We start from the raw sequence: 144,179 nt of genomic DNA, 5'->3' as shown, positions 1-144,179 counted from the left end.
TATGTGGATGCCAGAATTCTCTACAGAAGACTCCATTCCTCAGTTCCTTAGAAAGAACTGGCCTCAGCTACCAAGTGCATCATTTTGTTAAGCCAACTCTATCTTTGAGAAGGCAAAAGTGTGTTGTCTACACTTGGCTTATCTCATGCCTTAACTGACTGTGGGCAATAGGACTCCAGAGGACTGAGAACATTACAGTGATTTCTCAAATTATAGCTCGACGCTCAAATCAAATGCAGCACTGTATGAAAGTCTTGGCATCACCATCCTTTTTGGATGTTAGGGTTTCCCATTGCCCTGTGGCTATCACCCCATCATTGAGTACATGAAGCCATCCATCAGACTACTGCCTGGGAGAGTATACTTCTCCTAACTGGGCATGATGCTGTATTTTGAGACTATTAGATCTTGCATATGTCCTCAAAGTGCTGGACCATGAGATGACCTGGGGAAGTATGCAGAATGAGCACTTTGTCCTGGAGTCACTGGACTATGATTGGCTTGGAATTGGCTCGTCATCACGGAAACAAAGCACCTTTGTCATGTATGACTTCACTTTGGAGGCAATTATAAGTTTTATACCTACAGTCCCGGAGCTACACTATAATAAGAGAGTATAAACGAAAGTTTTCTCAGGTTACTACAGGTAACCTACAGGTCTTTCTGTCACAATGTTGTGCTGTACTGTCTATAAAGCCCCTACAGTCCAGGCGAACCTTGAACTCACTGTGTAGTCTGAGCTAGCCTCACTTCACGCTCACTTTGTGTTACCCTCCCAAGTGCCAGGACTACAGGCGCATGCTGTCATGCTTGGATTTGATGATAACTTTCATAAACTGCAGTTCTCTTACCAACGCATAACCATGAAAATATTGCATTTGTGCTGTCTCTCTGCTTTAAAGGTTGTATTTCATTCTTGTAAATGGTTAAAAAAACAACAACAACAACAACAAAAAAACAATTATGAATCCATTTTAGAATTTCTATATTTTGGGTGCCCTTGGAGCCAGGTGGGCCAGGGCTATGGTGACAACAGAGAAGCATCTTGAATATATTAAAAGTGCTCCATTTCTTCAGTCCTCTGTTTAGCTTCCTGAGGATCTCAGGTGCCTGAGGAGTGGCTCCTGAGGGTTTGGTCTGTTCAAGGTACCAACCGTACCCTTCACGAGGGCTACAGCCTGGGTTGCCTCAGCTCTTTCCCACCCCCAAGGAATCTGTGTGACTGAAATCCTGGGGCCCTTCCATTTTCCAGGGAGACACTGAACACCCGGGAATGGGCATTATCCTTCACAGAGTGCTGGGGTGCAAGAAGGGCACCTCATTCTCGCCCCTCTGCTTTTCACTCCTGTAATATGGTGCATTTTCTAAAGGTATTAATAGCAATGTAGCTGTTAGAGAAGGAGGTGGAAAGCAAATGAGATGCTTGGCATAAAAGCTCCGCTAAAGGGCAACCATTCTTCCTGTGAGCTGCACAGCAGTAATTTTTGAATCAGTTTTTAAGAATCCGAGTGTCTAAGTCAGACCGCTCTGACTTTGTGTGCCACCAACAATGTCATCGCTATTAGAACTGAGAAGCACGTATCAAAGAATTTGTCTCTACTTGCCTTTTTTTTCCCCCCCTTTGATGAACTTCCTTGGAGAGGACAGTTTATCCCGGAGTTACATAAACTATTGAAATAGTTGGGGCAGGAGATGGCTACAGGACCTGACTGTAGCAGCAGGGCTCAGGGAACATTCTTACAATGGTGGCATTAGAGTGGGGCGGGGCGTTGTTTTATCTTATGGAACTTCTTTGTCCTCTGATTGTGGCCTGGGGACTGGTGGCTGGGGTATATCACATACTAAGTGGCAGCCAGTATTAGGGAGATAATTTCAATGAAAATGGGGAAAGATGCACCTAAAATTCTTCTTTAGGCCTCTTGTCAATAGGAATATCAGGGTGTGGCTGTGGAGAGAGTTTGAACTGGGAGAAAGGATGCTACACTAACATTAACAGGACAGATGGTTGCCATGGTTATGGAGTACAGTAGGAAGAAGAAAGGTAGAGCCCAGGATCCGCTTACACCAGGCTTTGCGAACTCAGCCTGGCTGTTTAATGATGTCTCTGAACCTTCCCTTCCTTGTGGAGATCAGAATTCCATCTTTTAGGGGGAGAAGAGGGTAAAAATCAAATAAACAAAGAGTGAACATGCAGCATATAGATGTCAGCCTCTGCTAGTCCTCTATAAGGCTTGTGAGTTCAACATGGCAGTCTCTCTGTCAAGCACGCATCCTGTAAGATGCCCTCTAAGCCACGCACAAAGCAGGAAGGCAGATGGAGACAAGGCCAGCTGGCAAGGAGGAGTATAGATGACTGGAGTCTTTACTGGGTACCACCCAGGAGTCGGGGCAGGGAGGGGGAGTTAAAGGGAGTCTTGGTGGGAGGTCTCTATAGGGGACAATCACAGGCTGTAAACATCCGAGGAGGAGAAAACTTCTGTTCCTGCTTTCTGAACTCTTCCTCAACATTTGTACAGCTGCCAGAGGAAGGCTTTTCCACAAGTCTCAGGCCTTAGGGCCCTTGGCAACTGTACATCTTCATTCAGGGATTCCTCTGTTCCTCTCTGCAACAGGGAGGGAGGACTGTTGACCCTAGAGGACTGTAACTCAAACCAATGTCTGCCAGAGAGTATCTGTCTTAGCAAAGAGGCCCTAGCAGTCTTGTAGTGGTGGCCTCGCACTTCTCTGCCTATCCCAGAAGAGTGAACACATGTCCCGTTGCCTGTCTGGTCTGAGGATGCTCAGCGAGCAAGACGATGAGAAGCCATGAAGCCAGGCTCGGTCTGTGCACAGTAAAGCCCAAATCATGAACCCTTGCTGGATCTGTAAGCAGTGGAGCTGAAAAGCCCTGAAGCCATGAGCCCAGGCCAGGTCCGTATACAGCGAAGGCAAAAGAAACCCACCAAGACTGTCACGTCCCTTCCTACTTAGCTCCAAGTTGGAGTTTGGAAGGCAGTGCTTGAAGAAAATCTTATTTTAAGAGACTTCAATTTGCAGGAGTGCGGTTATAAGGTTGTTATTGGGGACTATAGTACATGCAGAATCAAAGACAAAAATGTGCGAATGCGCCAATAAGAACAGCAGAAGGCGGCTACTAATAATACATAGATGTGGTATTTTATGGGGCATGAAACGCCTTCATATAGCATTTATTTTAATTCATAACTCTACCCTCCAAATTAAGAAATGATTATCACTTCCTGAGCAGGAAATGGAGGTTCAGTGGTTACATGGGATCACCAGGTCACACAGTAGCAGCAAAGCCAAGAGCTAACACAGATCTCTGAATGCTGAGTTTAAAACCTTTTCCACTATACTACAGGTAAAAATTTAGCAAGGGAATAAGACCTAGGATAGACGTGTGCTCTATGCAAACATTCTCAGGTGTTTTAATTTTAGAGTCATTTATGGGGTGCTGGGAGCTATTAAAAATTATCAATAAAGGCAAAAATTCCAAAAAACATTCTCAGAGCCAGTATTACAAGGAAACCCAAAGCTGTTAGGAAATTGGTTATGATATGGAATGTGATTATTAAAATGCCAAAAACTTCATTAAAATTCTAAATATGTAACCAGAGGTTTTACTAAGTTCATAAAATATAATATTGGACACAGCATCTTTGTAAACCGCTTGGTTCATGTGTCAATTACCTGGTTACTTAGTAACAAAGTAATCCAGTACCCAAGGAGTCCAGCCATAGATTAAATAGTCCCCAACCAGGCAATAAAAAGTCCCCGAGTACAAATTTGCAGAATTATAGTTTATTGTGTTAATAATCTCCCTGTGTCTGTTAGCCAGGCTTCCAACGATAGGCTGGTGAGTGAGTGTGCACTGGCCCTTGCTATTTTGTTATAGTCCAGGTTTTCAAAAGAGGAAATTAAAACACAAAGCATGCTCTGGCTTCAAGTCACTGGAGGAAATGAGGGCCTGAGCACATCATAGCTGATCTGGGGTTGTGGGGAAGTCCAGACCTGGGTTATTAGAGCTGGTGGTTTGGAGGTAGATTTTATTACATTTTAGCTATGGTTTTATGATGAGATTCACCCGTTGATTCTTGTAGGGTCTCGGTCATAATGACAGTCTTCTGGGGCAATGAATGCTCAGCTTTATCCAGCAGGTATTTGTTGAGCACTTATGTGTGTGCCAGGCTCAGTGGTAACACTGTGGTAGGCTGAGGCAATGCAATTTATAAACCAGGCATTCCCAGAGAAGGGCCTCAAGAGGTCATTGCGTAGGGAGGAAAGACATATTCACCAAATAATCACATGAGAAAGCACATATGTGATAAGTGTTTTGCATTAGGGAAGAAGGTGGTGTGAAAGGTCAGTGCCAAAATGGGATAAAAGGTAGTGTAGGATGGGAGTATTTTAAGATTTTCCAAGAAACTATGAGGCATTGAGGAGGGCCAAGACTCTAACAGGTGGCGCTGAACTGCTAAGAGAATGTTAAGAAAACAGAACAAGCTATGAAAAGCATTTCCTGATACCAGAGAGAAGGAGACAGTTCCAAGAAGCTGAGAGAAGGGAGTTTGGTTATATGCCAGGACACAATGGGAAGGTGTGAGCATCCTGTTCTATAGTGTAGTGTGTGCCCAGTGTGAAAGGGCTGAGGGCAACAGAGTGCTGCTTCCAGGCAGAGTCTGGCCTCTCATGTAGACAAAGTTTGTTGTGTAGGACTTTTATTACTCAAAGTATACTTATCTCTCCTATTGCCTTCTTTCCAGTCCCGTCCTGGGCAGTGCCTCAGTTTCCCCAAAACCTCTGGGTGAATTTAGAGCAAATGATCAAAACCCCAAAATCCTCACAGAGACCAGCATTAAATAAATCTTAGATCTCTTGTTGGCTAATAACAGATGCAACTCTTAAAATAAACCCAGATTTCCTATCCTGTGAATGCTCATACTTTCCTGGGTGTCTTCATTCTTGATTGGAACCTGGGACTGTTTTCTTACTTGCACAATGACCACAGCACTGCCCTCAGCTGGAGTCTTCCTGATGGATTGTAGGAGTCTAGGCTTCGCTGTGGGACCATTTGAGGGCCAACATGACATCAAAAAACCAGTATGGAGAAGATATTAACCAAACACTAGGCTGAACCCAGGAGCACCTTGACACGGGCTAAAGTCAAGGAGAAAGGATCGGAGTCTTAAAGAAACGCCTATTTCCCTAATCCGTTTCTAAGCTTTCTTATCTTGGTTAGATTGTCGTTTTTGATAACTGAGTTTTAGCAACAGCTGATACCTAGACCAGCAAGCAGGATTGAACCAAGCTTCAGGGATGGCCTTTTTTGATGAATGTGGTAGAATATGCCTCTACTCCAGTCTCTTGAGAGGCCAAGGCAAGAGAATCATGGCTTTGATGCGTGAAGACAGCACAAGTCTCTTTCTCCTTCTCCCTTACATCCTAGTCCAGAGCAGGCTACCCAGTCATCACGTAAGAGAGTATAATACAAAGCCTCTGGCTGCCCCTTCTGTGGCATGCTGGGAGAGCCTGGAATAGCTGGACACAGCATCTCTTCTGCCTTAAATTGTTCTTATCCTTGCAGAAAGATGAACAAAAACAGCACAACAGTTCCTTCCTAGTAAAATAAGGATAAGAAATGGTCAATTACTTAAATGTAGCAAAACAAACAAACAAACAAACAAAGCTAAGAGAAGCAAGAAGCTCAACAGGCTTATGCACACATAGATTCGTAATTTAGATGGTTTGGGGGTTGTAGAGCCAACTCACAGTGCAGGAACTAACATGACATGGAGGCATTAAGATCTAGCCAAAGAGGCTTTAGCCTAGTCTCTAACGTTTACCTACTGGCTATTTTTAAGGTGGCTTAACTTGAGTTTGCCTTTTTCCAGTCTATAAAACAGGAGTGGCCAATATACCCACTGTATCCAATGGACAGACATTAAGAATCTACATGTAATCCTCTTGGGAATAACATGCAGGACTGGACATGTTTTCACTGTCATGGATGGGGATGACAACTCTTTTGCAACCCATTTGTGCCTGTGGTTCATGTCAACTGCCCTGCACCCACTCCATATACACCTATGGTGCGAAGAAAGGAGTAAGGCTTTCTGTATATGTGCTAGAGGCAGAGAAGCAAACAGAAGTTGGTCTAAATCCAGCAAGAATGAAGGCCACAGGGTCTTCTCTCCGCACTGGCGTCCTGTGAGAGATCTTGATGATGGTTGCCATAGAGCTTATGAATTTAAGAAAATGCTTTCCATTTAATCGGGATACATAAAAATTCAAATCACCACCTCATAAATGTGAGTACACAGTTTAATGGCTTGCTTTAACTAGGAAGTAATGAACTATAAATGCAGGTATGCTACTCATTTGCATATTTTCCATGTGGGTGAATAAAATAAAAATTTCTCGAGGTGTGATACTGGGCAAAATGAGATCCCGTGGAGACTTTGTTTATGAGATCATAGGCTGTGGTGATACACCATGCTGTGAACACTACAGCTCACATTTGGCAAGGCAGAGGGAAACTGTATAGACTTAGGTCTGGTGCTACGGGGAACCTTATAGGCGCAACTTTTTGAATCTAGGTCTGTTATGAAGGGAAGCTGATGTCTACTTACTACCAACTTAATGCTTGGTTCTTCAAGGTCGAGGAAATTTCTTGCACAATCATGAGATTAGTTAGCACAGAGCCTGGAATGTTACATACTAAATAAATGCATGATCATTCACCTTTCCCTCACCTTAACCTTCCCATTTTTATCTTCTTTTATCACACCTGTAATACAAGCACTCTGGGAGGCAGAGGCAGGCAGGTGTCTGTGAGTTCAAGACCAGCCTGGCCTACAAAATTACTCCAGGGCAGCCAAGGCTACACAGAGAAACCCTGTCTCGGAAAACCAGAAAGAAAGGAAGGAAGGAAGGAAGGAAGGAAGAAAGGAAAATGAGCTGCCTTAATTTCATCTTGAATATGACCTGACATGACATAAAGATACATCTGTCTTAAGATGTATGTCCTTATGTGCACTAATATATTAATATATATTGATCCAAGCATTTTCATAGTAGCATAATATGCATTCATCTAAGACTATGTACATTACTATATATTTTAAAGTAGAGAATAAATATATAGATATTTGTAGATATATAATCCACATAAATTCCTGGGAGCGATTCCCCTGGCATAGTTGGCAGGATTTCAGCTGACCAGCAATTCAGCCAAAGTTGCTGCTGGAACCTAGAACAGCAGCCGGAACCAGAAGCCCTGAAGCATTATCTGGTGCAGTTCTCTCTAGGAGCATCTTGAAGTGCAGCTATGAACAACCAAACAACACCAATACCCAAAAAGCCCCACCTCCTCTTTTGGGCATGTGTGTGTGTGTGTGTGTGTGTGTGTGTGTGTGTGTGTGTGTGTACACACACACATACATACAGACAGACAGACAGACATATGCTCTCAGCATCCGTACTAAGATGTTTCAGCTGGCAAAAAACAAGCCCTGACATGAGATGGTTCATCTTCTAGTGGATAAATACCACCTGTTCTCTCACAAGTCTGTTCCCCATCCCACACTTAAGATGAAAACAAAAACATGTTTATATCCATTATATATTCCACCCTTGCCATCAAAACAAAAACATGTACATCCACTACAGTTCTGGGCATTTATTGAAGAAAAATAAAGGAATATGTCCTTACAAACATTTGCCCACAAGGATTACAGAAACTTTATTATAACTGAAACTGGAAAGTTGAACAAAATATTCCTTATTTTAAAAAAAAAAATGACTTTGCTGTAATATGGACAGATCTCAAGAATTTCAGAGAGTAAGTGTGAAGGGAAAGATGGATTAGGAAGAAGAGCATATGAAGCCAGGGGTGAGGTGGGGTGCCAATATATATTATCTTGATTGAGGGGATGGTTTGGAGATCTTATGTAAATATAAATACTCACCAAGTTGTGTTTTTAAAAATTCAATTTGTTGTACATAAATCTTCACTTTTCAAAGGTCAAAGAAAACACACAAATTGCCAATGATTTCTTGTCCATTATACAATAAAGGTAATGCTTGCAAGCAAGCATTCAATGGAAAGCTGTGTGCAATTCACCCTGTAGACACTCCCACACGCACTTCCCACTCTAGCCTAGAGTTCTACTTCTGGTCAAGCTCCTCTTGCTATAACCTGCAGTCCTTCCTGCCTTCCATGAGCTCCCTCCTCTCCTTAACTCCATTTCATCTTCGTGGTTCATGGTGCCCTTGCTCTCACTGCCTCCTCTTATCAATGGAACCACAGTTTTGTTCAAGACATCAAGCTAAAACTGCCCCACAACAAACAGAAAGCCCTGCACTGTGGGCAGGAGTGAAAATGGTGCAATCACTTCGAAGAGTTTGGTATTTTCACCTTCCTCTTTCTTTTCTTCTTCTTCTTCTTCTTCTTCTTCTTCTTCTTCTTCTTCTTCTTCTTCTTCTTCTTCTTCTTCTTCTTCCTCCTCCTCCTCCTCCTCCTCCTCCTCCTCTTCCTCCTTCTCCTCCCTCATCTTTTTCCTGTCTTAAGTAGGACTACAATGCCTAGAAGGCATGCAAGCAGATCACAAAAGCCATATGCTAGGGGTGGGGGTGGGGGCTCAGTAAAGAAAGGGTTTCAGAAAAACATAGTGACTGATGGTGACATTGAAGAAAGGTGACATTTTCACTTTTTTTTTTTCATGAGAAAGATAGATGGCATTATTAGAGAAAAATCTTAGTCAGAGGCTCATTTCACAGAATTTACTGGAACAAGAAAAGACTGTGAAATTAGGTAAGTATTCAAGACCAAAGCTAGTTCCAAATGCCACACCCACCCATGTGTAGATCATTTTACAGCCAGCGGAGAGGAAGTGACATACAGAAGCGACTTGGACATTGTTGACTAGCTGTGATAGGTTGCAACTCAGTTGCTTGGTTACCAGGGTATATCTACCCTTAGCTAGGCTACAATTTGTTATTACATCAAGCTAGGGTGCGTCTGGGATGTATGGACATTGTTTCAGCCCACACTTTATAGCCCGGGCATGGAGGCAGGTTTATGCTCAGAGTGACTCAGTTTAACGGCACTATCCGTTGAGTTTGTGTGATTGTCATCCAAACACTTCTAGAAGCATTGCTCTATAAATCTGTCTTCAGTGTGAATCTCGTCCCCACCTGGGACACTCTCCCTCTCTGTCTGCAGCATTTTACGAGTACCCTTGCCTTACAAACGATACCAGGTACCCTGTCCTGTGACTGTCCAGTCGTGAGCTTGACTTTCCCAGCCTAGCTGCCAGCACCCTGGCCCCTCCTGCTGCTCTTACCTCCAGGCTCCAGAGGCTGACCTTAAGTACGGTGTCAAAGGGAGACAACGAGACAGTAAGAATAAGGGTTTATGAACATTCTACTTGCCTCAACCTCTTGCTTTTAAACCAATGGCAGGCACTCAGCCCTATGACTGCTTTAATCCCATTTGATGAGTTTGATATTAATCTTTACCTTTGAAGGTTGCTCCGCTGTTGAATAAGATAATCCATGAAATGTATCAATCCAGTATGAGTTGCTTCGTAAATCAGAGGTGACATGCTACAAGTGACCTGACTTCCTTTTCTGTGATTTCCTACCAATAGCTGTACCTTCCTACTTAGAAGTCATGATGTGTGTGGGGAGTCATTCAGACAACCTAAGCCCCACCCTTTTCCATAAGGTGAAAGTAAATTGGATGGGAGTGAACATCAACACTAAAATGTGGCGAGAAGAGGCTTTTCTCTTCTTTATTGGTCCTTACCCTCAGCCACTGCTTCCCTAGCTGAGAAGACCAAATCGCAAACTGCTTAGAAAAACTGGAGGACAGGTTTCTTCATCAGTCTGAAGACAGGCATCAGCGATAAAGAATAAAGACAGGCTCACCTCCAGGCAGCCCACCCTTACAGGCCTTGCTACTAGGCCCGGGTTTTGTTTCCAAGTGGTTTCAGTAGTCAGGTCTGAAAAGCTCACACTAGGGCTGTTTTCACCCTGAACTGCACAGTTACAGGCCAGCTCTCTCGTACCATGGGACCCTGACATCCTTATGTCCATCCAATGGGAACATGGCTATGTTCCTGACATCCTTATGTCCATCCAATGGGAACATGGCTATGTTCCTGATGTCCTTACATCCATCCAAAGGGAACATGGCTATGTTCCTGACATCCTTACATCCATTCTGGCTTTGAGTCTCAGCGGAGATTTCACTGGTCCCCCTTTCTGGGGCAGGTGTCTGTGTCCTTCAGCTAGGCTGGGCATTCCCTGTTGGTAACAGAACAAGGTACATTATATCTTTGGGAAATCTGTTAAATTACTTCTGTTAGTCACTGAGTTTTTCTGACTAATCCAATTTGAAAGACATTTGTTTGCAGAAAGGGTGGAAGCAAGCAAACTTTGGGTCTGTCGGCCATGTAATTATGCATTCATTCCACCCTTCCTCACTGGGCACCTACTCTGTCACCAGGCATTGTCTGACTTGGTTCCTACTATAATAACTTAGGCAGTCTTAGTCCCATACACATATTTAAGCAAGCAAAGCTCCGACTTCTCTAGAGTCTGGCAGATAAAAGCAATGTGCCAGCTTTGCAGCATTATGAAGAAGCCTTTTTAGCCAGGTTCAGCCCAAATTTGCTTAAATGTGTTCTTCACTCGGCCAAGCACGTAAAGCAGGCTGTTCACAGAGCTCTCCTATATGATACAATCCAGTATATTATATTACACTTATAAAATACCACGAAACCCTTATGATTTAAAAGATAATTAGTGGTTCGACACACACAAGACATTAAGTCCAAAGTGTCAAAAATGTCATGAAAGCCCATAAATCATGGTCGCTTGCATTGATCCCTTCCAGAGTTAGTTTTTAAATCATCTCTTTAACACCTTGTAAATGTACAAACAGCTACGAACCCAGGGGAAACTTTAATATGTTTTTCATCCATATTTTAATTTCATCTCAAAGTGCTAGCTGCATAAAAATTAAGTCAAACTCACAAAAACTCATTGATTTCCACAGGATAAAACCCATCTGTCCAAACTAATTGAGAGGCTTTCTGAAGCCATGAAGTTGGTCCCGCAACACTGAGGCCATTATGGGCAACCCGCGCTGGAGGGACTCTTGTGTCATTTTAAGAAGGTAATTTTGCTATATTTACTGTATTTAAATACAGAGCTACTCTGGGGAACAAAAGGCTCCCTGTGTAACTGTACTGAAAGTAAACCAGGAGCTGTGAAAAGAGAGATCTGTTCTGCAGCTGGGATTAATGCACCTTTCTGCCAAAATCGAGACTCCTTAACCAAGCTCATTTAATACAAAGTAAACGAATCTCGCTCTTCGGATTTGATCCTCTGCATAAACCCCCTAGATAAGGCTCTCACCGTGAATAGCTTTTCATTCTAAACAAAGGATGTTTTGATAGAAAGGTCGCTGCTAAAGCCCTTTATACTGTGATACAGGGAAGGGAAATAACATATTAACGGCCACCCATGGCACAGTGGTCTGGGCCAGGGGCACATATGGAGCAGAGCCCATTCGGAAGTTGGAGAAGCTCTGGTCTGCTTTCGAATTTCTCCTCCAAAAGACACTCGATTCTTATGATGTGGGATGAGCTGGAGACATCACTAATGCATCTTCAAGGAAACTGAATGAGCTTGTCTGTGTCCGTCTCTACCCTCCGCCCAACACTAAGTACATCACCTAAGACCAATTGACATTCATAGTGGAACTGCTACGGTGGGGACTAACAGTCTACGCATGCCCTTGAGTAGGACAAATAGGCTGAAGTCCCTTCCACTATGAGATACATGACACAGAGGTTTTCCAAATTTCAGCAGGCTGCTCTAACCAGCCTTCTGTCACTATAGCAAACTACGTAACTCATAGAAAAGGTTTCTGGTGACTTATGGTTTTAGGACTCAGATTCCTAATCAGGTAGATTTACTGCTTTTAGGCCTCTTGTTGGGGGCTGAATGGCAAGGGCAGGAACCTCCTGGCAAGGATAGAAAGGAGAGGTCAAGGCTTTGGGTGTTCCTGAATCCTCAAGAAGGGGCATGCTTCCAATAGATGGACCTCCCACCAGCTGCCACATCCAATACCACTTCCCAGGAGTCCAGGACTTCAGCACGTTGGTTGTGGGGGACATTCAACATCCAAATTCTTGCAGCCCCCGACCCCCGCTCAAGGCTCTGAATTTGCACAGTAGGCCAAGTGGGTGATATAAGTCCCCCCTCTTTCTCCTTGACCACTGTTACTTTATTTTTCTTTCTCTACTTGGTGAGGAAGATTTTATAATTACCCAGTTAAAGGAGTGGAAAGCTTTTAATATCTTGTGGTAGAACTGATTTCCTTTAGTGGAAAGATCCCACTCCTTTAGCAAACTCCTGTTCATTATGGAAAAGACAGAAAAGAATGAAGTAAATTTTGGAATAATGCATTCTTTTGTGGAAACTCATTTTTTCTATTCGTTTACTCAAGAAATCTTTCTTGAGCTAGGTTCTAGATGTTCAGAGACCTGGTAGATATGTGGGTCTGACACTAGTCCTTGTCACAGGGCCTGAGAGAGATGGAGATACAAGCAGAGAAACCAGGGTACAACAGAGTTGTGAGTGAGCCTTTTGGCATCTGTAGCCAGGATGTCTGGCCCTTTTAGGACATTGACTCAGACTCTCAAGTGAATGGTAGTTTCAGACATATTGTCTCAAGATATGAACAGAATGCTTAGGAGGGCTCTCCACCATGTCTTCCAGGAGGAGGTGTAAGGGAAGATGATAGACTAGTCATGTGACCAGATCTGAACTCAGTGTTTCCTGGAAGGCTGGCTGGCTCCATAGCAACCCCTCCTGGTAGGATACCCTTTGAGGACCACCTAAAATGGTATCAGGAAGCAAAAACAACATAAGTCAAGTCTAGGGAACATTGAATCACCCATCAACACTTCAAGAACGGATAAACTTCATCACCATCTTGCTGAAGAGCTTCAGTGAGGACCAAGACCCATGCAAAGCTATTTACCTATGAGCACCAAGAACAGAGAAACCTAGCCTATGAGGCTCCAGTAGACATTTTACTGTCTTCTTTTTTTCTTCCTTTACAGTTCATGAGTCAGTCAGCAAACAATAAATTGCCACTGACATGGTGCCTGATATGGAGAACAAAGGCTCTGCTTTGACAAGCACCATGGGCCTCTTCATAGACTACAGGGCCCCAGAGAAACAGGAACAGTCATAAGCTGGAGGGATCTAGCTTGGCCAAGAACTTAAGAAGGCAGAATAGGAAGCAATATAAACCAACAGAGACATGAATGCCTAAGTTTAGCACAGAAAGAGTCTCTTCCACACAACTTACTCTGCCAGAGCCGCCCCTCCCCTCCCAAGTTCTTATTCTTCAGCTTGTATGAACAGCAGTTTATGTGAGCACTGCTTCTACAAAAGTGCGTAACAATCTCCTGTTTACTATTTTAAAAGTCAAATATTATACAGATGTAAAAATTAGAAACCTTTGCCAGCTATACACCTGACAAGGAATTGAAATCTATACTATACACAGAACTCAAAAATAAACAATGGATGGGACTAGAGATGATCATACTGAGTGAGTTGACCCAGAAGCAGAAAGACTCACATGGTATATACTCACTTATAATTGGGCACTAGCCCAAAAGGCATGTCCCATGAAAGTCTTCACTTACCAGGAGATTTGGATAGATGTGAGGATTTCCACCTGGGACTCTAGGTAAGAGAAATACAGGAGATAGGGAAATAGGATCCAGAGGGTCCTAGAAACCTACTAGATTGGTGTATCAGGGCGCAGGGGGGGGTCTGCTCAAACTATTACACTAACCAAGGACAATAAAAGTAGTAAACATCGAACCCCTACTCGGATCTACCCAATGGACAGGACATCATCCACAGTTATGTGAAGAGCAGGGTCTGACTCTGGTGCCCCATTTTTGACCATCTTCTCTGTGTGGGGAGGCCTGGTGGCACTCAAAGAAAGAATAAGGAAGCTACCAAGATGAGACTTGATAGCCTATGACCATATAGCGGGGGAGGAGGTCCCCTCGGTCATAGACCTAGGGGAGGGGAATAGGGTGAAAAAGGGAAGGAAGGAAGAATGGGAGGATACAAGTGATGGTATAACAATTGAGCTGTAATTTGAATAAATTAATTAAATAATAAAAACAAAGTAAAATTAAACAAACAACCCAATTTTAAAAAACAAAACACTGAAAAACAACAAACAAACAAACAAACAAACAAACAAAACCAACTAAGGGACCAAACAGAGAGTCCTCAAAAGAGGAAATACAAATGGCCACTAAACATTTTTAAGTGTGTTCAACAACCTTAGGCATCAGAGAAATTCAACTTTAAACTTACTCTGAGGCCATCCCAATCAGAACGGCTGTCATCAAGAACACAAATGACAATAAAGGCAGAGGAGATGAGACCTAATAGGCTGTGCTCAGACAGTGGGGGAGAAGCCCCCCCGACCCATGTCAGGGGGTCTTCTGGAGGGAAATAAGGCAGCAGAGGATGGGAAGTCACAATCAGGATGGAATGTGTGAATAAATCACAGTAATTTAATAAGTTAAGAAAAAAGGAGGGGGGATAACTTACTTACTGCTGGTGGGAGTGTAACCTGGTACACACAGCATGCAAAAATCAGTGTGAAGAGATTTCCAAAACCTAAAATCAGAAGTACGATGATAAGATACAACCGTACCGCTCCTGGGCATACACCCAAGGGACACCGGATCTTATTAAAGTGATCCTCACTCACCCATGTTCACTGTTGCTCTGCTCATGATAGGAAGGGAAATGAATCATCCTAGTTGCCCAGCAAATGATGAATAGATAATGAAAATGTGCTACAGATTATGCAACAGAATTATATTCGAGCATACGGAAAAACGAAATTGTTAAATTCACAGAAAAAAAAAAAAAAAAGGACAGAACTGGGAAATATTACATGAAGTGACATAGCCCAGGCCCAGAAAGACGTATACTGCATGTTCCTTTTCATATCCACCTTATCGTGGTTAACTTTTCCCTGGAAACACACGAGGAAACTTGCAAACGAAAAAGAACATAGGCAGCTCACCCTGCCTTGTTCGAAATCAAGTTTAGACCTATAAGGAAAACAACAACAATAACAACAACAACAAACCTGAAATCACAGAGGCTGCAGTTAACACAAGTTCACTTTTCTCAAAAGACATTTGTGGGGACAACATCAGTGATGGTGAGGTGGCATTTTGAACACTTGACCATGGAGTCTGCATTTAAGGGGCCTTTCTGGATATTTCTACCACATTCCCGCGCACATCTCATTGGCCTGGACTTGGTCACCTGCAAGCAAGAACAGGAAAGTCACGTCTTGATGATCACTAAAAAACTAAGTTACGAGAAAAGGCAAAAAAAAAAAAAAAAAAAAAAAAAAAACGACCAGTGGTTACCCAGAAGCCTTTCCCTCTTATCCTCTGACAATGCCAGTGCCAACCGGAAAATGATGAGTGTTTGAAAACAGAATTTTTCTTTCCTTTTAAAGTGATTTTTCAGCCACTTGGCAGGATACCAAGATGAGACTTGATAGCCTATGACCATATAGTCAGGGAGGAGGTCCCCCTCGGTCATAGACCTAGGGGAGGGAAATAGGGTCAAAGTGGGAGAGAGGGAGGAATGGAAGGATACAAGTGATGGGATGGCAATTGAGTTGTAATCTGAATAAATTAATTAAATAAAAAATAAAGTGACTTTTATTTTGCCAGTTTTCTACATATATAGTATAGTTCGTGTCCTCTCACGCCCACCCTTTGTCATCTTCCTCTCAAGCCGTTTCCTCCCTCCCTAGAAGACCTTCCCCACGTTCATGCCTTTATATTAATAACATTTGAGGTTTGTTGACATGAAATTAAACTAAGACTTATGTTAACAGCTAACATAAAATTTTGATATTTGCTTTTCTGGTTTTGTGGATTCTCCAGGATATGTGCTCATGCCTGAAGATTTGGAGCTGGGAACCACAAATGAGAGAGAACATGGAGTGTTTGTCTCTCTGGGTCTGGATTACCTCAAAAGAGACCAATGTGTGGAGACGAAGCGTTAAGAAAGGAAATCCCAGGATATAGGCAATATGAAGGGGAGACGGGAAGAGTGGTGGGGGCTTTAGTTAGGGGGGATACAGAAGTGGGAAGGAAAGACAGACAATACACACTGTTTAAAATTTAAGGATGCTCAGGAAAAAACACATAGGGATTCACATTATTTTATATTTACCTACAATTACACACACACACACACACACACACACACACACACACACACACACTTTTTAATTTAGTTAAACCACTTGCAGTGATAATGTTACTCCCCACAAGGACCATAAAACCTCAGTGCTAGGAATAAGAAAAGCACATTTAGAGTTGTTGGTCAGGGGAGTCCAAGAGACCTCCAAAAGTCTAATGGCTATTGCTGTTGTCCCTGGGTTTTGCCTTCAAGTCGTTGAAGGGACTTTTTGCCAAAGACCCCCCTGACTTTCAGCCAGCCGTAGGACTCAGAGAACTGGAGCTGGGTCTGACCCCTGAAAGCCTCTCGGCTGAGGACTAGCATTCGGAGTATCAGAAGGGGATGTGTAAGATGCCAAGGGAGGGAGGGAATCAATAGCTCTAGCAAGTTGGGATGACTCAAAGCCACACAATGACCAGCACAGCAAGCTATCCCTAAAGATGCAACAGTGTCATGTATCTTGGTGCTAACCAACAAACGTCTGATTGAACTTGCAACCCACTCAAAAGGAGAAAATCCATGTGTGGTATTTGAAATCTTGCCACCTACTGGTGGCTAGTAGGCCATGGGTCTCTGAGAAGAACCTACTACTACCACTGTATTAAACAAATATAATTTTTAATTGCATTCGAAATACGTAGCCTTATATGCACAGTTAAGTGTAATGCTTCCTCCTTCATCAAAAAAGCTTCTTTTCTCAGCAAAAAGGGACCTTTACAGGCGGCCCCAACTGGTCAAAATGCAGAAATTAATTGACTGTGGGGTGTCCAGCTCAAGGGGATAAATTTACCAAAAACTTCCTGCATTTAAGGGTTCCCGGAACATTGCAGAAGAGAGGATGGAAACATCGTAAGGGCCAGAGAATCCAGAAGTTTTCAGCAAGATTTGTCTTCTAGATATGACAAGGAAGTTACACCCATGAGCTCTCAAGGATAAAACTGCCTAGACAAGAGCTGGCTAATTCCAATACCAGTTGTCATCCCAACATGTGTGCGAAAAATCTCACGGGGCCCCATCTTTAGGCAAAGAGCTACAGGCAGATAACAAATGCTGAGAGAGGAGGATGTCTTCCCCAGGCGGGGATGAACCTTTAAACTGGTTGCCCAATACCGAGTGGTCAGCATTAAAAATAAGCATACTGATAACACTGTGGGCTCAGTAGGCTGTATTTACATACTTAATAACTTTTTAAAAAGGAAAAAATGAATTTGAGAGGGAGTGAGGGAGGCACAGAAGGGGTTGAGGCAGAAGAGGAAAGGGGAGAAATGAGGTAATATTTTTAATTACAAATAAAAAGTTTTAAGAAAAAAATTTTAAATGGGATATTTAAAGAACAGAAAAAATTGGAACTTTAAAAAAATGTTCAGAAATGCTGTACTAATATTGTGCTTTCCATGTCTATGAGTGTATATGTGCACACAACACAGTTTAAAATAGCGCCTAAAGAGTCAGAACAAATCATTTCTAGACACTACTATTTAAATACTGGCAGGCAATAGGGTGAGCTGCATTAAGAGTTTATGATGAAAATCGACATGGTGTAAACTCACTATTTTCTAATACGAGTCCATATTACTTCTATTTTGCCTTTGGTTGACCTTTCTTTTCATATTTTAACAATGATCTACTCTGTCATTAGAAAAAAAAATTGTGCAGCTTATAACATCTTCTTTTCAAGAAGCAAGTATAGAAATCTCTTTTCATAGCACGCACAATACAGTCGTTTATATCACTGTGCATATTATTCTTCCATAATATCATACAATTCCTTCCGATAGCTCTTCAAGTTTTCATATTATTCTAGAATATAATTTTTAATCATTTTCTGCTTTGACTCCAACACAAACCAAACCCCCAAATCTCACGTCCTAAGAAACGCCAGTCTTGGAGACCTAGATGAAATAAAATGGTCAAAGAGATGCTATGTATGGCAGGCCTGTATTTTCTCTTCTAAACAATTTCTACAGAAGAGGTGGTCCTCAGGAAACAGCCTGCTTATGAACTGTGGGAAGGAGCAGGTAGTCAAGAGACTTCTCATTGGCTGTGGGTGATGTCATGCCTGCAGCCAAGATGCCCACAATGCTCAGTTAATACATAACACTTAGTGGTTCTCCTGATTTTTATGTATACATTTCATTATGTAACTGCAATAAAACAGTGCAAGCATCGCATTTCTGGGTAATTACTGTGCTTTTCAGACCCCTTGGGATCAGAGGTACACTGTGTACGGAGTTAGAAAAACACTTGTAGGCAAAAGAATTCCTGCCGGCAGTAAGTCTCAGTTGAGGTCAGTGATGGAAATGAAGGAAAAGTGCGTCAGACCAGGGATCATTAGCGGCTTGGTCAGAACCACACCTTGGAACGGGAGGCAGGAGTGGTTTGGAGGACGTCCCCCTAGGCCTGAGCATTCCAAAGCAAGGAGTGACCATTTGAGAGCCCGGAGACGCTATCTAGTTTAGCCTTGTGTGGACGGAGTGTCAATCCCTGACCATGACCCTAAGGTCAGGAGACAGAGTCTCTGTGACTGTTGGACATTTGCCCACCTTTCCAGTGTTTAAAATTCTGAGATACGGTGACTGAAATTTCCCGTGTTCTCTGACATTTCCCAGCCCAATACAGCGTTGCTCTGTTTCCTGCTTCTTACTGCTAGCTCCTTGACCTCTGGGAAACAAATTCCTAAACTCCTTAGGTCTCCACTCTCTCTGCAGCTGCTCCTGATTTTTCGCCCTTCCAGTCAGCTGTTTGATCCTTCTATGTGTTAAGTTGCTCAGGAAGAGGCGGTTAACGTCTAAAGCCCGCTTTGCTCCTTTTTCTTCAAAACAGTATCCTGAAACATCATTTGTTTTTTTCTTCGTTAGAAAGAGGAAATGACATTGTATCAAAGGTAAATAGACCCACTCTGGTGGGCTAAAGTCCTGTTCACCACTCAGAGCCTGTGAAGTTTGATTAGGTACCAAACTTGGCACAGGGAATCCTTCATCCATCCCATTAGCCGAGTCACGCCAGCGGGCTCAGCTTCTGGGAAGTTAATGACCTACGCTTTCCTCCTGAAGACTGGGCAGCTTATCTATCTGATCACTGCTTCAGTAAATAGTAAAATCGACGCCTCATCAAGCCCAACCCGAAGTACCTCCGATTCGGAACCTACCAATTGGCCGTCTAATCCTGCATTCAGGAAGGGTTGTATATGTTAATCTAGAGGCTGAAGCCACCCTACGGTCAGAAGAGAATTAATAAAAGCATATTCCATATTAGACACATGAATTGGTATCAGTTGAATTGTTATATAGATGAACTTAGGCTGTTTTAGAACTAAACTGAAGAGAAATTGTTAACACAATATTTGTCTGTCTGTAGTTTTGCCTACTACTATTCCAATGTCCAGGTCACTATTAAGGGAGATCACTAACAGGTCAATATATAACCTCCTAATGGGGCGCCTTGGTTTGCAAACCTTCCCATGAACTCACTCCTGTTTTTAACCTGCACTCATGAATCATTTAAAAGTGACTAGTAGCTGTCTTCCCATCCCCAGTGCCCAACAAAAAAAGGCAAGAGACTGCAACTGCATGATCCGGGCTGCCCTGCCACCTGGTGACTGAGGTACGGACCGACTTCCATATTGCCTCCCTCTCCTCTTCTGTTCTACTCTTACAGTAATCCCTGGCATCCTTGGCAGTGGTTCTGTGTCCCCTGAGCATCCTCAGATCCCATTATCTGCATTGTATAAAATGGCGACGATCTTTGCATTATTCCATATGTAAGGGGGAGAGCAGAACGCAGGTGGCATGAGAGTAGATGAGAGGGAACCACCTAGAAGGGAAAGAAAACATGAAAGTAAGGAAGGGGGGAGGGAAGAAGGGAAGGGGGACAGGAGAAAGGAAGGGAAGAAGGTGTGCACATCTCTCTATAGCCTTGACAGCACCCTCAATGGCGTGTAAGCCTAATTCAATGTAAATGTTACAGATATCTTCAGTGAATGTTGACAGAAGTGATTTTTATTTATGTACAGCAACCAAATAGGCAATTTGAATGAAAGAACTGTTTGAGAATATATATGTGTGTGTGTGTGTGTGTGTGTATGTGTGCGCGCGCGCGCCCGCGCATATGTGTATCTTTGTTAAATAAAAGTAAGATCATCGTCATTAAGCTGAAATTCAGCAGTGTGACTGAATCTGGAAGGGGCAGACATGACAAAGACACCCAGAAGGGCTGCCAAGGCACGTTTGCTAGCTCTGAGATGCACTGAATTCTTTCTGTTTTTATTCATTATTGCTTAAAATGTATATTGTTTTTAACTTTATGAGTGTTTTTCCATATGTGTGTGTGTACACCATATGTGTGTGGTATCTGGAGTTACAGATAGTTGTTAGCTGCCTTGTAGGTTCTGGGAACCGAACCCAGGTCCTCTGCAAGAACAGAAAGTGCTCTTAACCTCCAAGCCATTTCTACAGATCCTACTTCCTACTGGCTTTTATTGATCTAAGGATTTAAAGTGACGTTTGTGGCTGTGAGATTTCACCGCCAGGCTGTATGGGAGACTTCTCATTCTCCTTAGCTCTAATTTGTTAATATAATTTTTCTTCTGAGATCCACAGTTGTATGGTGCTGAATACTTGAGCAAAGGCCTACTTCTCATGCGTCGCTCACATTTCCTGCGCTAGTGTCTCCTGGCCACTAACACCATCCCTCTACTATCTTTGTGTTGTCCTGACTTGATTCCTTTACCACCACTATGTAAGCTGTTGAAGGAGGAAAAAGAGACCATAAGCATGCTCGTTATGTCTTCTTAAGATATTATAAAATATAAAATATATTCTGTGTTTAATAATCTTAAAGCCAGGCTAGTTGTGGTTTAAAACATTATTTTATCCATGTATTTTTCAGATAAGAAATTAAGACCTGGATAAAAAAAAGACAGTATGGGGAGCATGGTACGTTGTTTTAACATTTTCTTAGTTTCAAATTTCTAAAGGTACTATTTCTACTGTGATTCTTGGTGGGCATTTTTCCATCTATTGAGCCTAGTATTGCAGACATATCTAGAATCCTTTCACTGGCTCATACAGGCACTTTCCAAGGTCATCCCTAAAGCTAATATATGTATGCACCTTTGAGATACAGCCTGACTTCCAAAAACTGAGATTATTTATAGACTTGGAATATACATGTATATATTTTATACATTTATATGTTTATGTGTCATAAATATTATTATAAATATATATATTAAAATGCTATCATTTTGAAACAGAAGTACAAAATGTAGGTCGATTCAAAAGTAGACCTTAGATGATGCCAACTTTATATCCAAGGTTTAAAGATTCCTTCTGTTTGAGACTACACTTCATCCCTTATCCTCAATGTATTAGTTGGTGGATTACAATAGTCTGGCTACTGACTCAGGCTTTTCTAATATCCATCTTCTCTTCTTACACACACACACACACACACACACACACACACACACACACACACACACAATATTAAGGCAAGCCTCCCAGAGTGCCAATCAATAAAGCAGATAAAACATCTCTGAAAATGTCAGTAGATGGGGGAAAGTGCGTTTAGCCAGCCTCTCATGTAGAAAGAGATGCATAAACATGTTTGGAAGCTCCTTGTAAGCTATGGGGGAGGGGCGGGAACCTCTGTAGGACAGGACAGAGAATTCCATGGAGCTGGGGTCTTGGTGACTGATGTGTTTCCTGGTCCATAGTCCCACTATTGGTTCAAGGATCTCCTACTCACCCATACTGGATTTTTGAGACTGGGAAAATGCTGCCCCTTCGTCCCCAACTTAGGGACCCCGCACGCCGAGCAAGGTCACATGATGACTACTCTGGAGCAGGGTGAAGTACCCAAATTTTGTCCTGACTTTTGCAAGGGAATAAAATTCACTCATTGAAATAATTTCTCAGGCTGTGGGGTGAGGTGAGGCTTCTTGGTCTCAGGGCTTGTGGACACAGGTCACTCAGCTGCGAACACTGGGTGCAGAGCATCTGTGGCAAAAGTCAGGGAAATTTACACCTCTTCCTTGGTAAGTGTGGGATTCACAGGCACAAGAACAGGCGATAAAATGTTAGGTCTGAGGCTACAGTTAGATGAAAGTCTTGGGACAAAAAGATAAACCATTACAAACCACCAAGTCCAGGATCTCCAATCAGGACTCTCAGCTCGTCCTCAGACACTGTAAGTATCGTTATCGTTAGAGTTACATGCCTACAAATATCCTCTGTTGAACCTCAAACCCCAAATTTTACATCAGGACTGACTGCCAAGGATTGACAACACCCACAGTGGGCTGGTATTCCTGATAAACTAACCTGCCTCCTCTCTCTCTCTCTCTCTCTCTCTCTCTCTCTCTCTCTCTCTCTCTCTCTCAAGCCTCATAAGTGTGTATTCTAGGCTTACCCTAAAGAGCTATATATAAACAGTGGTTCACAGGCTATGGGTATTAGAAGACACTGTGGCACGTGATGTGAGGTCCTGAGGTAGTTGATAGTGTGTCCTTGGAGGGGCCTGCAGGTCCTTTGTCCTTGTCCCAATTTGTTTTCTATTTCTCTGACCAGGACCAGTGACCAGGACCAAAGCAACTTGTGTGTTGTTTGGCAGAAGTTGGGGAGGGGAGCGAGGGTGCATTTAGATTGCACTTCCAGATCACATTCTGTGCATCCCTGAAGGAATTCAGGGCAGGAAAACAAGGTAGGAGGCAGGAACTGAAGCAGAAGCCATGTAAGAAGGCTGCTACTGGCTTGCTCTCTGTGGCTTGCTCCGCTTGAGGCGTTTTACATCCCAGGACCACCTGCCCAGGATTGGTAACTGACCTCTGCAGTCAGCTAGGCCTGCCTGCATCAGTCTCTAATCGAGGAAACACAACATAGACTTGCCTACAGGCCAGTCTGATGGAAGCGTTTTCTCATATGACTCTGCTCATGTCAAGGTGACAAAACACCAACCAGCACTACCTGACACATGATGTATCATCCCCTGGTCCCCTCATTCTAGACTAGACGCTTTGGTCTGGGAGTTAAATAAACATTTTCTCTTTGTAAGTTAATTGTATCAGGTATTTCACCATCATAACACTAAGCTAATATACTATAATAAACAAAAATTGGTTTAAGTACCAAATTCTTAGCTGCTGATGGGCATTCTCATCCCCATCTGTCCTCTACACACATTCGTATAATTTACACATTAAATTTATCCTCCCTCCAATTTTCAAGAGTAAAGAACACATTAAAGTTCAACCTGAGATTGTTTCCTTAAAAAAACAAAAACAAACAAACAAAAAACTATCAATGAAAATGTCCCATTCTCAATCCCACTCTTCAGCTAACAGAGTCTTCTCACTATTAGCATGACAAGAGGTGGTATAGGCTGACTCAGTTTCCCCACTTGTCAACTATGAGGACAGTAGTGACAGACACTCTGTAAATTTTCTTACAGCTGTAATAGCCCGCAGCTCTAGACAATGATTGTTTAGGTCCTATAGGGTTTACGTAATTCCATTTGCTAATAGTCTGATTTGTAATTTTGAACAAGACAGCAATAGCAATTAGCCCAATCTGAGGTCATGGAGACAGCGTCTACGAAGTGTCCCTCTGGCTATAATTTCCATATGCATATTTACCTCGATTATTTCTCCTAGTAATACAAATTTTAACAACCACATTGAGCACGTCATGCTTTTGAAATGCCAGGAGAGAGCTAAATAGAGTCAAGGGTCAGAAGCCGAATCTGCTTCTGTATAAAATTACAAGTTAATTACTGACTGCACCCAGGGGCCAGGCCAATTTTAATTTTGGACTCATTAGACTGACTATTTAGAATCTATGTTTTAACTATAGCATTAGGGAGTCACTGATGTCCCGTCTCTACCTGTGAGCAGAAATGCTATGCGTCACAGCTTTGCCAGCCTCTCCCCTGGCTGCTTGCAGCTCATACTGAAAATCATGATCACTTACTTGTTTGCTGCAGTCTTCATAAAATTTAATGTGCCTTTTTAAAATGCCCTTTAGCAAATGCTTTTTAGGAGGGAGACCACAAGAACAAGGCTTCCTTCCTTATGTTAAAAGGCCCAACAAGTGGCAACACAGATTTAGTTTTGACAGTAATTTAAGATAACAGTAGAAACACCAATAATCCGGGTGGTACAAGGTGCAACAGCAAGGTACACCCAGGAAATGCCTGTAAATAAGGAAATGCACTTCTGGGTGGGTTCAAGCGAAACGCCGATCAGTCTTGAACATAACAAGAAAGAGTAATTCCTGGAGTATGTTCTGTAGATGACTAATGCTGTGGGTAGAGTTGGTTACTAGGGAGAAAGCATGCAATCTAAGAGATTGGAGAGATTGCGTTCAAGCATTATGATAGATAGAAGAAGGTACCTGCTAAGATAGACTTTCCAAAGCTTAGACACACCGAGGATCTCTAAGAGGGAGAAAGATTTTGTTCAAGGAGAAAGTTTGTATGATTTGTTTTTTGCAGGACTCATTTTTGTTTTTAGAATGATAAAACCTAAGTAAAAGTATTGACATTAAGTCATCTTCAATTAACATGGATAACGAAGTTAAGCTCCCCTGAAGACAAAGGAAACTACAGAGAAATCACAAAAACACAATGTGTGCCCATTTAACCTCTGTAAGAGGCAGAAGGAGATTGGTCCAAGTACTTGAGTCTGCCTGAAGGTGATGGGGGGGAGGGGGTACATAGTCTGCCTTATCTGAGTGTGGAGCAACTTCTTATGCCCTCACATCCCACTTACCTGCCTGTCCTCCATATGCAAAGCCCCCTGTTTCTTGGCTTCCCTTTAGAAATGGCTCCCATATTGGTGCAGAGTTAATTGTGCATTCCTCAGCCCCTCCCCTCATACACATGCATTACTGTTTCCAGGAATCATAATTGTGTTTTGGCCATGGTTTGGGGATGGGGGGTGGGGGTGGGGAGAGCTTGCACTTAGTGGTGACATGTGGGCTTGGTGCAAATCCGTGAATCTCCTTCTACAAACGTCTTGGAGGAGAATCCTGTAACTATATCTGAAGAGGAATTAGTCCGGTTTTGTTTGTTTGTTTTGTTTGTTTGTTTTTCAAGACAGGGTTTCTCTGTGTAGCCTTGGCTGTCCTGGACACTCTTTGTAAACCAGGCTGGCCTTGAACTCACAGTGATCCGCCTGCCTCTGCCTCCCGAGTGCTGGAATTAAAGGCGTGCGCCACCACGCCCCGGCCTAGACGGGTCTCTCTGAAGGCTGAACATCCCTGGCGGAAGCCCCAGCGTCCCTACAATAGTTACAGACTGATGATTAAGCCCCAAGGAGATGAGTAACTATGGAGCAGCCTGGTGCTGAGGAGGAGGCCTCTCTGCAGATCTCCATACATAAAAATTTGCATTGGGAACAAAATCAACTGGGCCCTTTCCGGTGTCTTTCGAGCCCTAGTCACTTAAGTTAGACAAATCCATTTGCAAAAAGCTGATTATCACAGCTGTTTATTTAGCCTTGCGTTAGGATGCAGGAGCGCCTCATCACCGATGGCTTAAGTCGAAAGTATTCCAGCAAGAGGGAACCACAGCGAACTCCGTGAAGCCGATGATGCAGGTGGGGATGGGGGAAGCACCAGGAGGACATGCCAGTCGGGTCCCATCTCTCCTCTCTGCCATCCTCAGCCTTGCAGGCAGATGCCTCGTTGGACCCCCATTAAGAGGATTAGCTCCTCTGATGATGATAATATGAGCCGACCTACGCCTTCCACGCTTAGGTTACAGTTCTGTATCTTGGTCTTCGTGCGGGACTCCTAGCAGTGGGAGCAGGGGCTGTCTCTGACGCTGTTGTCTGCCTTTGGGACTCTTCTCTCCTACTGGGTTACTTCATCCAGCCTTAATAGAAGGTGAGCTTAGTCCTACTGCTACTTGGTATACCAGGGCTAGCTTGATATCCGTAGGAGCCTCCCCACCCCCATTTCTGAAGAGAAACAGAGGAGGAGTGGGGGTGGGAGTTAGGAAGAGGGACTGAGAAGAGAGGAGGGAGGGGAAACCATGGTCTGGATGTAAAATTCACTATAAATAAATCAATGAATCAAAAAAAAAAAAAAAAAAAAGACGATTAGCCTCACTTCCCTGAGCTGTATTGTGATAGACTTTTGAGGAGCTCTGAGTTTGCCACGATCCTATGCTTGGTCCCGAAGTTCCCGATTCTGGGGCTCTTTGCCCGAACAAAGCTTTTTTTCTATAGCTTCCTCCATGGCCATGCTAGCTTCTAGTTCTGAGTAAACAAACAGCAATATTTCATAAGACCTGTTGGAGATAACGCAGACTCCTAAGCGATCAGGCACCCACACTGTGAACAGTGGGGTTTGACTGTAGCTCAGATCAGGCAGCTGCCATCACATAAGAGTGAGTAAAGTGTGCATGGCACTCACAGGCTGTCTGTCTCTGCTGGGGGATGATTGCCAAAAGTCATTCATGGCCAGAGCATTCATTCCTCTTATTCTGAAGCACATGCTGGATAAGTTTCATCACATCAATTAAATTCTTTATTTCCATGTTGGTTTGGTTTGGTTTTCTTCTTGTTTGTCTTACAGTTCTATCTAATGCACATGTAACACCACAGTCAAAATCATATCCAGGGCCTGGAGAGATGGCTCAGTGCTAAATAGCACTGGAACTCTTCCATGGGACTCATATGGAAGCTTGCAACCATCTATAACTCCAGTTCCAGAAGTTCCAATGCCCCTCATTGGGCTCTGAGGGCATAGCATGCACAGTGGTTCACAGACACACATGCAGGTAAAATACTCATATACATTTAAAGAAATCATATTCAATAAAAGGAGAAATCTAAGGGTTCCTTCGGGGTGACCTCTGTGGTCATGCACTTGCTTAGAAAGCACAAGGCTCAGGACTCAGTACCCAGTACGAGAGAGAGAGAGAGAGAGAGAGAGAGAGAGAGAGAGAGAGAGAGAGAGAGAGAAAGAATATGATCTAGAGCTCTGTGAAGAAGGTTCCAGAAGTGCACCTGAGTATTCCTTCTTTCAAGAGAGGTAAGTCAGAAGGAACATTAATGTTTGGACATGCATTTGTTTGAAGACGTAAAGGCAGAGATGGGCAAGCGGTCAGGTGTGGAAGCATGGCCACTGGGTATGAGTTTCAAAACGCAGGTGGGGTCACTATGGAGATGGTAAAGACCTAACCAGTGTCCTTCAGAGGTAGACTCTAGATTCAGCGAAGATCAGCCTGCTCCTTCAGTAGTCCCCCAAAGTGTCTGAAATCCACCCCAAATTGTATCACATTCATTGTGGAGATAACTTTAAAGGCTTTCTAGTTCTTTGCCACCAACATGGACATTGGACTCTTTTTGTTGCTATCATAAATACCCAAGGCAGACCACTTTAGTGGCAGTCACAGTTTTGGAGGCCAACGGTAAAAATCAGCATGGCATAGTCTGAGCTAGGGCCTTCCTGTAAGCGTTACTCCATTGTGGAGTGCAATGGGGGGGGGGGGGCGACATGTAAGAGACAAAGATGTCACCCAGACCTGGAAGCAGGGGAGGGCCTGGGTGGAGCAGGCTTAGGCTTAGGAAACACATAAGCAGAGTCTCCCATGTATAAGACCTTCATTATTTTTGAAGGACTATTCCCACCCCACCCCCAAAGAACCAAAGACCTACCCCTAGTCACTATCCCTCAAGGGTTCTACGCCACCTTCAAATACTGCCATCTTTGGGACCTAGCTCCTAATACATGAACCTTGTAGTGGGGAGGGTGAGTGATAATGTATAAGCCAGAGCCGTAGTGTTGGGACCTCTTCCTTGGTTCAGGCTTCATGGGGGAACAGTTCTCCTATAGCCCCATGGAGTGTCCATCTGTTGCCCCCATCATCTCTGATATCCTAGCTCCAGTAATGGGAATTGCTTGTGGGCTATGCTGAGGAGCTGCATAATCAAAAATCAATGATCCAAACGGAGATCTGTTGTTCTACAGCTCAGCTGGTGTAATATTACAATGCCAATCGTAATGGAGTTACATAGAATCCATCAAAATACCAGGATGCAGAGGTCAATGAGAGCGGCAATGCCTCACTTCCCGGCAATTACCACTTATTACTGGGGCAGAGCTTTCCCTCCGCTATTCAACTTACTTCAATAAATAATACTACGCAACCCTGCAGGGCAGTCAGGGGAGCATTGTTCCACTCTTGCAGCTGCCTCCGTAAGATCAATACCTCATTCTTCCGAGATACAGGTGAGAACCTCAGAATATGGCTGCGAATGAAAACCGCCTCTGCTTACAGTTTCAGAATTATGTACTGTAGCCTCTTTTCATCTTTGATGTCAACAGGGGTGTCCAGGGTGGGGGAGGGGGTCCTGTCTTTGACTGACATTTGCACTCCCTGAGAATGGCTGTTTATTTCCTACAAAAGGAAAAACACATTGTGCCCTGAAACTTGACTTCTTATGTTCCTGCTTCAGTGGCTTCTGTTTGCCCTACTTGTTTCTCTGGGTTCTCTATGTACATTTCCCTACCCTTTGTTTTAAAGAGAAAATATAAGTAGCTGAGAGTTCATACTTTTACGAGGTGGCTGTAGAAAGAATTGATGTAATGCTCAGCCCTCCCCCCCAATCCCCCTCCCACACCTCTCACATGATGCTGTCATTAACTCCCTCCCCCCACCCCTTCTCTCTTTCCCTCTCTCTCTCTCTCTCTCTCTCTCTCTCTCTCTCTCTCAGGTGTTCAGCCTTTCTTTCTTCATAATTACAGTAAAAATGGGATTAGAAGAATGGTTCTTGACATGGTGCTTGGCTCATGAGCCATGCAACACAGAGGTATTTGCAGCAGCAGCAGCAGCAGCAGCAGCAGCAGCACTGTTAGTGTTATTACTTCAGTGTTTGGAACCAGTGAGCCCTTTCCTGCTGTGCAGATAAGCAAATATTACAAATCCAAAAATACAAGACACCCATGATGATCCCACGGAATTTCTGAACAAGAAAGGCAGCCGATAAGGACTTCCAGACCTGACAATTTTCTGTGTACACAAGCATTACTGCAATTTTGCTTTTTATCGTATTTACCTAATTTTAGCAATAGCCTTGTCACTATGGTTTGCGTAAGTGTGGGCACAAAGAGTCCTATGCAGAAGCTTGGTCCCCAGAGTGGTGGCATTGGGGGTGGGGGTGGGGCCGGTGTTACGAACAGACCGTTAAGAAGCAGAGCCTGTTAGGAAATCCTTAAGTCACTGGGCTATAGTGCTTAAAGATCTCTTCCCTTCCATCTCTTGCTCTCACTCTTATTCACATACTTCCTGGGTCTGGGTGTGACTACTTTCCCTGACACATTCTGTTGCCATCGATATGTGGTGACTCCTCTGCGACAGAAGATGGTGGACTAAGGGCTTAAACCCAAGCCTAATGGTTTACTGCCAGAAGTTTTGGAGGCCTAATAAAGAATGGAGAATATAGGTCTCTCCACCGCCTTGGGCTGAACCTTTTGGGCCTTGGAAACCAGTGTATATTGGAGTTCTGTCCTTTTTTTTCCCTTTTCACTGAGACACTGAGTGTCTGTGAGTGCAAGAGCCCAGCTTGTGTAGCAAGTTCCCATGCACAGGCACTAACGCGGAGCGTCAGTCGGCTCTCCCTTCTGTGCAAGCCGTTTCATGCATAGGAAAACAGGACGGGGAGTCGTGGAAGCGTGGGTGAACTTTGGAACCAGGTTGAGCAGCTTGCACTGTCCGGGCTCTGACTTCAGTCTCCATGTCTTAGTTTTCTTGTCTGTGAAGTGAGCAGAGAAGAGTTATGTTGCGGACTCAACAGCAAGTATGCACCAGTTCCTCACTTAATATCTATTAATGTTCCATTCACATACGCTACTGTGTTGCTGATATTAGGATACATTTATTAGGTAGTTGATCAATAAGTGTATATAAATATATAATTAAAATATAGAAAATGCGTGTTTGCAGTTACTGGTCAAAGTCCTGAGAAAACACTGACTTGTCCAATTCTACATTCGCTCTTCTAGACATGGTGTCAAAGGGCCACCTCTCAGTCCCATCATTTGTGACATATCAATGACAATCTCTAGTTATGTTTCTCTGTTCCTAGCTCCTGTGGCCATAGCCAGGCTGTCCCTCCTTCTGATGTCCATGGTCCCTAACACCGTAACAGAAAAAATGGCTATTTGGCCATGTCAATGGGATCCAAGCATCTTAGGCAGGATTCTCTTTTTCTTTGTACCCATAATGCAGGGTTTCTCAGCCTCTACACCAATATTTGGACTAGATTATCTTCAGAGGTCATGTTTTAAGCATTGTGGGATATTTATCAACATCCATGACCACTGTTCATCCTCCACCACCCTTCAGCTGTGGCAATCAAAACATCTCCAGACATGGTCAAATGTCCCTCAGGGATCAAAACTTATCCCCATTGGATAACCAGATCTAGGGAACCTCTTTGCTCAGAGCAGTAAAAATTCTCCTGATTTCATTAGACAATAGTAAGATTTTCCTGACTTTAAGTGACTAGACATTTGCTTTCTAGACATTTCTGAATTCTATTGGATTCTATTTCTTTAGTCAGTGAATTGATTGTCTGGGCTCTGAGACTCGGCTTCTGGTGATTAAACAGACTTCACAATAGAAAATTCAGGGAGCACACTGTGTGTACCAGGATGGCGAAGGCTCTAAAGGGATTGCATGCGCAGCTGGTCTGCCTTGCAGCCTAAGTGACCTTACAGCTTGTTTTGAGAGAGCTGGTAGTGGGAACATAAGAAAAATGTGTATCCCTCTGCTCCATTGCCTTTTCATACCAGAGGAAGATGGAAGACGATGAAGAGAAAGCAGAGGCCCCTCAACCCTGGCCAAGCGCATCCCACATCACACAGGCCTTTCTTGACCAAAGTCAATCTCCTCCCAAGCAGAGGTGCCTGGGTAAAGAGCATATGTGGCAGCATTCCTCTTCCTTCCAACAGGAACACACTTTGTCCTGGCTAGGAGAGATTTGCAGATGTAAACAAAAATTCATTATCTCCCTCCAGACTAAGTGGCTAAATACTGAGGTATAAATTACATAGTCTACCTTCCATGTAGAGGGGTGTGGAGAGACAAACAGATTGCCCTTCTCTGTTCCATTTGAACTTCATCAGAGAGTTGGAAAAATGTGATAACTCACCCACTCCACTGGGGGTGAGCACCTCGTAAATTCGATAGTCTTCATACATGCTTTCCTTGTCTTACGCAGTATGTCTTCAGCAGCGCTAATTACATGAGTGTTAATGCTCTCCGAGTTTGAGTTCTGGTTCGGAATGAAATACAGACCAATCTGAAGCAGGGTGTCTGGGCAGGAGCCTTGACAGCCACACATCAATGTGTTTCCTGAAGCTCAGATAAAGAACAAGTCTGAGAAAACGCAAGGTAGAGGAAAGATCAAACACAGAGCCATTTTGACTGGTAAAGCTTAGCCGAGAAAGAATATGCACCCACAGAAGCTTCCAGAACTTTGCTTAGGATTAGATACAGCCCAATTCTTTGCTCTCCTGTTGCCCTTTGGTATCTGCACATGTGCAGGGGATTCCAACACCCTCAACAAATGTCTGAAACCATAGAGAGCACCAAACTCTGCATATACTATGACTCTCCTTTAACCACATAACCAGGGTAAAATTAGACATCATGAATGATTAACAACTAAAAGAAAATAGAAAGTAATAGCAGCATACCCCAATAAAATGGTGCCTCTTATACTGTCTGGGAGTGTACGAAGTCTACATGTTGAAATGAACCGAGGTAAGAGGCATAGGCTCTGTGATGTGGTGTGATTCTGCATAGTACATATGGGTCACACAAGCACAAGTGACGCAATGTCATAAGTCAGTCTGACATCAGACATTACCACTGTGTGATAAGCAAGCGGTATATACAGTCTGCCTACCCTGGACAAAAGGATATTTTATTTCCTTGCCAGGCAGCCATATGAAGAGGAATCATGGCACTACAGATAAACACTTTTAGCATTATAAGCTTTTTATTTCTATAATTTTTCACTTAATAGTTTTACACAGCAGTGATCACAGATAACTGAAACTCTGAAAAGCCAAAATATAAGTAGTGGTGAGGGGGTGTACTAATTAATATGTCATTGATTTCAACATTCGCCTTCCAGATGTCTGCTCTGCTTCCACGTACATTTGTTGTAGAAACTTAAATGACCACTCATTGGAATTTTCATTAAATGGTCAGCTAGGGTGACTTAGAAGGTGAATGGGACCACACTGTGCTGGCCTGTCCACTTTCCCAGAAATGACAAAGTGGAAAACTTTTTGTTGACTTGAAGAACCTAGGTATAAATTCTGGTGTACCTGAGTATCTTGTTTCTGGGATCCAGTCTCCCCATTTGTAGAACACAGAGATGGCATGAAGTTGCCATAGGGACTTCAAGAGATAGTCGGGAAAAGGATGCTGGAGAGACCTGTTAGTTCATCCTCATCAAGGCTTGGAAAGGCTGGACCCAATCTCACCACCTATTGCTTGAGCCACCCCAGCCCCCACCCCTTACTCTCACCACCCACCCCTATGCCCACTTACAATGTTAGCATGTGGGATTCATGTCTTGTTTTTTAAATGGTGACTGGATCACCTCCTCTACTGGGCAAGTGGGAACTGGGCACACTAGCAGGGTAGAGAAGAAATCCAGCCTCATGTGAAGTGTTTGGTGTCATATGTTATAGTTGAGACAACTGCTCAGAGGGACCAATGGATACTAAAGATCAGTGTCCATCCTCCAACAGTCTCAAGAAAACTAAAGACAGCTGAGGCGTAGCCTGAGAGATGTAACCAGGAGTTGCTTATTCCTCACAGGACATAGAGAAATGAAGGCTCGGACAAGTGGCTTCTAACACAATAAAGAGCTTGTCATGTCAGTTAACCTTAATGCCATAGGAGGTGACTGCCCATCATTTCCCACTGATGGCCTATGGGATTGTTCTAACGATATGAACGACATATAACATCAAGTGCTGAGTGAACAAACCTGCACAAAGGTCAAATGTCAGATGCATTGTCTCAGAGACCTTAGGTGACCAGGTGGGAAGGTGAAGATTTTCATAGAGAAATACAGTGTCCCAGTGATCTCTCTCTCTCTCTGCCCTGCTATCCTCTGGGCCAGCGGCATGCCCTCCCACAGACAGAGTGGACAAGGGCTGCTCTCCATTACAGATTTTTCTCCAGACACACGGTCACATCTGCAGAGGCTTGATGGCCACCAGCTTGTCCTGCACCTTCAGCATTAAGAGCATCCTCAAGTTCCTGCCCCTCATCAGGAACCTCTGAGCATGCATCTGATAAGGAAGGCAGGTGGGTGGTACTCTGTAAGACACTCTAGTGAAGCAGGAGGCACAGGGTACCCCTCATATCATTTTACACCCGACGTAGTAAATGAGAACCCTCAGGCGAAGCTCATGATGGACCGTAATCACGGTCCAGCTCCACTTCACTGATGACGATGCTTCCCACTGATTTCTCCTAATGAGAAGCCCACATCTCTGACAATAGCTATCCAGGTGACCCTCTGACACTGAGTTCTGCCAGGACCAAGGACACGGTACCTCCTTCTGATGGCACCCCAGAAGCCATGTGATAAAATCTAATTTGTAGTCTCGCTGCCTCTGGAGTTAATTCACAGGCTGTTTTTAAAAGCAGATATATCTACTGTGCCCAGTGTCACGAACTGTACTGAAAACTCTTAACACCTTTTAAAACTCAACTCACTTTTGATGCTGTAAGAAAGACTGGGCCAATAAATAAGAAGTTGAATCTGTTTGTGGTCCATTTTGCTAATGTATATTAAATATCACCTGCAATTGGAACTTACCTCATAAAATGTTTACATGCCATTAAATACTCCTAACATCCCCTGTGTAAATTAGGCAGGCTGTGGTGTTCCTCATCCCATGAAGTAACAGTGCTGAAAACTGTAAAATATTTTCACACAATAAACCAAACAGTTTGTGTCTAAAAGCAGGATTCTAACTATGAAAAGGAACACTGTTGACCCTCCATGTCTGGACTTGAATTACTTTGGAAAACTAGAAGAGAAAGAAATATTGTGATCTGGATGGTCAACTCATCCGATCTCTGTGCTTTGGGCATCTGTGTTCCTGGACAATGTTGTCTGTCTGCAAGTAAGCTTTTCAAAACAGACAACTATTCTTTATGTAAAAGGGACAAGCCCACAGGAGCCCACTCATCCAGAGGCTGCCATCTCAGCCAGCAACAACTTGGCCAGCACGTAAGTGGATCTTCTCGGTTGGAAGAATTCTATAAAGAGCTTCCTGGTTGAGAAGTGCTTAGAAGTCTCACTTGCACCCCATGTGCCTTCCACACGGTTGCTTTTTATAAAGCCTCTTCCTCCTCCCTCGGCTGGGCCATCAATGGGCTGTTTTCTTGCAAGTGCTCCAAGTTTAATGGAGCTTAAGTGAGACACAGACCATTAACACAGTATCAATATTTATTTTTGGTTGCCACAGAAACAGATAGCAGCCGGTGGGTGACTTCTTTGAGGCAAAGGTTTCTTTGTACACTAATATTCTGTTTAGTTTCTTGGGGGTGAGAAGGGACTCCTGGGGGGCATTAATAAACCATCATTTATTTAATAAACAAAATCATATAGACGAGGAGTGGCTTAGCAGATCCAAACACTGTGTGTGTGTGTGTGTGTGTGTATGTGTGTGTGTGTGTGTGTGTGTGTGTGTGTGTGTGTGTGTGAGAGAGAGAGAGAGAGAGAGAGAGAGAGAGAGAGAGAGAGAGAGAGAGAGAGAGAGAGAGAGTTTGGGGCACTGTTTATTACTGAGCCCTCATGGAGTGCATACACACACACACACACACACACACACACACACACACACACACACGTGCACACGCACATGCGGCACAGCACAACCACATCTCCCTCCCTGAAGTGATTTTCTTGGTTTAGAGGGAGTCAGAGTGTAGAGGGTAGAGTGTGAGACCACTGGAATTTCTGATCTGGGAGGTTTGGGTGGATGTGACTTAAGGATTTCCCAAGTGCTGCAGATACTAAGGTCTAAGAACAAGACTTTCAGAAGCAACAAAAACTTTTCCCATCAGAAACATCACTGCATGCTGTCACTATATGAACACTGTATTTAGAGATTTTATACACATACAAAAGCTGTGTTTGGATAGTAAGGGCTACTTTTGTATATGTTGCTGCGTTGTACACATCTGTTTATAAAATGCCTAGAAAAGATCCAGGCAGTGGGTTCTCTCTTCCCTGAGGATATCTGCTCCACCATTGCTGAAGGCTATTCTATTTTCAAACACCGCTTCTTTTAGTGAATTCAACTGTAGTTATCTGCTGTCTCTAACGTGTTTGCGCACTCCAGCGTTTCCGTGGTCCCGGAAGACCTATAATGTCATAAGCCTTGCTCTGTTCTGACTCTTCTCACCTTCCCTTTAATGAGACCCTTGAACATGCTCCATGGTCACAGCCTGCCAACCCTTTCCTTCCCTTCCCATCCTCCCTGCTGATGCACTTTGGGAATTCTCTGTGAAGACCACATTCAAGGACAATGAAATGGCTAAATCTGTAACAAAGAATGGATCTCTCTCTCTCTCTCTCTCTCTCTCTCTCTCTCTCTCTCTCTCTCTCTCTCTCTCTCTCTCTCTCCCCACCACCATCCCCCTCATTGGATTTAATAGCCAGATCACTGTCAACAAAAATATCAGGACAAACTGCCTCCAATGCAAAGATGACACTCCCCTGTGTTGATGAAACTCCCCGGGGCTCAGACTGTGTCCTCAGAACCCACACCTCTCTGTGGCTTGTCCCTTGCCAGTCTGTGGCTTTTGAGCCATCTGTCACCAAGCAAAATTTCATGATGCTCCAGTTGCATGCTTCCCTAAGAGTCTCAAGTGAAACCCTAGGATTAGGTCTCACTAGATGGACACGCACCATCACTTGCCCACTGAACTTAGCTAGATGTCCTCTGCTGACGGTCGTGGCTTGGGTGATGAGTTGGCACTTTGGTCTAGCATGGGTTAGCCTCCATTGAAGCCTATGAATGGAAACTGAGATTGTCCAGAGCAAATGAGGGTGCTTTCCAGAATAAGTCAGAGAATGCCAAGCACACAAAAGCCAACGAGGTGCGATGCACCTTCCTACATGAGTAATTGCCATGCTGTGTTCATCCAGGCTTGTTCATACTGACTAGTCACTGCAAGGCATGGTGACAGTGGGAAAGGCGCTGAGGATCCCCCAAAGGTGCAGTGGGGGTGGCCTCAACTGCTCTGCCGCCGGGCTTCATTGAACAATGGAGTACCGGCTGCCCACCTCTTAAAATGAGGAGAGGTCGTCGGCTGTCTTCTACTTTGCCTTTAAACTTGGCACAAAATTTTCCAGAAATCTTTTGCTCACTATCTTTCTCCTTGCTTTCCCTTATTTATCTTTATGTATATGTTCATAGCTACATGAGTTCATATACACCGCAGGCATAAGTGCCTGGAGAGGTCAGCAGAGGGGGTCAGGCATTCTGAAACTGGAGGAACTGGGGGTTTAAGCTGCCAGATGTGGGTCTTGGGAGTCTTCTCTCCACCCCACCCCACCCCCGGCACCCACTTCATAAAGTCATTCTTGTCCAGGTGTTGACATCTATGAAGCAAACAGTGGCAGAGCTGCGTCTTGCCTACAGAAGTGAGGTGGGCATCATTCAGTTCAGCTCAGGTGGAGGAACAAGAGATGTGTTTGAGGCAGAGTTAAAGGTAAAGAAATTCAAACCCCAAATACAATAGAGTTGCCATTGTCCCCCTGGCAACCAGAAAGAGGCAAAGAAACAAACGACCCCCGGGACCCCCCACCCCCGCCTCACCCTGTGAAGTTCCTTTGGACTTGGGCCACCAGCAGCCACTGACTCCCTGTAATTTGATAACTGCCTGGATTCGCCCATATTGTTCCTGTAGGTGCCACCTGAGCCTCCTGTGACCTGTGGGAATTTGAATTTCTTGCCATTCAAAATCTACCTCGGGTAGTAGTTGGCTACTGCCCAGGCTGCTGGCCTGTAGTTTCTAAAACCAAAGCCAGATGCTGAAAATTCACCCAAGACCCCGGGACGCGTGTCTTCCAGACACTAGAGCCCTAGGGCTGGAGACGGTCTCAAAGGGGATGGCCCATTCCCAGCTGCAGAAGCCAATAACTGGGAGCAGCCAGATATCTCAAAACTCCACCAAGTAATTTCAATATGAATATGAGTCCGTGCCTACTTAGTAAAGGTCAGGACACCACACAATTGTGTTACTATGACAAACTCACTTTATACCAAACTGTTCATGTCAGCTCGTCTTGGGTCACACTTGCTGGGTACAAGGATTGGGTATGTTCGTCTTCATGTAAACTAAAGGAAACTGGGACCTGGAAGGCTTATTTGTCTTCACACTAGAGTTGGATGAGCCAAACAGTAGCACCCAGACACGTGCTGCTATTCGGCACTTGAATTACGGCCAGTGCAACTAGGGAACTGGAAGACATGTATGTGTGTGTGTGTGTGCGCGCGCGCGTGTTTACTCAGGGTCTTGTGCATTGTAGGCAAATGCATTGCTTCCAAATGTCATTCACAGGCCGTGCTTTTGCAATGGGGTCTCACTAATTTCTCTAAACTGGCATGGAACCTTCTCAGCCTCCAGAGTAGCTGGAGTTGGAGGCATTCGTTAGCTAAATTCTGTTTGTTTGTTTCTTTCTTTGTGTTTTGTTTGTTTTTCCAGACAGGGTTTCTCTGTGTAGCCTTGGCTGTCCTGGACTCGCTTTGTAGATTAGGCTGGTCTCGAACTCACAGAGATCTGCCTGCCTCTGCCTACCTGGGTGCTGGGATTACAAGAGTACAACACCACGTCCCGGCTGTAGCTGAATTGTACTTGATTTTTACCTACCTTAACGCCAAATGCAGAAGAAACCATGTGACTCGTGGCCGCTGTAGTGGACCACTTGTGATGGGCACAAAGCCAGTGGCCACAGAGCTTTACAGATTGGCCAGGGATAAGCTCGCTCTTGGCTCTCCAAGTGTCTGACTGGCTGACAGCTGCCCACACTTGGTGAAATCGGTGGTGATTCATTTCAGCAGTGCATGAGTTAGCCATGATAAAACAAAAATAAAAACCCAGGTTCATAACTCCGGCAATGAAGCGGAGCAGAGGCCGAGGCTGCAGCCCCAATCATTCACCATAAAAGTCCTCACTGCCCACCATTCCCCTCAGCTGCTCAGATTTGCTCGGCCAGAGTTGATGATTCTAATTCCTTTCTCAATAATCCGTGTCCTGACAATCATAACACAGACCCCTTGGGGCCTTATTTCATACTAACCCGACACAGAAAAATCCATTCTGGGAGACTGACTTGATGAGACGATGGGAAAACCATTGCCCTAATTTGCTTTAGCAGGAGATATGAAGAGGCCTAGTTGTATGCCTTTATTGCTGGTAACTGTTTCAGGACCTGCCCTGAGTGATTGTCGCCGAGAAGAGAGACTCTATGTAAGCCTTTTGGCAGCGGGGAGTGGGGGTCACGTGGGTGGAACAGAGCACCCCTTTCATCCAAAGGCGAGAAGAGATCAGTCATCTCGGGTTAGTGACATGGCTGGGACATCTCTGGTGGTACCTGGGGTCTCCTGGCAAAAAGAATATGATAGCAAGCAATGAGGTCAGTCAAAAATCATGATTTACTGGAATCTTTGAGGAAGAGAGAGCTAATTCTGGATTGTGATGGACCTTTTAGGGATTCTACCAATGCACTAAAAATACTTTCAAGAGATGAGAAAATGTCTTTCATTTGAGTTGGATTGAGTTGTCAGTAACAGTGGTACAGTACCAATATTGTCTGTGTACATCCCTGAAATGACTCAAAGGGACTAGCTTTGTGATTCTGCATTTGTAGTCCTCTACAATACAGTGTGAACACAAATAGTTAGTGGATTCGTGTTCATATACAAAACACAGATGGACTATGGGAATTAAATTGGGACATTATAACTGTTTTTAGGGCTTTCTTTTTACTTTAATTTATGGTTTGAATTTTTGTGCAAGTAACTCAACTAGATTTTGGTTCAGTGGTTTAGAGCACCCTTTGTTCTTATGAATGACCTGGGTTCAGTTCCCTGCACCAACATGGCTGCTGGCAACCATCATTAACTGCAGTTCCAGAGGATTCAGTGTTTTTGTCTGGTCTTCATTTGCACTGCATATACATGTGGATATCACACACACACACACACACACACACACACAGTAAAAATAAAATACTTTTTATAAAATGTCTAATGTGTGAAGGTATGCCCTAGTCTGTTCTGTATTCTTTATTCTGTGACTGGTGTGCAGTTTCTACAATGGTTTGATGCTGCTGCTGCTGCTGCTGCTGCTGCTACTGAACAGTGATAACAATATCATCCTTCTGAAAATCCATTCTCAGCTCCTAGGACAAGAGAAACATCCTGTCCCAAAAAGGAGCCTGGGTGATTTGTGTGTACTTAACTTTCTGATGGACAGGAAGGAGCTTCTAGACTTCAACCATGCAAAGGATTTGAAAAACATAATAAATGACACTTGCCATGGACTTCTCTATTCTTGCCACTAAGTAATTAAGTGTATAGAAGTTAAAGTCATGTGTGATCTAGTGAACACCCCCTGCATATCCCTCTCTGCCCTCAGAGATGTCAATAGACATTTGGGGAACAAATGAATGCGTGAGCCATTAACTTCCTGTCTATTGTCCAGGATACTTGTAGAAAGTTAGAGGAGGGACAGACTTGTGAAACCCAACCATGAAACTACACAGTGACAGGCAGTGAAGAGGCTGTAATGATGTGTGGATAGAAACAGGAGCTCTGTGGGAAGATTCCAGAAAGCTGGATGCTGGTCCACTTCACCTGCCACGTGAGAGTCCTCTTTGCAATGGATTAGTGGTGCAGCCAATTGCACCAGCTCCAAGGGTCAAAACCTCCTACTGGGAAGGGGCTATGTATTATTTAGTTATCTCTAAAGCAGGTAAGTACAGAGAGTCAAATCCCACTGCTACCATGTGTAGCTCTATTTATTGAACATTAACTATAACTCAAGCATAGAAAGATCTTAATTGCATCTTCCGTGAAGCACATAAAATAAGGTTCAAATGGATACTGTGACTACACACATGGGAAAGGTCAGAATCACGGTGATTCCCAGCATGACTCAAGTGTGTTGCCCTAGAGCTTGGCCTATTTCCTACTTCAGCCCTCTTCCTTCCCACACGCATGTGCCCCTGAGGCGCTAGTAATCCACTTGAGGCCTTCTCAATGTTGTCAGAGAAGAGTGACGGTGTGAACTACCATTCATACTTAAGGCTACCAAAAAAAAAAAAAAAATGGGTTAAGCTTTAGAAGGAGACAGAGGTTGCTACTCTCAGGAAGACAAATCAACACAGCCACAGAAAAGTTAGTCTCCCAAACCCACCCAATACTCTACAGGAGAGGAACTCTCTTAGGGGTCTCAGGGCTATCATGGACAAAGCAAAAGCCTCTAGTCCTGTTGATCTGACCATATCTTACCTGGATGGCCATAGGCTCGTGAGAACATTTCACGAAGGCAGCTCTAACAGCCCTTAAACCCTGGGCTCCATGCTGATCTTCTTCCCCTGCTCAGTGATTTCTGTCTACCAGTACCGACTTCACCCAAGGAGGACACTTCCATTCCCTGTCTCATGGCATGGCCTCTTGAAGAGCGATGGCTTGTGCTAAATCTTCTGAGAGTCAGAATGTCAAGGTTTTATGTAACAGACAGAGAGAGAAGAATAAAGAAGGGCAGTCATGGCAATGAAGTTACCAGGGTCAGAGAAAAACAAGAGGGCTTGGCTGTGAATTTTTTAAAAAATTGTCTTCTGCCCTACTGAAAAAAATGCAGAAGCGAGGCTCTCCCTATTTGGTGGAGTTTGTGGGTTCTCCCTAAAGTATGGGTAAGATCCATTTTTTTAATTCCATAACATTTTCTGTAACTGACATGTGATTATAATGCCACAGTTCCCTTTAATGCAGTCTGTAAAAACACATTGATTTTATAGCTCCCCAAACCGATTACATTAATATCTGTGCATAATTAGTTTACACATTACTAAATTACTGACAGATTAAAAGTGAAATAGTGCAGTTCATACTCAGCGGCATAACTGCCAGAAAGGAAATTAATATGGATTCAAATGGTCCTTGGAGACCCACACTGAAATAGCAGAGATCTATAAAGACTGCTTGCATTAGGAAATTTCTATCAGCAACATGTTTGTGGTTGATGCTTTCCTAAGTCGGCTAATATGAGCTGAGCGGTGCAGGAAACAATATGTGAGCAATGCTTTGGCCCTTACGTGCTCAAGGCTGTGGTTATTAAAAAAAAAAAAAGCAAGCCCTACATTGTGGTATTCGATGTCCAGGAAAGGCAGGCAAGCTTTGATGTTGTAAATGAACACTGCCTTCCCTTACTTGTTGCAATAACCTGAGCTGTGACTGTGGGACACACTAACCCAGGCTTCTCAGGCAGTAGCACACATTGTATGGCTTCTCCAGTCCCCAAGAGAGGGTTTGTCTCCAGAGTGTCACTTTTATCCTGCATCCTACAACAACAGCCCGGTTGGCCAGGTGAGGGTGGGGAGATGTGGAGGGGGAGCGTGAATAAGTGAAGGGAGGAAGGATATGTTACCTCTCATAGTTTCAAGGATTTTAGTCTATCACGTATGTTAGTCTGGTGTGTTGCGGGCCCAGTGGGAGGAAGAGCTTTACGGCCATGGGAGCATGTGGCAGAGACGACTCACCTCACAGCATGTGACACGGCAGAGAATGATGCAAAGGAAAGAGCTGGGGATGAAATACCCTTCAGGACCCTCCCCTAGTGACCTACTTCCACCACCTGAGCCTCCAGAAATCATACCACCAGCCGGGGCCAAGCATCTAACACACGAGCCTGTGGGGACATTTCATGACCAAAGCACAGCAAGTAGTGTGTCAGTCCTCAGAACGCGCCTGTGGGAAACTGTCACACAGGCTCAGACTTTAAAACATCTATAATTAGATTGTGCCACTCCGTGGATAGCCAGCTGGTCATCCCATCCGCAAGACTTCCAAGATGGACACTTTTTTCCCCTCTATCTGTGTGATAAGATAGGACATTTGGACTTATATGCAAGATACCAAAGAGGATGCTGGTTGTAATTCCAGTTTTAAACTGTGGCAGAGCCTGTCTGAAGGACGACGGGGGCTGCCACTGGCTGTACTCCCAGATGGTCCGTAGGGTACCTTGTATGGTCTCGCAGCTCTAGGACACACAGCACTCCGACAATGGAGGCATTTTGACCTCCATTTCATCAGTGATGAAAGTTGCTCAGAGTGGCAGAGTAGCTGTGCTGTGTTCGTACAGTGAGTCAAATGAAATAGGTTTTGATTTCTTTTCCACTTGTCTCCGTGTCTCAAGCAAGTAGTGAGAAGACAGAAACAAGGGGAGGCAGGGAACCATAAAGACTCTGGAGGCGCTAAGGATAGTTCATGAGCCAGGAGCAGGAATTCCTCTGTTTAAAAGAAACCATCTTCTCAAATCCCCAGCACCCCCTATTCTGTACAGTCATCTTTACCGGCGCACTAATTACCACTTGCTACATGCAAGGATTCCAAAACTCGGTAAAAGGAAATTCTCTATCTCGATTTCCACGGTGGTGCAGGAATCTAGGGACAATATGGCTGCATCCTGTGGCTCAAAGTGTGCCAGGAGCTATAGTCCAGGTATCCGCCAGAGGTGCTTCCTGTTCCAAAACACAGATAGGAGGAGAACATATCACCAGCTCTACTGATGGCTGTTGGCAGAACTTTTTATTCTTCAACAGCTGTTGGGAAAAGAACAAGTAGGAAGAAACAGCGAGGGGTAAAGGACACAAGGCCAAGGTCCCATAAGTGGCACCCTATCCCTTCACTTCAGCTGACTTTGATTTGCAAGATGCATCCTAGGTTAACCGAACTCTAGGATATAAATGCCAGCAGGCAGAGGCCTCTGGACACCAGGTTAGGAGTTGCCTACCATACCTATAAATTCCCTTCTTCATAGTATGGAATATCTACTTCACGAGCAAGCAAACAAATTACTGAATAAAACTCTTCTGTATTTGGAAGCAAAGATACACTAGCAAGAAGAAAATTATTATAAAAAAAATTCCATTAAAATAGAAATGAAAAAATTCTGTATTTAACATCCCAGAAGACACTATACATATATGCTACCAATCAACAGAATAGTCATAATAATTTGGGGAAGTAAGTAATATTATTTTTCCCATTTTGCACCTGGGGGTAACAGAGGCACTGCAACATTAGGCAACTTTGCAGGATCTCATAGCTACCAAGCAGCAAAGTAAAAGTTCAATTCCAGAAAATGTGCGTTGAGGTCCCGTTATCTCCTTATCCGTGAAGCTGTATCTCTCATCCCATAAATGTATTATCTGGTGGGATTCCAGAGAAAACAGATTGGAGCTGACATGAAACAGAAGCGAGGAAATTAGTCTCTAGGCTACTGCAGAAGCCTGAGTGGAGAGGATGGTGGCCTGGGATAAAGTGATAGCAGAGGGCCAGGGGAGAAGTGACTAATGCTGGCATCAATGGTAAGTGAGGAAAAAAAGATGTTTTTAAATATGCATAACCATAACTGTCTGGCATGAATGGAGAAGGCATGAGAAGAGGTTGGAATGTTCTTTCTGTAGCAAGGGTGGTGAATGAGGAGGTGTCGCCTTCCACTGCCACCAGAGAGCTGTTGGGGAGAGTGATACTGGGTCCACTCAATCACCTCCCAATGAGCAAAAACAAAACAACATATTCTTAGAATGCTGGATTCACACCTCCCAATGGAACATATCAGAAGCACAAACAACTCCAGCAATGGCCACACCAGGTCAGGGTGGGGGCAGTCATGAGGGCCTTCGCCTGTCTTTTATAGCTCCTTACCTCGTTTGATGTTAACACTTCAGCAAATTTTCTCTAAAGGAATACAAGTGGAAGAAACAGTGGATGTCACTTCCACAAGATCTGAGAGGCACAGTGGGATCTCCCATGCCCACTTCCCTCTGCTGTGGTGAACCCAGAAACATGATTGAGATGAGGACCCTTGATTGACTGACTTGAGTGTCCTAAGTTGGTCCAGCCGGGCAACATGGAGAACAAAATTTAGTTGGGGGGTGGGTGTCCAAAGGAAAGAGGTGGGAGGAGTAAGAGAGTGAAGATTGGCCTTACAGCTGTAGCGCCTGCCAGCTCAGACCGGTGCAGAGTAGGCTGGCAAAGAAGAGACTCCAACTGACACCAAGCTAGCCTTAGTCTAAAGGTAGTCTGGACACAGAACACTGTCCTTTCCACAAGACTGTGGTCTTTTTCTCTTGAAAGGCCACCTGAAGGGATTGGATCTTCCCACATTCTAGAAGTAGCATTTGATCAAACAGCTGAGTACCATAGCCTGCCAAGCTAACAACTTAAAGTGACAGGAAGTGCCTGTTACCATAGCACTACATGCCCATGCCCTTGTTGATTTGGTTTCTGCACCTCTGCTCTTCAAAGGAAAGAAAGTATAGAGTCCATAAACGTCACTATTACAAGGACTTTACGTTTTTCCTTAATGACCCAACTTTCCGCACACTCCTTTTCATGGAAAGTTGAAGGATGCTAGACAGAGGCAGAACATCTCCAAACAGGAAGCAGGAACACAAATACCGTTGCTCTGGTCACAAAAGTCATGAATCCCATAAGAGCAATAACTGGAATGCCACAAAGTACAGGAACAATCTGAGTGGTGTCTTCAAAGGACTACTTGGTCCATAAATGGGTTAATGGGGACCCAGGCTCTTGAGAGAATGCCAATGAAACAGTCATAGCATAGATGCCGAAAATGGTCTCACCTGGCTTTGGTTGCCATGGAAACCCACTTCCCTTATTTATGTTTTCCCTCCTCTTCCCTAAATTACTAATAGTAATAATTTGGCCAGTTATTAAAAAGGATAAGGAATGCACCATGTGAACCCAGGCAAGAAATGAAAAGCGGGAGTGAGAGACGTGTTAAATGGAAAAGTAGCTGCATCGCTGAACCAGGCTCAATTAGCCAGCAGGGTATTTCCTTCTCTTAGGTATGAATGTTTGGTGCTTTGGGGTAACAGGGACAGATTATAATTCAATATAGAATGTCTTATTTTCTTTAAGAATTAAGGCCTCAACATGAGCCCTCTCCAGGAAAGATTTATGCATCTGTTTGAATGTACGATTCTCACTTCTGCCCTCAATTCCGATATATACTCTATTCATGACCTCTACCTTCCTCACTTCATAGCAAACCCCCATAGTTCGTACGATCTTGCTTTCCCTCCTATATAACTTGGGGGAGGGGAAAAAGCTTCTGGACCAGCAGTTCTCAACCTGTGGGTCCCAATCCAATTGGGTTGTGGGCTCACATATCAACTATCCATATTTGACATCTACATTATGATTCATATCAGGAGAGAAATTGCAGTCATGAAGTAGCAATGAAGATAATTTTATGGTTATGGATTGGCCACAACCTGAGGAATGCATTAAAGGGTGGCAGCATTAGAAAGATTGAGAACCACTGTTGCAGATTAGTGGGTCTTCAGTACCTGGGGGAAATTCTCCCTAGGGAACTTCAGAAAACCAACCATCTCCCCAAGCAAGGCACAGGGCACATTCATGTTGATGTGACCCATCTCGCAGGGATTCTGGAATTTCTGAAATCCATTCAGGGCCTGCAGGTAGATAGTCACGTGATCAGAGAAAGACACTGTGGAGCTATTTCAGTCTCCACAATTATTTTATTTTATCATCAATTACTATCAGCATACCCACTGCTGAGTTCAGACTCTTCATGTGCCAAGACCTCTTATCAGAGGGACATCGCCAGCCTCTCAGAGGACAGGAGAGGATACAAGTGGGCAAAAGCAAGCTGTGCTGTGGAGAGAGATGAAGGACACCTAGATCTCAGGACTGCCACTCCTTGAATCTGTCTTCCTGTATCCCTTACAAGATCTTCTTCCTCACGAAGGAGGAGTGTGGAAACAAGCTGTAGTTAACTCGGTTACGCCCTGTCACTCTCTTAGGACAAGTGGAGAGTGGCGTAGTGTGTGGCAGAGATTCGTCAGAAGGGAGAAAAAGGAAGCCATATTTTCCAGCCCTGTTAGAGTCTTGCAGGAAGGATGCCCACATCTCACTCCATCTCCACCACTGTCTGGCAGCTTACGTCACATTCTGCAGCTTCTCCTTTCACAGACTGAGAAACTGGACTTCTGCAAAGTGAAGTGGCCCGTCCCAGCACAGTGGCTCATAGGCTCACCATTGGCGTTTGAGTTGAGGTGCGTCCAGGTGCCTTCCTTTCTCATTATGTCACAGTTCTTAGAGAAGATGACGTATCTGAGGAAGAAAGAGTGTTTCCAGAAAAGGCGACTTCTCTAGAGACCGTCTGAAAACAGCTGCAGACAGGAAGACAAAGTTGGTAACCAGTTAGCATATTAGGAATTCTTCCTGTTGATTTGTGTGATGCTGACACATGAGACTTGGGGTGCAATAGAAGGAAGTTAGGACCATGTGTTATTTAGCAGCAATAGACCTCAGTCTCTGCACTATAGGTTTGTGACCATAGTGCACGTAACTATCAGATCTTTATATGCACTATGGAGATTCTCTCTCTCTCTCTCTCTCTCTCTCTCTCTCTCTGCGTGCATGTGTGTGTGTAGATATAGATATAGATAGATAGATAGATAGATAGATAGATAATATATAGATAAATACATAGATACATATGATTCAATACTTTACAACATAATAGAGCATGTCTTTAAGGTGAAATGCTACTTGCTACATGCTACAAGCAGCCTGTATTCTGTAGCACTTCTTTATATTATTTTAGATAATATAGGAGATAAAATAGGAGATAAAATGGGAGATTGAAATACATGAAGTTTATTTAAGTACAAAAAAGTTATTTTACATATTTCCACGAGCTGTTTTATCGTGTGTGTGTGTGTGTGTGTGTGTGTGTGTGTGTGTGTGTGTGTGTGTAAAATGATATGGAAAAAAAGAGCAGAAAATAAGCATACACCATGTTATTATTGTTAACAGGTCATTCCTAAAAGGAGTTAGTGGGGGTGAAGGGGTTGTGGAGGTTTCTTCTTCATGTAACTGTGTGCTATATGAGTTTGTTACAGAGAACTGGAACATTTCACAAAATATTATGTTGTAAACGTTTAAAAGGCATGACTTTTTGTCATTTTGTTTATTTTTTTTAAAAGACAGACCCTATGTCATGTGTGAAATAACCAAAACGAGGCATAAGCAAAAACAGAATGGGTGATGGGGTGAGGTGGGGTGGGGAGCAATCTCCATTTCTGTGAATTTTTGACACAGGAGAATTTTCCTTGGGTTCCCAGAAGAGGAAAAGGAAGAGAAGAGGGGAGGAAGTTGTAGCGTCTGTGACCTGTAGATGGAGAGCAATGAGTCAGATGTTCAGAGTAGGATACGTACATATGAACACACTCACACATAAGTGCATGCCCACACACACAAATGCACACACACACACACACAAATACACAGTATATTCATTCAATATGGAAAATAGGTAAAGGAAGCAAAAAATAACAAATGACTGTGACTTCACTGCCTCCAACCATGTGTGTGGGAAGAGAGGTCTAAGGAAACCTTGTAGTTTGTATTTCTGTGTAAGGATTCTAGGTGCCAGCATCGAACTGAAATCACTCTCCTCAAAGATTTGCCTTAGATTCTGCAGGGAAGGAAGAAGTATGTTATTTATCTTGGTGTAAAGACAGGGCCCCAGAAGCCAGATGTTTGAAGAGAGGAGAGATAATAATTGTTCTGGGTTAACACTATGTAGGCTATGATGGCAAAGCCAGATGCAGCTTTGCTAAAGTAGAAGCTGTGTTTAGAACTGTACTACAAAACCCAGAAATTTTCTCTGCTATGTAGGCTCTCCTCATTTTGCTGGGAGCTACCTTGGCTTGCCGAGGATCCATATTTCTAGTGGAAATAAGTTCAGGTTGTTCCTAAGATGATGGAGGAAATGAAATTCTGCATGTGAAGTATAAATGGTTATCTGAAGTACAGGGAAATATGAAGGGGCTTAAAAATAGGGCTTAAGAATGGAGACATCTAGATAAGATAGCATATTTGATGGGCTCTGCCACAGCATTTGTTACACAGGACAGCTCTGAGGCTGTGACTGCCATATCTATCCCCTTGATGAGCACTACGCGGTTCTGCTGGTGAACTGCCTGCAGGATTGGCACCACCAGCAAACTTCTCCCACAAATAGAACCCCTGCTCCCACTGGGCTCACAGTCATCTCAGCCCTGCCCCCCCACTGGCAATCATTTCCTTGCCCCCACCCAACTGTTCCCCAAAGTACTTAACGGGAGTTCCAGAAAGAGAAGGACTAGACTGAAGAAAAGCACTCACGGAACAGCAGACAGACATCCTGAGGAAAGGATTTCTCTTCCTTGACACTGCCAAGGGCAAGGCATGTGTGATTGTAGGAACTGTGGTGCAGAACCCAGCACTCTTTCAACACACAAAGCGGCTGGGGTGGGAGAGCGTGCCACACCCCTCAGAGCCTAGATGGCGAAGGCCTTATCTGTGAAAGGTTCGTCTCTGTATGTGCTGTGGCAAGAGGCACAGGGACATCCTGGACAGGAAATTCTACCAAAAAGGAGACTATATTTGCAGAAATCCTCACCATTAGCATAAAGTGTCAGAACTACTAGGTTATCTCCACTGCCTTTGCCCACCACCGGTACAAATGTCAATCTCAGGGGTGGGAGGAGTCATATCCTAGAGAAGGAAGAGCAGCGCTGAGAGCATAACACCTTCTCTGTGTTATCACCTTAAAATTGTTTTTCACTGTTCCTGTCTTCTAAAATCTGTGTTTCATTACTACTCACAATTTGGTATTTTAATTGTTAAGCTGCTTTGTTTTAGCTTCTAACGCAGCAGAAAATACTTCCATGGTTGTTCCTTACTTTTCTGTACCTATGAAACTCTTCTAGCCCATATTTTCATGTCTGCAATAGTCTCTCCACTAACTCACATCCCTGACCCACATACTTTCGTTCTCGATCACAGTGACCCTCTCCACCTTTTCCATCCCCTCCTCACATGACCACTTAACCACTGATACCTGTAGCTCTAACATCTATGAACTTCAGTTTCCTCAACCAGTGCCCACTGTCTCTTCAGCTTATTGAGGACAGAAGTAAAGGGTGCTGCTGTCTCCTACCACAAAGCAGAGACTACTGGTAAATCAGTAGAGGGAACTGTGACTGCTGGACCCCCCCACCAAAAAAAAAAAAACAACAGCAGAAAATATAATCTGTGTTAACACTCTTACAGGGGAACCCATTTTAAAAAAAGAAAGCAAAATAAAAGAACGGGGAAAGGGGGACCAGTTATAACTGGAAGATGAGTCTATACCATCAGATGTGAGAAACACAATGCAACACAAAGAATGTGAGACAATAACTTAACTCATCATGACAAATTCTCAACCTCACAACTCCCAACTAACAGAAAACAAACACACTGAGATAGCTGAAATAACAACAAAAAATAAAGTTGGCATTCTACTTTTAAAAAGGATCAGTGACTATATAGAGGATTCAAAAAGCAGAGAAGTGAAGTAACAAAGTCAATGTAGGACCTACACATGGAAAAAAATACCAAAGTGAAGAAAACATCAACATGCAAGAAAAAATGCAAAGATATGGAAGAAAGGTCATTGAAACACCAAAAAAAAAAGACCAGACAGAAATTATGGAAATGAATGAAAGAGCCAAATTAAAAATCAGAAATCATCATTGACAAACAAGCTAAGAATAAGATGAATTGCATGGACGGAGGATAAAGTTGGGGCAACAATAAATTCAGAAATACATTAAGAAAAAAAAAGAGAGAGAAAGAAGAAGTCAGATCAAATGTATGCAGAGGTAAAGAGGCTGGGAGTTTTACAACTTGGAGCACTGGAAGTTGTGGGCCCAGGACACCTAGGGCAAGAGTGCACAGGCATGTAGTTTCAGATCAGAAACCAGAGACCTAAGGAGAAGAAGAAGATGTCTGGACTCATGGGGTCCCACAATAGCACTGGGAGGTTAGATAAGGGAAGGTCAGACAGGAACTGACTCAAGGTAGGGTATCTAGGCATGTACAGCAGTGTAGGAGAGTCCCAGCCAGGGATGTGCTAACAGTGGTGTCAATAGGGGTGCTAGTGAACAAGCTCTTTTTTGATTCATTTATTCACTTTACATCCTGGCTGCAGAACCCCTCCTCCTCTCCCAGTCCCCCCTCACATATCCCTTCCCCTTATTCTCCTCTTTCCTTTTCCTCAGAGGTCCCTGTTACTATTCTAGGTCAATCAATGAGAAATTTTTTTTAAAAATGTAATGTGGGAGAGCTTTGAGAAATGGTGAAAAGACCTATCTACCAAATTATGGGCATAGAAGCAAAAATACCATACTGAAGGCATAGTGAATATATTCAATAAAAATAATAGAAATCAATTTCCCAAGCCTAGAATACAACAGGTCTACATAACATCAAATAGACAGGACCAGAAAAAAATATTCCCCAGGACACATTACAGTTGAAATACTAAAAACACAGAATAAAACAAGCGTATTAAAAGTTGCAAAGGGCAAGGGTCAGGTTACTTATATATGTAGTTCCAACAGAATATCAGATGATTATTGGATAGAACAATTTAAGACTAGGAGTTCTTAGACAGATGAGTCCAAAGTTCTGAAAGACCACAACTGCCTACCAAGATTATTATACCCTACAAAACTATCAGCAGAGTGGCAAGAAACAAAACTAAAACATCCAAGTTTGTGGTCTTCCTATATACCAATGACAAACAGAAATCAGGAAAAAATAACTCAATTCACTATAGCATTATAATAATGATATACCAGGGAATAAACCTGACCAAGGAAATTAAAGACCTCTGCAATAAAAACTTTTAAGTCATACAAGAAATTGAGAAAAGCACCACAAGACTCAAAGACCTCCCATACATATGGATTGGAAGAACTGGTGTTGTGAGGAAGCCATACTACTAAAAAACAGCCTAGAGACTCAAACCAATCCAAATCAAAATCCCAGACTAATATTCTCAGATATAGAAAAATTCTCAAATTTTATATTGTGGTACCAAAATAAAACATAGCCCACGCATACTGATGAAAAGAAGACTATGCTCAACATCACTACCTGATTTCAAATTGTACTACACAGCCATTTTTTTAAAAAAACATAGCATGGTACAGGCATTAAAACCAACACATGCATCAGCCATATACAGTTGAGGGTTCTGGTCTGCATGACTACAGCTACCATGTTTGTTACAAAATGCTAAAGACATACACAATGAAAGAAACAGCATCTTTAAGAAGAGGCTCTGGGAACCCTGGATCTCAAGATTTAGAAAACTGAAGCTTGAGCCTTATTTCTCTCCCTGCACAAAAACTCAATGTCAATCAGATCAAGGATTTCAACATAAGACATGATACTGATCAACTGCTAGAAAAAAAATAGGTAGCACACTTCAACTTACAGGTGCTGGCAGCAACTCCTGAATAGGACTTTGGTAGTGCAGGAAGTAAGACCAACAACTGACAAATGGACTGTCATTGAATTCAAATGGCTCTATACACAGTAAACTGTAATAGGAAGATGAAGCCCACAGAATGAAGGAAAATCTTTGCCAGCTATGCAATATGACAGCGGGTTCATGTCTAGAATATACAGAGAATTTTATATTAAAAAAAAAACTATCAGGGGAAAAAACCTAAGGCTTTACAAAAATGAATGCTGTGTGAAAAAGCTGTGTAGAAGCATACACTCTTCCAACTCAAAAATATATTTAATTAGAGAGGGTAGTAGAACTCAGGTGCTGATCCAGAGGATTAAAATATTAAGGGATTAAAATATTAAGGTGAGATAGGGAGACCGGGGTCAGAAGAGTGTAAAGGTGGGCTATCCAAAAGTAAGAATGCACGAGGAAGCGTTGTGAAAATCTAGTTTGTGAGAATGCGCGGGCGCGCGCGCACGCACACACACACACACACACACACACACACAGTTTGGACAGAAGTACCCTGTATATTTGAACAATGCTACTCTCAGAAGCTATGGATTATTAAGTAAAAAATCTCAGTGGCAGGAATAAGATACTTTCCCAAGAGTTACTAATTGGATTATGCCCCAGCCAGAGGGGGTTCAACTAATGCTTGGGAGGAGAATTCTCCTGTATAGGGACAAAACACAAGACACGAAGAAGGAGAGCAAGTCTTTGATCAAGCTCTCAAATTTTATTTTTTAGGTAGAAGGTTTTATAAGGCAGGGGGTAGGGAAGCATATTGCTATGGCAGCCCAGCTGCAGGCTATCTCAAGATACAAGGAATTCCAAGCAGGTCACAACGTTCTGCCACACCGAATATTTTGCTATCTTTATCTAATCTAACTGCTAAACTACAACAGGGTGGCTCCGTCTAAATTTTATTTTTAACTGCCAAACCATGACAGGGTTAGCTGGTTTCTGGTAAATGACAGACTGCTGGAGAGATAGAAACCTAGGCTCTGACAAGATGGCTGAACATTGGCCATATGGCCTACCGTCCCCAACAGGATTACTGCGAGACAGCCAAGACAACACAGGCTATTGCCAATGCTGCTCTTCCTTACCCATCATAATTAGATAATATGAGCCTATTACTCAATACACCATTCATTTTGGATGCAATCCAGAAAACTCTTTCTTTCTCTGTCCTAGCTTAGATAGTGCCAAAAGATGGTAGGCAGATTTTTGGGAAAGAATGAAAACTTGGGACTCCGAATGCTGCAATACCAACCTGCCCAGCAAAATGTGCCCACTGGTGTTAATAGTGGCACGATAGTTACAGAGGTAACCAACTGACTTTTTAATTGGTTACAACGTCTGGTCCACAGGAGGAATTCCATGCTTGGTACTGCAATCCTGATCAAAAGCTTGTAACTGGGAATATCATAGACTCTAGTAGGGAACCTACTGTTGTTTAGTTAAATGGTCATGCTGTCAGTCTACCTCCTAATTATTTGTATTTATATTTAAAGGTTTCTGTTGCTCTCAGCTTTGGTCGGAATGCTTCTTTTTCTTCAGTAGTTGCTAATGTAGAGATTCAGAACTGGTCAAAGTCCTCAGTGAAAGAAACTGTTTGTGCTCAGCTGTGGATTGGGCATCAGTATTAGCATCCTTGTCCCATCCAAGACTCAATGAATATTCTGGAAGAAAGGGCAGAGAGAATGTAAGAGCTGGCAGATGAAGAGAAGAGAGAGAAGAGAGCTGCTCAGTGCAGACTTCTGGAAATCCCAAGACTGTTGCACATATCACCTTACAGCATGTGTATTTATCTACATTAGATAAATACAGTCAAAATTCTGGCATGGATGAGAAGGGCTCCCACTCCTAGCAAAAGAGCTGGCGGCAGTCTGTGGCTGCTGAGGAGGCAGAGCCATTCTCCTTTGGAGATGTGGCTACTGGTAGGTTGCCTATGCTACAATGGGTCGCTTGCACACATGTGTACATACGTGCAGGCAGCACTAATGGATCACCGCACACCTGTGTACACACTTGCAGGCAGCACTAATAGATCACCCCACACCTGTGTACACACGTGCAGGCAGCACTAATGGATCGCTGCACACCTGTGTACACATGTGCAGGCAGCACTAATGGATCGCCGCACACCTGTGTACACACGTGCAGGCAGCACTAATGGATCGCCGCACACCTGTGTACACACGTGCAGGCAGCACTAATGGATCGCCGCACACTTGTGTACACACATGCAGGCAGCACTAATTGGACTCAAAGGGGTGGTATGTTAGTTAAAGTTTAAAAAGAGAATATAAATGTGGGGGACAGTAGAGGGGGCAGCAGGAAGGACTGGGGGACGGTAGTGCCGATGGATATAATTAAAATGCCTTGTATAGATGTATAAAATAGTCAAGGAATAAGAAAAACAAATTATTTTTAAAATAATGCTTATGTTAGAAAAAATTTTAAATGGAAAACACGACCTAGACTTCTAAGAAGTCAAGAATGTATGTTTGAGAAACAGAACCTACGAATCAGAAGGATCTGAGATAAAGTCAGAGGTAATATATCAAATTAAATGGAAGAAGGTTTCCCAAATCGAGAGAGAGGAATCAACCTCCAAACAGGGGGAAATTAGACCTCCAAGACACTCAGGAAAGCACAGAAGGACTACGTTCCACAAGAGGACGAGATGATCAAAGATAGCCTAGACAGACTCAAACACACCCGACACAGCAGACCCTAATATTAACCAGAGAGGACAATGTACACCAAGGGCACAAGCAACTATGGTGGCAAACAATGAATCCCAGAACATGGCCAACCCCTGTGGAAGGACCACAGGCTTTGTCCCAGGTGCAAGCAATCTTGGTGGGCTTTGCCCCTTGGAAACACCATGGATACCCCACTGAGATTGACATTGTGATAGACTGAGTGGAGCCATCCTGGGTCTGGAATTCAGGAAACTGACCAGGAATTGTGTTTCTAATCGAACATTGATGGGAGGAGGGATCCGGAGGCAAGAGCAGCCATTGCACCCTAGAGAGAGACCCAGGGAGAGAGGAGAGAAGGCTGCACCCGGAGGGTGCTGATCAGATCTGGGAGAGGATCAGGGTGCAGGACCAGAGACACCAAGAGATCCATCCCGTGGAGCTGATACCTGGAAGGTGTATTCTTATTTCCCTTTAGCCTTTTTTCCCTCCTGTATAGGATAGTTGGGTTGTACAATAAAGTCTAATTGTTAAGAAACAGAGCCAACAAACCCCTCTTTATAAGAACCTTAAATGCAAATGACCTGAACTCATCAGCAAAAAGACACAGATACAGCTAAGGAACTTATTTAACTGGGAAAGTTGTATAAAAGCTGAGTCAAAGGACAGAAACCCAACCCACAAATGCAAGGAACAAACAAGCATCGGCATTATTTTTATTATTATTACATATACAGTGTTTAGCCTGCATGTATGCCTGCATACCAGAAGAGGGCACTAGATCTCATTATAGATGGTCATGAGCCATCATGTGGTTGCTGGGAATTGAACTCAGGTCCCCTGAAAGAGCAGCCAGTGCTTTTAACCGCTGAGCCATCCCTCCAGCCTTCCTCTCTTTATTAAGATCTGTTTGTTTGTTTGTTTGTCTGTTTGCTTATTATGTATTCAGTGTTCTGCCTGCATGTACACCTGCATGACACAAGAGGGCACAGATCTTATTATAAATAGTTGTGAGCCACCATGTTGTTGCTGGGAATTGAGCTGAGGACCTTTGGAAGAGCAGCCAGTGGTCTTAATCTCTGAACCATCTCTCCAACCCAGCATCGCCATTATTATATAATTAAAATCTGACTTTAAATGAATACCATTCAGAAGAAAAAAGGGGGCCATTGTACAGTAATAAAGAGACAAAACTGTAAATAAGATATGACCGTTGTATTTATGCACCAAACATGGGGGATCTCAATTTCATGAATTAGATACTAAAAGGCATAAAATGTCACAAAAAACACCTGACACAATAATTGTGGGAGACATAAACAACCCATTTTCATATTTAGATAGCTCTCACAGTTAAATTTCATTTATAACCATGTTTCTTTCCTTAACAAAATCTTCTGAGAGGGCCATTACTAGACTAGCAAACAGGCACAGACACAAACTCTTATATTAAAGAATTATACTCATCATTAGCATGTGAGCATTCACGTTTTCCCAAGGACTCACTATCCATAAATATGAAATGTTCAAAATGTCCTTTGGGTGATAAGTTATTTTCTTTTATAAACTGTCTGAAGTTAATCTTTTTTTTTTTTTTTTTTTACTTTGTAGACCAGGCTGGCCTCAAACTCACAGTGATTCACCTGCCTCTGCCTCTCAAGTGCTGGGATTAAAAGGGTGTGCCACCACGCCCGGCCACAGTTAATCTTTCTCTTATTAAATTATTAAAACTATTTTTATATCAAGCATAGCTATGTTACTCATTTTTTTCCCTTTCATGTCGTTATATTTTAATACAGGTATTTTTAATATTCATGTAATAAACTATATTAATGGCCTCGTTATTGCCACAATGTATATACACAGATATGTGTAGTATGTGTTTTGCTAATCTAATAGCATACAAATACCCACCTCTATATTCTTAAGCATTCCCTTTTATACTTACAAATAGTTTCCATGTGAATCTACCATTCCAGCTGTACGGCTCGGGATAACCCCACTCCGTTCCTCCAAGAGAATAACTAGTCGTCACAATAACCAAAATGGGATAAAATGCATATCTTTTGCTGATTTTTTTCAGTGTCACTTTTGTCAAATTTCTTACATTTTCCTGGAAGTATTTTTTGGGATGTCACTTTGTTTCATTGGTCCAGTGTCCACTGTTTCAGGTATTGTTTCCTAAAATATTCTAATTTGAAGTATAAAACCTACTTCTTTATTATTTTCCCAATAGTCTTAATTATTGGTATGGGTCAATTCTTCTTCATCACCTTCGTGATTCTTTTATACAGTGAAAACATTACGAGAAATTATTTATACCCTAATTTGGAGACAACTTAATTGTTAGTGAGATGATGCTATTTTCTACAGTTGTGAGAAAGGGGCAATGTTTTTCTCTAAAATCATATAGCTGTACATTTAGAAGCCAAATAACTTTCTGGTGACTGGCCCTTTGATAAATTTTTAACAACAGAGAAACCGTGGATTTAGAAATGTGCTAGTTTTGGATTTCCCTTAAAATTTTTTTTCTTGCAAATTTCATGTAGCAAATCATGCAGACATGGCAGCTGATATCATTGTAAGAGTGATTGGGGGAAGAAGTTTAATTTAGGGAAGAAAACTTTAACTAAAAATAGACCTGGGGAATAGCAGGCTACCAAGAAGAGATTTGATACCCTATGAGCATATACAGGGGGAGGAGGGCCCCCTCAGTCACAGTCATAGGGGAGGGGAGTAAGGGGAAATGGGAGGGAGGGAGGAATGGGAGGATACAAGGGATGGCATAACAATTGAGATGTAATATGAATAAATTAATAAAAAATAATTTTAAAAATAGACTCGGGAAGGGCTCTGTTTAACTGACAGCTATCTAGACAGCACTTTGTTCCTCAGCCGTGGCTGCCCGGCTCCATCCTTTCTTCTTGCTACGCTCCAAAGAGCAAATGTTTGGTGTGTAGTAATCCTTTCCTCTCAACTTGAAAAGTCAATGACTTTGCCATTGGCTTGAAAACTCATCTAAGGCCAGAGAAGAAATAGTTCTAAACACCAAGTTAAAGTGTACCTTTCTCTTTCACTTTTATTACTGTTGGGGTGGTCACTTAAGAATGGTGAGAAGGTTTTACAGCCGTGTGGCAAAGAGACAGTCCATCTATTCTGCAAAGTATCAGGAGCAGCTAACCCTCAGATAAGATAGTGTGCACAGCATCGGTGAGTGACAGGGGAACGTCCCAAGGCATGAGCAAAGAAACGTTCCCCACCATACTACTCCATCACACAGTTATAGTCTTTCATAAACACTCACCAGGGTACTGCTGACAAAACGTTTGAGTGCAATGCATAACCTTAAATCTGGATTTCAAAGTTATGTTATAATATCTTAAATCGAGATGTCAAATTCCTCACTGGAGACAACTGACTTATCATAGAAGCACACGATGAAAGGTTTTAACATGTATTTGTCCAAACTGAGAAAATTCAGAAATGAACCTGGCATAACATATGGTGGTATAGCTTGTGATGACAACAGCACTCCAGAAATGGAGGCAAAGGGTGTGGGGCAAGACTGTCTCAAAAGACATGAAAGAAAAAGTAGCAAGCCGAGTGTGTGAAACACTCCTGTAATCCCAGCACTTGGGGAAGTAGAGGCAGGTGGATTGCTGTGAGTTCGTTTGAGGACAGCCTGGTCTACAAAGCGAGTCTACCACAGCCAAGGCTACACGGAGAAACCCTGTCTCAAAAAAACCAAAGAAAGAAAGAAAGAAGATAGCGCAGAAGAATTGCCACAATATGAGGCCAGCTTGAGCTACAGCCTGGATGAAACCTTGTCACAAAAGCAAAACAAAATAACCACAGACGTGCCTGGTAGTGGTTGTGGAGGTGGTGGCAGCAGCAACGGTGACAAAGACACATACCTTTAATCCCAGCACTCAAGAGGCAGAGGCAGACAGATCTGTAAGATTGAAGCCAGCATGGTCTACAGTACAAGTTCCAGGACAGTCAGGGCTACACAGAGAAACCTTGTCTCAAAAAAAAAAAAATCTAAAGATGTGCAGGGATAAAAGATGGGACAGATATTGAGGGAATGGTACAACTTGAGACCCACCCCATAGGAGAGACCCAAACAACCCCTAACACTATTAATGATACTCTGCTATTCTTGCAGACATTACCCTAATGTAACTATCATCTGAGATGATGCATCCAGTACATTATAAACAGATACAGAGACCCACAGCCAAACATTGGGCGGAATTCAGGGAGGCTTATGGGAGAGTTAGGAGAAGGATTGAGGAAGCTAGACAGGTCAAGGACATATCAAGACCTACGTAGCCAACTCACCTGGGGCCATGGGGGATCATGGAGGCTGAACCACCAACCAGAGAACATGTATGTACTGTTCCCCTTACACATATGAAGATGATAAGATGCTTGGTCAGCATATAGGTCCCCTAAGAATTGGAGCAGGGCCTGTGTCTGACTTGGACTCTGTTTCCTCCCTTTGGATCCCATTTCTCCAGCAGGGCTGCCTTGCCTTGCCTCAGTGAAAAAAGTGGCACTTAGTTCTGATGGCATTTTATGTGCCTGGGGGGGTTGGTACCCAGGGTAGGCGTGGGAGTTATGGGGGAAGTGGGTAAGAGGGTGGAACTGGGAGGAGAGGAGGGAGTGGGATTGCGATTAGGTTGTAAATTGAACAAACAAATTAGTGGGAAAAAATCTAATGAAATAAATCAATAAATGACCTCAGATATATACAGGAAGCTGATGTCTCTATTTTGCCAAAGACGTTCTTACACATTTCCGTGAAGAAGAAGCCACTTATCTTCTCAGAATTCCTACCCCTTCTATGGGTTTTCTGTTCATTCATATCCTCTGGGAGAGAGTAGATATCTGAAGTATATAAGATAGTCAGTCACAAAAATGCCAGCATGTGTATTAAGTAGTGTTTTCCGTCTAGAGCAGCATTCAGATGATCAATGTTGGCATGCTAAACTCATGAACTGGCCTATGCCAAGTTCATCAATGGATTACACTTGAAACAGTGTGTGTGTGTGTGTGTGTGTGTGTGTGTGTGTGTGTGTGTGTGTGTTTCAGAGTGTAGGGGAGCACACGTTGTTCAAGTGTACATGTGTGTGTGTGTGAATCCGAAGTCGACACGGACCGTCTTCCCCAGTCACTCCCCAATTGCTTGTTGAGGCTGAGACTCTCCCCGAACCTAGAATTTACCAACACTGGATTCTCACTGGACAACTTACCCCATTGCCCGTTTCTGTCTTGTGTGCTGGGATTAGAGGCTGTTGCCACTCCGGTCTCAGTTTTATATGGATTTCACAAATCTAACTCGCATTTCCACAAGTAATTTTAGATAACTCTGTGTGGACAGCAGGATGCTCAATAGTTTTTCTCTGGTGTCTGCAGGCATCATTGAATCTGAACATGGAATAGATACGCAAACGGAAGCGTAGTTGCTGAATGTGATTTAAATTTCTATGTTTATAGAAATTCCGCATGCATTTGTTTTACCTGGTGGCTATTAAATACTCTAATTGTACTGTAGACTCGTTAACAAGTGTGTTGAAGTTGTGCATTATAATTTAAAAGAGTTAATTGAATACTAATCCAATGCGAGGCAGAAAAAAATTATTTGAACCATTGCAAGGGAAGCCGGAAATCCCCCCAGCTGCCTTGGTCCTGCTAAATCCCTTTCCCTGTGAAACAGAGAAAATGAATATTCAATATTTTTTTCCATCCGAGTCTCTTGACATTCTATTGATTCACTTTATTTTCCCAACAATTTTCTGACAGGTTTCCCAATGTGGATTCTGCAGATTCTTTGATATTCATCTTGCAATTGTCTTTGAAAATGAGAGTCCTGGCTAAGTTTGGGCTGGGGCTTAGAACTCCAGAGCCCCAAGCCCTCCCTCCCACTCCAACCACTCTGCCCTCACCCTCCACCCCCCGCAGAAGCCTGCTTAAATGGTAGAATTGCACTACTTTACCACACAATCCTCACACCTGGGACAAACATCAGGCAAGGAGGGAGGAGGGATGGAAAGTCCGTGACACCCAGTCATGCTGGTGACCCTGGGTACTGTACTGGAGAGTGTAGGGGACAGAGAGAAGTGAGGGTCCTGCATCTCTCAGAGGAAGTGGAGCAGCAGAAGGAAGAGGAAAGCCCTCTGAAGTAAATGAGGGAAGGTGAGAAGCTAGTAAAGGGGCCAGGCAGGAAGGTACCGCCCAGGCGGGTTTACAAAGGGAAAAGTCCTCCAGGAGAGGCACAAAGGATGGAGGAGTTGATTCAGAAAATGCACCAGAGGTGACAGGGCTCTCTCTGTCTTCTGAAATGCTGCCCTTTTCCTTGGCTTTGGTGAGTTTCTGAACCCGATGTTGCTGTCTTCCTAAAGAACTTGACCTTGGTAAATACTCAACATTGACTGGAAGTCAGGGCGACGGATGAGGCAAGCTGCTTTCTCAGAACCTCCCAGACAGCCACACTATGCCTTCCCTGGAGCTTCCGCTACTGTCCTGCAGTGGGTATGAGCTCCACTCTTAACTTAAGTTTCTTTTTCTAAGCAGGTATGTCTAGGAAATGGCTGACGTCACATGTTCAGCAGGAGCTGCAATAGGAAGAGATGAGTGAGTTTGGAAAATATCCAATTGGCCTCCAATCAAACCAAACACGGTTCAGTGCTGCGCAGATGAGTAGGAGCTAGGTGAAGTTAACTGCCTAATTCCTTATGTGACCTCACTGATCTTGAAATCCAGTTGAGATAGCTAGCTAGCTAGCTAGCTAGATAGATAGATAGATAGATAGATAGATAGATAGATAATGATAGATAGATGATAGATGATGAAAACAAAGATAGATGATAGATAATAGATGATAGGTAGATAGAGCTAGATGGATGATGGATGATGATAATAAATAATGATAAAGCTAGATGATAAATAGATAATAGATGATAGATGCTAGGATAGCTAATGATAAAGAGATGATAGGTAAATAGATAATAGCTAGATGATAGGTAGATAGAGATAGATGATAGCTAGAAAATAGATAGACAGACAGACAGACAGACAGACAGATGTCATGCAGTCTTTGACACATTTCTTGACCTCAGCTGTTTCATACATCTCTGGAGCTCCACCTTGGTGTTATGGATGCTCACTTGCACTTGTGATTTTCAAAGTCAAGTTCTCAGTCTTCTCTACCTCAAGGCTCCTGGCTGAATTCAAGAGCCCTCTCCAAACCCATCAAGCCAGCTTCCCTCTCTGTGATGATCTCTCTCGTGTAGAGCTAGTCTAGTCACTTACAGTGTGTGATACAGTGATGACCACTTGCATATTTATTTCCTGAAAAGAAAACAGTAAAAGTTTAAAACACAAGTAAAATAACATGGTAGCAGGTGGAAAGTAATTCTAATTTGCTATCCTAGGGTTGGGGTTCTGCAAAATAAAAATAGTTCCAATGACAAATATGGCTCCAGATTTTATAGCTGTTAATTTTAATATTCCTTTTGGGTAGAATGGACCTTATATAGGTTTCTGACAAGACACTTCCCTTCCTCTAACACTCTCAGGTTATTTACCCACAATGCTTTGTGTATAATGGCCATTATCATGGTACCTACCACAAACTGCTGAAGTTTGGCCATAAGTCACATTAACAAACAAGTATCAGAAAGCTACAAGCCAAGAGCCAGATCTTGCCTGTCACTTTTCACTGTAAATATAGATTTATTGGAACACCATCCCTCCATCATGTTCATACAGCTCATGGCTGCTTCCAGGCTACAACCCAGCTAAGCAGGGCCAACGCTATATGGTCCACAAAAACTAAAAGACTTTCCATCTAGATTTTTAGAAAGTGCTCGGTGACCCTGGCTTACAATGTTCCAAGCTCCGTGCAGACTTGTGGTAGGTGATCGCCTTCATTTGTCCGCAGAAAGTCCCAGTGATACGAGTGTTATTAGTTGTACTTGACAGATTCTCATCTGTCAGAGGAGAAGAGAGTGGTGGCACTGGAAACAGTGACCAGTGAGCCTGGTCTCACTGCCCGCGCTTCAGCATGTCTGGCACCTCTGCAAGATGAGTAAATGGTTCCTGTTTGCTCCTTTCCCCACCAGTCACTGGAGTCCAGTGGCTAACGTAGGGCTCAGCTTGCTCCCAAAGATGGGAGCAAGTAACTGCTGATGGTTGCCAGGAACCACTGGGGTTGCAAGACCTGGGAGAGTGAGGAGACTGTCCACAGGATATATCCTGAGTGGGCTCCCCAAGAAGGCTGCTCCCCAGTGGTAGAGACTCCAATGGAGGTGGGGCGGGGGTGCATCACCTGAGATCAGAAAAACAAGGAGGATAACAGGTAGAAGGCGACTAGTTGTAATGTGGGTGGCTTTTTTTTTTTTTTTAAATCAAGATCCTCTCCCATGGTCTTGGTGATTTTCCCCATAGAGAATGTCCTGACTTGAAAAGTTCTGTACAAGGTGCCCAGTATTCTCTCGGTCACTGTGTTCATGGTGGTGGAGATGAACCTTGATTATAGTACACACTGACATCGTAGGGCGGTGATTTAGCCAGCCAGACTGGACATTATTATTATTATTACTGGAGCTTGAAACTGAGACTTCATCCCTCAGCAGCCATGGTTTCCGTGTCTTTATCTGGGAATGGTCTGCTGCTGCTGCTGTTTCTGCTGCTGCTGCTGCTGCTATTGCTGTTGTTGCTGCTGTTTCTGCTGCTGCTGCTGTTGCTGCTGTTGCTGTTGCTGCTGTTGCTGTTGCTGCTGCTGCTGTGCTTACCTGCAAAATTGATAGAAACTACCTTTGCAGCGCTTTCTGATCAACAAAGAATTAAGATAATCTGTCAGCCTGTCCTTTTTTCTTTCTTTCTTTTCGCCTGTACTTCGTTTTGTGTCTGTTGTCTGTATGTCTATATGTTTTTTGTTTGTTTGTTTGTTTTTGTTTTTGTTTTATAGACAACCGAAGAAAGAATGTGCAGGGCTAGAGAAGACAGAGAAAGAGAGACAGAGATTATCCACTAGCTAGGGTTTTACTACACACCTGTCCAGAAGGCACACCAACAACTTCCATGAATCCAGCAGGACATACACGTTAGTGGCTGGAGTTCCTAACTCTTCCCTGATGCCCGTGCTTCAATAACAGGTCCATTAGATCGTCGGGGAGCTATAGAGAGACTGTGCGGCAAGTGTGGCTGGAGAGAGCTCAGTGGTAAAGTGTTTTCCTGTTACATGCAAAAGCCCAAGTTTCACTCCCTCCCCCCACCCCTACCCCCGCCTGGCACTACAAAACCACAGCAGAAGGAACTCCAGAGTGCCAAGGTCACACAATGCTCCTTATTCAGAATCCATCGAGAATGGAAGCTGCTGGGCTAATGGAGTGCTTTCCCAGTCCTTTCTTACTCCCTGGTAGCACTTTGATTATCCAAGTTTCTAAATTTCCTTAGGCCTCAGTTTACTCCTCCACAAAGTGGGGGGAGTGGTGTAGTGTCTGGTAAGGACTAAATGCAAAGTGCACTGTGCACAGCAAGGTCCCTCAACTAGTAACCAATAGCACTAAGAGACAGCTTTAGTCTTTGGGAAGTGAGCCCTAAGTGTCTGCTTGGACAAGTTCCTCCGTCACTTCTTTCTTCTCGGAGAGTTTTAGTCATTAAATAGTTAACATCTGCCTGGTCCTGTCTGCATTTTTGCTTAAGTCCATACTTGACCTATAGCCTCTTGAAATGGAACATGAAAAGAAACGGAGTCACTACTTAGAGCTGTGGTTCTCCACCTTCTTGATGCTGTGGCCCTTAATACGGTTCCTCCTGTTGTGGAGACACCCTGCCCCAATCATAAAATTATTTTGTTGCTACTTCATACCTGTAACTTTGCTACTGTCATGAACCCTAATGTAAACACCTGATATGCAGGATATCAGGTATGTGACTCCTGTGGGGTTGTGACCCACTGACTTAGAGGGAGCATTCCAAGGGTGACTTGAGAAAAAGTCCTCTGTACGGCCACAGTGTTGCCAAGCAAGGACCTTGTGCGGGGACCATGGGTGGAGCACTGCAAAGACTCAAGCGCTTGATGTGTGTCGCCATGGTTTCAGGGATGCGAAGAGAAGTGTGTTCTTAGGAAACCAGACCTGAGCATCCTCAAAAGCAGAGTGTACTCTCCAGCATTTGGCCTCAGCCCCCCCCCCCCCCCGCTAATTCCTCACAGGAGGAGGTTTAAGGCTGACACAGGTGGAGAGACTAAAGAAAGGGGAAAGGAAGAAAGGGAGAAAGTGAGGGAGACAGGATCTCAGTCTCCTCTACCCTCTCCCTTGCTTTTCTTTCTGGTGTATTAGAATATTGCAAAACCCATGGCTTTCAGACACAACAGGGATTGCATCTTTCACCAGCTCATTTTCTTCTGTCAGAAAGAACGGGGAGCCCTATGTGTGGATCCACATCTGGGCCTTGGGAATGTGTCCCTAAAGGATTCGGCCCATATTCTGGAACTTCTTGTTCCTGTAGTGAATTTAGCCCCAAAGGCAGTGACCCAGCTCAGGACCAGGTCAGCCCCAGGTTCACAGGAGCGTTCTCCTCAGCCACATTGTTACCTGGTAGACTTCTGGGTTGCGGGCTGAGCAGGCCTTTCCCTCCACTAAGATAGCCTGATTAGCACCATTTTCTCTCCTTCGTCAGTGTGTGTGTATTTTAAATACAAACGTGGTTTCAGTGCCAACTGTTTTGGAAGCCCAGGCTGCTCTTCCTTACTCTGTCTCCCTGTTGTCATTAGGGTGTCCCTGAGAACTGGGGTACAGTTCTCTCTGCTACACTCCAGTTAGAACTTCAACAACAAATGGTAAAGTGACAGACTGTGTTTATAGAAACCTGACATTTTAGGTCCAGATTGGATACATGAGTCGATCCCTCAGTTTTAGAAGAAGGAAGGCACGGCTTAGATGTAACAAGGAACACAGGCAAGGCTGTGTTGACACCACAACCATCAAGTAGCCCGCAGCCTCAAGGTTGCCTTGACAGGGACCCATGCTTTGCTGCTCACATGAAAGTCTCAAGTTAGAAACAATGGCACGCCTGCAAAATGGTATATATTCACATCTTAAAATGAACTAATGTGTCTTTTCATTCAGACCCATAGTGTCTACCTACAAAATCCAAGAAAGCAAGACTTTTGTTGGGGGGGGGGGGGGGGGGGGGAGGACAGGAATAGGGGAGGAGTTAGCATTTTCGTGTAATGCAAGTGTTTAGAATTACTTGATAGGCAAATCCTCAAAACAAAGCAGAACAATGATCGCAGAAAAGTTTGGGGCGCTTCCAAAGAAGAGGGGCTGTAGTGTGACAATTTGCTACGGCAGGGCTTCACAGATGACTAGAGGGGTACTAACAAATGGGTGCCATTTTACTTGATGGTTCTTAGTCCCTAGGGTGACTCTGTAAGGCCTGGCTCTGTGACAAGGAGCCCTGCCTTATGGGCTTTCATTGGGGGAGAAAAGGTAATATGGGTGACCAAGACCCAGACTGAATTTAGAGACTTAATTCCGGACTCTGCTGGCTTGACCCTGCTGTGTAGCAGGGCCAATTACTTTGTCTCTGTCAATTTCAGTTCCCTTCTAAGGACTTGTACTAGAAGGCCCTGACAGGGCATTGAGGTGGGGGCGGGTGGTGGTGGGGGATGGGCACTGAGGTGGGGGGCTGGGGGGGTGGAGAGGCAGAGAGATGGAAGGAAGGAGGAGGGAGGAAAGGAAGGAAGTAAATGGGAAAGAGAGTGGAAAAGAGTAGGGACTAAGAGATGGAGACAGAGGAGGGAAAAGAAAAGGACAGGGAGAAAGGGAAGGAAGGAGAAAACAAGAGAGAGACGCAGGGAGGGTAGATGGAAGAGAGGGAGGGCGGGAGGAAGAAAGACAGAGACGGAAAGAAGGAAATCAGAAAGGAAGGACATTTTTTTGGTGGCAACAAAACACCTTGCTTTTTATCTGAAATTCAAATTTGCTAGCATGGATTGTTTATTAAGGCAAACTTAGGCCAAAACTCCTTGTATTGCTTTCTAAAAATCCGGCGCTGTTGGGAAGGAAAGAAAGAGCAACTGGGCCTGAGATGGGGGGGGGAGGGGTTAGTTAACCCAGCTTCAGTGCTATCTTCCACCAAGGTTCAGAGAACCCCACCAAGCATAGGAGCAACTGGGCTGTGGGGCGGAGGGTGGGGGTGGGAATAGAGCTGCGCTGTCCGTGCTTTTCAGCCAGCTTGTGTGTGTGCCCGGCGTGTGGTGGGTGAGAGCCTTGGGCTACAGGAAAATGCTGAGGTTACTGCTCACACCGGGGGCCTTAAAAAGCCACCGAGGTCCCTCTTGGATTCCAGCCTTGGGAAGGACTGCCCTGCAGGGCCCCGTTTGTGAATCGGTTGAATAAAGGCAGCTTGGGGTCCCTGTCTCGCCACTAAAGCCAGCTAGAAAGCAGTGGCCTAGAAGGCACGTCTGTCTCCAGGAACTTCTCAGCAACTCCGGAGTCACACGGTAGGATGTGAAGACAAGCCTGAGGATACCATGCTGACAGACAGAAAGAAAAGGGGCGAGACACTCCTGTGCTTGCTCGCAAAGAAATTCCATTTCTTGGATGCTGGAAACCCGGGCAAGATCTCTAGGGACCATTTACAAACCTATTATATTCCCCGGTTTACACACTCAACAGGCCTTGGGAAACGGCTTCTCCTGCGCAGTTTTCTCGCCTGCTCTTTCTGGTTTTGTGCAAGCAGGACTGGCCCGCAACCTGAACCCCAAGGGAGGAGGGTACTGAGCCCCGACACGTATCTTGCACAGCCCGCCGAGACATTAGGCGCTTCAGGCGGCGCGTTCACCGCCAGTAGATGGCGCTGTGCCGCACGTTATGATCCTGATGTGCTCGGCTGGCGCTGGGGAGGGGGACCGCTCAAAGTTTTTTTAGTGTGTGCACCATTCCTGGGCTGCAACAATGTTTGTGGAATTAAGTAGTGATTTCCTTTAGTCTGCAGCACTCGCTCTGGCTGCGTGTTAAAGCCTCAATATTAACGTTTACCATACAGTGCGTCCCCCCCCCCCATGAAACCAGGAGTTTCAAACATACATGATGTCCTCACTCTTTACTGTATTTTTGTCAGCTAGCACAGGTCTGCATTTTCTATTCAAATCACTTACTTGTGCAGCTTCCATATTAGCAGCCAACATTCTTTGGAAGACAAAGAAGTGCTGGGAAAAAAATGTAAGTAAGAAGAGCAACTAAGATTTTCTTTCTAAACAAACAAGGGAGTCTCCTCCTTCCGTTTTTCCTCCTGCTTCTCCTCCCACCCCCCTTCCTCTCTCTTGACCTTTCCTTCAAAAAAAAAAAAAAAAAAAAAGCCTGAGTTGTATTAGGAGTAAAATCAAGCCGTTTTCAAGAAAAGAGAGGGAAAAAAATAAAAGCCTTTGGCTACTTCAAGATGGAGTTGCCTTTCGTGGCCGCTGGAAACGCGTGTGCTCAATAATCATAAATGTAAAATTGTGGAGACAATTTAGGGACATGGGGGAGACAGACTCAGGGTTTAAGGACCAAGTTAAACAGCAACGGAGTAAGGCAGATAGGAGGCGCCACTAGGGTGCCTCCAGCGTACCAAGTGGCTCCACTGGTGAGGGTTTCACCACGTATTTACTGTTGCCATAAAATTCGTCTTCTCAAAGTAAACAAGGCCAGTCTGCATGCATCTCCAACAAGACATATGTAACTTTGTTTGGGATAATGGATTTGATGGGAGTAAAAACAGTGGGGATTAAATGGACCTAGAATGGATAAATACAACTAATTGTCATTTCTTTCTATCAGCATAAACATCTCCAGCACCGCAGAATGGGAAGAAAAGGCGGGGTATGGGGGCCCCTGTAAACCCTACTCTTAACTGACTGATGGTGGGTGCTCGGGCTGGGGTGGATAGAGGTCTAAAGGCTTTCCCTCGGTCCTCCTCATCCGTGAATTCGGCTTTTACTTCCACCCCGCCACCCCACCCCCCACCTCCACTCCTGCAGCGAGCGCACAGCTGTTCGGTCCTGTTCAGGGCAACTTCAAATTTATTTTTCAACCATGTTGCTGAAACTTTTGAGGCTTGCAGAAGAACCCAAGCACCTTCTATACAAAAGCACAAACTTGAAATCTTGCTTTAGAATTTTAAACCGTTTTCATCAAGGACTTTGATTACTGCATCTGTGCACATGGGGCTAATATTCATGGTTGCAGTCGATATTTACCGGTCGGTTTTGTAAATCATGACCTATCACCACAAGCTTAGACGGTGCACAGACATATACTCAGAACTAAATACATCTTTTTAAAGTAAGAAATATTTACCTAGTTTTAAAAACTGGTCTCTTGACACAGTAAATCCATTTGCAGTGATTCAATAAATACAGTGTTTAAGCATTTGATGTTTCTTTAAATCTGTTTTCACTACCTTCAAGCTAAAGTCCAAAGAAATTTTGCAACCAAATATCATTTATTATCGAGGCATGCTATCCATACCTGAATATTTTTTGCATGAAAAATGAAACGTTGGGCCTGTGAGTCTTAGCAGTATCTAAGGCTTATTCGGTAATGCTAACATAGCAACCTTTATCTGAGATCTCCAGAAGCTGTTTTTTTTTTTTTTTTTTTTTTTTTGGATCAAAATTTAGAGCTGTCTTTCAAACAAAATCATCTGAAATTTAAAATTAGCCAAGGATTACAGTTTGCAAAGAGGCGTGTCTCCGCCCCCAGTGTGAGCCTGTGTCATCAAAGTGAAAGAGGGAAAAAGAAAGGAACGGAGAAGATGGGGTTGTTTTGACACACGTGAGAGGCGCTTTAGTATCGTTTCATTTTTAACTTCATTTCAAATTATCTTCCAACCACCCTGGTATTTCTGCACGGAGATAGTCGCATCTCGCATCAGCTTGCTCCAGGCCCGACAGGCAGCTACGCAGCCAGAGCTAATGTGGCTTCCTAAATCATAGTGCTAAACCCAGTAACAGCTCCTCAGAAGACTGATTGGAAATCAGTGTGGCTGGATGCACAGCCTCCTCCAATGTTTCCATTTTATTTTCTTTCCTTTACGTAATTTTAATTGCGCATAGGTGTGTGATGGTCATCCCTTTCCCTCCCCCCCCCCCCCCCCCCGCCCCCAGGAAGGAAACAGAGGAGGTTAAAAATGCACAACAAATCTGCCCTGGAGGTGATGAAGATGGAGACCTGTTGACTTCCTGTGGGAGAACGTGCACATGGGTTCACATCCACGGAAAACGCCCTTTTTTGAGGAAAGTGAGAAAGCATGGAAGAAGAAAAGGTGATCCCAGTTTCAGACATTGGCCATCAATTACGCCACAAATCATCTGGGAATCCCCCGCCGCTGAGCTTGAGCGGGGGGATAGCTGGGATGATTTGTTTTAACACTGTTGCATAGACACATGGAAAATCTAGCCTCACTCTCCCCACCCCCTACACACACCCGCTTAACATTTGAAAAAAACTCCTATGTAAATGATTGACTGCCTTATCTTGACACCATTTGCCTTAACTTCGCTTCCTCTCGCTTCAGTCATTTAATTTGTATGGCTTCCAAGTCAGAGTGACTGTCATCTATTAGTCTCCTTGGTGACAGAGGGCAGGACGCTGTTGTATTGGAGTTAATAAAGCAGAAACACAAGCCTAATTATTGGGGAGATAAGCCATGCTGGCAAGGTTTTGTCCTCTAGGGCCGGAAGTCTCAGTACCCAGACATTTTGGAGTTGAGGCTATGCACAGGGCACACAGTCGGCAGCAGGTGGGGACACATGTTTTCAGATTAGTGATTCTGGTACATTTCAGCAATCAGCATCCCCAGAGGATTGGGTGGCACTGCCAGGGAGCAAGTCCATCATCATTAATCAAATGAGATCTGTGAAGGGGCACAGGGGCCTCAGAAAGGCAAGGGGCGAAGCCAGTGGAAAGTGGTGGTTTTGTTACAAGGGTAAGCATGTATATTTAAGTACTGCCTGCATTCACATATACTAAGTAGCTCAGTGTAATGTAGTGTAGTGTGTGTGTGTGTGTGTATGTGTGTGTGTGTGTGTGAGTGACAGAGAGAGAGTTGCCAGCACTTAGATTGGAAAAATTAAAATATGAATACCATACATACATATATACATACATAACATGTTAGCATAGGTAATATATTGACATGTAAGTGTAGTGATTTAAATATTTATGACTGAAAACCTGCTTTATTGATTATTGAGAGGTCCAATTGTGTTTCTGTAGGTTGATACCCGCACACAACTATACCTCACTCAAGCAAGTTGCTCATGTCTGAGAAACCGACCACCTTAGGTGCTTTTTCATATGTATTTATGACTGCTCTGACACTCCCAATGCCCCTGTCTGCCTCCCGGACTCTCCTACTCTGAAATCAGCAGACAGAGAAGCTTACCTATGCAGGGAAGTCACAAACTGGAGGAGACAGTCCGAAAGAAAGAGAAAAACCACGATTGAATGCCTGGCACTTATCATAGCTGCAACGGGAACCATAGCAAAGTGAAGGCTGGAGAGTGATTCTATTAGCGCAGCTTTGTCCAACAAATATTAAAATTGCAAAGTAATTTGCCCATTTGACAATGGCTAATGAACTTAAGTACGCAGAATGAACTTTAATAATTGAGGAAATTGCGCAATTAAACTAAAAGCAGCTGAAAATTACAAATAAAATTAACTCTGCAGCTTAGCAGGAATGTTACAGTTTCCAACATTGTGTGGTATCAAGAAAGCCTGGGAAGGAAGGTTCGAGTGCCTTGTACCTTTTATTGTGATGATTGACCATAAAGATATTACCTTGTTTTTTTTTTTTTAACAAAAAGCATAGTAATAATTCTTTTTCACAACACGTTGCAGAGTGACCATGTGGTTGGAATTACACAAAAGCATCTCATTGGCAGGATATGTTTTAATTCTGATTTCAGGTTTATGATCCTATCTGTTCCTACTTTCAATTTAAGTAGATTAAATTCAGCAAAGATCCTTTTACCATCCTGGCTTGGCTGTCTCGTGCTATTAGCTTGTCTCCGTTCAGCTTCGGCAAACCCCCTGCATACAGAAAAACCATAAGAAGCCTCTTAGGTTCACCCAGGTTAGACTGTAGACACCAGATTAATATTTGATTATGTAGAAGGGCTCTTAATCAGCTTTGCTTATTTGGCGACAGAATGTTTCTGCAATTATGATAATTGTTGTGCTAAATTTGTTTGTCTTTGTATCTGGCTTTGAGTACAATCTTCTCTCTTGAAAGCCACTCAATGTGGGGCTTGAGATTCCAACAGAAAACCCAATTAATATTAAGATGACAGGCATGAGGCATGATGAGCTCCCAAAGAGGCAACAGCTGAACAGACTCTAACATTCGTAAGTAGAGATACTTGAGTGATCAAGTACATCTGAGGGAGACACACAATTCAATAATCCTTTTTCTCAAGGAAGTCAAGAGCCCCGAGAGCTGCAAGGGAAATCAAAGGAACACATCAGAAAGAAAATGACGGGTCTGCCCCTGTAGTGTCTCTATTAAAATGCAAACGTTATGGATTTTTTTCGGGGTGATGGGAACCTTTTCTGTTTTTATTGATTTCTTTTTATAGCTTGATGATTTCTCTAAGATTACCTTAAAAGCTTAAAGAAAAAAGGGACACCATCAAAAGGTGTCTTACATGACAAGAGCACAGGTATTTTGGTTAGCATAATATGGCAAAGGGGGAATGCATCCAGGAGACAGAGATGCCATTTGCTCACTAGTAGGACAAAGCTGTGGCCTCCTGGGCAAAATGAAAAATTTACAGGCAGTTCTGGCCTACGTGGGCACGACTCCCTATAAGCTGTTGGGCTGGTTGGTAGGCTGCAAGGATCAGCGTGCTAGCTCTGCCTGGCTCTTCCCCAGAGATGGAGATATTAAATGCCATGTTAACACAGGCATTTCCACCCTCCTTGTACACAGCAATTGTCTTTACTCCCTGACCCCCAATTTCCCAGCATCATGGGCAACTCAGAGGATTTACAGCTGCATTCAGTGTCTACGGGTGACATCCTAACCCATTGATTTGTAATCAGAAATTGGTTTCCTGTCACTTTAAAAGTGAGGCACTAAGGGGCAATAAAACCAAGGCTGGTGAGCTAAAAATGGAGTTATGGGTCCGGCTCTTGGCCGTTGCACACTACCTTTTAAATATATTTATTACATTAAAAAACCCCTCTGAGGAGCCCTTTAAATGACCAGTGACCCTTTTTGGTGACTTATTGTTCTGTGGAATCACAGAAAGGGATTGTAGAAATCTTTTTAACCTGGGCCAAAAATAAAAGCCACCACTACAAAAACCATACACACAGAAAAGAAAGAGAGAGAGAGGGAGAGAAAAGAGGGAGAGAGAGAGAAACAATTACCTGCATCTGTGTCAAAGAATACGTCACTAGCAGCACATGGGGTAGCTGGAGTGACAGGAATGCCACAGGAGGACACAGGCCCTGCCCTCACCTGCCTGTGTATGCCCAGAAGCAACACCAACTGAAACAAACAGCCATGGCCTTTGCCAGTGGCCCAATTTCAGATGTGCCCTACTTGAAGAAAGCTGGCAGCGGGCAAAGCATCCCATACATGCCCTTTCACGTATCACACATCATAGGCAACTACTGGACACATCCTTGCGAACCTCCCCCTTCAGAATAAACAGCAGCAAACTCAAGTCATTGGCGTCACAGCTGCAGAGGCTAGCCTGGGAATAAATGACGTTTCTTTAACACAGGCTGTAACTCTAAAGATGTAAGGAGCAGACCATCTCTGGGCTCTCTATGGATCCCCTTCTATGTCTCCCCTTTTCCTGTTTGTCTTGCTCCACGGGGTCCCTCCCATTAAACATTCCAGGAGCAGACCGCTGTAGGGTCTAGCCAGACTGGGCCACAGTAGTCACGAGGAGGCCCACTCACAGAGTGATGTGTCCTACTAAACTGTGAGGTCTTTAAAAGAAAATGTCCCTGTTGCCTTCTGAAGTTGCTGCTAATTAATATTCAAGAGGCTCAAAGAGGAAAAATGGATACCTAAATCATACATATGTATATGCCTTTTAAGCTTTATTATAAAGGCAAAATAACCCCTTACTTGGTTAAAATCCAACTTGAGTCAACATACAAAGGTGACTGCACTGTAATCGTAGACATATCTGCATTATGTAGGCATGTTACTGCGCCACCAGAGTCTCTCAATAGTAATTATTATGCCAAGCGCCCTGTTGGCACAATTACACTAAAGCTCTAATTAGTAGCAGTAAGATTAGAACCCCTACATGTTAAATCTGTAGACGCAATGCTGAGTGAAGGATTTAAAACAGTTTCAAAACATTGTATTGTCTTTATTACAGTCTTTATACTTCAGTAAAGAAGGGTTTTCTATAAAATGCACTTAAAATAATCTGGTCCTGTCACTAAAAATAGGAAAGATAAGGTAATTGCAGTCAAACCTAGTGAGTCGGCTTGCTGCATAGGTGCATTAAATCGAAAATGACAAAGCTGGGGAGCTGGGGTTGGGGGTACGTACTTCCTGCTGGACACACGGTATTTTTCCATGCTCCAGCTAGGAGGGAAAGCACAGGAGCCATACTTTTCAGGGGCTCTGCCTTCTCCACATACCTTTCCCATTTCTCCGGAGCGCCAGCTCCAGGCAGGTGAGTTGCATCAGAAAGGCGCTTCACCCACCTGATTTCAGCGTCATCAAGAGATTTACCTGTCTCGTCAGGTATCGTGCCACTCTGTCCAGGAGTGTACCCCCCTGGGCTGCTTCCTGTTTCCCTAAGACACCTAGACACTGGGTGAGAGAGTTGAGGTCTGGGGCCTGGGCTGTGGTCTCCAAGAGAAGAGCAGCTGGCAAGGAGCTCAGGGCAGATCACATTGGTAGGTTGGGGTGGGTGGCGATTCTCCGATAGCCACCTGAACATCTGAGAAAGGCCACATTGTCAGGACAACTTATAGTCCCAGCTCAAGGCAGAGGGGAAAAGAAGTGTGAGTGAAAACCTGCCAGGTATCTGTTTGGACTGGGGAGATTTTTTTGTTTTTATTTTGTTCTTTTGTTTTTTTTTGTTTGTTTGTTTGCTTGGTTTTTTGTTTGTTTTTTCAAGTTAGGGTTTCTCTGTGTAGCCTTCGCTATCCTAAACTCACTTTGTAGAAACCAGGCTGGCCTCGAACTCACAGCGATCCTCCTGCCTCTGCCTCCTGAGTGCTGGGATTAAAGGCATGCGCCACCACGCCCGGCCAGGCTGGGGAGATTTTTCATCGGTCTCTTTCAGGAAACTCAACAGCGAGAACTTGATATGGGAGACATATCTCGACGCTCTGAGGGAAGACAATTCCGTTTCCTTGTCTTGTTTTGTAGCATCTTACCCACCCTACCACCTTGCAGAAACAGACATGCTTGGGTTCCCTGCCCACACCACCACCTGGGAGTGCCAGGCCACTGTTGGGTCTACTTCCTGCCCACCGACCCATCTGCCCGTTGTACTCTGTCATCCCCTGAACCCCAGTTCTTGCCCCCATCAAGTTCCTAGTGGAAATGCAGAGTTTGGAACCCACAAAGGTATTAGGAAGGCAGCCGGAACTGGAGGTAAACTGAATCTGTTTTCCCAGACTTTAGCTATCCTGTGGACAAAATGCGCCCTAACTAGTTTGAGTGTGTAACAACACAGCTATCAAGAGTAATCTGTTTAGAAATGACTAGAAAGTCAAAAGACACTTGAAAACTTTGCCTGACCCCTTCCATGGAAGCAAACGCGTTATTTATTTGGCTTCTGAAATGCTAATCCAAACAATGTTGGCAACCTATAGGATGGAGAAAGGAGACGGGGCTCCCCAAACGTTACTGAGGGGCCACAATAGCGTGACTAAACACAGCTTTTCCCCACCATCAACAACTTCGCACCATTACTTAGTGAGCCTCTATTTGTACACCGCACATACGCAGACTTGAAACGGCATTGCCTGAGGACCATAAAGCTGTCCCTGAGGATGTACAGTGGGAAGAGGGCAGGAGTCACAGGGTGTCCCCTGAATCTTAATAATTGTGTGTATTCAGACATACTTTATATCTGGAAGTGCTATTTACTGTAAAATTGAAGACGGGGAGGGCACGCTGCTTTCTGGCGTCTATATTTTATACGGCCGCCTCTTTCACAGCCCCAGACTGGAGAAAGGAAGTGAAAACATCGCCTTGCCTTATGGGTTATCTAATTGCTGTCATAATTCCTTTATTTATATGCGCGTATGTTTTATCTACAAAAGATATCCACAGGAGAGCTAATCTTCTTGCAACTGTTATGGAACTATTAAATGTATATTAGTATGGTCATTTTTATTTAATGGAAACAAATAACAGTTAATCTTATTGGAAGGGTTAAGTGGGTTTACTTGGTGAAGGGCAAATCCCTTCGGATGCTTAAAAAAAAAAAAAAAAAAAAAAGAATACTTTCAGTTGCTGACAGATGGCCTTTGTGTGAGAGAATGGCTGAGTACAGATACCGTTTCTTTTTACACACTTATGAAACTTGTAGATACACATGCTTGGTAATATGCAGTGGCCTAGGACAAAGAGCAAGCTTGGTGGACAGAGGATTAAAGCTTAGATAAGTGACAGATGGCTAGCTTAACAGAGTCAGATAAAATGAAAACGAAACCACTTTCCATGTAAAAGTTCCACCCTTTAAGACAATGAGAGCGCCCATACCCAGCTCTTCCCAAACTGGATTTAGTTTCGAGAGTTTCAATCGCTCTTTCAAATACATACTTTCCTTTTTGCCTTGGCAGAAGATGCAGTATTATTCCATCTTGGCCAAGCTTAGCCATGAGAAAGTAATAAACAAAACGCTACCAATCTGCCTTTCAGCTGGGCTGCTAAAGACTTCTTCCGTTTTCAGAATACACAAGATATTTGCATGTGAGTCCCAACATGCTCTACTCCTGCCCAGCATGAAAAGATTTTTATAAGCCCAGAGGTAAGAAATGCACGTTTTTGCTTGCTCCATATGTACCATTTAAACTTATAACATCACTATAACCTTCGTCAAATAACCATGCAACATATTTAGTGTTAATTTGTCACACTGAAATTATTCATCGGTGTCTTGAGTGAGTTCGATAATATTTATGGGGTATGCCATTTCATGTTTTCTGGCAATACAGCTTGCTAGATTTCATAGATTTACTGTGTCTGCTTTTTTATGACTGACATAGCAATAAGCAGATTGCAAAGATATTTATGTTGTTTGTGGCTTAGCAAGATAATTAAAGGATATAAATTAATCAAGTGCAATTAATTAGAAACTTTATGTTCGGAGCAGTCCTTCTTTGCATGTATAATTTATATTTATTGATTTCCTGGCTTTCATTAGCCTATGAGATAACAGCAAAAATGCATTAGGGAAGAGAATGTACAATTAGTGCGAGAGTGAACCTTGGCGTAATGGATAGACCAGCACATGTTTGGGGCAAATATAAAGCTTTGTTAACTGTCATAAGCAGTCACAATTGATGAGTGGCATTTCACTACATATCTTTCGGCTGATTAACAGCGTTTTTAAAGAGTCCCCTTAATGGGAAGCTGATAGGTCGGCTAAATTTACATTTTAATCAGAGTATTTATGATAGAGACAGAGGGTAGGGGACATTCCCTGAGGGACTGGGGTAGCTGTGGTAGGAAGGAGGCTTGGACAGGGTGCCTGCTCACCTATTTCTTTTCTTTTTTTTTTTTCTTTCCTTTTCTTTTCTTTTCTTTTTTTTTTTTTTTTTGTCCCCCAAATATCTGGAGAATGATGGAGAAAATGATCTCTAGTGGGTTCTATGTAACTGGCTACATCACAGTTCATCTCCAAGAAAGAAGACCAGATGCACACGATGCTAGGAGAAAGTGGCCACTCTTCACTGTTTCCCCCTGGGGTGTCTAGAGCAGCGCTTGCGGCTCCCAGTCTTCCCATCAGGAGCTTCCACAGAGGAGGAAGTGAGATCTTGGTGTGAGGAAGAACAAGCCCCCTTTTAAGCCCGCTTCTCTTATTTCCTGAGCTGAGGACCATCCTAACAAGTTCCAGGGAACAACCCAAGAGGCCACTGTCCCACAGGACAGTGCCTTCACGCTCCACTGAGAGCCACCATTTGGAAGTAGATGCGGGGGGCAGGGGGGGGAGGGAACGCGGGGGGGCGCGGGGCTCCTGGACTGTAAACCAGATTCCTCTGAGCAGGAACAGAGGGTCGGAGAGAACACATTATAGCAATGTCCCCTTTCACTTCCTGATGAGGCACTTCCTCCTGGAAACCCCAGAGAAGTCTGAAGAGACTCTCCCATCGCCTTTCTCAGCGGTGACGTGTCACGCATCTCCAAGAGGACACATAGGCTGTTCTCCTACTCTGACTCATGTTCCCGGATGGCTGAACCTGCAAGGCGGGGCCTTTCTGTGCACGGTCAGGGTCTCTGAGAGAGAACCAGGGGCAAACCCACAACAAAAATCACCTCAGGACTGGACAATTAGTGAAGCCACAAAAGTGGGACTGGCATCTGACTGCTGTCACGGCCCTTAATGGGCGTCTCTGCAGGGGAGGACCTATTTCCTGTCATTCCCGTGTGGAGATGGGACAATAGGGCTGGACAGCCGTGTTATATGTTTAGTGGTAGTCCCCAATGTGCCCTTTATACTAAGGAATGTCAGGAGGCCCATTGGAGAGAGAAACAAAGGGCCTTCTCCCAAGGGGGCTTATCCCGGATTCAGAGTCCAAGTGGGAAGATCTTCCGTTGAGAGAGGGTAAGAGCTTCTGCTGAGAAATAAGCCTGGTCTTTCTCAAGTCAGGACAAAAGGCAGCATCTTGATTCTTGACATTCCTGCCCCCTCTGGTCTTGAGTCTTAGGCAGAGCCTAAGGGTTCAGGACCCCCTCCTCTGTTTCCTGATGGGCCTCCATGCTGCAGCCAGTATTGACAGAGTCTTCCAAGTCTCCTTGCCCTGGGGCAGTGGAGATGAGTTCAAACGCCAAAGCGAGGCGACAAGTAAGAAAATACTTTTTAATTTATCTCAGTGAGAAGAAACCCTCATTAGACCCGAAAAAGAAGAAATGAGCAAATATGAGATTAATATAAACGAAGGAGGGATACGGCTTCTGCTTTATGTGTTGATAAGCCCCTTTCCCCCCTTTCATACTAATTATTATTATCTTTATTAGTATTATTTCACCCCTCAATTGCCTTCGGATGTTATCCAAGAGGAAGAGCTCTGCCGTCTGGGGAAAGCTCCCCGGTATTGTTTATTTCATGTAATAAAATGTATGTAATGATCATGATTAATGTTTGTTTATTGTTGTATCTTTGTGTTTTCCTTCCAGTCTCAGTGTGATACTGGCTTAATTAAACTTGGGAGAGGGGTGGGTGTGGGCTGGGGTGACAGTCTCCAGAAGTTTGCACAATAATGGAGTATACATTTGGAAGCTTTCTCATGTCGGGTAAGATGAAGATGTTCCCATAAATGACTGATTCCGCCTGTTCTTTCAAAGCAAAGTCCATTCCTTCTCCTTTATTGTGTAATTTACAGATAAATTTGTTGTGCCTCAGACCAAATGCTTTTATGTACAGAAATTGCAATGACAGTAGAAATTATGGTAATTGAAGAGTGCTCTATTTTAGGTTTTCCCCAGATCACAACGTGAAATGATCGTCAGTGTCTTCCATGGGCATAATCATGCCCTGGGTTCCAAATTATTTTTTATTAGTTTGTTACATAGTTTAGCTGTTTATTCAGAGAATATGAGGGCTGGGAGGAAACATGGCTGCTATCACTGCCATTGGGCATCTCCCCTCAGGGAAAAAATGTGGATAGGCCTAGTGGGGACCACTGTGTCGGTACTTCCAATGTCCCCAGAAGCCTTTGCCAGAAATTTTCTTGTGTGCTTTCTTAATCTCTTTCGGAAAAGCAAGTGCGGGTCTTCAGTGGAAGCCACAGAGCTTTGAAATAGACCAGACTGCTTTTCAAATGTTTAAGCTTCATTCGGCTATAGAGACACCTCACTGAAATCCTTCTAGCACTTTCTAGCATACAAATTACTTTGCAGTCTGCTGTTTTTAATCTCTCAATAAGGCATATCATGATGTTTAGTACATGGCTTTTTGTGACATGCCTACCTACACACATATGTCATATACACCACACATAAATACGTATTTGCTGGGCACAGTTTTTCTTAGTTTGCTGTTTTCTTCCTCAGTGACATATGAATGTTCTTCATGATGACATAGAAAATTGTGAGGTTTGTTGGAGTTATTTATGATGCCTTCAAATTTCTCTCATAACAAAAAATGTTAATATTCTTGTGGGTAGAATACATACATCTGCACTCATACTTACAGTGTTAGAAGACACAAGCAAAGAAATAATTAGTCTTGAGTTTTTCAGGTAATAGAGCCGTTCTCGTCAAGGTATATAAAATTTAAATTCGGGAGGGCAGTCTGCCAGACACACCTCTGGCTTTATGCCAATTTGGGCTCTATAGACAATATATATATATATATATAGGGTACAGTTGCCATACCTCCAGCTCTATAGGATGTCAGTCTTTACTTTTTTTCAACTGTAAGCTAACTAAAGAGCATTTATCACCTGTGTTGGCCCCAGTGAGTAATGGGCCACAGTGCATTGCTGTAAGCTTGATTGCCACTCTGAGTTTTTCACTGAATTGCTTCTTCATATTATTTACAGATGTTGATATTAACTGACTTCTTGTTTTCTTATTAATTTCTAGAACTTACATTAGGAGTAACTTCTTGCTGATTAAATACAATCTTCTTAATCTTCAGAGTTTAAATTTTGTTCATTTTCACAGGGTCCTACACATGATTTTTTTTTAAAATAGCATTTAATATGATCTAATGAGAATGGGGATTTTATGAAGAAGGAAGGGAATGAAGACGGGGAAGTGATTTGTCCAGATTTATTCTGCCTTCAGGAAACACCAATGCTTAAAATCAGGTTTGTTCGGTTAAGTATCCTAAACTATTTCTCTGTGAATCCAACTGCGGTTGTAGCTTGTAAATATGCACACAAAAGTGTATGAATCATGGATTTTCTGTTCTACTCCCTGGCCTATGGCCCCCCACCCCTGCCCCACCCCCCACATCTCCTGCATTGCCGTTTTCCCTGAATGTGAAAAAAGCCCTATGGTAGCCCTTCGTAATGTATCTCCAGCAACTCTCCTGTATATCCCAGAGTCTCTCAGTCACGCCGTTCCTAGTCTACCATTAGATACCAGTGGTCTGCGCCCATAGGGCAGCATCTATCAAAGTCTACTTTGTGAGACAGGTACTTATGTCATGGTCCCCTCCTGCCTTAGAGAAGATTTTCACATGTTAAGGGTCTGCAGGAAATTAATTGCATTAATCACCCATCTCCTCTTATATCCTTGCCCTGGTGATATCCTCCTCATCTCAAGAGGTTAAGTCTATTTGTCCACTTGAATTCTAGAGTAGGCTTATCTCTTGCTTGGGAAATGGGACACAGCAGAAGGAATCTTGATACAGAGAAGTCTTGCTTCCCTCCACTCTGTTGCTGCAACCTCGACAGAGTGCCACTGATGCTGTGTGAATAAGCCAAGATGGGAGAGCATACAGGGGGAGAAAAGCTCTAGGGAACACCACTTGAGGCATGTCAGTCCTCAACTGATCTACTAGGGCACTGAATTCCCCACAGGCACCATGGAATTGGAAGTAAGAAGTCTGCAATCCAGTCTCACCTTCGAGGATACACGTTTAGACTGGAAGCCATAGGATCTTTTAAGAGCAACCTCGGCTGAAGTGTTGAGTCACCAGCTTGGGCCGGAGAAATTCCCCGACAGTCAAGATATTTACACACCAACATTTTTGGTTTGCAGAAGCAGCATGAGAGCACGTTACCATGCTGCAATAGAAGACCCATCGCAAGCCATTCTGACGTGGCTCAAGCACGGTCTCATTGAACTCAACTCTGAGGATGGTGACTACTACCAAAAAAAGAAAGACAGTTGCTGGGAGGATGTGGAAAAAAAGAGGACCCCACACTATTGGTTGGAATGTAAGCCAGTACTGCCACTATGAAACGCAGTGTGGAAGATCTTATCATCAAAACACTGAAGGCAGTCACATGACGCAGGAATCCAGTATTGGATATGTATACAAAGCAAGTAGCAGAATCAGCTGACTGATCTCTGTATTCTTCTGATCCGTTGTCAACAGTGTTATCCATTGTGCCACTGGCTCTCCATCTCTGTATTCTTTTGTTTTTCTCAAATAACTATCCCATAATAATGTATGGAATTAGCCTAAGTATCCATTAATGGATGAATGGGTGGAAAGAAGTATGTGTATGTGTGTGTGTGTGTGTGTGTGTGTGTGTGTGTGTGTGTGTGTGTGTGTGGTGTAAAATATATTAGGGAATAGTCTATCCATAAAAAAAAAAAGAAAAAGAAAATTCTGTCATTTTCAACAAAAAGGTTGTGCTAATTGAGAGCAGCCAGATATAGAAAGACTTACATTGCATGACGTCATTCATAGGCACATTCTTTTTTAATTCAGGGTCTTCCTTAGATCCATCTTGAGCTCGAACTTGCTATGGAGCTGAGTTTGTTTTTGAATTCTTTATCCTCCTGCCTCTGTTTCCTAAGTTGTGGGATTGATGGATTATGCTACCATGCCTGGCCCGTGTGTGGGATTGAAAACTGTCAGTCTTGAACCAACACAGAATGGTTGAGGAATGAAGGTAGACAGAAGATGCATTACTTAGTGAGAGGAAGACTTTTTAATGACCCAGAACAGATATGCATAGGAGACAGAAAAGAGATGGGCTCCGTGAGGGAGAAGACAGGAGGATGCGAATAGAATTTGGAGAAGGAAAGGGAGATGGCAAATGACCACTACTGTTTCTGGAGGTCTTTTTCTATGTGATAAAGGTGACCCCAAGTCAGTGTGCTAATGGCTTCTTAACTCTGTAAGTACATTAGAACCCTCTGGTCGTGCTCTTTAGCTGGGTGACTTGTAGACTGGGTGAATTATACCCTAATAAAATGGTAGTTTAAAAAAAAAACATTGGTGCCTGGGGATAGTGACACCTGGCTTTAATCTTAACACTTGGGAGGCAGAGGCAGGGGAATCTTTGTGAGTTCAATGCCAGCTTGGTCTACACAATGAGTTCCAGGACAACCAGGGCTACATAGTGAGATCCTGTCTTGAAAAATGCCAAAAAGCAAACCCAACCACCCAACTAAACCAATGAATCCAAGACAAATGAAGAACATTGTATATATAATTTTCAGTCTGTATGCATTTGCTTTTCTCTTTATTTGCCATAGAGACGCTCCTTACTACTGACAGGTTAATGGATGTGTTTCCTAAGAAAAATTGTCTATTGATTACTAAGGCACGTGAGGTTTTGTTTGGTTCTGTTTGGTTTGGTTTGGTTTGGTTTGGTTTGGTTTGGTTTGGTTTGGTTTTTGGAGACAGGGTTTCTGTGTGTTAGCTTTGGCTGTCCTGGACTCACTTTGTATACCAGGCTGGCCTTGAACTTACAATGATCCGCCTGCCTCTGCCTCCTGAGTGCTGGGATTAAAGGTGTTCGCTATCAGGTATGTGATGTTTTTATTAACCATCTTTCATTTTGTTTCCATGAAACAGAAGCTAGTTACTTGATTGCAGTTTTAGTTAATACAAATATAGAAATAATAAGACTCATAGCAACAGAGAAACACAACTGAGAACATGTGCCCTGTTCGGTCTAAGTATGCCCTTTAGAAATTAGCATGCTATAAACTTAGTCTCCTAAGCCCCATGCCTCATCTTTACTCCCTACTCCCATGCAGTGTTAGAGTAAAATGGAACCTTTTAGATTTGGGCACAGGGCTGGACAGATGGTTCAGTTGTTAGAGTGCTTGCCCCACACCAGCATGAGGACTAGAATACAGATCCCAAGAATCCACTCAGGAAAGTAGGGTCAGTGTGGTAGCCTAAATATAATCCCCATACTCAGGGGGCAGGGCCAGGGATCCCCAGGGCAAACTGGTTAAAATCACAGACCACCACATATGCCCAGTCTTGGCACAAAAGTTGACCATCACACTGAGGTTTTGCTCTCTCTCTCTCTCTCTCTCTCTCTCTCTCTCTCTCTCTCTCTCTCTCTCTCTCACACACACACACACACACACACACACACACACACACACACACACACACACAAAGCTGCTTCTGCCTTTAATCATATACTACCTAGGCATGAACACAGAAACATTCTGAAAGGTAAACAATGGACTAAGGCCTATGAAGCCAGGAACAGATATAAACCTTTTTTCTTTCAATCTGATTTGTTTCAGGTATTTTGTCATAGCAATGGATCTGCTTAATATTCAGTTTTAAGTCAGATGTAACATTACTTATTTCTTTTAAAATAGGCTGAATTGTCCTTAAATACAGAACACTGCAATGCCTTCCTGTCTTCTTGTTTCACATAGGAATGACCACATTTCTTGTTATAGGAGCTCATCAGACTTTTCACAGTTGAAAATTACTAGTGATAAATTTATCATGGCCATTGAAAGGCCCTTTTGTCTGATAACTTTTTTTTACTCTTGTTTCTGTAATCAGTTCTAAGCTAGATAGAGACCATGTTTCCACTAAAAGAGGGGCATGGTGAAAAAAATTAAAGAACCATCTTAGGAAATGACTATGTCAGTACTTCAAACTATTAAAACCCCAAAGACTAGAGACTCTGGTGAAGGCTTCACATGCCATTGCTTATACAACTTCCAGAACTTTCCAACTGGGCAAGTAATAAATTCCCCAAATTTGATGCTGCTTTGGTATTCATCCTAACTTTAAGTTCTCCTTTCTTGTGCCAGAAAGCAGGCCCAGTTGCTCTTGAAATTTTTCATTCTGTGCCCTTCCTCAGTTCCCCACTATGCTCTCTCTAGATGTCTGCCCTACACAGTGGTCTGCCTTCTTAAGGAAAAGCTGGCTCAGTCTACTTTGATGGGCTTTCTGACTGTCACACTCTGCACAAGCTGGGCAGAAGTACCCAATGATATTCTCTCTGTCAGAGCACAATCACTTGGAATTAAAGCTTTCCACTGAAAATCTGTTTTGCTAGGTGTTGGCTCACAGAGTCGACCCTCTCTTTCTGTGTACCTCAACTTCTGTCTATGTGGCTTCCATCCATAAGAGCTACACCATAGGCCCTCTAAACAATAACATCGTTATTAATTGGAATTGAGAACACTGGATGGCCCTCCCTCTGTGTGTGTGTGTGTGTGTGTGTGTATGTGTGACATGTATGCATATATATGCCAGAGATGTTGTATTTCTTCTTTGATCATTCTCTATCTCCTTATTTGATTCAGGCTCTCTCACTGACCCTTTACCTCACCCAAGTTTCTAGGGATCCACCTGTGTCCTTTTCATCCTCCAACACTGGGGTTAGCGATGTGGGCCTCTGTGCCCAGCTTTCAGATCTATGGTAAGGCTCTTGCCTTACACTTGCTTGGCAAGATGTTCAGCTGAGCCATCTCTTAGGGCCTAAGGAGTTCCTTTTCATACAGAAGCAGTTGTCTTCATGAGACTGTCAATGGGACAAGAATGGACCAGTGAATAGATGAGCCAGATGTGACTAGAGTTACCTGTTCAGAAAATGCTGCTGTTATTTTAGTGTCATATATGTGAAATATAGAAGGAAGCTGGCTCTCTCTTGTCAAGTTATTGGTGGCCTAAAAATACGTAGCAGATTCTGCTTTGGAAAGAGAACAGGACATTTAAAATAATATTTTATTGTCACTAGTTCTTTCCTCAAATCATAAGGTTTTATTGTATGTCCTTACTGTTTCATGGGTCCAATAAGAATCTGTCATTACTTAGTCATGGTATAAATAGGAAAAATGGCTGCGGGCTCAAGACCTTGCTTAGGAAGCCATTATTTTAGAATAATGCCCATTTAATCAAGAATAGTGTTGAACAACATGGCTCCTACTTATAATCCCAAGACTCAGGAGTTCAAGATCACACCGAATTATAGAGTGAGACCCTGTCTCAAAAACAAAGAACCAAACAACAACCAAAACAGCAAGCAAAGAGGATACGGTGTCGAAGAAAGTACGGATGGTTTCACTAAGCCAGTGCAAAGAAAACCCTTCAGGCACCTGGGCCAGGCTTTGGCATGGCATGTGTGACTTCAGTCTTCGGGGCGGCTCTTTCTGGTTTGCTGAACTTTGGAGCATTTTTTGGAGAAAGGCACTCAGCATTCATAAGTACTGCAGGTGAAATCTGGTGGAGAGCATTTTTGAGGGGGGGGCTTGGCTTCCTACCCTCAGGATATCAAATAATAGAGGCCTTTAAAAGTCCAATCTAATATTTCATATGGAAACTTCCAGAAAAGCAAACGTAAGAAAGGCTATGTGTGAAATTAATGGTCTCCCTGCCCTTATGTAAATAATCAGGCCAGAGTTAATGAGACCAGTCTGATTTTGTGATCAGAACCCACCTTTCTTTGAGGGGAAAGTGTAAGGAAATTTGAAATAAGCTGAGTAACTCATGAAGGATCTTTCCCGTGGGAGCTGAGGGGACAGCCTTTCAGATGTTCTGACTCTACTGTCTTTGCTGTGAGGTATGGGGTCTAGAGACCGGATGCAATGCACTGATCCTATCAGCAAGCTGCAATGACACTGGGGGCCTCGGGCTTCCCACGGAGCACTCCCAGGGAGCACTACCCAGGCAGGAGGCTTTGCGCCATTGGCAGGCAGGAGGATTTCGACATTTCCCAGCTGAGACTTGACTTCTCCTTTGAACCGGTTGTGACATCTGCATTGTTCCCTCATTTTGTTTAATGACTTAAATAAAAATTTTGACATGTGTTCACTGTATAGCTGCATGAGAGTCAGAGTTTTATCTCGCTCTCAAGCTCTCTCTTTCTCTCTCTCTTTTGGAAAATTGCCTTTTAACAACAGTGAGCTATAATCACATTGCTTGATGGCTTGTGGGTGGGTGAGCATTTCTCCCAGCAGGGTTATGCAGATGCAAATTTCCTCACTCTTGGTCTTTGCTCAGGACCTATTTTCTCTTCTGCTGCTAACAGCAAACACTCCCTTCCAAGCTTTACTTCCTGTGTTTCTAGCAGGGCTCAAAATATTTCCACAGCAAGAATGTGCATGGCCAGTCAGAGCATGACCCTGACAGCTTCATCTTGCCCACCATAAGCCCACAAGAGTAGAAAGACCGACTGACCAAGCCAGGCAAGGCAATCTGTGTGATCGAAAGCTGGAAATTTGGTTGAATGGAGAAATCTCCTTCTGCTGAATAGTTTAAGGAAAGAGTAGTTTACAGGTTTAAGAATGCTGCTGCTGCTGATACTAAATAGGGACCTGCTCAGAAACAAGACCTAGCAGAGCTAGAATATAGTAATGAAATAGATGAAGACAGGAGATCAAGTCTCCCGAAGTGTACTTATGGTAACAAACTCTTTGCTGTTGTTGTTTTTGTTTTGCCATGTGTAAAAGGAAGAGTCTTGCTTAATCACATTCCTAAAAACTAGTCCCTTACTGGTAAGTCTTACTGAAAATCAAAATAGGAAGGTTTCCAAGTCGATAGCATAGCAAGAAGGCTACTGTAACACTAGTATCGCTGTTAGCATGTAGGTGGCTGTCTCTAGGTTGCTTAGCAACCTATGATATCATTGCCTGCTGCCGCCAGGTGTGTGCCAGACTCTAAAGGGGCCAACCCTGGACCTTGCTTCTCTTTTACATTTTCTTACTCTCTTTCTCTGTCTCTCTGGCCCCCTGGTGAGCCCCTTCCTCTTCCCTCTCTCCTCTGTCCCAACAATAAATCTCTCCATATCATACAGATTACCTGGCATCTCATTTTCAATGACAACAACCACCCTTACTTCAGTAAACATGGCACAGTAGTCCACATCTTTCTGAAATAGATTTACTTTAGTGTATGTCTGTTTGTGTGTGTGTGTGTGTGTGTGTGTGTGTGTGTGTGTGTGTGTGTACAAGTGAGAACAGTACCCTAGAAGTCCAGAAAAGGGAGTCAGATTTCCCCATAGCTGGAGTTACAGGAAGCTATGAGACCTTGATGTGTGTTCTGGGGACAGGACTCAGGTTCTTGGGAAAAGCAGTACATGCTCTTAATTTCCAAGCCACTTCTGTTACCATACTGCGCCAAGTCTGCTTAGCAACCTATGATGTCATTGCCTGCCTGTCATTAGGTGTACCCCTCCCCAGGATTATAAAAAGGGCAAACCTCTCTCTCTCTCTCTCTCTCTCTCTCTCTCTCTCTTGTTCCTCTCCTGCTCTCCTCTTCCTTTTTTTTTTTTTTTTTTGCTGTCTCTATCTCTCTCTGTCCCTCTGGAGTATCCTCCTTTTTTTCTCTCCCCATGCCTCTACAATAAATCTTATGCCATGTATGTTTTGTGGCACATATTTCAAGCTAGACAAATCCCTGTATAGGAAGAGCTGCTTGGGAAAGAAAGTCTCACTCATTGCTTGGAGCTATTAGCAGTTGAAAGCTGATGGCAGAAGGTTGTGAGCCCTTTTGTAAGTCACACTTCAGGGCAGGCCCCGCACTGAATTCTGTTTGGATAGCACAAATGGACTCCGTGGGCTTCAAAAACAAGAAGACATGAAGTTGAGTGGGTAAGGAGAAGTGAGTGAATCTGGGACTTGGTGGGTGAGCATGATCAAAATACACCTGTCTCTAAAAGCTAATCAAAATGTTTTAAGGAAAAAAAATGTCACCTAGGCATGTGAAGAGAGAAGTGGAGCCCTGAGCCAGACAAAGCTGAGCTGAGATACTCACCACCACTGCTCTCTCCTTCAATGACAGTGAGTAAGTCCCAACCTCCTGAAGTCCCTCATCTCCCCTGCCGCAGGTGGCAGTTACAGAACACCTCCCAGGTTTGCTGAGATTAAAAGATCATGTAAACCACCAAGCGGATGCCCCTTGGCAAACCATTCACTGCTATCAGCTGTGGTAGCAATTTTCATTCATCCTTTTCTTACAAATGGATTTGAGCATCTATCGACCCTGTTTGTTGAGCGTTTGTTAAGAAAGGAGATTGGACTCTTACTCCTGGAAGCCTCAATATAAGGCAGAGTCCATCCCTCTAGGAGTCCAGACTGAGTGTTCAGTTGAGTGGACTCGGTAGGGTCTAAGTGAGGGGTGGCCGTAAAGAACACAGTTTCAGTGATGATTGTTGGTGAGTACCCAAACTCATGTACTTCAGTATAACCCAGGCGCTACAAAGGACTCCCACAGAAACAACTCAGCAGTCATGCATTCTTCAGTGGGAGAGGCAGAATGGCAGAATGACAACCTTTCTTCAGATGTTTGGTGGACCCAGTGGGAGCCAGGTGAGAATTAGCCCAAGCCTTTCCCAGGTGCTTCCAAAGGTCTCCTCTCATGAAGTCTACTGAAGAGAACAATGTAGCTCAGGCAACGGGCATTGTCATTTAGCAAATGTCTTAGTGGACAGAAACTGATACCCAGAGGAGGGTTAGCTCAGATCAGAGCCCAGGCTCCTTTAATAATCTGAATCTCAAGCATTGAACAAAGTGGGGACCAAACTCTGTTGTTCTCTATTGTGTCAGGAATATTTTGAACCTGACGCCCTCAGCCTTGAGTGCGCATTCGAATCATCAAAGAGCTTTAAAAGGGACTAGGAGAGTGGTTCTAAACCTAGGGGTCAACTTTCATAGGGGTTGCCTAAGACCATTGGAAAACACAGATATTTGCATTAAGAGTCATAAGAGTAGCAAAATTACAGGTTGTATGGTTGGGAGTCACCACAGTGTTAGGAGCTGTATTGAAAGGTCACAGTAGTAGGAAAGCTGAGAACCACTGGACTGGAGAGATGGCTTAGTGGATAACACCATTTGCTGCTCTTTCAGAGGACCTGAGTTTGGGTTCTAGCACCCACGTCATGTGATGCACAACTTCCTATAACTCTAACTCAGCGGGATCCAGTGCCTTCTTCTGTCCTCCATGGGGCATGCACTCATGTGGCTAAACTCACAAACATACACACATAAGTAAAAAAATATTAAAGAACTTTAAAGGAGCATTAAGCTACCATCGACCAAGCAAATGCAAATATGAAAGAGTTAGGGTTAGTTACATGCTCTGCAAGCAATTCTAATGTGCCCTTGACCTTGGATGCCATACCCCTTCTGTACCCAACATTAAGCCATGACCACTGATTTAAAGAGGTCTGTTCACTTTAAGAACAGCCTTGCCCTAAGGGTAAGGACAAGAAGGGAGGCTGTGAGCCTACACAGGTCTCTCTCTTCTCTATTATGCCATCTGAAGTCTCTCACCTGAGCTCTAGCAAACATTCCCATGATGATGGCAGCAGATTACCCCTCAACACTGGCATTCCTCTAGAGAATCCACAGCTGAGTTCTCATCTTATGTCTCAAAGCCCTGTGGCTCCCAAGATCTCAGGCACATCAGACTCAGCTAGAGAGCTTGTTAGAATGTAACTGCTGATCCACAGGCCAGATTTTTAGGTCAGTTGATGTTAATACCACTGAGCTAGAAGACCATATTCTGTAACCACTGCTCTGGGTCCTGAAAAGGGCTGAATTGCCCTTTCTGGAAGTCCTCTGTGGGCCTCCTATGGGTGCTGGGACTGGAACTGGGGTCCTCTGCAAAGCCAGCAAATACTCTTAACAGCAAAGCATTCCGTCCAGCCCAAGGAGCTCCCATGTCTATGAAGCACTTGGCCAAATTTCTAGAGAAAACAATGGCTATAATGAAAAGGGTCTGTACGGTTTCTCTGTAGCCGCCATCTATAGCCCAATTCCAAGGGAGCTAGGTTCAAGTGCTAAATTCTCTGACTTCAAAGAAAAAAATTAATGAAATCTGTCTACAGATGTAAGAACGATCATAAGGTGGCCTGCAGGATTTCTGTCTGCTGAGCTGGCTTGAAATGCTCTGAAGTGAAATATTACTGTTGATCTAGCTTATGGGGAAAAAATATTTTAAATAAATAAATGTTTCCTTGGAGCTCGGCTTACAACACAAGTGTATTCGATGCTGGGACTGCTGGGGACTGGGCCTCACTGAATGCATAATGCTAGCCTCTTGTTTGATATGATATTGTGGGAAAATGTACAACCTTCCTTCAGAAGGAAAAATGAAATGTCTTGGAAGGCATAGAGAGATCTGGTGCCAAAGTATGTGGCCTTCTCCTGTGGAAGTATTTTAGGTACTGGATAGTTTTTCAACTAGATATGTATCAGTTTTAATTATAATGTTAAGTAGGTCTCCTGTTTTGACTAGACACACTCATTATAAATAAACCTGATTCATATATGCAATTTCATGCTGAATGGCATTTCATAACCCAAGATAAGAATTATGATTTGTTTTGAATTATCATAATATGCAACCTTTCCAAACATTTCCCAGGCCAGTTTCTTTCTTCAGATACCATTGGGACATTATTGCATAGTGACCCCCCCTTAACTCCCCTGCCTTGGAAAATTGAGGAGGTTCCGCAGCTCAAGGTGACAGACACACTGCATGCTTTGAGAGTCCTATAAACCCCGTTAAAATATTGCTTTCAACTCCCATTGTTACCACTTAGCCAAGTCACAATGCCTCCATTGGCTTTAGCCCCTCATTGGGACACAGTAGCACTGAGTGCTGACAGTAATTTGCCAATAGTATGTCACTCAAACAGGCTTTAGGACCCTGTGATCTGGGCAGTCTTTTTAGTGCAGCCACTTGGAGAATCTTATTCTTTCTTAATAAAGAATCCTATAATCGTGTCTGCCACCAATGCCAGGCCATGCCATTGGTACAATAAAGTATGATATAGAATCTTAGACTCTTGGTATCCCATACACAACACCCCACACCCAGCCCGGGCTGTGCAATGACCCCAAGAGCTGCCCACTGTATGTCTCCAGCAATCAGAAAAAAAACATGGCAGTATCAGAGGCTCCTATGTTGTAGAATTGGGTCTTTCAAAGACCCTGGGCAATCTCCATGCTTTCCTCTCTCCTCCTGCTTTGTGGATCATATCACTGATAGACATTTGGCCACCCTTTTTATCCCTGAAATATCAAAAGCCGTAAGTGAAAGTGTCTAACCCAAGTTGGGTGCAATCATTATGAAGACCTATGATAGTACCAAAGTCCTCCTGTCATAAAGGATGGTATTCCCACCTGCACAGGCACAGTAGATGAGACTACATGTGTAAGGGGGAGGTTGTTGGATGTAAACATGCTTACAGATCACAGAATTTCTGGCGATCCCAAAGCCACGCCCCTACCTGCCTTGTCCATCAGAGCATCAGTGCTAGGCCATATTGGTGCTGAGTCAAAGCATTTTGCAAGCAAGCAATTCTGCTTCCTGCACTTTCCTCGCCCCTCAGGCCCCTCTGAGTACTAGCCTCAGGGAAACCATGCTTGAGGTTTCTTTCCCATGCAAATTTGCACACATTCATGGTCCTGAACTTTCTGCTGGTTAGCTTGGTCCTGGGGTCTGTAAGTCACCTGGGGCTAGGGGAGTGAACTCTCACAGCTATACCTGCTTTTCTTGCTCCTTTGTTCTCTCTCTCTCTCTCTCTCTCTCTCTCTCTCTCTCTCTCTCTCTCTCTCTCTCTCTCTCCATATCTCTCACCTGATTCACAGTAAGAGCTTCCTGGTTGCCATTTAAATCAAGTCACGGCTCAGACTTCTTCCTTGGCCACAGAAGTCTGAGGCTGCACCTGCTGGGGAGCTATTATCTAATCTTTCTGGGAGGTTTAACACTGTCTCTAGTAAACCTCTCCATGTTTACCCAGAACAGTGTTTTACAGTGTAAGAGATACTTTGCCTCTGAGTGTTACGGCTACTTTGTACCTGGCATAAATAAGAGCATTGGGTGCGGGGGTGGGGGTGGGGTGGAGGTGGGGTGGGGGGTGGGGAGAGCAGGGGGCTAGAGAAAAAGTGGGGAATCTGCTGAATGCCTTTCCTGTGGAATTCCCTTCCCGGCAAGCATCACGCCCCCCCCCCCCCACTCCCTCCAAGCTTGAGCAATCATTTCTTAAAACACCAAGTAGAGGTGTTCCGAATAGAAGACTCTTGGCACTGATTTAATTGCAGGCTGACAGCGAAGGTGGCTTCTCACCAAGGTGCCATCAGACACCACAGAGCGAGGTGCTGAGCCACAGCAGGGAAGGAGCCTTCTGTTGATGCAGAGTCCCATCACAATATTTAAGGAGGTTGGTTTTGATAGTCTTCAGGGAACCAGAGAAGAGAGCACGTTTTGTAAAAGAAAAAAAGAAAAAGAAAAGAAATCTTCACTGGCTTGACACTAAGAGTGAGGTGGGTATTGCCTCTGGATGTGGGTACCATCCTAAATGATGCCATGGTCAATGTTCTCATAACCAATGCTAGGAGCTATGGGTGGGGAAAGGGGTCATTTGACAGCTATTAAAATTATCCGTCTCAGAAGAAACTTGCCAAAAAAAATGTGCTTTGAAATGTTCCTATATTTGGTGACATCAATGGAGCAGAAAAAAAGAAGTCCAAGATCAAGGAAAAATGCCAAGCCTTTGAACTGGCAGTTGCCAGGTTTGGCTGTGAAGTAGAATTGGCTAAGGAACTTCTGGAAATCTTGATGCCCAGGGACCCCAACCATTGAGCTTCATCTCCAGAATGACACAGATAGATTCTTAGAATTTTTCAGGTAAGCCCAACATGATACTCAGATGTATGCCCCATTGTGACATGCAGGCCTCACAGAAGTTGTCCCTTGAGCTAGGCCGAGAGGTAATGACTATGTGGTTTATGGTGGTGGTGGTGGTGACTGTTTTGTGACCTGGTGACCACAGAAACTGTGACCCAAAAGAAGGAATGTGAAACAAGGAGTGGAAGTCTTCCAGAGAATAGCTGCAAAATTAATCCTTGTAAATCAAGGCATCGAGAAGGGGTTACGTGATTAGATGCCACGAAGCAGCCATTCTATCTATTAATTCTCCTGTCTGCTCTGATCTAAAGAAAAAAGAGAAAACCAAAGGAGTGGAATGGGGGAAACTGTGTACCTCAAATCTAAAAACAAAAAACAAACCAAAAAAAATAAAGAAAAGAAAAGAAAGAAAGAAAAAGAAAAAGAGAAAGAAAGAGAAAGAAAAAGAAAAAGCTTCATTTCCTGCCCAGAAGTCTGTATTTATGACAAAAGAAGGAAGAAAAGACGGTATTGTTTTAAATACTCCTTCAGGAATATCTGTTTATCCCCCCTCATTCAGACTGCTTATTAGTTCATCATGTAACAGACGGAATCAATGCAAATCTTTAAAGACAGTAGGGAGAGAAGGAATCTCTACTCAAAATAACACCTGTGCTTCCTTCTGCCGAGTGACAGTCATAAGAAGAGGCAGTCCTTACTTTAATCACCAGGACCAGACAAAGAGGTGGTTTGATCTTGTTCAATCTACAAGATTCAATTCGGAAATGCACCTTAGATTCTTATCAAATGTGCGTTGCCTTCAGATTCTCCTGACTGCAGAATGGGTGAAGTCTCTAACTGAGAAGTTGGGAGTCCATTTAGGATTGGGGTTGAGACTGCCTGTTGTCATGGAGTTAAAGCAGATTTCTCTCTTCTTAACTTCTGCACTTCCAACTCATTTGCTTTCCTTCTAGAACGTCTTCAACTCTCTATTTTTGGTATATGCAAAGCAGAAAGGAAAACCATGATCATGAGATGGGCATCCAGTTCAAGATACAAAAAAACAAATTACAAAATACATGTCTTAAGAAAGTGAGCGGCCTGAGACAGACGCAGTGGATTGGTGTCTGCTTTCACGCCTGCGACCCAGCCCCCAAGAGGACTCACAACTCCTTCAGGCTCCACACTGCTGGGTTTTTCAAGAGTCCTGCTATTTCTAAGTATCATACACCGTACTTCATGTTTCTGTGGGTGGTGGGAGAAAATGTGAAATTGTTGGATTCTGAAAGATTCAGAGAACAACAGCGTCTCTTGGGTCCATCTCAAGGCCCTGAGGATTGATTCCTGGCTCTGGAAAAATCTAAGTGCCTTCCTATCCATGTTAAAACCCATTTTATTGATGCATGCTCATAACTTAGCATTATGTCCTGCAAACCACTGGTCCTCCCAAAAACTTCCTTCTACCTCTGTAAGTTCACAGACAGGGAAAAATGAAATCCATGGTTTTTAATTCTAACACTAGGTAAATCTCTTTTTTCAATCCACTTAAGACACAGTAATAAATCTACATCTGAATTCTTTGCACAAACCCTTGGAATTCTAAATCTCTGGGTGGCTGGAATCTGGGACAATTACACCTAAGGGCCAGACCGGCAGTAATGACCCAAATTACTTTCTGGAGGGGGTGGCCAGGGCGCTCCCATGATTTTAAAGGCAAAAACTTCAAACCAAATGTTTCTCCCTTTATTGATCTGCTTTCATCTCCTTTCGTTGCATTTCCTGTTTGGCTTTTTCTGCTTCGCTCCCGCCCCCCACCAGGGTGGTGAATGCTCTCAAATTGGTGATTGAGGGTCTTGAAGGTGCTGTTTACAAAGGCTATTAATGCCCCTGTCCTCATTTCCTGTTTTACCGGCCGACAAGCCTGACACAAAGCCCGCCTTGGTAGACACTAAAACGCTGGCGAGGCCCCACTGAGCTTCTCAGTTTGCAGAGGGTGTAGGTCTGCGACCTAAGGCGCCTGCCTTCCCAGAAGGTTTCCGTCTGCGGCTGCCTAAAGAAATAGTCTAGATAACAAAGCGATTCTGCTGAAAGGAATTTACGCCGGGTAGTGGATTATTGACAGGACGTAAATAACCCCGGCATCTTGTGCCGGTCTCACGTGGATATGTTCGTGTGGCTTTTCTTTGGGGATTGGATTCTGTGACCTGAAAAGCTTGAGGCTCCCTGATGCTCATAGATGTGGCAACAGGTGGCAGTCCACTGCCGTGGTACTCCGCACCTTGCCATAACTCTTAGGACTTGAGAGCTGGCTGCACCTCTGAAATAATCAGGTTGTCTCTGCTGGGTTTTTTTTCAATTCTTGAGGTATAGCTCAAAGTCCAGGCATGCAGGCGCTAGACCCAGTTACATCTGGTTCGAACTCAGCTCGCTCGGTCACCTGTGAGAAATGAAAGGGCTTGTGAAGCTTTGTGAAGCGTGTTTGTTTTCATGAATAAAGTGTCTTACCTCGTCGTGTTGTCACCAGCATTAAATGAGCTGACGGATGTCAACGTCAAGGCCTATGCACCCGGTAAATTCTGGTTATGTCCTAAGTGACAACTGTCAGGTCAGGGTGAGAGTGGAGAGAGTGTTTGTTTCACACCCCTGCAACACACTTATTGGGGGTGTGTTCAGATTCTGTAAGAAGAAAAAGCCAAACAGTTGTTTCAGGAAAAGCTCAACTGCATCCATTGTTAAAGTCTTACCAAAAGCTGTGGAAAGTGGCATCGGCCCTGCTAGTCCTGCTGCGCCTAAGTCTTCTAGTCCTCTTCCCCTTGGGACAGAGCAGATGTCACAGGTGTTCTCCGAAAGTGATGTCGTCGCGGAAGACTGTCCATTCTACCCTAATGGATAACGTTTGAAGGGAAAAGCTCGCCTATATCGTATGCTGTTGTCATCCATAATAAACGTGTTGGTCATCTGTGACAGAGTAAGCCAGTGTGTCATGCCCGTCATCGCCATCACTGTCAAGGTTTCATCTGGGAATCCCTGCCTATTTGAGATTCTTTTCCTGTTTCTAGCAACCTAGACACATCTCTATATATCTTTAAAGCATTTTCCCCAACTTGTATGTGTTTAAAAATTCAAAACAGTTACTATGCCGAATGTTTTAAGAATAGGAAAAATAATCAAATAAAATACAAAGTAAGAAGAAAGAAATAAAGTCCGTTACTAGCCCTTTAAAAAAAAAATAGATCTGCAGTGCATCTAATATTCCTTCATCTTACATATCTAGCCAGTCTCTTGTTCTCTTTTTTGGCTTTAGTTGACTCAGTCGTGCATGGTTTTGAACCAAAGGATTTCCACTTAAGGTAGTCAGCTGTGACGCCATCCCATCATAACCATCTCCTCGCCCTCCTCTTCACCAACGTCCATCTGAAGCTACTCAGACAGTAGCCAGCCCCGTGTTGGACGTCCACATGTCAATCTCCATTCTCCTCTCCATCCACAGATATTTCTGTTCATTCAGATTTTTTTTTTTTTTGGTATGTTTGCTTTGCTTCGGCTAAAGTAAAGGTTAGTTAACTGTCACACTAATGTTTATAGAGAGGACATTTCTAGGTTGTGCACTTAGGACTGAAATATCATACCTTTTTTTTTCCAAGGTTACCAAATTATACATTCAAATTGTTTCCCAGAGTCAATAAACTACCAAGTCTTTCCTCAGAGGTGTTCGTCACACCCATGCCCTGGCATTAAAAAACTTTGCCCATTCCTTAGGTGCAAAATAACATCGCACTGTGACTTCACCTGGTACTTTTGTGATCTCTAGTGGTCACCAGTATTTTCCATAGTTTATTAGCAACACATCAACCCCGTTTTTGAAGACTCTAGCCGAGAACTCTTATTTTTTCCCCCATGAGATTTTTGTCTTTTCCTCGTTGGAAACAGTTACTTACACATTTAGTACACTTCTCTTTTGCTTATCTACTGTCTGTCTATCACCCGCCCCCCACCCCTGTGGACACACAACTTATCTCATTAAGACTTTGTCTTTTATTCTCTTTCTAGAGTCTTTTGGAGAACAGAGTTATCAACCTTCCCCCCCCAACCCCCCCCCCAGGCTTTGTCCTTTAGTTTAAAATCTTGTTAAACTGCTTTATTTCCCCCACCCCAACCCCAAAAGCTTGGAGAAATCTTCATGAAAAATATTTCACAGCACTGCGCTTTGCAGTTAGGTTGTGACTCTGCCTGGGACTGACACTTCTGGAAGGAGGGAGGAAGGAGCTGGGTTTCTTCTTGTCGCTGAGGGGTGACTTCATGGGTCAGGGGTCACTGCTGTGGCTTCCATATGGCTGGCTGTCCACTTCTGACGCCCATTTCTTGCCTTCTGTGGGTTTACTACTAGACTATCTTAATTTCTGGGACTCTCTGTACAATCAACTTTTTTAAATCCACCTCTGGAGATTTTTGCCTAATTTAGGAATTATTTGTTCCTTAAAGTTGGCAAAAACCTCTTTGTAAGGACTGTAAGGACATCTTGGCTTTACAACTCTAGGGACAGGGGGGTCTGGTCACAAGTGTCTCCTTTGCCCACTTCGCTGTCAGAGAAGATGCTAGGCGAGCCTGCAAAGCCGGGCTAGTTTATGTTCCCCTGAACAGTGATTATCCGGACCCTTGCCAGCTCTTATTGTTGCTTGTAGCCATCCTGGCTGGGGTGGGGGGAGGGGAGACGTGCCTGAGCCATTTTCATGTATACTCCCTCTGTGGCCAGTGTGAATCCTTTCATGTACTTACTGGCAATTTATATATTTTCATTGGAGATATGTCCATTCGTGTCCAATGTCCATTTTTCAATTGTTTCATTTTGTTTTGAGTTGTTAGTTTGTCTTTGATCTAAATATATTGCTTGTCAGGTGTACGGCATTCTGCAGGTTGTATCATGACCTGTAGATTGCTTTTCGCTTCCTTGGGAAAGATTTATTTAAGATTTTTATTTGTGTGTGTGTGTGTGTGTGTGTGTGTGTGTCTGTGTGTGCCTTCATGAGTTTATGTAGATCCCACAAGTGCAGGAGCCATCAGAAACTAGATGGCCTCAGATGCCTTCCTTGGAGCTGGGGCTACAGACCATTGTGAGCCACCTCTCAGGGTCCTGAGAATCAAACGCTGGTCCTCTGCAAAGGCAGCACAAGTCCTTAGCTGCCGAGCCATCTCTCCTGCCCAGAATTTCACTCTCTCCCTATTACAAGTATTTATGGATTGCTAGCTGATGTTCTGTATGTGGGAACAGTATGCGATGGTTAAATCACGGTAACCGGCATGTGACTCTACTCAGCTACTTATCTCTCTGGGCCTGAGAAACCTTCAACTCTTGACAATGTTGACTGTGTTGCCCAGTCACCACCGCATAGTGGCTCTCCAGAACTCTTCCTGTTGATCTAAACTTCATGCCTACAGTCAGCATCACTCCCCAATTGCACAGTCACCTCCACTCTCTGTTTCCATGAGTTCTGACAGTATTTTCAGGGTGCACATGTAGGGGAGCCATGTAGGGTCTTCCTTTTGGCTCCTGACTTATTTTTCCTCAGCATAATAACCAGGCTCTCCCACGTTATTGTGAGTGACAGGATTTACTGTGCTTGAAGGCCAAGCCTTATGTATCACAGCTCCCGGGAGTAGGTAGTGTATTCGGCCATACTTCCAAAAGCAGGAAGCCATATAAGCACTGTTATTCTTCATATGCCTGAGTCTTTTTCAAAAGTACTCACTGTACAACAACATAAAATATTCTCTAATGTGTTCAAATAAATTGTTCTCTTATACCTCATAGAAGCATGCTTCTGTATTCTCATTTGTCCAGTGAGACAAGAAAAAAATTAATTTCTCAGATGTGCTGGGGATACCTGTCTGTTTTTATTTTAGGGATTCATGCAAACTATGTTTGTTATAACTGTTAAGTATCTTTAGTCTAAGGGAAGGCCAAAAAGTCTTGGAGTATCAGATAAATAAAGTAAGAAAGGGGAGGGCCAGCAAGATAGCTCTGCAGGTGAAGGAGCCTGCTGGCCAGCCTGACTACCTGAGTTCAATCCCAGGAACCCTTACCTTCTTCATCAGGCTACTGTGAGAATCGGCAAGTCCTCGTTACAGTCTAAGGCACATTATGCACACCCTCCAAAACAAGTGTCATCACTGCTGCAGTTCATTTTTTCTGTCCATGGTAAAGTGACACCCTGCAGGCTCAGACATGGACTAGCCGGCCAACCACTGGGGTCAGCTCTGCTAATCCTACCCTAGTGATGAACTGTACCCCTCAGAGATGTTAAAGCATTCCTCAAACATCCTTGGCACTAAAGTGTTCTTGATGCATTTATATTTATTTAAAAAGTATTTACAATATTAGATACCATAGAAGGAAGAAGAAGAAAAAAAGACTGACTGGAATTATAAAGGCAAGCAGTGGAGAAGGGAAGTTGAGGCCAGCTGTTTAATGGGATCAATGCTGAGCAAGAAAGGGGGAAAACCCCGTCCTTGGAAGACATTGTTGTCTTGTGTAAAGAGTATTCCTTTAAAGCACAAAGAAGCCTAAAACACATTTAATTGTCAAGAAGCTAAAAGCAGGGCATATGTGCACGCCGATGGTCATCCTGATCCAAACCGCGTTTGGACTGAGGCTGTAATAAATTGTCTGCGCGGGCCTTTGCGTTCACTTAAGCTAATGCAGAGTGTCTGGTTTCTACAAAGTAAATCACCGTGCCTTTGGTACTTTATTTTCCACCTTGTGTATAAGTAAACTGCAGGATCAATTGGGGGGTGGAATCAAGCTGCTATTTATTACCTTGAAATGTGACACCCCATTTTAAGTGCCCTATTCCCTTATGAATTCACTTGAGAATAGTATTATGTCCAAACAATATAGAAAACAGCTTTACAACTCCTGGTGTGAGCATGTGTGTGTGTGTGTGTGTGTGTGTGTGTGTGTGTGTGTGTGTGTGTGTTCCTTTAACTTTAGCCCAGATGGATTTACAGTGTATACAACTTTCAGAACCTAAATAAGAAAGTTAGCGGATTTTGAAAACGGCGTGTAAAGGAGGAAGCGTCATTTGGGTGACTTTAGGTATTAAATCTTAGCCGGAGGCATTCATGGCTAGAACATTATTTTTCATTATAGAAAAGGGGGAAAAAGTGCAGGACTCCCGTTGACCCACCTATCATGGCTTAACATTCCAAAGAAAATAAATAAAAATCTCATGTCTGGGGAGAAACATTTGGCTTCCCTGGGGTCTGTCCTCTTGCTGTGCTTTGGAAGGAGACCTTGGTCTGATTTATGAGTTTCAGAAAGGAAGCCTTCTGACTCTGCTGGAAGGGCAGGGACCCAGCGTATATCAGGAAGGTTCAACCTAACCCCTGTGACCTGCACCCGCCTTTCCTGATGCAAACATGAGGGGCTGGGGGGCCTGCAAAGACCTTTCCCTGCAGAGCGGCCGGATCACAGGCACTTAGATCACAGTTCTTAGACTTGGGTCTTGGCTCGTGTCAAAGCAGTCATCACTCGGCTTGTTGGTGGGTGACTGTACAGCGTGCCTCTACTGCGCGTGATAGGCACTGTAAAATGCCCCCAAACTGAGTTAGATGAAACCGAAGAGAAGCTGACAGTAATGAAAGGCTGGTGACAGCCTTGATCCCCATAAATTCAGGTTTTATTAGGGCTTAAACTCAAGGTTAGCCAGGAAATGAAGGAAAGAAAGAGGGGAAAATCTGAAAGGTGGTCCAGGCATTGTGGCCACGCACCACACCTCCCTGGTGACTGGGAGAAAGGGCCTCACTTATTTCCATCCTTCCTTTTTTCCCTTCACGCCCTTTCTCTCTCTTTCCTTGACTACTTCTTCCTCACTCCTTCCCTTTCTCCCACTCCTACACCACCCTTAAGTACGACATACTTAGCCATGCCTCCTGTGGAGTCCATCCGGGGACTCTCATAACAGCTTGAGAAGGGTGTTTATTTCATTACAAAATAAATATGTTAAAGGGAACCCTCTAACACTTTGGGGTATACCTCACCGCAGCCTCTTCATCCCTAAGTGAGTCTGAACTGTGGGTTCAAATCTTCTGACATCGGCTCCAACTGTAAATAAAAAAAAAGCAATAACATATGCACTACGGAGGGGCATATACTGGGGTGCAAGTATGTATGCAAACGTGTGTGGAAAGTTTCCTCCACCTCTCACTATTCCTCAGACACTAGAAAACTTGTCGAAATCAGCTAATGTGTCCTGAGATTTATAGAAAGTTGTATTATCTCAAAGATAAAAATAAAAATTTTGCATTGTGTACAGCCTACACTGAAACTTTGAGAGCAAGTGGGATGATGCCCTTCATTAGAAGGGACCAAAACTTCTGGATAAGTCTCTGTATAAGCTGCCCTGTAACCTGCACTCACTCGGAAATCCCAAAGGACTTTTGACTCGCAACAATAAAATTAGAAAGACATTTATCCAGAGAGACTAAATTCTTGGGGTTATTTGAAGATGAGAGGGGGGTCTGTTGTGGGCTGTGGAGATGGACAGCGAGAGACAGACAGACAGACAGACACAGAGAGACAGAGACAGAGAGACAGAGACAGAGAGACAGAGACAGAGTTGTGGGCTGTGGAGATGGACAGCGAGAGAGAGAGAGAGAGAGAGACAGACAGACAGACAGAGAGAGAGACAGAGAGACAGAGAGACAGACAAATGATTCATTTCTTATCACAGTCAGCCAGCGTTAATTAAAACATCATTGCAGATACACAGCAGCAAGGAAAGTCTGCTGGCTCAGGAGGCAGTGCTTATGGAACGTAAAGATATCCTGGTTATTTATCTGCTGTTGGGATCTTATCCTTTGAATCCTGCTCCACCCCCTCATTTTATTACAGGCCCTGTGTATACTCCACCATAAAGAGCAAAGAAACATATGGGTCCTTGTTTGAACTTCGGTAATGAATCCTTCCAATATATTATTTCCTTCAAAAGTTATTTTTAATTTTATTGCCGTCTGTTTGTGTATTCTCCCCAACAATCGCTTGGACAAAATTCCAACTGGTAAAAGGACTCTGCAGGGTCCTTTCCCCCTTGAGAAAACCACTGATTTAGGGGACGTGCCAAGCAGGAGGAGGCTCAGCCCGGCTTATGCCCCTTACAGTGCTGGTGGCCTCTCCGCGGAAGGAGGGTGGATGGGATTGCTTCCCCGAGTCCTGTGTTTGTTTGGTTTTTTTATTTCTTTTCAACAAAACTTCTGCCACCCGTGAGTCCTACTCCATACCTACCCACATCATCTTCACTCTTCTGAGGCGAGCAAGCCAGTGGCGTCCACACTGGCCCACCTGTTGGGGTGACTTCACACACGGGGTCTGGGACCCAGGCACAGTTGAAAACCATTTCTTAAAGAATTTGTTTCAGAGTTGGAAATTTTCATATAAAAACCTCGGTTTATGGAATGGCTGATGGATTTCCCCCTGAGCGTGGAAAGTGCTGTGTGAAGATTTTTCTCTTGACAAATTAGGCGAGCTGGCAAGCTGGGACCTCCTCCCCACAGGGCAGCTAGCTCTGCTTCCCCACATGGAGGGTGCACAAGCAAGGCCAGGCTCTTTTTCTAGCTTGGTCTGCTGCAAATGCTTTAGCATAGGCCCAGTTGACCCTCCCCTGGGCACTGGCATTGACACTCCAAAGCAAAACATTTCTAGAGACAATTATCAGAAGACTTTTTTTTTTTTTTTTTTTTTTTTTTTTTGGTCCAACCCTGTAGGCAATAAAACATTGAGCTAGGTGAGTTGACCAAAGCGCTTTCCTGTGTTTTGTTTTGTTTTGCTTTGGTTTTAATTTTTTAAGTTTCAAGTTTTTGACGTTCACGTAATTACATCATTCCCTTCTTCCCTTTCCTCCTGCCAACCTTTCTCATTTACTCCCCTTGCTCTCTCTCTCAAATCCAAGACTTCCATTTCTTTATTTGTTGTTATGCACACACACACACACACACACACACACACACACACACACACACACACCCCACCACCACCACCACCACCAAAAAAAAAAAAAATCCTAAATATATAATTCCAACCTGCTCAGTTGGTTAAAAAAAAAAAAACTGCTTGTACATACACAACTTGAGGGCTGAGCACTTGGCCTTGCAGAACCAACGTGAGGGTCTTTCCTGGGGGAGACTTACTTTGGATTTTTGACTGAAGAAATCATTCCTCAACTCAGTGTTGTGTCTTCAGGTTCAATAGGTTCTTCGTCTGTGGATTCAGCTCACCACAGATCCAAGTATTTTACAAGTGCTGAACATACGCAGACACTGTTCTTGCTATTATAAATAATACAGTTGGCGCTGTTTGCAGAACACCTCCATTTTGTGAGTTATTGAGGGACTTTAGAGACCATTGGGATAGCCCATCAAGCTATCCATGGGCCGTATTCAGTAAGAAAGGTCTCCAGCTTGTCATTTTCATGCGTGGTGACGGAGTGAAGGCTGGGTGCAGTGTCCCCTCCTTGGTGAGTGGTGAGTGTCTCCTCTGTTCTTGTGACCCTGGGCAGCAACAGAAAGCCCCAGGCACTAGTCAGCCCTATGCTCATGATGGCAACACGTGATGCCTTACAGTGTGCTGCGTTATGACCACAATGCTTAGTAGGCTGAGTGCATCACATATGTGTTTGAGACAAGCTGTTTTCAAGTTGTGGTGATTTCCTGGACTGTAGCTTCACTGCAAGCCAGCAAACATGTGTATCATGTCCTTTACATGGCACACTAAAGCAACCCCAAAACTTTGGCATCCTCTGGGGTCCTCAAAGCAGTTCTCCATGAATAACAAGGGACAATGACAGCTATGAACATTCCAAGGGGCTGCTAAAATCCCTCAACTACAATTTTGTTTTCTCAAATGATAAACTCTGTGCATAGAAAATATGCATAATGTCCTTTTTATTTAATATGCAAGGAGAAGCATATGACCCCATGGGCAGTGTGGGCAGGGATGCCTGAACCCAGAGCATCTAGTCCTTTCAGAGGTACATTTTGATACAAGAATTCTTGGCTTAGGGAGATGGTGCTAAATTCTACAACACATTGACTCACAATGGTTCACATTTAATAAATGTATACTCCAGTTTCCCATGATGTAGACCTCACCAGGGATTCCTGGTAGAAGGAAGCAGCTTGCTTCCCTGAACACCTTCAGGGACACAAGCCAAGGGCTTCTCCTTCATCTTCAGCTTTATGCCTGGAAGATGGTGTTGTCTCCATCTCATCCACCTTGGGGAAATGAAAATGTCGAAGGGAGGACCACTATTATACCTCTCCCCCGGCCCCATAATTCACTAACTATAATTATCTGGCTAGACTTAACTTTAAGGAAGGCTGAGGAAGCCTAGGAGCTCTGGAAGAATGGGGAGCAAGGACTTTTGTGGATAACTAGCCCTCTCTTGCCTCTTCTGGAGCTCAGAGTATGTGATGTGATGTGATGTGATAAAGATTTGTCCAGGATGTGTGTTTCAGAAAATTTCCTAGGCAGCTAACTATGAAAATTCCCCAGAATGTATGGACATACTCCATTTTACAGTTTAGAGACTGAGCTAAAAGCATGTCTTTGGAAAACATGTTAGTATCAGCAAAATCTGAAACTCTAGAAAATGACAAATGCTTTAAAAGAAAATGCTAGAAAAATTGATCTTTAACACTTAAAGAAAGCTGATAACGCTATTTTCAGAGACTTTTCTCTTTGTTCCAAATTAAGACACAGTTCTACACATCATCAAGAACGTAATCAAAGAGTTAGTTACTAGTTCTTTTTAGAGGGTAGACTACTAAAATCCGTAATGCTTTCCTGATGAACGTGTGCTGTCATTTGTTAGTTTGGGCTCTCATGAAGGTCTTCATTAAAAAGGAGAATTAAATTAAAAAGGAGAATGAGGAAGTCAAATCATGGTCACTCCATTATCTGGGAACAGAACTAAGAGGTAAGTCTTTCTTGGTTTGACTCAGCAAAAGACTAAGCCCAAGCAGAACTGATCTTCAGCTTGGAATTTGCATACCACTATTTATTCCAGTAAGAAGCAAGGCTGCACACATCTCTATCCCCTAGGGAACAGTCTGTAAATACCAACTCTTTATGGAGAAATTTCTCATTCTTCTCCTTCAAGCTGTGGGGAGAATGTACAAGATTTGAGTAGGATAGCTTCATATTCTAGAAGCAAGGAATATTAAAAAAAAAAAAAAAAAAAAAAAAAAAAAAAAGAATGCTGGAGTTGTGTCCAAAGGATGCAGGACTAGGTCTCACCTTCAGCACTGCACATACTTGGGGTGGTGGTACATGTCTCTAAGCTGAACACTAAGGAGGTGGAGGTAGGAGAGACACGAGTTCAAGGCCATCCTTAGCTACACAATATATCGAAGGTCAGTAAAGGGGGGCGGTATCAGAAGACAAAAATCACCCACAAAAGGACTGTAAATGAAAACTGGGGCCACTGTAGTGTAGAAGAGGTAAAAAGTGCAATGGATTAAAACACAGCGCACACATCTGAGTCCACGGGTCCATAGTGCCATCAAAAGAGCAGACAAACAGAGAAACAAGAACAGAGACCCCTGTGCTCATCTTTGGCCACCGGGAGGAAACAATCTCTTGCAGAACCCAAAAGAGAAAGGAACAGAGTTCCTGCCTTTTGCCTCTCAACTGCCCTCAACGCATGCAAATAGCTGTAGTGCAGGGAACTTCTCTGCAGAAACATTCCAGAATTCTAGAGTGAACAAAGAAAGATACAAGTAGAACATGGCCACCCATGGCTCCTAGTGAGGAAATGGGGACACGCCACAATCCAAACAGGCAACAGGTTTTCTAAGACCACAGAAAAGAAAGACACCCAGCTTATGCCCTTCCTATTCTAAGAATCTGTTATTTATGAGGATGAGAGCTTGACCAAGAAACTTTCATAATTTTAGTCTGCTCAGGCTGTTAAAAATATGTTATGCAGAAAAACTGCAGGCAGAGACGCGTGTTATAAGAGCCCATAGGTACATGCACAATGAAGCTCACACTGGAAGGGCATCATCACACAATGGACCAGAAGGTTCCCTCCACAAAGAGGTTGTGTGGGAAGGAGTAAGCTTTGTCACAGGTGGGATTGTATGCTAAAAAACAACGGGCATTTAAATGTCTTAATGAACAGTAACTCACAGCATAGGTTTATGGATTCTAATTTGAAGAGTTTGTTTTTGTTCTATAGTTTTAAGATAATTGGGAATAGGGTCACTAATTGTATATTAGACAAACATTAAATTATGGTGATATTTAAATTATCATGAGCTGTCATTGTTATATGGTAAATGTGTATATGTTTAAGGGAGTGTATACATTTGAGAAATATGTACCTGGGATTTGTTCAAATTGGTAGGGAACGGAAGGAGTGGGAGGGCACACAAAAGCAGATTGGCATGAATTAATGGTTGGAAAAGTTGAATGACAGGAGCTCACTACATGCTCAAAGAGTAAGAAGGGACTGGAGCGATGGCTCAGCAGTTAAGAGCACTTGTTGCTCTTACAGAGGACCTGAGTCCTGTCTTCAGCACCTACGTGGTATCTCACAACCACCCATAACTATAGTTGCAGGGAATATGACACCTTCTTCATGGCTCTGCAGGAGTGAGGCAGACACCAGGTGCACAGACATATATGCGGGGCAAAACACTCATATAGTAAAAATGAACAGATGTATTTTTTAAAAGAAATTGAAAAGGTTTAGAAAAAATACAGAGAGGGAAAGAATATAATCTGCACATGACCCTCCAAGACTCAAACTGTTCCACCCTCAAGGTGCTGTCACTGAAGGTGGATCCTGCCATGGAGCTCGGAGGCAAGGTCTTGGGGAGGTGTTCTGAGATTGCACACAATCAGGGCAAAGGCACACACTCGAATAGTCAGTGATTTATAATAAGACTGACTAGAAGACTGATCCCACCCCCACATTCACTCCCATCTGAACAAAAACCCCCTACCCCTTCCCCATTGTATGGACACGCACCCCTTCTCTTGCCACCCCAACAAACAGTTACGCCTCTGGGGGATCATCAGAAAGGCTACCACCAGGTTCAGATCTTCTTCCTTGAGTCAAATATTAACTTCTTATGACTCACCTGGCCTCGGGTGATAATGGAAAATGGACTAATACACATAGAAAAAGAAAACAAAGGAAAAGGCATAATGGAAGGATTTAGGGACATACTTAGAGCCACCCTGCCTGGGGTCAGTCTTGATTTCATCCTCACTGTCTGTATGATCCCAGACAGAAACATCCACAAAAGAATTTGGCACCTCAGTTTCCTTATCCATAAAGTGAGCCAACCACAGCCAGCACCTCATTTGATTCTGGGGGGTTACAGAGATTGTACACTTCTGTCGTGAAAGTTATACCTCGATAGATTTCTCTGTTACAATTCTTATTTGATGGCCTTTCAATTGCTCTGAAGCTGGCTGTGCCCCTGGGGTGCAAATCTTTGTCACCAGTGCAGACCAGTTATGAGAGCCGGGTGGACACTGCCATGGGCGCTCATGTGCCAAGCCTTCTAGCCTGTGTGGACAGAGGTTATATTTGGCCTCTTATAGCTGACATCACAGTATTCTGTTTCCCAAATTCAATTTGTTTCAAGAAGGCCCCCCAGCCCCCCACGTCTGCTTGCCTTTCTTTTTTTCTGGTAGTGCCCTTTGCTCTCCTTCTCTGCAAGCCTTGGCCCTCCTGGATCCCTCATACATAGCCTTCTTGCTTGGGGTGCTCCTCTCACAATGGGATAAAAATTCACAGTCTTTCTTTTCCTCTGGATGTCAATGCACTGTGGGAATGTACCACACAGTCTTTTAACTAGAGTCAGCAGTGGGCTACAGCCAGCTCACCATGGCTAGCCAGGGGTCCGTTGTGGAATCTCTTTCTAACATCAAATCCCGATGACACCACTTTGGGATCCTGAAGTCGGTGACACCGGGAGCAACAGTTCTACACACCAGAAACTTTTTAGTTCCCTGGGAATCAGTGGCAAAGATGTCACGTCACCATTCCTATCCCTGGCCGCTTATCCTGTCTCCCTTGGGTCCATCTTGTGCCTAGTACTGAGTATAACACGTAGCAGGTCTTCAACAGTTGAGTGAATGCTGATTGTGTTTTTGCCTTTCCCCTCAAGTTTAAAAGATTTTAAGAGCAAGAATGATGCCTTACACCCTCTGTAGTGCCTGAAAGTACTGGACGTGCAGCAACTGGTCACTAAGACTGCCTAGCAATTTAACACAGAGTTTAGTAAGAGCCTGCAGGGGTTAAGCAGAAAATTAGCATTTTTTCTTTTACAAAATTGTGTGTGTGTGTGTGTGTGTGTGTGTGTGTGTGTGTGTGTGTGTATACCATGTCATACATGTGGAGGTCAAAGGATTCAATTATTTCTTTCCACCATGTGATTCTCAAGACTTGAGCTCCAGTCACCAGCAAGCAGCTTTCCCTGAAGAGCTATCTTTTCTTTGTCTTTACAGTTGACAATACCCAGACTATAGGCTCAACCTTTTCCAAACCTACTTTATTTGAGGTTCTTTAATGGTTATACCTCCTTTCCAACCCATCTACCCTAGATAGGAGGGAAAAGAGGTTAACGGGAACAGGAGAGGTAGACATTTTTGGACTCAGCTCCTGGAAGCAGTTCCTGGCATAGTTGGCAGGATTTCAGCAGACCAGCAATTCAACCAAAGTTGCTGCTGGAACCTGGAGCAGCAGCTGGAACCTGGAGGCCAGAAGCACTCTCTGGTGCAGTTCTTTCTAGGAGCACCTCAAAGTGGAACAAGGAGCAGACAAATAATACCAAGACCCAAAAAACCCCAGCCTCCTGATACATATGTAAAAACCAAGTCCCCCACACAAGATGGTTCATCTTCTAGTGGATAAACATCACCTGTTCTCTCACAAGTCTGTTTCCCATCCCACACTTGGGATCAAAACAAAAACATGTTTACTTCCACTACACCAGCCCCTCAAAAGCAAGATGTGAGGACAACTTTCACAGCTCTGTAAAGCAGGCAAAACTCCTTCCAGCAGCACCCCTACTATCAGTGACTATGTCACTATGTCACCAGTTCTCCAAGCTATGACTGACCACACTGGGGACTTGATCGTGAGGTCCCCTTCCTGACACTGCTAAACTGGGCTTGATGCGCACAGATCCTTGCAGAGCCTTGTCTGCAAAGTGGGGAGAGAAGCTCAGCAGCCAGAGTTTCTGATGAGGTCCGGAAGTCTCCTCCTTCCTCCGGAACCAGGAACTGTCTGGGCTAGCTTCAGAGAACAGGAGAGAGCTGCTTCCTTCTCATAAAGCCATTTCCTTTTCAAACTCCAGACTGGCTCCACAGTGTAGACCTGAGTGTCTGACACTTAAGGAGGCCCTTTTCCTGTGAGAAGTTGCAAGCGGGATAGGTCCTTAATGGTCCCCCATGGTGCATGGAATGTGTGAAGTTTGTGGAAGAGATTGTTGAATGGGCGAAGCCTGTAAATTGGGCTGATATTAGAAAGTGTGATTATTTACAGTGTTCCATCCTAGCTGTGGCTCTTGCTTCCCTCTTCCTGCCCTTCCTCATTGCCCTCCAGGATCCCTGGGTTTCCTCTCAGGGAGCATGACAGGCTGTCCCTGACCCTCTGTGGAAGTAAATGTAGTGCTTCTTTAGACAGCAGATTCCCAAGCTGGTCCTACCACAAGCCTTATTGTGGTCAGCCTCTACGTGTTTGCCCAGTGTTTTTAAGTTCGTTCACCTTCAAGAACTCACTAGCTTTCACAGCCTCCTCCAAGCTTTTTCAACCCAGACAGGTTTTTCCCAAGCTGGGATGCTACAGAAAGATGAAGGGCTTTGGTGGGAAAAGTAGAGCTGTAATAAAGCCTCTAAACTTCCCTCATTTTATCATGAGTGAAACCGCAAATGGGTCAGAATTAGACCTTCCTGCAAGGGCCATGAAGACATGACATCACACATTTGAGGTCGTGTTAATGAGGGCAGGTGATGGTGGCTGCCTTGACAAACACCAAATGCTCCTGGTGTCTTCAGGTAGGAGCTGGTTTTCCTTCCGGTGGATTCCCACGGGAAATTGACAGACTTCCTGGTGGTGACTTAATGATCTGTCCCACTTCCACCTAGCTGCTCCTCTACATCCTGGGTTTTATGTTTAACAAAGAAAATGATAAGAAGATACAGATGTCAGATATTATGTAAAGTTTATTAAATGAGCAAGGGGAGAAAGGGAAAGGGGGGTACCCCAGAGAGAGAGAGACAGAGAGAGACAGAGAAACAGAGAGATAGAGACAGAGAGAGAGAGAGACAGAGACAGAAACAGACAGAGACAGAGAGAAAGTAAAAGTAAGAAGGGGAGAGAAGGGGATAAGAGAGAGAGAGACAGAGGAAGAGAAAGAAAGAGAGGGGGTAAGAGACAGAGGGGAGAGGTAGATCTGTCCTCTTATATACTGGGAAGGGCCATGCCCCCATGGCAGGTAGGCAATGACATTACAGGTAGGCAGACTGAAGCAGAATCCCAACACTGGGGCCTCTGAGGCCTCTGTATTTAACCCTTTGCCAAGATGAGGTAGAACTTTGGAAGGGCATAGTGGTCAGGATCAGGTAGGAAGATGCCCTCCCCTTCCATATGCCAACCCCAGGGAAAGGCTCCCCCCGCCCCCGTCTGTCTCTTTCTCTCTCCCTCTTTTTTTTACAAAGCCAGGGAGAGAAGGAAATGATGGATTAAATGAATATGTAGCATGGCTTCTGTTCCATCAGCCAGGAGTGCTGGCCCCTCCTTCCCCTTTTCAGCGAGAGATGGTTAGGCAACTGCTCAGAGCGGCAGATGTCCCAAGCAACATAGCCAAGAAGTAAAAAGCTTGGGACTGAAAACTGAGTCATGAGATGGCTGGAGACTCCTAACTAGGTACACTATCCCAGGCAGGAAAATAGGATGTTTGTCATCTATGGATTCTAATATGCTAGCAGTACGTGGAGAGGGAACACCGTTGTCCATTAATGCGCAAGCATGGGTTCAGAAAGAAAAAAACAACATCACTAATGATGCTTGCCTGTCATTTCTGCTGTTTTCTTCTATCTACTTGGCACTCATTCATCATCTGGCCCATGAGCTTAGTTGTATAGGGAGCCCAGAAGAGGAAAAAGAGGTGTAGAACATCCCAGACTGGGTCTGGCCTGTGCATGATGTGGACCACAGAATCTATTGTGTTCACTGCCTTTGCGAGCACCACACTTTCTGCCTAGGATGCCAAAATATGACATGCATCCTGAGCACCAGCTCAAATGCTTGCTCTTCCTTCAAGAATCCCACTCTCATCTCTTGAGAAAGTTGCTTGAAAATCTCCACAGAGTGGGAACATAGCTCAGGTGATTGAGCACTTGCCCACTGCACATGAAGCCCTAGGTCCAATCCCCAGCACTGTATAAACCTTACATTGTATTTGTCTGTAATCTCAACATGTAGGAGGTAGAGGCACAGGGGTAAAGAGGGAGTGAGGGGGGGCAGGGAGGATCAGAAATTGAGGTCAGCCTGGGCTACAGGAGATTCTACCTCAAAAAAATTTTTTTGTTTTAAGTTCGTGATGGGTGAACCTGTTTGGTGCTTGATCTTCTCTGACAGGTATTGTCAGAAAAGGTGGGGTATCTCTTTCCGTGCAGACTGCCGGGTCCTTGAAAGCAGGAACCATCTGTCTTTACAGCCTTTCTTGTTGACCTACCATAGTCAACAGCCCATCTTCACCCTCCCCTCAAACATAACACTTCTAAGATGTCAACAGGGCTGATGCAATATAGAGATAGCTGAGTAGCTAGGAGGGGAGATGTAGGCCAGCTGTTCCCCTTTGCCCTACCGAGTCCATCCATCAGGACACCCTGTCTGTGGGAGGCCACCAGCTGAAAGGAAAACCTTCTGGTGGCAGTCTGCATTGTATGGATACTTGACTTGTGTTTCCTAGGGCTTAAGTGGACGATGATTGGCAGCCCAGCAATGACCACCATTCCAACAAGATGTCCTCAAGCACAGGTAAGAAACACGCTTTATGTTGGTAGACTTGGGTGGGGCCAGCAGGCATGCCCTTCACTTCCTTTGCAGTCTTTGCTTAGTCACCACAAAATTTGGATAACAGCTATCATACATGGTGGTATCCAAAGAACACAAAATGTATGTCTATTTCAGAACAGAGAGCCTTGTGCTTAGTCAAGAGCAGCCGGCGCTATTAATTCAGACACTACTAATAGGACTATTAAGTACAGGTGTGAACTGTGGGATGAATCAGAGGTGTCGGTTGCTGGACAGATAGATGTGACAGTCCACCTTGGGTACCTATTTACCTCTTCCAAGACTTTTATGCTTTCTTCTAAATATAGTGTTGAGATTTTCTGCTTGGTGATAGGGTCTTGTTTGGGAATTTGTCCATTTGTTCAATCGTATGTCATAAGGACCTATTGTGTTTCCATCACTGGCATGGATGGTGGAGACATTCTGCCTGGCCTCATAGAGCTTTATAGGCTAAGGCCCTGATGAAGCCCCACCTTGGACAGGAGGTCTTGCCATGCCCTTCTGTGTCCTCTAGTCCACGCTTACTGTGTACATAGGACAGCTCAGTCCCCTTCTTTCCCATATTTGCTGTGGTCCCATGAGACTGTCCTTCTATGGCACAAGCTTTGGAAAGGACAGCACGACGGGGAGGAGGTTCCGATGGCTGTAGTAGCTTCTCTGAATCCAGCCTTTCCTGAATGGGGCTTTTTCTAAAAGCAATTTAGGTATGTAGCTAAGCAGGTGTCAAGGTTGTGATAACCCCTGCCTCGCCCTCCCGAGTGATGAGGTTATGGGTATGTGCCATCATCACATCCAGCCAACCAAATAGTGCCCAGCCTGATGCCATCCCAGCAAACAGGCTGCTGTCAGGGCAGTGGCATTCTTGGGAAGCAGCATGTGGCTCTCCTACCCTTAGCAGTTTTGCCCACATGATGGCTGGTCCTAGAGCAACAGGATGAAAGTGGAGTTGCCACAGGGAGGAGCTCTCCCAGGTGTGAGATGTTTGTTGCTTCCTGGCCTTGGCATCTCATTCTTCATGAAGGTCATTGGAATATCCTGCCAGGACTCTAAAGTTAACGTGTGTGTGTGTGTGTGTGTGTGTGTGTGTGTGTGTGTGTGTGTGTGTACATGTGCATGTGCATGCCAGCAGTGGGGCTTGTCTACATACAGTGGCTCTGCTTGGTTTCCAGAAGGGAGCATTAAGAGTGCTCAAAGAACATGTGGATGACCAAGGTCTGTGGACATAATCGCCAAGTGATGACAGGGACAGTAACAGTAGCAGCCACAACTGTGACTGCAATGGCCAGCTAATCAGCCTTACTCCTCATAGGCAGCAGGAGCATCTCTTTACAGAGTCCATCTTACCCTTACCCAGAGCGCAGCGAGGTTCCTGTAGGTATATTGTTTCACTTATAATGAGTCATAAAGGTTGCTACTTCCAGAGTGTTTGGTCTGGGCTGAGCACCATTCTCTGTGTGTTAAGTCTTAAATCTTATTCGCTAGCCCCATGCTGGGAACTAAGACCCAGAGACAGGATGCAGTTTGCCAAGACTACAAAGCAACCAGTGACCTGTCAGTAAGCCCCAGATCAGTATACTTGAGAACCTACCCTTGTGGTGGCTCCGCAAGTCTGTCTCTCCAGATAAATGCCTTGGTGGGGGTGACTGCCCTGAGTCTCCATACGAAGCAATTCCTTCCCTGGGAAGCAGGGACAGTTTTGTGATCTCTCTTGAGCATCTAACCTAGCATTTGTAGACACGTGTGCTGGAAGCATCTCATGTTTTCCTCCCTCAACATTTGCCTCCGGAAGTCTAGGCATCGTGGGAGTAAATGTCCATTCTGTGGTTCTAAGGGAATGCTGATCTTTCCGAGAGCCCGTATGAAGTGTCTGCTCATGGGCCAGCCAGGGGTCTGCTGCAGATACACTTCTTCTGTTGTAGCACGTCTGGAGGATTATGTGACTGCTGTGACAGCCGCTCCAGCACGTACATTGAGTAAGGGCCATTTCTGCTCATGTCCCCTGGCCTTGTCTCTTGGAGCAGGTTCTGCCCGACTCCGTGTGTGTCTATCCAGGTCTCAAACAGCTTAAGTCCACATTTCGGTTCTGGCTAAGAGGGTCTGTCTGCCAATGGGAAGAGATTGCTGCCCCCTTCACGTGTGAGTCAGAAAATCCATTCTTCCTCTTCCGGGAAGACAAAGGCAGAGACACCACCCCCCCCCCCCCCGCCCCAGTGTGGCTGGTGTTCAGGCCTCAGATCATACCCCACCTCCACCCTCCCTCCTGAGCAAACCCTTTCTGCTTTAATATTTCATGCTAAAGCACAAATAGTCACCTCCAGGTCAGTTCCAAATTCCTCCCAAGGTAATTGACCTAAATGAGGTGAGGGCCGGACAGTTACCCAGCCCCAGGGGCTGGGCCTCCCCTTACTTATACCTCAGACAGAGCTTATTTTATTTCTGCTTTTACAGGGTACATTTATTATTGGCTTTTGGGTTGCTGGTGACTCCTATGCCCAGTGTAGGGGTTTATGTGGATACTAGGTCTGACTGCCCTTTAGGAAGGTTCTGCTTTTAATTAAGCCTTTTTCCTCCAGTGGAGCATAGGGCTTTTGCATTTTAGTGCTTTAAAAATAAACATTTATTATCAGTTCTTAAATGATCTTTATTATTATATATCCATAATTGTCTCCATGCCTAAGACTTCCTGTCTCAGTAAAGCCCAACGGAATATAGAAAATCCCCCTGTCTTAGAGAGCAGACAGCCCTGTGTACACCAGGCCTGGTGCCCTTCTCACAGTCTGTCCTTTGTAAGAGTTTCCAGGGAAAAGGACAGACAGACGTGCTTCTGTCAGGCATATGCCTCGAACTCACCACATTCCTGTACCCCAGATCTGCCTGACCACACCAACGCTTGCCAACCACTGCAGCGCTGTGCTTTATTGAATTGCATCTGACTTTCTGTATTTGTCTGCTTTCCCTAGCAAGATTCGTTCAAGTCTCACTCATGCATTTGACTCAACTACTATTTATGGACTACTAACCACATGTTAGACATCGAGGGCACAGGGACAATGTGGCAAACACACTTCATGCCCTCAGAGACCACAGTCTCATCTGATGTATTATTTGGTGACAGCCATGGGAACTGTCGTGGAAGGATATCTCATAATGGAGTGACGGCCATTCAGGAATCACACACTCACTTTGAGCCGAGGGAAGATCTTGACATTACAAGAAGATGAAAATGAATGTTAGTGTTTGCAAAGCCCCAGGGTGGCCTCCTTGCATCCCTCTCTCTAGCACAATCAGAAGCCGTGGGTACACCCACGATTTTCTCAGAAGCCATGGGCACACCCTCGCTTTCCTCAAACTGTGTCAAATATGTGCCTCAGGCTTTCCATATTCTCTGTCCCACTGGACCTGAAAACTGAAGAACTCCCTCACCACAGGCACCCGGGTTCTCCCAGAGTAGTTTCTCCATAGATTCAAAGGTGGGAGGAAACTAGAAGCCTGTCATATGTTTCAGATGACACCTCTGAAGAGAGTAACTTCTGGCTTGCCAGTCACATTTCCCTACTGCTAGTGTCATAGCACAGATCAAGAAAGTTTGTCTTCTAGTATAATAATAATAATAATAATAATAATAATAATAATAATAATAATAATAATAACAGCAACAACAATAATAATAATAATAATGCAAATAATATTCTTTCATTCTACCTCAGAGGTAGAGGGTAATTTTAGTCTCTAGGTAATACCTATCTTGCTATTCCAGTTATTTTTTTAAAATGGTGTGGCCAGTATCTGAATTTATTCTTCTTTGTTCAAAATCTAGACTGCTTTTTATTTTCTTCATAGGACAGAATTTAATGAACACCACCCCTTCCCAATCGCCAAAAACTATCATTTTCATATCACTTGCACTTCCTCTATGAAAGCCCATCTCTCCTCTGTTCCCATGGTCATTTCAATGCACCTGTCCTCAGCTGTGGTTTTTTGATTATTGCTAAGGCAATATAAATGGCCTTTTCTGAGCATCAGTGTTCTACTGCTCATGGCTTGAAGTACCAAAAAGAGGAAAGGGTGCGACATAGAGGGAGAAGCCTGGAAGCCCACAGAGACGTGGCATTGATCACAATTTGCTTGGGAAAAACAAACAAACTCTCTGGAGCTAACAAAAGAAATACCTGTTGACAGTGCCCTTTGCCTTACAGAAGCTTTTCAGTTTCATGAGGTCCATTTGTTAACTTTTTGGTCACAGAGCCTGAGCTGTTGGTGTTCTGTTCAGGAAGTTGTCTTCTGTGCCAATGATTTCTCTTCTATTCAATTTAGTGCATCTGGTCTTATGTTGAGGTCTTTGATCGACTTGGATTTGAATTTTGTGCAGGGTGATAACTATGGATCTATTTGCATTCTTTTTACATGCAGACATCCAGTTAGACCAGCACCACATCAGCTTTTTCCCCTAAGAGCCAGAAAATAGAAACAACCTAGATGTCCCTCAACCAAAGAATGAATAAAAAACAAACAAACAAATAAAACCATGGTACATTTACACAATGGAATACTACTCAGCTATTAAAAACAAGAACATTATGAAAATTTCAGAAAATGTGTGGAACTAAAAATATCATCCTGAGTGAGATAACTCAGATCCAGAAAGACACACCTGGTATGTACTCACTCAAAAGTGGATATTAGTCGTAAGGAACAGGACAAACCATGCTACAATCTAAAGGCTCAAAGAAGCCAAGTAACAAGAAGGGTGCAAGGGAGGATATCTGAATCACACTGAGAAGGAAAACTAAAGTAGATATGGGGTAGTGGATGGAGAGAGGAAACTGGGTGGGAAAAGAGGTAGGGAGGGAAACAGGAGGGGTCAAAGGACTGAGAGAGAGAGAACTGAGATTGGTGGGGAGGCAGCTCTGGAACATGCCAGAAACCTAGGACAAAGGAAACTCCCAGGAATCTATGAGGGTGACTCTAGCTAAGACTCCTAGAAATGGGGGATACGGGATAGGAAATGGCTACTTCCTCTAGCCAGTGTCCAATGGAGAAGTGAGGATACTAACCCATCCACAAAACCTTTCATCCAAAATTTGACCTGCCTACAAGATGCACAGGGATAAAAATGGAGCAGAAATTGAGGGAATGACCAACCAATGACTGGACCAACTTGAGGACCATCCCGTGAGAGAGAGCCAACCTCTGACACTTTTTTAAAAAAACTTATTTTTATTTTATGGACATTGGTATTTTGCCTGCACTTGTGAGAGAGTTGGATCCCCTGGAATTTTAGTTTTACACAGTTGTGAGCTGCCATGTGGGTGCTGGGTATTGAACCGGGGTCCATGTGGAAAAGCAACCACTGCTCCAAACCGCTGAGCCATCTCTTCCGCCTCCCACCCTGACCCTGACACTTTTAATCAGGAATCTAGCATAACTGTCCTCTGAGAGGCTTCACCCAGCAACTGATGGAAACAAACGCAGAGACAACAGACAAACAATAGGCAGATCTTAAGGAATCTTATGGGGTAGCAGGGAGGAAGGATTGAAGGAACCAGAGTGGTCAAGGACACCACAAGAAAACCTGCAGAATCAACTAACCTGGGCCTATAGGTGCTCACAGAGACTGAGCCATCAGCCAATTAACATGCATGGGTGGGACCTAAGGTCCCTATCCATACTGCATCTTGATATGCCAAGGCACCTTGGTACACATGTAAAGTCTCCCCTTCTCTGAGGAGAAAAGAAGGGATAAATTCAGGGAGGGGAAGGAAGAGGGAGGGACTGGGAGGAGAGGAGGGAGGGGAAGCTGGGGTGTGAAATAAATTAATTAATTAATGAGAAAAAATCTGACAGATAGGAGGAAACCTGGGAGCTCACAGTGCTGGGCATCATCTATTTTTATGATTAAGAAGGAAAAGCATATAAATTACGGGACACTAGGCAGGATTCTCAAACGGTCTTAGCTTACACTAAACTTTCCAGAGAAGAAACTCACTCTTATTAATACGAGACCAACTTCATTTCAAAATATCATACTAAAATATCAAAACCCCAAGCCCTGATGATAAATAATCCACAATACAAACAGTCAACAAAATAACCTGTTGGGCATGCAACAAACAAAAACAGTAAACCTAATGGGAGCGATCAACTAGTCAAAACAGACCTGAAGATAACACGGATGGTAGAATACTACATGAACTAATGAAATGGCTTATTATAACAGAATCTCACCTGTTTAAAAATGAGTCAAGACAGGAAACAGATGCTAAAATACCTCTAGGCATGGAAAGTACAGTAGAGGGCATGGACCATTTGTTGATACAAATAGCAGAAGCATTACACGTTGAGTGGTCAATATGATCATCTTAGGATAGGACAACAACAAAAAACTGAGATGTCAGAAGGTTTTAAAATGTGCATAAGATCAGAGAACTGTGAGAGAACTTTTGGTGGACTGTTGAGTTAGCGAGATGAGTCTCTGTAAGACATGAGACAGAAAGCATCGTTGAAAAAGCTCTGAGGAGGTAACCCTGGAGCAATTCTCCAGTTTTGGTTGCTAAAGACCTCCAGCATAAAAGTCACAAAGAAAAAGAAAAAGAAAAGAAAAAAGAAAAAAAAAAAAAAGAAAAGAAAAAAAAAGAAAAGAAAAAAGAAAAAAGAAAAAAAAAGTCACAAAGAAAATCTCAGCTATGACATCATAAACCACCCCCAAAACAATTTGAAATCTGAAACTTTTAGCAGACCATTGTTTCTTTCGGGTTTTCATCCAATCATAGGACAAAGTTGGGGGGGTGTTGGCTGGCCCCAGTCATATCTGTCTCCTAGTAAGGAAGGTGATGAAAAAGACTTCCTCGGACCTTTTTTCTAATAAATGGGAATAAATTAGCCCCTTGAGTTAGAAAAAAATTGATGTATTGATTCTTGCAGCTATCTGATATTTCAAATTGCCTCTTGCATATAACCTTTTGCTTTAGAAGGAGAAAAATATCCTCTTCAAAGAGACCTACTGTGCATCTCACAAGCTTGGCATTTGATTTATCTGTGGCCAGCCAAGAAGAAAACCCAGAGTTTTCATCAAGTGTGCCCTTAAATTGTCTGAATTCCCCCTCATCAACAGCATTTCCTACAGAAGGAAGATTCAGTCATTCAATATTGATATCAGATTAGCCCTGGCTGCCTAGAAACACAATCATAATGTCTGTGTTGGCTTGACTGGTTGGATCAGAAAGTTTGATTCACTTTTCTGCTACAAAAGTCCGAGGTTATTAGACGAGAAATGAAAACCATTTTTCTTCCCCAGTCAGGGAAAAAAAGTTTGCCAAAGATCATTATATATAACATATTGTGGAGAGAAAATGCTTTGGAAAATGCCCCAGGCTGACAGTTACCACCCAACATCAAGAAGGCAAAACCTAATTGGTACAGCCTAGGAAATGTGCCACATTCTCATCCCTTCCAACTTTGGACCTTGCCCTTTAGAAGAGACGCCGAGGACCTGCCAGTTAGACTCTCAGCACAATGACGTGTAAGTTGGCAACATGGAGTTCAAGGCGTATCCGTATTTGATGAGGCTGAGTGAGGCTTCAATGGTCTGTGTGGCAAGACCTCATGAAAAAACACCTTCGCTTGTAAACTTGTGGTGCTTGAGGAAGCTAGACCTGGTGGCTCCAGGGACGTGGAACACTGAAGTTTAACACCAAAAATACCAGCAAGGGTGGAGCATAATGCAAACGAGTCTGAGCTACACAAGGCAAGGGGCTCGGATGACACAGAACAAGCTAATTGGCTTCCTCCTCCATTTTTGTTCCATTGACAAGCAACTGACTACTCCCTTCTGCCAATCAACGTAGACTGATTGTGTACTCAGATTGTTTTCTTCTTTATAATTCCATCTAGACCTCCAGCTTGATGTCAGAATCAGCCAACGTCCTTATCACCTTCGCCCCCCTCTTCTCTCCCGCCCTTTCTGCTTTGACTCTCCTTTCTTTCCTCCTCGAGCTCTTCTTTCATTCTTTCTCACTCTGTGGATCAAAAGACATAGCCCGAGATCTTCACGAACCAAACCTCACTCCAGAGGGCTCAAGGTTCCAATGATTGGTGGGCGATTTGTTTCACTTCCACGTGCCTTTAATTCAAGCAGATCACGTGGACAGCAAAGTGTCTGAGGCCTCAGACAGTACCCGGCTTAGCCCATGGCGCATGGTAGGTGCTGCTTAAACATGCACTTCTTAAACCATTCTGTATTCTTTTCTTGTGAGGAAGTTTTATAAGAGACAATGATGATGATAATGATGGTGATAGTGTGAAATTGCTTTGAAAATTTAAAAACACTGGAAATAAAGAACTCCAGCTAAAGGTCCGAGTCTTCTTAACAAAGGAGAAAGGAACTACTGCTGTTGTAAGTAATCATTGGAAGACCATAGTAACATAAAGAACATCTCTGCCTTCTAATTCCCAGCTGTAAGTATGGATGAAGAAATCAAGGAGACATGTGAGTGTTATTATCATTATAATGTGTAGTATGTACTGAGTACATACTGAATATCCAGATGGATGTATATACATTATATGTTCCTACTTAAACTGCACAGCCATCCCATAAAGTGGACCCTTTCATTATCTTCATTTACTAGAAAAAGACATGGAGAGATTTTTTAAAAATTGACCTACCTAGTATTGAGCTGGAAAGCAATTCCAGTCAGAGATGGAAGCATGCCTGAGGGTGGATCATGTTTACATATATTTCCATCAAATTTAATTACAGGAACTACATGCTCTGCCCCAACATAATTAGGATCCATCCATAAATACACTGTTCTTTCCTTCCAGTAAGTATGTTCAAATTTGAGAACTGTGAGCACGATTCATCCGCATTACTAGAGAGGATAAATTTCATTGTTTTCCTAAAAAACAAAACAAAATAGAAAAACGACGATGACAACAACAACAACAACAAAGAAAACAAGTATCGTTTGACAGTCCACTGTTTCTGCCTGGCCTTGGGCGTTCTGTTCTTCCACCCTAATGCATGCCATGGCAGTTCAAGTCGATCTTTTTTCTCCCTAGCTTTGTAGTCAGGTATGAATGAAAATCACTGGGAGATTAAATTAACGCCTTGAAGCCCAGATTCCTCACCCATGAAATGGGAGCAAGCACACAGCCCCCCATGCGGCTAGGAAGTGGCTTGCTGAAGTAAATACCATGTGCCACAGGTCTCACATGACATTTGAGTGACTAAGGCAGGAGCGTGGCCTAACTTCATCCAGACAGAAGGTGCTTAAAGATTTCAAGGCCATGCTTTTCTCAAAGCTTGAGGTGTTATAAATTAGAAATGAGTGCATTAATCGTCTACCTTTTTAGAACAGAATTTGATGGCCAGCACCCAGATAGTCCCTCTATATGCCAAGCACAATTATCTTAAACAAGACCTTGATGTGAATTTCCCCTAATTGGGTCTGTATCCCCCCTGCGCCCCCCCACACACACAGTCAATTCAGAGCACTAAGGTTTTGAAACAAATCAAATAACCCTACAGATCACACTACCACCTGTGCAGTGGGAACTGAGCAGACAAGTTCTCGACAGGAACATGGTCATGCATGCGCATCCAAACTTGCCTCCTGTGGCTTCCATGGACCTCACATCCCAAGACATGCTCACTCCTGGAAGTGTAAGGACAGATTAGGGCATTCTGACTCGAGACTGTGTGGGAGACAGCCCCAAGTCTCATTTTTTAAATAGCTGTTTCCTTGACTTAGAACACAGTGCAAAGGAAAGGTTTTTTAATTCCAACAGACATAGTTAAGCAGAATTTGCAAGGCTTTCCTTTACCTGGGGCTCAAGGACTGTGGTGCATCGTGTATGGGTGGAAATCTGTGAGTGACTGTGTTTCAGGTGCACGTGTGTGTGTGTTCATCCACTTACCTCGTGATATATATTTTTGTCAGGAAGTGTGCACATGTATTGCTGCAGGAAGATTTCTCTCTTCTAAACAGAAACTGAATCAAGTGTGCAGGCGGTGCCATTAATCTGTAAAGTGGCAAAAACGCCTTGATTTGTGTTTATTGAGACCTTGGGACAGAAGAAAGGAAATTCAGTAAAATTTGGTCTTCATATTGAATTGTTTAGGTAAAGTTTAGGTGAGGGGGAAAGAACTTGAAACTGATTTTAAAAGATGGAACGTATGAATAAATAATGCGTTTCAAAAAAGAAAATGGACATTTTATAACAGAATCAGGTAGAGAGAGAGAGAGGTTAAGAGGTTAAATAAATAGCCTCCAAAGCCATCAGTCAATCCCATGCCACCACCCAGGATCCGAACCTGAGCTAACTAGTTTGGAACAAGATTAAGGTCTTAACCTATGAACTTTGACCTCACTAGGGAAACACCAGATGGCCATGGGTAGGTGGTATGTTCCTGACACTCCCAAACCCGAGCCCTTTGCTCTCAAGGAAAATAAGTCAGAATGGAGGGAAATAGGCAGAGAGGAAGGGAGAAACTTGCTATTTCTTGTCAGCAAGCGCAGGGGAAATGGCTAAGTTCGCTCAGAAAAGACACAAGTCCCCTTGCACTAATTGTGTTTCGGTGTCTTGGAGGAGATAGATTCTGTTGCTCTCGCGCGCCTTTCACTATTAGCTGAAAAAAGAGCCAGGGACTTTTTTTTTTTTTTAATAGAAGCTCTTCTGTAAAGAAAGCAGGGAAACAATAGCTGGCTGTCACAGGCGCCTGATATCTACCTTTGATCAGCCAAATGAATGTTGCAGGCATTTCTTATAGAGAGGAGATTGCTTATCGATCCATATCAAAATATGCATGCTAATCCCAGACAGCAGAGAGTATTTTCAAGTAGAGTTAATAATCTGATTGCTGCCCTGTCTGGAGCAATTCTCTGAACTCGGAGCTATAATCAGTCCAAGGTCTCGCAGTCAAATGTACTTTGCTGTTTAAATTTGGATTTGTGACATTGATTGAGGAGCCCTTGGAAAGGTGTTGACAAATCAAATTGTTTGTTCCAGTAGTGTTTTGCCAGAGATCAAGTCCAAAGTAATACGCAGTGAATTTGTTCATTACGCGTAGAGTGAAAGGAATGATAAAATTCACCTGCGTCATTATCACAGACACGAGCCCAATAAAAGATGTGTTCTGTCTGAAGAAAATGTAGTTTTGTGGGTGCTCCTGTGAGTGGTCCAGGGGTGGCCTGCTAGACCTTCAGGATATTAGATATGTTGTAAGAAAGACAGACAAATAAATGTCTTCCATGTTTAGAGCCACAACACTTTGTTTTGTTTATCTGGTTGGGATAAAAAAAGAAGAAGAAGGAAAAAATAAAATAAATGAGTGCATAGGTGTCCACATGACCTGAAGCCTGGGGCGGACGGGCCCGTGGAGGGTAGGAGGTTTCCCACAGCAAGAGGAAGTGGGAGAAAAGCCATGATGTCTTTAAGGCTGGTTCCAGAAGGACAGACAGAGCAAATGAGAGTCCTGGCCTTGCCTGTCCCATAAGCCAACTGCAGACTAGAGCGTGAACAAGCAAGAGTGGCTTTTGGAGGTGATTCCAGCAAGTGCCGGAAGGGAAAAGGAAGTGATCCCAGGAAAGGGAGCAAGCCAACGTGGCGCTTGTTTGTTTGTTGTTGTTTATCTCTTTTAATTTTGAGATTATGGTATAATTACACCATTTCTCCTTTCCCTTTCCTCCCTCCAACCCTTCCCCCTCTCATAAATCCTCCTCCTTTCTCTCTTTCAAATTCCTGACCTTTTGCTAATGAGCAGGTTCCTGCTCTGGGTACCATCCAGCTGGAGACACAGAGCTAGAGGAGGAGGAAAGACTGAGACTTTGCCAGAGATCGAAAGGGATTGTGGGAGAAGAGCCTTTGGGTTCCTGAAGGCAAGGTTGGGTGTGTTGGCCTGGGCACTGCAGAGGCAGAAATGCTGCAGCCTTTGTTAGTGAGTGCTTCTCAGAGCTGGAATCCCATTGGATCCTGAGAGTGAGGAGAAATTCTGGTGGTGTTCAGTTCTCTAACTTTTCATGTCCCTTTGCCATGGTTGATAACATCTAAAACAATCATGTCAGCTAGCATTTACTGCATAGTCCGGATGCCAATCATATCCTCTTCATTTAAACGACCCACTTCAGTGTTTTTTTTTTTTTAAGGCTGGAAGTTGGAAGTCTTTAATAGGACTAAAGTTAATTTACAGGCTTGTTTGTAAAATTAAAAAGACAGTAGACTAGATGTGTTGGAGTGGAAAGTATCAAAGTATGTACAGTCTGTTGGAAGGATTTGCTTTGCTTAACGAATACTTTAAGTCATGTATGTGGCCTTGCACTAATGTGTACACCAGGTCACAGGAAATATGTTCTTTCCATGAATCAAGGAAGGGGAAAGGCCGTCTTTTCTTCATTTGAATCTTGCAGCAGTGACTCTCATTTGTCTCATGAGATCCCAAGGTGTTACGTAGCACACACAACTTCACACAGGGAAACCAGCAGTGCCACAGCCAGCCTCTCCCACCGGACCTTTGGTCTTTCCAACAGCGACGTACAGAGCTGATTGCCTAGAGAGCTGTGAGGCCTGGAACTTTCAGAAAGCCCGAGTCAGGAAACCTCGGAGACCATCTGTTCCTCCAGAAGGCTCACAACTGTTCTTTTCATGTTCGTAAGGAGAGTTTGGCAACAAAACCCATTTAATATCAAACTGGAAGACAGCAGAGCTCCTTGGTGTTATAGCATTGTTGATGTCGCCTTAATTTATAACATGGCAAATGGTTAGGCAGATGGCATTTAATATAGTCCCAGACATAAACATGAGGATTACATTGTATATGGTTGGGTTCCTGGGCTTCCATAAACTCTGTAGGAGGTAAGCCCATCTCGCCGCCCTCCCCCTGGCGTCCCCTCCTTCTGCACGTGAGCTGTGTTAACCACACAGAGGCACAGGAAGGACACACAGAATTGGCCCAAGTCATAAGAAAAACTACTGACTGGTTTATGTGACAGGTTCTCCAGTTCGTTTCAAAGCAGGCCTTTGCCAAGACGGCAGTGTTTTACGATTGCCACCGACGATGGCAAAAGGCAAGGCAGCTTGTCTCCCAGAAGGAGCCTGACCTTTGAGTTTGGACACCTGGGGGACAGAGCCTCATCTCTGTAAGTTTTACTTAGTTTTTATTATTTAGTGTGTCTCCCTGTGTGTGCACGTGAGTTCAGTACCCAAGGACACCAAGGCACTCTATTCCTAGGAGTTAGGATTACAAATAAGCCCTATGTGGATTCTAGCAACCAACCTCAGTCCTGTGCAAGAAGACAGCTAAATCATCTTCCCAACTTCTAGACTTTATTATTAGAACAGTTTTAGATTTATATAAATTTGACTAGATAAGGCAGAATTCCTCCACTACTACACAAACATGTACACTCATGTGCACCCACTCACACACATACTACTACAAAAAAATCCCTAATGTCTGTATAGAATTTGTTATAATGTCCTTATAATTAATGAACTAATATCATCATTATTAAAATCAGATTCACTTACCTGTTATATGATATTCCAGATCCAATATAAGATACCATACTATAGCTAGTTACTATGTCCCAAACTATAGTTTGAATATGAGATGTCTCTTACTAGTATTGAAAGGTTAACTCCCACCTGGGAAGTGGTAGAGTCTTTAGTAGGTAGGGCACGGGCTACAGGAAGTAGGTCACTGAGAAGTAATATTCAGATTCTCTTCCCTTGCTCTCTCTCCACTTCCTGTCTACTAAGAAGTGGGCAGTGTCTACTATGTGCTTCTGCTCCCATGATGCTCCGCCACACCAGAAACCCAGGACTAAGAGTAAGAACTAGGAACTGAGCTGTGAGCCAAAAAGAGGCTTTACTTCCCATAAGCTGTTTATGCCAGGCTTTTCTGTTGCAGCAAGGAGACTGCTAACCAACCAGTCCTTGTCCTTGCTAGATTATTTTTGTTGCTGGGATAAAGCCATGACCAAAAGCAACTTGGGGAGGCAAGGGATTACTTCATCAACAATTCCCAGGTCACACTCCATCACTAAGGAAGCTAAGTAGAAACAGGAACCTAGAGGCAGGAACCAAGGCAGAAGCCACGGACGAACACTGCCTTCCTGGCTTAATTTTCCCAGCTTGCTTAGTCTGTTTTCTTATAAAACCCGTGGCCATGTTTCCAGGGTGGTCCTCAGTGGGCTGGACCATCCCACATCAATCATTAATCAAGAAAATGCCCCCGCAGACTTTCCCACAAGTCAGTTTGATGAAGGCAGATCCTCTGGTGAGGTTCCCTCTTCCCAGATGACTCTAGTTTGTGTGAAGTCCACAAAAAGAACTACTCAGCACAATGTCCTTAGATTTCTCTTGGTCCTCAGAGTTTCTCTGACTCTTCTTGTCTTAATACCATGACAATTTTTAAGAGGTACTGGCCCGATGTTGTGTCTGCCCTGTCTCTATTGGCGTGGATCTACTTTGTTCTTGACAGACTGTGCTTAAAGTTTCGAGAAAGAATGATTCAACAGGAAAATGCTGTTTCAATCACGTTGTATACGATGCATAAGCCAGCATGGTCTACTACGTTCACACTGACCTTGCACACATGACTCAGGCAGCGTCAGGGCTTTCCTCTGTAAAGCTGCCCCTGCTATTCTGTCCTCCAGGGAAGGAAGTCACAGTGTTGAAGTTCACACTTAAGAAGTGGGGAGAGGTTCACCTCCTTGAGGGTGGGTTTTCCATGAAAGGATCTGGGAATTCTTCTGCATGGGTCATTTCCAGCTTCTCCATATATATTAATTGATTCTATGATTATTGAATAAGCATATAATTATAAACACTCATTGCTCAGATTGCTTCTGCTCTGGCAACCAGATGTGTCAGCTGACTCCTGCTCCTGCCTATCACTCCTGTCAATGTGTTCTTACTGTTTGTAGGCAGCTCCTTACCTCTAACACTAGAAGGCACTTCCTAGATCAACTTGTGTCTGTCTGTCTTTTTCTTTCTTTCTTTCTTTCTTTCTTTCTTTCTTTCTTTCACTTTCTTTCTCTTTTTCTTCCTTCCTTTTTTCTCTGTCTCTCTGTCTCTCTGTCTCTGTCTCTCTTTCTTTTCTTTTTTGTTATGAGAATTTTTTTTTATATTTGTGTACTCACTTTATATCCTGATTGTAGCCCCATCCCTCCACTCCTCCCAGTGTTGTCTGCACTCCTTCTCTCCCTTTTCCCCTTCCCTAGTCCTTCGAAAAGGGAACCCCCCTTTACCATCCAACTTGTGTATTTCTTTCTTTCACCCTACGATAAGACACTGTTTAAAAAAAAACACCCACTATTAATTTTTCTTGAAGAAAGTTACTGGAGCCCAAAATCTGGGTATAATTGTTGTTTCTGGGATGTTAGTGGGTCTGGATTCTCTCAGGTAGCAGAGCAAAGAAAAGGATGTGTGTGTGTGTGTGTGTGTGTGTGTGTGTGTGTGTGTGTGTGTGTGTGTGTGTGTACCTGTGTACGTACCTATACACTTTTCTGTAGGTAGTCATCTCTATCTTAAGATTAAACATGAGCCCTTAGTGGTGTGTCTCCTCTGATCCATTGATCCAGTCCCTCATGCTCATGTTCAATTGTGTGTCCCTGGAGCAGTGGTTCTCAACCATCCTAATGCTGCGACCCTGTAATACAGTTCCTCATGTTGTGGTGACCCCCAACCATAAAATTATTTTCATTGCTACTTCATAACTGGAATTTTGCTACTGTTATGAATCATAATGCAAATATCTGATAAACAGGATATCTGATATGAGACACCCAAGGAGGTCATGACCCACAGTTTGAGAACTGATGCCCTCTAGCATGGCAAGAGACATACATGGCCTGATGAGAATTGACCTACGGTACCACCAGGAACAACTTTAGCACATCGAGCACAGCACCCACAGGAAAGTCGTTTACTTGTGCTGATGTCCTCCGTGGTCCCCTCAGCAATGTTGATTCTTACATGTGTATTGCAGACTCTCCTCATGGCTTCCATTCTGTCATGTGTTCCTTGACCTACATTAGATTTTTGAAAAATTTGTTACATTAATGTTCACTATTAGTGCTGAAAAGCTCTATAGACTTGGCAGGGGTGCAATGCTCCATGTCTACCATAACATTATTGTACAGAGTACCCAATACTAAACCCTCTATGGATCTATTATTCTGCAGATCTTCCATCTTTATCTTCTGAGGCTGGAGGTACAGATAAGCTGCTATGCACTTATGTGGATGCTAAGCATCATAACTCTGGTCTTCTTGCTTGCACAGTAAACATCTTAACTGCTAAGCCACCTCCCCAGACCTCTGATCTATATTTAATGGCAAGGCATCTGAGTGCTGTTGTAACAAACCTTTCAAATGCTATTCTTTCTTCTTGAAGATCCTGAGAGGTGGGCGTGCCTGGCACACCTGTAATCCTAGTACTTGGAAGGTACAGACAGGATGATCTGGAGTTCAAACCCATCCTGGGCTACATACAAATTCAAGGGCCAGCCTGGGCTATAGAAACCCTGTCTCGAGAAACAGAAACACTCAAAGCCATTCTGATGTATATATTGCTTTCTTTTAGAGGGAAAAAAGAAATTATAAATTGAACCATCTCTTTGTACGTTTCCTTCTTTGGAGTTCTTGGCCCATGGGGTCTCTTCTTAGAGTTATATCCCTCCAACCTTCCCTCCTGCCTTGGGATAGAGGTTTTCATTGGGCATCTGACTCCCTTTAATAACCTCCACCATTGATTCCTGATAGTGAGGAGTATTTTAAGGTAGCAGTGTTTCTGTTTTCCTGTTTGGCTAATTTATAAAAAATATTTCTATGGATTAATTTAGGGAAATTTTCCATTTATTTTTCTCATTGGGGACATTTTATGATTCGAGAAGCAATATGTTCTTGAGAAAGAGACTCCAAGTAGCCATTTTGGTATGTGTGGACTTAGTGCAGGTAGAAGCTTTCAGTCCTCTTCCTTCCTTTTCTTTCTCTTACCTGTCTTAGCTCCCTTCCTTGTGCTAGGCATATAAGTTTTGGAAACTCTAAAGCAAGCCTTGGCCAGCTTTTTATTAAAGGGCCAGATCATAAATATACGCTTTGCTAGACAAGAGGAAAAAGCCAAGATACTGTGTGGGTATTAGATTAGCCAACGCAAATACAGAAGGGACTCTCAGCTCCCAGGGGAGAGCAGCTTTCTCGGTTTGGATCAGTTTGTCACTCTTGTTCAAGACAACTGGGTAAGATCTTTGTTTTCAAGGAACTGGAGGATTGCTAATGAAGACGGAATAGAAAGAACAAATAGAAACTGTGCATCCAAGATTAATGTATTGATCCTAAAGCACAGGTAGTCATCAGCTACTGCCTGTTGTAATCTGATGATTTCTCTTTGTCACTGCAGCACCCATTTTTTTTTAGCTTCCCAGTGAGGCAGAATTGGTAGGGAACGGAAGTGAAATGGTTACAGGTGACCTATGTTTGAACAGAGGCTCCCGCTACAGCATGGAATGTCTTTGTTTTCACCAGGCTCTGTGCTCTGCACTGTGGCTGACTACACTTCCACCTCCAACACACACCCACACTCCAGGATGCTCTCAGGCCTCTGTGCACTCACAGTATGCTCCCCCAGGAGCCACAGCCTCTTGGGGATTAGGAAAACTGATTCCAGCCTATACCTCCTGGTAGTAACAGGCTTCAAAGATGGTCTCCAATGATGTCACTCTTTGTATTCACACCCACAGATTATACCCTCCTCTTCTCTTAATGGGACAGGAGCCATGTGACTGGTCTTTCAGTGGACGAGATGTCACTTTCAAGATACCTTTGTTTATACGGGACCAAGGAGTCCATCTTGCAAGTGTATTTCTTTTCTTTTTAATTTTTCTTTATTCTTGAGGATTACATGTGGATACAATTCATCAAAATAAGATCATAGCTACCCCCTGTTTACCCTTCCAACTCTCTCATATACTCTCAACATGTGCACTTCCCACAACGTCCAGTTACCGCTGGCCATATGTGCAATACACGAGGAGACAAGATGTCTACTGCAGCATGGAAACCCTACCAGTGGCCACGTCCTGTCACAAGAGTAGCTCTCCTTCCCCCAACAGCTATCAACTGCGTGTAGCTCCTCAGTAAGGGGTGGGGCCTTTCGATCTCATCTAGGTAAAATGTTGGCAGGCTTGATCTTGTGCTTACAAGGAGCCATGCTGTTGTGAGATCGTTGAGTCTGATAGCCATGTCACGTGCAGCATTTCACAGGACTCTTCCTCATCCTCAGACTGGTACTTTTCCTCCTACCTCCTCATTCATAGTGTTCCCCCAGACTTGCTGTGGGGGAGAAGTGTGCTTGATGTCAGTGTCCCATTTGGTGCTGAGCACACAGTCTGTTCTGAGCGCTTTAACAAGATCAAGCCTGCCAAAGCCATCCTGTTTTGCCTAGGACTGAGACATTTCCAGGGACACGAGACTTCTGGCTCCAATACTGTACGTTTCCAGGAATAGCATCAAAGCATATATCTAGGTAATAGTGCTGTTCCGGTGGAGTTTTGAGCCTGTGGAAGGCTACAGGTAGGCAAGAATTATAAGTGATGCTATGATAGGCCACAGAATGAACACATGAATGAATAAATGAATGAATGAATGAATGAATGAATGCTGTGATAAAATGCATGGCAAAATCAACTTAAGGTAGGTAGGTAGGAAGGAAGGAGGGAAGGAAGGAAGGAGAAAGGAAGGATGGACTTATTTTTGTTTAGTTTCCGGGTGCAGATCACCGTGGTGGAGAGGTTGGCCGCAGGACCTTGAGGCAGCCAGGACACAGAGAGGAATGAATGCCTGTGCTCAGCTAGTTTCCAGCCCATGGGATGGTGCCACCCACATTTAGTGCAGGGCTCCTCCCCTTACTTAGATAACACCTCCCAGGTGTGCCTATAGCTTGTTTCTTTTGTCATCCAGGAGCCTCTCAGGTTGACCCCCAATATGACCCGTCACACCCTTATCCCTTTTCTATATACCAAAGCTCGGAACCTGGGGCAGTAGCAGCTCCAGGTGGGGCTTGGTTAAAGGTCTTGGGGTTGGGGTAGGGTGATTCTCCAAAGTGAGCCTGCTGTAATCACAAGGGTCCTTATAAGAGAGATAAAGGGAGAGTCAAAGTCCTGTGGGAGAGAGAAAATGCTGTGACACTTGCAAATGAGGGAAGTGGCCACAAGCCAAGGGACATGGGAATCCATGGAGACTGAAAATACATGGAAACAAGTTGTCCTTCATTGATGACTTTGCCCTTGTCATCAAACCAGTTGATGGCACAGTGGTGTGACTGAATTCTGACCTGCAGAGATCCTAGAGAACAAATGTGCATTGTTTTAATGGTTAAGACAATGATAATTGGTTGAGGCAAAACTAGGAGACTAAAACAGGTGTCTTCAAAGCACAGAATGGAGCTGTGTGCTACTTTAGTTTTTTATTGTTTGACCTTTTCATATATTTATATAATGAATTTTAATAACTCCCCTCCCCCCATTCTCTTCTTCGATCCTCCTCCCTGTCTCACTGGAACCTTCTCCACAATTCGTTTCCTTACTATAAAATCTTTTTTTTCCTTGTGTGCCCCTGTAAGTGTAATGAGAATTTCCTGCCAAGCTGTGGATGGGGGCATCATTTATGGAGCAAGGGTGAACGCTATCTGTCAATAAATGTTCATCACCAGGGTGGGGTGTGGGTGGTCTCAGGGAGAAGAGTGACCTCAGGGAGGGTGTGACTTCATGATCCACATTCCTATCCAGGGTCAACCAATGATAGGCACAGTATATGGCTTTTGATGATACGAACAGCTCCATAGAGTTCATCTTTGACACTCATCTCCCTAATCCCTGGCTCTTAATTACTAAACCCTCTTCCCTGGTGTTTTCTGAGCCATGAAAGGGAGTGATGTGGCTTTCTCTTTTGCAGCTAATCACTCTACCATCATCAGTTCCTGGCACTCTGACTAAGCATGGATTTCTGCTCTTGCGGGGCCTGCTGTAATAGGAAACTTCTATGACCAGGCTGGGTGAGGTACCAGTCTATAAATGTAAACATAAGAATCGAAGGTGGTTGGCAACACAAAGACTTGGCAAGCCAATACTAGCGGGTTACTCCTTAGGGTTGATGGCCTCCCAGGAAGAAGCTGTTGGAAAGGTTTCCATAACTGGACATGAGTTCCCACTCATGAAGCATTTCTCAATTCCAGCCAGAGAGCTATTGTTTACTCTTACAATTGTTTTGTCACTGCCGCATCAGAGGGCACATCTTGCTTTGCAGGTCATTGTAGTAGGTTCCAGAATTTGTAAGCGGATAAACCCGTTGGTAATGTTTTTCCCTCAGAAGCCTGCATAGCCCATTCTGGCACTGTGAACGTGAATCTGTAGGGAGGAGATTTCCAGCTTAGGTACAGCCTGATTTTTCTGTGTCCTGAGACCAAAGTTTATTGTGCCCTCAGCAATCCAGTCTTACACTCAAGCATTGGTGGGCAACCAAGAGCTATGACACAGGCTGGGAAGATGGCTCGGTAGTTAAGAACACGAGCTGGTGTTTTAGAGGACAGTGGTTGAAGTCCCAGGACCCATGTGGGGGTTCAAAACTGCCTGCAACTCTAGTTCTAGGAGCTTCTATGCTCTCTTCTAGCCTCCTTAGGTACTATACATACGTGGTGTGCATACATACATTCAGGCAAACACATACATACAAATATTTTTTAAATGAACCTTTAAAAAAAGAAACAAAAGTGCAATGACCATAACCTGTATTGTTTCAGGGGCCTCTGGTACTTCCCTGGCCAACAACTGGTAAGATGATATCCCACACTTGGTTTAGTTAGTTTGCTTATTAGTTAGGTTGTCTAGAGAAACAATTTACATGATGAATATCTCTCGTTCTCTCTGTCTCTCTCTCTCTTTCTCGCTGTCTCTCTCTCTTTCTCTCTGTCTCTGTCTCTCTCTGTGTGTATGTGTGTGTGTGTGTGTCTCTCTCTGTGTATCTGTCTGTCTGTCTGTCTGTCTCTCTCTGTGTCTGTCTGTCTGTCTATCTATCTGTCTCTCTCTCATATATATGTGTGTGTGTGTGTACACATATATTTATATACATATACATATGCATATACATGGACCATTATCATCCATGGAGAGCATCTCTATGCAAGCCATTTTTAAATTATACATAGATTCAATAAACTTATAAAGTAGAGGGATTGTATAGAGCCTTTCCACAGATCCTTAGTCTTGATCACCTCCCTTCACCTTCTTTTTGTTCCATGCCTCTCCCAGCTTAGACCTTTCTACCCTCAGTATCCTCTCCTCCCCTTTCATATCCCTACTCCTTCCCTCTGAGAACCCACCTCTATCTTTCTGGTATTTACTAGCACTCAACGAAGTAGCATACTCTCTGATTTTTAAAATGGTAAATCAAGATCAACATATACAAAAGAGCACGGGTCATTCTTATTCCTGGGTCTAGGTTACCCCATCTGATATATTTCTAGATTATCCATTTTTTGCAAAATTTATAATTTCTTTTACATTTTTTCTTACATTTCATTATTTCATTATTTATGTATTTGTGTGTGTGTGTGTGTGTGTGTGTGTGTGTGTGTGTGTGTGTGTGTGTGTGTACACATCAACCATTGTTGATATGGGGAAGTCAAAGGACAACTACCAGGTGTTAGTTCTTTCCTTTCACCATATGAGTCCCAGATACTGAACTTACCTTATCAAGCTGTTGACAAATACTCTTTTGAGTGTTCCCATTGGGCCTAGGTTCATTTCATTTTTCTTTACCGCTGAATAAAATTTCTTTTGTGTACATGTGCTTCACTTTCATTATGTTATAATCAGTTGATGGACATTTAGGCTGAGCCTGTTTCCTGGCCATTGTAAATAAAGCCACAACAGCCACAAAAGTGCAGGTGTCTCTGTTGTTGGGTATGAAGCCCATTGGATCTATGACCATGAGTGGTGTGGCTAGGCAAAATGGCAGTTTCTGCTACAGTTTTTTGAGGAACATACACAGACTTCCATAGTGGATGCACCATTTTTCTCTAATGTGTATATTTAGCTTTTCTGCCAAAATAACAAGTGCCTATAGTTGAATGGACTTATATTTAGATACCTTATTCTAGTCCATTGATCGGTTTGTCTATTTTTGTGCAAGTACCGAGCTGTTCTTATTGCTACTACTCTTCAATATAACTTAAAATCAGACATGGGGATTCCTTCAACAGAGTGCTTATTGTTCATGATTTGTTCTTGGAGTATCCAAAGATGGTTCCATATGAATGTTAAACATTTTTTCTATTCCCATAGAGAACTGAGTTGGCATCTTTATTTGGGTTGCAATTGAATTTGTAGCTTATGTTTAAAGTTTCCCTTGAAAAGTCATCTGGTATCCCAATGGGCCTGCCTTTATAGGTGACTTTGTCCTTCTCCCATTCAACTTTCAACACCCATCCTTGTCCTGTGTATTTAGAGGTTTAGCTCTGATGTAACATTAAGAGTTTGTTTTCTAGTCCTGTCCATTTGGCATTCTATGAGCCTCCTTCTATCAAGATGGGCATCTCTTTCTCTAGACTTGAAAATTTTTCTTCTATGCTTTTGAAAAATACATGTCTTTATTCTTTTGGTGAGGCACTCCGTCTTTTCTATACTCGTAATTCATAAATCTTGTCCATGGTGTTTCAAAGATCTTTCACAGTCTGTCGATATGAAATTTGAAGTTTATTATTGGCCACGACTGGACGATTCGATTGTCCTCCCTGGTCTCCAAGCCCTGATATTCTGTTCTGTCTTCCACGTGATCCATTCTGGTGGTGAAACTTTCCACTGAACTTTTTCTTTGCCTCTATTATTGTTTTCTTCATTTCTGTCACCATTTTAGTTAGGGTTTCTTCAGTATTTCTCTCTATTGAATCTTATTTTCATATTCTGGTTTGACTTGCCTATTTTGTCCAGCTGTTCATGTTCTCGTGGGATACATTCAGGTCTTTTTGAGTGCCTTAAACATATTCATACATGCTCTTTTGAATTACGTGTCTTGAACTTCACCTAGGTCATTTTGCCTGGGGGCCATTACTACAGGGTTGGCTATTTTTGCAGGAAACACATTGTCTTGTTTTTCTCGGGTCCCTGCTGAGTTTTCCCAGGACCTGCCCATCGGAGGTTAGAGAACTGGCTAAGACTTTTTCCCTGTTGCTTTTTAACTCAGCTGGCCATTGAACTTTTAATGGAGAGAAAGGCACTGTCCGGGAAGACTAAGCTCTGCTTGGATTTAGGGCGTAGCTTTGTCTTTTAGACTGAAGCCCATGCATGGTAAGTTTAGTATTGTCTGCAGCTATACTCAAGGTCCAGCATTACACCCACCATGAAAATGGAGTGCCTGCTGACTACAAAGCAGTCATTTTCAGGCATAAGGACATACCAACAAGGCTGCGTGGCCATGTGTGGTTATTGGGAGTATGAATGGGGGAAAGAAAGCACAATGGGATGAGTGACTGTCATTACCTTGTCAGATAGAAAGTAGAGGAGGAACATACATAGAAAGAGTCATGCTGGAAATAAATAAACAAGGTTGCAGCGAACAAGACCTGAGAGTCTTGGTTAAAGGTAGATTGGGGGGGGGGGGGGAAGGACGAGTCAAGACATGTGTTCAGCTCAAATAGACCAGGACGTTGAGTCGCAGAGATTCACTAACTAGGGCACCCTGTGTTCTTTGGGAGATGTAAAAGAAAAATGATAGGTTTCAGAGCAAAGATGAAAAAAGAGGTGCTACTTTGACTCTGGATATTCTATAAATAAGAGAGGTGTGGAAGGGAGCAAAATCCGGTGGAGACTGACTGCGTGAGGAGCCGCATTGTCTCCTGAAATCTCCCCCAGAGTCAGCCTGCTTGGTGCCTAGTTGGACGCTGGGAAAGTTTGGACCATCCTCCCCCCTCCACCCCTCCCTCTGCAGAGCAGAGTACAACGATCACACTTTCAGTCACAAGTTGGGTGTGAGTTAAAGCTGACCCTGTCTATTGGAAACGAGATATTGCGCAAGATCAGGGTGGGTTCCTCCTTTTAGGGCAAGTGCGGGCTCAGGCTCCTGGAGTATGTGCCTCCTGAAATTCCTTGGCTCAGACACCACTAGTGTCCTTTTCCTGCTGCAGGTGGAATATGGCACTTAGCTGGCAGAACTCAGTCTGGTACTCTGCCCTTGACTGGGTTGGGCTGTGAACTCCAGACCGCACAACTTTCTCAGGAAGCAACACAGTGAGTTTGCCATGAGCTTCCCACGTGCCTGGCCACTGAGTCCCAGAGAAGACTCCGGTTGGCCTTGTAGAACGATGGCTCCACCCCGAGCCCCATGCCTGGCACCAGAGGCAAGCTCTCTCCACATCAGGCACACTCTTCAACATCTGTCTGTGGTGTGATTTATTCTATTTTAAAATGAGGTTTTCAAACAACTCACTATCTTAATTTTAGCAGTTCAGCTCCTTTGTATGCTAACAATACTGAACATGCAAATGAGCTACCACTTTGCTTTCTAGCAAAAATGTTTCTGTGCAAACACTTGATTTTATAACGCACTTTGCAGCTTTCTCCTATAATTAGTTGTTAAATCTATATTTGACTTTGTCTAAGTGGTTACACTGCAAGGCTGTTTTTCTTGCTTCTCACTTTGACTGGTCCGTTTTATCCCTAACCATATGTCTGCTTGAACAGCAATGTGGTTTCCAGGCTAGATTTGAGAGTGAACACAAAGCCCCAGGAAGTGCTTCAGGAGCGTGGCTCCAGAGGTTGCAGCAGGGTTCAGAATCAACCTCTTGCCTTTCATCCTTCATGGATGAGTATACAAAGTCTCATCACAAGGCCAAAGCTTTGTGACCAAGTTTACTATCAGAGGTGCGCCAGGCTGTGAATACTTTTACATAATAATCTCACCGGCCATATGGACCCAAAGAAAGATAGTGATGAATGATAAGACTACAACAGTGGTCCTCAACCTGTGGGTCACGACCTCTTTGGGGTCAAATAACCCTTTCACAGGGGCCACAAATCCAGATATGGTTTTATGGTTGGGGAATCACCTCAACATGAGCATTAGGAAGGCTAAGAACCACTGAACTTGAGGTGTTGTCTTATACAGTGCATTTACTGAGTGCCTACTTTACACCAGCCACTGAAAACACGTCAACGACATGAAGGGTTTAAACCAAAGAAAACATAAACCGCCCTTTACTTCCCTTAGAGTTGAAACCAATCAGATCCTTGAAGTCATACCCCGACCTCCAACGTCTTGCAGATGATGGGGCCTACAGCACATTTCGCTCCATAGCTGCATCACGTAAATTGATGCCAAGGAGCAGAATTAGGCATAAAATAATGCTTATTTAGGACAAGAAATTATACCCAAAATACCATTTTTTAAAAGCTGGAAAATTAAGAAAATGTCACAATAGCAACCAGAAAAATAAAATAACATTTTATTGCCTTGTCCCCAGGGTGCCTCCATTATATACTTCTTTCCTACAGTTTGGCTCTTGCACTCTTCATCTTCCTCTAGTAGTAAGCTTGTAACATTTCCAATATAGGAAAGAGAAAAAGAATTCCTTCTTCTCTGTCAGATGGTTGACCAACAGAATAAAAACACAATGCTTGGGAGTCATATGACAAGTAACTTCACAGGCAGACAGATTCACTGAAGAATATAGGTTTGCACCCTTCAAACACAATATTTCTGATAAATTGTATTTTATAGGATTCTCATAAAAATTATAGTAGGTTTATAATTATATAGTCAATAAAATGCTACTTTTCAGAGCATATGCTGACAGGAAAGAACTTTTATTTTGACTAGAAATCAATTGAACAGAAATTTCTGCTCATAATTGTACATGTCTGATGATGAACATAGACACTTAGCTTGAGGCGCTCCATCTTTCAAGCTCACTCCCTCCTTGTTCTGCGCTTCTAATTCTGGCACCAAGTACAAGGGACAGATTCTTTTCCAGTGTGCTTCCTACACTCCCATCCTCACGCTGCAAGTGTTTGTGTTAGGCCATGGGCAAAGGAGCCCATGGGACATGCTGCACATACAGGGCTTCCTGGAAACAAGCTAAGTGTATCTGCGGCCCAAGGACCCTTGGATGAGCTCCTGGAAAGCTACAGCGGCACCATTCCTAGGACAGGAAGATAGAAGAGACTAAAACAGGCAACAAATGTTACCTAAACCCTGCGGGGCTTCTTTCCAGAGCTTAGAAATAGGGAGCCCAGAGTGACTCTGCATGAACCCCAAATGGACTCTGCCTTAGCATAGCCTCCTTTTTTGCATAGCCTTTAGAACTGGCCCCACAACATGGCTAGGAAACATGGTGCTTCCAGAGCCTTCTTTGTCTTTGTCCTTATGGATGGGCTCACACACTGTCTGACACACCCTGGCCCTCTGTCCTTCTCCCGCTCTGTCCCAACCTTGGCTGTTCTTCCTCTGCATTCAGCTTCCACCTGCCCCGCGGTGTCACTACAGTGACTTTGTGCTCCCTGGAAAGCCAAGTCAGTGACAGCAAGGTGCTGCCGGACTCCAGCGACTATGATGCCGAGGCAGTCTGTCCTGGAGAATACCGGAAGCTCCTCTGAGGATTCGAAATATCCAAGTGCCATTTTCTCTTCCTACAGCATGAGGAACGAAATGGGGAGACCTAATAAGAGACATGGGACCTGTTTCTGACAAGAAGTGGCAGTGAGGTGAGCTAAGGGACCCCTCTCGGTCCCCAATTCTCCTACAGAATAGACAGATGCCAACCCTGGCTTGGTTCCTGGCTGTTGCCTGGCTCTCTGCTTCCCACACGTCTAAAATTGCATCTCGCTCAGCCTACCTCGCAGCCCGGTGCTGAGAGACTGTAGGTGTTCCAAAGCTGTATTGAAAGCATAAGCAAGACTATTTCTGCAGAGGCTGAGAAAGGTGCAGAGAGATCTGCTATCCATAGAGAGGGCTGACCTGCAGGCATGCAGCAAGTGCCCCTGGTTTATAATCCAGACCACCAGCCACTGTAATTATACATTTCGCAGCCTGGCAAGGCTCAGTATAGATGCTCGCAGCCAGAGTCTCTGTTATAAAGGCTCTGGTCTTGGTTGGTTATTAACTATACTGTACGAAGCCTCATAAACACCTTTTTACACATACAGTGCAACCTTTCAATACAACAATCAAATGCTTTTCAACAAATTACAGTCTCCTAGAAGAGCGGGCCCTTGATTGCTTCCTAGAAAGAGGTGGAAGGAAACTTTAGACAGAACTTTTTGGGAGACTGATGTTTAGTTCTGTGTTTGCTTTAGGCTGAAAATGCTAGCCTGGAATTCAGACCTTGTGTAGCTCTGGGGAAATTAGTGCTAATTAATCCAAACTTGGCCTGAGAAAAATCAAGCCACAGAAATAATTTCACCAGCCCCATCAACTTTACAGATGAGAGTAATGATGTAAGAGAGGGGACAGCTATGCTCTACAGTCACCTGGCAAGTCCCAGGTGGGACTCGATGGAGATTTCAGGACAGGCTGCCAACAGCCTCCTGGGACATGACAGTTGTTTTCAGAGCTTGTCATAGGTCAATATTATTAGCCTAGAGCCCGCCATCTTTTAAGCAGAAAGTGGAATATTTGTCCTCACCTTTTCTTTCATTCTCCTATATTGCAGATCAAGCCAATTATTTCTGATCTTATGACACCAAATCTTTAGATGCCATAGACAGCTCTCACAGGCTTCATAGTGAGGCTTGCAGAGCCAAGGTTGTGACCTTTTTCTTTTGCCCAGGAAGAGCACTAAAGGCAAACACACCTGCAAATGACAAGCTACCCAGCAACATATGTGAGTGGGCTTAGCGGCTTTCCTAAAGGATTAAAAAAATATGATCCAAAAAAGGACGAGGGAGAAGAAAAGAGAGGGAAAGAAAGCTAGGAACACCATGTACCTTTCACAAGGCAGGTGAAGACATGCTACCACTACAAAGGAGCACACTGTCTGGGGGATGGAGAAGCTCTCTATTTTCATTAAGCAGTGGTTGCATAACTATATACATTGGCTTTTTAAAAAATCACCACTCTTCAGATGTGGTGATGTGCCCTGTCACCCCAAGCACTTGCATTTTGGAGGCTGAGGCAAAGGACCGCAAGTTCAAAGTCAGTTATATAATAAGACTCTGCCTCAAAAACAAACAAAAAATAAAACCCCAATGCCCACCAATGACTGCCATTTCTCAGGTGATAATCCACGTGATACAAAAATAAAACCAAGACAAAGGGGAAAATGGAAACAAAATCCCATATTCTGATCAAGCAGGTTCTTAGAAGCAGATGTGCCTCTGGTTTTGCAGCTAGACTAAAGGACGCAGGAAGAAAGAACGTGCACAGAATGGCCTCCAAGTGTGTGCTTCTGAGTCTTTCCCAGTCACAGCCCCTGAAGAGAACAGCATGGCTTACTGGAGCTTCTACTCCGTGTCTCATGACCATCAAGCAAGGGTAGAGAATGAACCCTCTGTGGTTGGCTTTTCTTCATGGTCCTGCAGAAGAAACCCCACTACTCTAGTGCTCAGCATCCCTATATCCCCATGGAGGAAGTGACTGCTCTCCAGGGCCAAATTCAGGATCTAAAGCAAGAGAAGATTAAGGAAACATGGACACGTGCTTCTGAGCTTGGATCAGAGACTTGAATATGGCTTCCGACTTAGATGCTCATCAGTTGTGTACCATGGAACAGCAACAGCATCCCGTCAAGCCTTCATAGTCTCTTTGGTAATGAGTTGTAATGCAGCTGGACTTAACAGAGATCTACGAGGAGGAAATAAGAACACAAGTAGAGAGGAGTCAGCTCAGTGTCTGCAGAGTGGCAGGTACAGAGTTCATCCAAGTTGCCTCTCCCAGAAGATGCTGGGCGTTGACTGCCTCCGAGGGGCACAGATCAGTTCTCCTTCCCATCTGCAAGCTCTCTGTGATAGGACAGCTCTCCGGAGAAGCTTCCCCAGCTCTAACATATTGAGGATATACCCAGGCCATCTGCATGGAATGCTGCTCGCATGGCTGGGGAGCAGGCGTGCTACTCGCCTTCACCACCACTGCAACAGAGTACTCAACAGAAATGGGCTCACAGTTTCTCAAGGCTCAGTCCATGCTTGCCTGGGCCCATGTGTGTGAGCAGAACCCCACAGCCACGAGAACATATGGCCCAGGTTATTCCCTCCTTAGCACATAGGAAACAACAAAATCAATACAGAAAGGGGCCAGACGGAAGGCCCAGAAATGCACAGCCAATGACTTATTGTCTTCACCCAGGCCCCACCTCCCAACTACGCCATCATAGGACAGTCTCATCGAGCTATTATCCCATTCATTATGTCAGAGATCTGAGGACCTAGTCATCACAGGAAACACTCTCCTAGACACAGCCCTAGACAGTGAATGTCACCAGATAGGTGATAGCCAATCCCTTTAAGTCAGCAGTCTTCAAACCTGTGGTTCATGACCCCTTTGGCAAACCTCTATCCCTAAAACTATTTACACTATGATTCATAACAGTAGCAAAGTTACACTTATAAGTAGTAGCTAAATAATTTTATGGTTGGGGGTCACCACAACATGAGGAACTATATGAAAGGGTCGCAGCATTAGGAAGGTTGAGAACCACTGCTTCAAGCTGTCAATCAAGTTTAGTCGATGTACTAGGTGCCCACTAAATTATTGATCCGTAATCCAATTTCCTTGTTTTGTTTTTTTTCAAGACAGGTTTTTTTCTGTATAGCCTTGGCTATCCTGGACCAGCTCTGTAGACCAGGCTGGCCTTAAGCTCCCAACTTCCTTTTAACCAAATGTGACCAATGCAGCCATAGGGCAGTCCCTAACAACTATTCAACCCTTGTATTAGTTAATACTTATCATCTTGAATTTTTCAGAAATAATGACCGGAACCTTGTGCTAAATCAGAGTTTAAAACAGAATTTGCTTCTTTTTAGTCTTTGTGTGTTAAGCTCTAGAGAACTTTGTCTTCTTTAGTACCACATTATAGTCAACAAATATTGCTGAGTAAAGGGCCTAAATTTGTTTGAGTTCTTCATATAGCCATCACAGTCATCTGCACATTCTGAGCCAAGTTGCAGAAGCAGATACAAGAGTTTCAAAGAAAATTTCAAGGGAGTCAAGTGGTTTTCCAGGCAAGATCACGACTGCTTTCATGGAGTTGAGTGTAGTTCAGGTTTGGTCTGGGGTTTTAGGCAGATTGGGAGAAATCCACACAGTGTCCCTGTAATCCCCTGAACATTTCACACATTAAAAGGCTCCAGGATCAATGTCTCACAAATTACTGAAAAAAGAGGCAGTAATCTCTCCCCTCCCTTAAAGCAGGACGGCAAACTAAACTCACCAGGCTTGGCACAAACAGCCTTGCAGCGTTGCATGACACCGAGGGAAAGCCACAAAAAAAGAAAACAAAACCAGTAAGCACTTTTGGCTTCGCAGGACCCCTCCCTATTTCCACTCCGGTTTTAAAACCCCCCCAAGACAACGGGAAAAGCTCTAATTGGCGCCTGGAAGGAGATTCAGCATGGCCAGTTGCTAGTAAAACCGAAAGCATTTATTTATTATTTAATTTGTTTGCCCAGGAGACTTTGCTCCTGATGGAACATCTGGTTTTCATTGTAGCCCAACTTTTACCTAATTGTACAGCTGAGGAGATTAAGACATGAGGGGTCACAGGCCGAGCCCAGCCAGGACCCAACCCCCTATGAGAGCTTTGCTCCTTGCTTCAGGGTAGAGACCACACTCCTCGCCTCTGGTCCTCTGGTGGAGACCTATAAATAAGAAAGGAAGTACTCTTTCAAGTCCATACACTGCCTCCTTCTGAGTCTCATTAATGATGGAACCTGAGGAGGAGGGTGAAGGAGGAGACCTGGGAGATGGACCACTCAGAAGGCAAGGGCTGCGACCACAGGCCACAGCAGAAGAGGGGAGAGCAAAGCTGGAGCTGTTCTTCTAGGGTCAAAGTCCTCCTCCTCTGTCACCAAGAGGCTGACACAGAACAAACACAGACCTTTGTCCAGCTCCTAGAGTCACAAGGAAGAATTCGATTCCCATGGCAACACCAGGAGGCTGGAAAGGAAAAATAAGACATTCCTTGCTGTGATAGAAGCTGACCCTAGGAGACTAGAGACAGGCTTGTCACTGGATTCGGATCCATCTTTACCTCTCCCAGTGGGAACTTAGATAAACTCTATAACCTCTCTGAGCCTTAGCTCCTAATCTCATCGCATTGTTGAGTTACACAAAGGCCACATGTAACCTCATACACAGAGCAGTTGTTTTGCAGGCATCTAAGAAGAGACGGTAAGAAAAAAAAGCCCAAAAAAGCTACTGAAGAAAACTTGTTTCATGCCCTACCTATATAAAAAAAAAAAACGAGCTTCCTTTCAGGGCGACCAATGCTGTGTAATGAACATGAAGGACTGAGGGTGACAGCTCTGGTTACAGCTCCATATCATGCTAACCCCACAGGAAATGGGGAGGTAAGGACATAGGGTCTTGAAACTACATGTCGGTCAAGAAACTTAAAATCCCCAAAGGCTGAGTACCTGTTTCAGACGACCCCAGCCCT

This window comes from Acomys russatus, chromosome 26 (genome assembly GCF_903995435.1).
Source record: "Acomys russatus chromosome 26, mAcoRus1.1, whole genome shotgun sequence".
In the NCBI taxonomy this organism is placed as follows: Eukaryota; Metazoa; Chordata; class Mammalia; order Rodentia; family Muridae; genus Acomys; species Acomys russatus.
The sequence above is the reverse complement of the archived record's forward strand: the minus strand, read 5'-3'. Positions refer to the sequence as shown.